The following is a 141,680-nucleotide window of genomic DNA, read 5'->3' as shown; positions in this document are numbered from 1 at the left end:
AAAACTGCACATAAAACTGCACAGATTGCAATTGCAGAAAGTCACATACTGCATTTATGCAGATTTTGCACAAATTCACCATTATTCACATCCAATCTAAATACAAAGTCCAACATCCAAGTTCATAGATTAACAATACATTCAAAATAATAATATTACATCTTCCAACATCTAAAAATCAAATCAACATACAAAATATCCGAAAATCCAAGACATCCAAATTCCAAGAATCAAATAATCCAAAACAACATAAACATGACATCCGCAATAAATTTCAAATTAACATCTAAAACCACATCCAAGTTCCAACGCCCAAGTTCCAACAACAATCTTCATTGAATCTGTAAGCAAAAATAGAATATAAACATGACATTTTTAACGTCCAACATCATATTATCTATCCTCATTCAAATTGAATTATTGAAATTTAAAGTTTATTCATTTGAGTTTAAAATATTACCGCAATTCCTTTTCCTTTATTCGTTCGAGTTGCTTCAATTTCAGGAACACTTGATGAGATGGTTGAACTTGTAGATATAGTATTTGCTCTTTTTCTTTTATATTCTACAACAAAGAACAAACGTTAATTGTAAACCAATTAATATAAAGTTATAAACCAAACTATAAAAAACAAGATAATTACCTTCTTCACACTCTTGATAAAATTCAAGCTCCGTAGGACTTGCTTCATACTCAATGTTGCCAATTGGTTCACTTCTTATCCAATTTTGAAGGCACATCAATGACTCCATTGTTTGAGGAAGGAGACATGATCTACAAGGGTCAATTACTCTCTTTCCTCCACTAAATGCACTCTCACTGGCAACTGTTGACACTTGAATTGGCAGGACATCTTTCGCTATCAAAGCAAGTGTGGGATATGTGCTCCTCCCTTTCAACTTCCACCATTTCAAAACGTCAAATTGTGAACCATGTGGTACTTTCTCTACAGTGTCAAGGAGATACCTATCCACCTCATGTGCAAGTGCAATATCCTCGGTATCTTCTAGTTCCTTTTCCCAATCATCCATGATTTGACTAAATATCATTGGATTTTCTGTTGGCACACTAGAAGATGATTGTTTTACCCTTGAAGAAGAAGTGTCAAGAACTAAATCTTCTCTACCCTTTTGTTGTGTTTATGAATCGAAAGCTTGACTAGCATATTCATCACACATTGTCTTCAACAATGTCTTCACTTGATTACTTTTTTGTTCAATCTCTTCTTCAAGAAGTTGTAATTGCTTTCTACACAAGTGCATGTAGTGCCTCAGTTTGAACCTTGGGTCTAAGACAAGGGCAATTACAAATATTTGATTAAGGGACTCAATTGAACCAAAATACTTTCGATATTTGGCTCTCATGTTGAATGACATATCACGTAGCACCACCTCTGCAGGTCTTCCAGTTTGCATATATTCAGGCAAAAAAAGTTTTTCAATCTCGTTTTCCACAGCAATGACATCATGAACAGCTGTATTAGATGTGGGATATTTACTTGCACTAACTTTCAAAGTTACAAGATAGAAGACCTTCAAAAATTTCACAACAATTTCACAAACACTTCGGCACTATCCCAATCTTCCTCCTTAGGTGGTCAAACCCTCCCTTTACCCGCCACTTCTTCTCCTTCATCATTAAACACCTTTTCACTGAAATAGGTGGTGTATATATTGGCTTCATCATCTTCGATCATCCTTTCAAATGCTTTTTTAAACTTCAAGCAAGATTCTAGCATCATGTATGTGCTATTCCACCTAGTAGGCACATCCATAACAACTAGACCCCTACTATCCAACTTCTCATTCTCCACACATTTCTTGAAATAAGTTAACCTTCGGGGACTTGATCTCACAAACTGCACGGCATTTCTAAGAGCATCCACACTTGTATCTAATCTTTTCAACCCATGTTTCACTACCAAGTTGATAATATGAGCTAAGCACCTCACATGCATAAACTTACCATTCATAATCACTTTACTATTAGGCCATTTCTGCATTTTACGAACAACATACTCAATTGCCACCTTATTAGCCGATGCATTGTCAACTGAAATGCACATTACCTTTTCAATCCCCCACTCAACCAAACATTGCTCAATCATCTTCCCTATTTTTTTGCCTTCATGACTTGAAATCAAACAAAAGTTTAGAATCCTTTTGTGCATATTCCAATCATCATCCACAAAATGTGCAGTTAGCACCATGTAGTTCAAATTTTGCACACTTGTCCATGTATCAGTAGTCAAGCTCACTCTATGATTGTGTATCTCTTTTTTTTAATTGATCTTTCATGCTATCATACATACTGAATAACTCCATCACGATAGTTCTCAGAGATGGAACATGCAATCTAGGCTGGACTTTGCACATCATCCGCCTAAACTTTTCACTCTCCACAATACTAAAAGGTACCTCCTCGATCACAATAAACTCAATAATACCTTCCACACTTTCTTCTTGGCTCCACCCTTTAGCAACAAGCATGTTTTTGACATCCCCAGAAGGTCCAGAACTGCCTAGAACCTTTTGCAACTCATCAATTGGTTTATATGACTTGCAATGTTTATTGATATGTTTAATGTAAGTACTAGTTCCACCCCCACTAGTATCACATGCAAAAAGGGCGTTACAATGGTTACACTTAGCCTTCAATACTTGTACCTCCACCTTCTCTTTCTTTCCATCCTTTTCTACTTCTTGTATTTCCGAGACGGTACACTTAGTGACATGATCCCAAACCCAAGATCTCTCAGAAGAAGATCTCTCTAGTGAAGCTATTATAGTTGGTTGTTTTGTCTTTGGAATAGGTGGTGCTTTTCTTTTTCTAGAGGATGAGGGGTTTGGGGGAAGCATTGATGGTTTTGACTGTGTGGATTGTGCTTGTGTTGGTTGTGGAAGACATGGTGATGTAGCCGTAGATGATGCTACATTAGTACTACTAGGGGTACTTTGACTTTGAGATTGAGACATTATGTAAAAATCTGTACAAATTAAATAATGGAACTATATTCATTAATCAAATAAAATAGCATAATCTCCATGTAAGCATAATCTACACATTATACATAAATTCTTATGAGATATTTTACATAAATGCAGGATTGCAGATACATACAACAATTAAATTAATAAAAGAGTCTACCAAATAAGCATTCGAAAATTAAATTGCAGATACAACAATTAAATTAATAAAAGAGTCTGCCAAATAAGCATTCGAAAATTAAATTGCAGATAATACAACAATTAAATTAATAAATGCAGAATTGCAGATACAACAATTAAATTGCAGATACAAAATTGCAGAATTGCAGAATTGCTCTTCAGTACAGTCTATGCTCTCAACAAGAGTCTGTTTCTATAACCATCTCAATTGAGAAAAAAAGTCAAAAAAAAAACCAATACTATTTTCTCATTATATGAATTGAATCATGAAATAGTAGGACAATTGTGATTAATTAGGGTTTAGAATATCTGCTCCCTCGTCAAAAGCATAGTCAAAAGAGACCTGCCCCTATTACCGCACAAGCCTACAACCTACAAGTTTATACTGTGAAGTTTTAAACTCAAATTTGTCTTTGTTAGAACATCTTCGAAAGACTCTTACAAACAACGTTAGATTATTTTCAAATAAAATGTCATATCTTAAGTGAAATGTTATGTAATTAAATTTAAAGGTAGAAATAAGCTTCAACAAATATGTCAATTCTATGTGAATTAACATATGAACTTTATATGTCAAATTTGACATATGAAAAAATGTGATGTCAAATAATTTTTATTTTTATTTTTATTTTGATAAAAGGCGACACATTTCAATGATAAGGCCAAACTAGGCAAAGAAGTACATAGAATGGAGAGGTCCTCCTGAATTAGATCACAGATAAACAAAGGAGGTTCATCGAACCAAATACAATTGCTTCTGGAATGGAGAGCAAACCTAGCAATTCTAGGAGAAATGGAGTTAGCTTGTCAGCGAATATGGGAGAAAGAAACTTCAATGATCATTTGCATAAGAAATTTGGCATCCTCTATAATAGGTACAACCATAGACAAATCCACAGAGGAAAGCTTTCAAAGCGGAGATGATCTAAAGCGAATCACTCTCAAAAACTATATTTTGTAAGCCCCTTTCTTTCACCAACTCAAGCCCTGCTCTAACTGCTTCAGCTTCAATCTGCATCGAAGAGAAAACCTCCTAGAAAACAAACGAAGTAGTGCCAATAAAGTTACCATTGCAATCTCTAAAAACAAAGCCTGCCCCACCAACAGACAAAGATCCATCCTAAGCATTATCCATATTAACTTTAAATTTGCCCGACGTGGCCTTAGAACATTAATGGTAGCCAGCCTGACGCTCCATGGTGGCAAGTTTATGAATGTATTGAATTTCAAGGTTTGTATATTGATCATGAACTTTCCAAGAGAGAGAACAAGCTCTTTTAAAGAGCTGGAGAAACAAACTACAAAATAGTGAACCTCAGCCACTACATGATTTCTGCCCTAGAAACCGGACAAACAAGGACTAACCAAATAACAATATACAAGTAAGGAAATCCCAGATTTTAGGGAACAATGTTGACAAAAAGAGAAGTATGGTTGAACAAGAAATGAGATGACAAGTTGAAAGGTTGTAGCCATCACTTTAACCCGTAACTTAGCTATAGTGATAATTACAACCCATACTTGTGATTGTGATCTATTCCAACACTCCCCCTCAAGCTTGGATCGAGGAGATTGATTGATCTAAGCTTGGACAAAATACCTTGAAGCACAGCAGTCGCCAATGGCTTGGTGAAGAGATCAGCAAACTGACTGAAACTCGGAGTGTAACGAGTTTGTATGATCTTTGATTGAACCTTTTCACGAATGTAATGGCAGTCAACCTCGATGTGCTTGGTCCTCTCATGGAAAACAAGATTATAAGCTATATGCATAGCTGCTTGGTTATCACACATGAGAGTCATTGGTTGAGAGCTAAGAAACCCTAAATCAGACAGAAGACGTTTGAGCCAGATTAATTCACAAGCAGTAGTTGTTATAGCCCTATACTCAGCCTCAGCACTAGATCGAGCAATCACACTTTGCTTCTTGCTTTTCCAACTTACCAAATTACCTCCAATAAAGATACAAAAACCAGTAGTTGACTTGCAATCCAAGGAGTTGTCTGCCCAGTCCGCGTCAATGTAACCAAGGATATGAGTGTGAGCATTGTTTTACATCAAAAGACCACGTCCCATAAACCCTTTCAAGTACTGCAGTATTCTCTTAACAACGTGTAAATGATCCATTGTTGGAGAATGCATAAATTGACTCACAAGATTGGCGGCAAAGGCAATGTCAGACCTTGTTATTGTGAGATAAATAAGTCTCCCAACTAACATTTGGTAGTAACTGATATCAGTGAGTGTTTCTCCATCCATGGTCATTTTGTGTTTGCAGTCAAAAGGTGTAGATACAAGTTTGCAATCAACAATATCGGCTTCTTGAAGCAAATCGAGAATATACTTTCGTTGATTCAAAAACAATCCCTTCTTAGAAGTTGCCATTTCAATGCCAAGGAAATATTTGAGTGTGCCAAGGTCTTTGATGACAAATTTTTGCTTGAGGGTGTTCTTAAGTAACATAATTTCACTGGCATTATCACCAGTGATAATGAGAACATCCACATAAATAAGAACCACTAGGGTTCCACTAGAACAACTTCGAACAAAAAAAGATGAATCAGCATTATTTCTCTTGAAGCCAACTTCTTCAAGAACTGAACTTAACTTTGAATACCAAGCACGAGGGGATTGTTTTAATCCATAAATGGATTTGTGCACCTTGCAGACTAACTCCGAGTTACTGGATTAAGGATGATTAGGAGGGTATTTCATATAAACTTCTTCTTCAAGTTCACCATTCAGAAATGCATTTTTTACATCCATTTGATATAAAGGCCATGTGTGGTTAACAGTAACAGATAACAACACTTGAATTGTGTTTATCTTAGTTACAATAGCAAATGTCTCCTTGTAATCTACCTCAAATGTTTAATAAACCTACAAATTACCAGGCTAGCCTTGTGTCTTTCCAAGGTGCCATCAGAGTGATACTTAGTTTTGTGCACCCATCTATTTCCCATGCCCTTTATCCTGATGGTAGTTTGATAACAGTCCAAGTTTTATTATCATCCAAGGCCTTCAACTCTTCCTCCATAGCTTTCTTTCACTCATCTTATTGCATTGCCTCCTGAAAACTTCTTGGTTCAGAAGCATTTGATATGAAATTGAAGAAGGTTGCATGCTTTGGTGCCATCCTTTGGTATGAAAGGTACTCAGCAACTGGATACCTTGCATTGTAAGTCACATAATCCAGCAGTCTTGAAGGAAGATGACGATCACGTAAAGGGTTTCTTCTTCCCTGAGGCAAAGCAAGTGGTGGTTCTGGATCCTCAGGAGGTGAGTGGGATGTAGGTGATTGAATTGATGAGTGTAGCAAGGTTTCCTCTATATGACTTAGAGGATTCCCGTATTCTCTATCAGTGGACATATATATTTTTCATCACTAGTTGTTGGACTTGGTAAAGGGAAGATTTTGAAGACATTCTCCCCTCTGACTTAAATCCTCCACCGATTGTTTAAACAAAGGTGTAGTTTCATCAAACTTTACATCCCTTGAGACAATGATTTTCCTTGAGGAAGGATTGTAGCACTTGTAACCTTGTTGTGTTGAAGAATATCCCAAGAAACCACATTTGCTAGCTCTTGGATTAAGCTTGTCACGATGCATTGAAGCAATATGAACATAACAAGTACAACCAAAAACTTTCAAATGAGACAAGTCAATCTTTCTTCCTTTCATGACTTCGTAAGGTGATTTTTGATCCAACACCCTACTAGGCAATCTATTGATCAAATAGGTAGCAGAAAGCACCCTTTTAGACCAAAGCTTCTTGGGAACATTCATATGCAATATTAAGGCTCTAGTCTTCTCAAGAAAATCCCTATTTTTTCTCTCAGCCACTCCATTTTATTGAGGAGTGCCAACACAACTTGCTTGATGAAATATCCCATTGGAACTTAAGTATTGTGACATGTTATTTAACATGTGCTCAGTGCCATTGTCAGACCTTAAGGTGTAAATATGACAACCAAAATGAGTTGTTACAAGTTTATGAAAATCATTAAACACATTCATGACTTCACTCTTGCACTTTAAAAGGTATAATCAAGTAATCGTTGAATAATCATCCACAAATGTTACAAAGTATTCATAACCATCAAAAGATTCAATTGTAGCTCCCCACATATCTCAATGAACAAGCTCAAACAACTTACTAGCTTTAGACATTGAGGAATTGAAAGGTAACCTAGTAGACTTTGAGAAGTGACGAGTATCACACTCCAAACTACTTTTACACATTATGGGAAACAAAATGGACAAAACATGGTTTGAAGGATGAGCAAGATGGTGATGCCAAAGTAGTTGTTCCTGAGAAGGGCTTGAGCTAACTTTAAGACTATTAGGTTTTGGGAGATCCTTTGAAAGATAGTACAACCTATTTAGGAAGAAACCCTTACCAATCTTCCTCTTGGTGACTATATACTGAAAGATGACCTAATCAGAAGAAAAAATAACATGACAATTTAGTTGTCTTGTGATTTTTCCTACTGACAAAAGGAGAAATGGAAAAGAATGAACATACAAGGCTGTTGACTCTATTTGATTAGAGATCTTAATTTTCCATTTTTTCAACAACTGAGACACCCTTACCATTTGCTACTGACACTTGTGAAGAGTTTTTCATTTTTTCAAAGTCATGTAAATGTGAAGATTTGTTTGTCATATGGTATGTGGCTCATGAATCTATTATCTAATAATCATGCACAATACTAGTATTTAAAGCAGTGGAGAAAGCTTTCAATATACCTGGAATCTGTTTACTTGAGCCTCCATAATCAGAATCAGCAACGTACCCAGCAAATTTGCTTAGCAAGGCAGTAGGGTTTTCAATTTCAATCCCAGTTGTGTTCTCTAGATCTCCACTTCTTTGTTTTCCTTGTAAATAAACAACAAACTCGTTCATCAAGTTTACTGGATTTGAAGAGAAGTCAAGCAAACTTTCACTCGAGGAAGGAGGAGTTGCTAAAGATGCATGATTAGCCTTGTATAAGGATGGTTGTGAGTTTCTCTGGAACCTCTTATTCTTCTGGGAGTTTGTCCTAATCTCAAGATGCAGAATCCAACATTTGTCAATGGTATGCCCACCATAGTTGCAATGTTTGCACTTCAAGTCAAACTTTCTACCCTTATCCCTTCTATCATCCAAGAACTTGTGGTTGGAAAAATATGCCCTAGATTCAGGCAAGTTGTTTTTGGTTTCAAGATTCATCACCTTCCTTCGAGTTTCTTCACGTTGAATAATGGCATATACACTTGAGAAGGAAGGCAACTCATTGTTCATCAGAATGTGACTACATAGATCTTCATAGTCTGAGCTAAGACTAACCAAAAGTAGAAAAATCTTATCTTCTTCAGCTCTCTTCAGAAGCACGAAAGCATATGTGATGTGAAGCCTGTACACATCAAGCTTATTCCACATACTCTTGATATCACCCAAGTGTTGAACAAAAGACTTACTTTCTTGTTGCAAACCTGCAAGGTCCCTTTTTAGTTGAAAAATTCGGGCAGCATTGTTTTGATTTCCATACATCTCATGGACATTCTCCCAGAGCTGGAAAGAGGAATCTGAGTAGCTAAAAATCTCAGCTAGCTTCCTCTCCATGGAGTTGAGAAGCCATGACATAACAAGTTGATCCTTGCATAGCCATGCCTCATATAGAGGATATGAGATTTCAGGTGCCTGAATGGTTTCATTCATGTAACCAAGCTTTGATCTTCCACAGAGAGCAAGTGAAACTACTTGAGACCATGGAAGATAGTTGAACTCATTCAGCAAAACTGAACTGAGTCTTTGATTTAGATTAACTTCTACTTCGGTAAAATTTGAAATGGGTGAAAACTAGAGATCCCACCATCAAGACCAAAAGGATTTTCCTCAGCCATTTGAAACGGCTATGTGAGAAAAAAAAGGTTGAAGAAGATATGCAGAGACATGCCACTATGGTCACTACTCTGATACCATATTGAATTTCAAGGTTTGTATATTGATCATAAACTTTCCAAGAGAGAGAACAAGCTTTTTTAAAGAGATGGAGAAACAAACTACAAAATAGTGGACCTTAGCCATTACATGATTTCTATCCTAAAAACCGAAAAAACAAGGACTAACCAAATAACAAATATACAAGTAAGGAAATCCCAGATTTTAGGGAACAATATTGACAAAAAAAAAAAAGTATGGTTAAACAAGAGATGAGATGACAAGTTAAAAGGTTGTAGCCACACTTTAACCCATAACTTAGCTATAGTGATAATTACAACCCATACTTGTGATTGTGATCTATTCTAACAGAATGACTCGCAGGAATTCTTGCCACCAATCCATTGCGTGACTAGCGACAAGGCTGGGGCAAGGATTCATATCATTTTCCCATAATTTAGCTTTCCTAGCAGTCTATACTGCCCAAAATACCATTAAGCAGCCACCAAACTCTGTTTGACTAAAAATCTGGAAGATGTGGAAGACCCACTTTAGCAGCGAACCTCTGAAATAAGAGGGTGGACTAACACCTAGTCATGAAGAAAGCCAAACACCCTTCGCAAAAGGGCAATAAAAATAGGTGGATGTTAGATTCCAAGGCATGCCACAGAGAATGCACGAAGGCTCTACCATAATATTCCGATATTGGAGATTAGCTCCTGAAGGTATTATGTCGGATATGATTTTCCAAACTGTTATTTTGACTTTAGGTGGGATGCAGGCCTTCCATAACATATCTCAAAGAACACCATATGGAGAGTGAGACGTAGATGATGATGCTACTTGGATCTTAGGACTAAGCCATTCACGTGCAACGTGGTAAGCGTTTTTTATCGTGAACCTGCCCTTTTTTTTTCGAAGTGCCAAACCAATCTGTCAATAGCAGAGAACTTGTGCAGGGGAATTAATCTGATTAAGCTTGCCTCATCAGCTGAGAACAGAGAATTAATGATGGGTACATCCCATTTTCCATCCCCTATAATAAGCTCATTCACAATAGAGATCCCAACTCGGTATGCACTCCAAGCTCCTAATGTGGCAACGGCGGAGGCTATTTCTATTTGAGGGGTTGCGAACTAGCTCTTGCTTTGGGTCACCGGTGGGTGATTGTTGAATCTGATTCTAAGCACTCCATTTCTTCATTATCAACTTCGTTGGAATCTGGTAGATAGGAAGCATTTCCTACCTTGGAAAAAGTTTTGAGGCTAGGGAACTCTTTCCAGGGCTGTCGCTAGTCTTGGGTCCCAAGATCGGACAATTTGGCAGCGGACAAGTTAGCATCGCGTAGTAATACGGAGATGTGTAATGTCACTTAGGTCAATCGACCTCCATCTTCGTTGGTTTTTGTTTTAAATAAGGATGGATTGCCTTGTCCCCCTTAATCTTTTATGGCAGGGGAGGGGGCGACGCTCGAACTCGGTTTTAGCATCTTTACTCTTTAACCCCCTTTGCTGCTTGGTTTTTTGTTGGTCTAATGTTGCTTGCCTCGGTGTAACCTTCCTTGTACTATTATGACATCTTTACCCAGGAAATGTTATTCCTATCCTGTTTTCAAAAAAAAAATAAAAAATAAAAAATAAAACCTTTCAGAATATGTGAAGAAAGGATTCTTTCTCGGCATCTCTTAGACAAAGCCCAATGGTCCAGACCAATGGAACAAAAGTGGGCTCAAGGATTCTTGGCCATTGAGCAAAGCCTGTGCTGAACCTCTTTGCAAAGGAGTAGGGATGGAATGTGCCATGCATTCTAAATATATAGATAGACTCATAATTAGAATGTAGTTATTCCTAAAACTTAATCTTTATTTATTTTCTTCAATTCTAAGACACTACTTCTTATGCTACTTAGTAGTACGGTTTGGGAGTATTCCTTTTTTCTTGTAAGTGAGAGATCTTAGGTTCGAATATCATAGATGACGAATTCGATACCAAATAAGGTTGCCCATCTCCAACCTTTGGAGTAAAATTCAAATTTTAGGTTCTAAACTTACCCCAACTTTCTCCAACCCTTGAGGCAAATATAATTTTTAACCCAAACTCATTTACGGAACAAATTTAGGCCAAGATTCCCCTCTAGTTTAGTGGGCTGGCCCACCATATATGGGTATTTTTTTTTTAGTTTTATATTTATAAATACATTGAATCTAACGGCTAAAATATAATATAATCAAATCCAATAGTAAAAAAAGAGACCTAATGGTCCAAATTTAAATCCAACAACTAAAGTAATTAAAAAAAATTCTTTAATGTGTTTCACATAGTGTTCCACAAGTTTCATAGTGTCGATTTAGTAATCATTCAATATTTATCGAAATCTCAATATTTTTTTGGTTAAAATATTCATAAAACTAAATTAAGATTGTCTACATAAATATTTAAGATGTGACAACCCGTTCCAAATTTTACATTTTTATCTTATTTTAAAAGCGTGAATTTACGAAAATGCCATAGAGACAAAGATTTTGACTTATGTTGACCATCGTCTAGAGAAACGTATGACTTATTCTTTTAACATATTCTCGTAGTACTTGTTGGTGTGAACGCATAGGCGAAAGCCGTTTGTGAGTCCGGATTATAACGGTATAGTTATGGACGTTTGAAATTGGTTATTTAAATATTTGAATTCCCACCTTGTGGGATTAGTGGACCAATTAAATTAAAGGGACAAGGAACCAATTAGAAGAGAGGAGGGAAGCCTACAGCCAATCAGAAAAAAGAAGAAAAGAAAAAAAAAAAATGGGAAAGCTTCCCGTGCACCCATACCCGACCTATGTGACCACCCATTTTCCAAGGCCGATTCCGGCCAACTCTGATGGAATTTTTCGATGCCACCACCACCATCTTGAAGCTCTCTTTCCCCTCTACAAAACCCACCCAAGAACCACCTTGATTAACCATGGTATGTGGCGGTTTGAGGCCATGAAAGTTGACGAAAATCAATAGTGCTCCGGCCACCCTTTTCGATTTTCCGGCAAATCGGCAAAGCGATGGCTGATGCCACCACTTGGGCTTTGTATCCCATCATTCCAGGAGCAAAACCCAACCAACCTTGACCCCGTTGGACCACCGTAGACGACGAATCGACATCGGGAAGTTTTAGGCACCCGCCGGCTTTGTGGGCAAAATTGACCATCTTCCATCCACTTTTGGACTTCATGGCAGGTATGAAAGTTGCTCCACTCACTGAGATATTCATTTCTGTGAAGTTTGAGAATTTTTGGAAATAGTTGGATTTTCCGGCGAGTCGGGGCGGCCGACCGCCATCCGCGGCGGCGCGTGGCCAATGGGCCGCCAATGCTTTTTTTAGGCTATGTCGAATGTCTTGAATTCAGTTTTGTTATTTGAATGACATAGGTTGATTGTTGGAACCTAAATTCGTTACGATACGTTGCTGGATGAAAATGTGAATCAACGATCCGACCGTTGGATCGTCACCAAACTTGGGTACATTATAATATGTAATATTTAAAGATCATAGGAATTTATGGATCGGGAATCCGATGTACAGATCTTCCCGAATTGAATTTGTAAGTTAGCAAAATAAATGTTCACGGCCACTTGTTTTAGGCAATTGGCGGAGATCTTCACGACATTTTAGATGATCATTTTGGCCATGTCCTTAGAATTAAAACGAAGATTTTCCTTGTGGAGGAAACGTATAAAAGTGAGGTAAGTTGATGGCCTAAGTAAATGTTTTGATAATCATGCATCGCCAGAGATATTACCAAATAATTCTATCATTGTCCTACCGCCGTTAGTATTGATCCTTTAGAGATTGGAAATCTTAGTTAGTCTTGATATCTTAGTAACATTTCGCGGAAGATCATCTGAGGGATAATTATTTGTTTGGTCCCTATTAGCACTAATATCTTCAAGCATACTTGTGTTCATGTTGGATCTTTAGGAGGAAGATCGACTGTCGATGAAGTCTTTTTGAAAGTAGATCTTAAGCAAGGTCTTTTTGTAGATCTTAAATGGGTGAGAATAGGCTTGCGAATGTAAGTTCTCATATCCTAGGAGTTGTAGAAATCCGAAAAGCAATCATCAAATGCGGTAGGACGGTAAACTCATGATTGTTGTTTTTACCCTATCACTTATCTAGGTAAACGAAAACCCTTTGACTAACCACCTCTCGATCACTTCCATAGGTAGACATTAGAATCGAAATGCGGATTGTTATGAGTGTCGAGGAAACTGTGAAGACCTTTTAGTTCGTGTCGTAGAGTTGGTTAGTAGTATTGTTCATTTCGAGGACGTATACTTTTGGCGTCATATCCCAAAAATCTTACCGCAGATACCACCACATTGTTAAGTTGGTATGGCAACATGACGGAGTATTGCTTTTACTTTTCACGATTAGAACCGTTTGAAACGAACCATCTTATTCATTGACCTAAAGTCAACAGTCATCACCTTATTTCGAAGGCTAGATGACACTTCTCTGTGGAGATTTTGATGATGCATGGTGATTGTCGATTGATGTGATAAGTCAATTCGGATTCAGACTTTCTTAGTATGTTAACGCTTATGTTTCTCGGTGGTAGAACCACTAAAGATGAACCATCATAATTATGACCTAGAATTAACAATTTCTAATTTCATTGGAATACTGATTGGGACTCTTATGTAGAAAAGTGTATCCAAATCTTCATTGATCTTAGAACTTTTTATTACATTTACTTTTTGGAACAAGCTAAGTTTTGTCAGAGGCAATAGTAGAATTAAATTAGCATCTATGAGTGCACTATTGTGTATCTACTCTCGCACACTTCCAGCCTGTCCTATTCTATTTAGTTGGGAAATATGAGTATCGATATAGAGTTACCTTTAATCTATCAAGAAATGGTTCAAATGATTTTAATCATTTTGTATGAATGGAGTTAGGAAGTATCTTTTTATATACTCAGTTCGAGATATGTTGTATATGTAAAGAATGTGAAATTCATTAATCGTGATGCTAAACCAATGATACGCTTATATGATGTTCCAATTGGTGGTTGTTTACTTAAGTAGAAAACAATATTCTTCTTGCTCTAAAAATTGAAGTATTGGCAATAGTTATTTCCTTAAAATGGGTGTTGAAATTTCAACAACAAGACACTTGTAAAGACCACTAAGATAGAAGTGGGATGTAGTCAACCTCTTCCGGTGATGTGATCTAGAAGTTCTCTTTGTGACGTGATCAAATGTGGAAGTAGGGAAGAGATAAAATCGAGGCTCCCTTTGATGTGTTTTAAATTAATCTTCACTCTAGATGCACCTCGCTTTTGATTAATGTTGTGGGGATATTGAGGATATAGAGTTCAAATTTTTTGGACAACTACAATTTTCTAATTGCGTTCAGAGGACGACGACTTTTTGAGAAAACTACTCCTAGACTTCTATACAAATTCAGCAAACAGAAACCCGACAAGATTATGATCTTGGTGTATTTATATTTCATCGTGTTACATGTTTCACTTCCAAGCCTTTGGAAGTCGTTATGAAGGTTTCGAGTATTAGAAGTTGTTCAGTATTGCATTTCTACCCCTAGGTTAACGATTAGTTTGAAATGAGTTACTCAGACCTTTGTGGACGAGTTGCAACTTGTTTGTCCCACCATTAGCGTGGTTGCAGTATATCCTTATCTCTATTCTAGTCACTTGTAACCAGGGTTACAATTTTGAGTTAACTATGGTATCATTGGAGTTGACGTATAGAGATTTTACGCACAGTGCATATTTAATAGACGCTTACTTTTGTTAGAATTATGGGTAACGACAGTTACATTCCTGTTTAGGAGTATGGTGTCATTTGAAATAACGATATGCAGCTCATGATTTACAAAAGAATATTGCGAACAAATATTTGATTGATTGAGATTGTGATGTAGAAAATTTATGTTATTGACAATGTTGCCTAAGAAGGTAGTGAATGAGTACGATCGAGACTTGTATGTGTATTTCCCATTGAGGGGCAAGATGGTAATATTGCACCCTCGAGAATTGTTACTTGCTTATCAAGACAATAGTAAATTGTCGGTATTGTGGGCGGCAAACCGTAAAATTAATAACTTATTCATTGGGTTGTTAAGCAAGTAAACAAGTAGATTATTCTACGTTAATATTTGTAATTACTTATTTAATTCGTTAATTGTTGTTTGGGCTTGACCTAAAAATATTACATGCTTAATTTCGAAGTGCGTTACGCTTTGAACACGTTTATGGAAAAAAAAAATTTATATTTTGGCATGGTACTGAAGGAGAAGGAAAGTAGGAATTTTAAGGCATGAAAGAAGAGTCACTACACTCCAATCATGACGGAATGTCATCCTCTATTATGTAGTCGCTATAACTTGATGGCTTCCTCGTGTATTTATTTACATACATATCTCCCTTTAATTTTGAGTATTCTACGTTTAACTAATGATTTTAAAGTTCGAGGACGAAATTTTCTGATGGTGGGTAGATTGTGACAACCCGTTCCAAATTTTACGTTTTTATCTTATTTTAAAAGCGTGAATTTACGAAAATTCCATAGAGACAAAGATTTTGACTTATGTTGACCATCGTCTAGAGAGACGTATGACTTATTCTTTTAACATATTCTCGTAGTACTTGTTGGTGTGAACGCATAGGCGAAAGCCGTTTGTGAGTCCGGATTATAACGGTATAGTTATGGATGTTTGAAATTGGTTATTTAAATATTTGAATTCCCACATTGTGGGATTAGTGGACCAATTAAATTAAAGGGACAAGGAACCAATTAGAAGAGAGGAGGGAAGCCTGCAGCCAATCAAAAAGAAAGAAGAAAAGAAAAAAAAAAAAAAAATGGGAAAGCTTCCCGTGCACCCATACCCGACCTATGTGACCACCCATTTTCCAAGGCCGATTCCGGCCAACTCCAATGGAATTTTTCGATGCCACCACCACCATCTTGAAGCTCTCTTTCCCCTCTAAAAAACCCACCCAAGAACCACCTTGATTAACCATGGTATGTGGCGGTTTGAGGCCATGAAAGTTGACGAAAATCAATAGTGCTCTGGCCACCCTTTTCGATTTTCCGGCAAATCGGCAAAGCGATGGCTGATGCCACCACTTGGGCTTTGTAGCCCATCATCCCAGGAGCAAAACCCAACCAACCTTAACCCCGTTGGACCACCGTAGACGACGAATCGACGTCGGGAAGTTTTAGGCACCCGCCGGCTTTATGGGCAAAATTGACCATCTTCCGTCCATTTTTGGACTTCGTGGCAGGTATAAAAGTTTCTCCACTCACTGAGATATTCATTTCTGTAAAGTTTGAGAATTTTTTAAAATAGTTGGATTTTCCGGCGAGTCGGGGCGGCCGACCGCCACCCGCGGCGGCGTGTGCGGCGGCGCGTGGCCAGTGGGCCGCCACTGCTATTTTTAGGCTATATCGAATGTCTTGAATTCAGTTTTGTTATTTGAATGACATAGGTTGATCGTTGGAACGTAAATTCGTTATGATACGTTGCTTGATGAAAATGTGAATCGACGATCCGACCGTTGGATCGTCACCAAACTTAGGTACATTATAATATGTAATATTTAAAGATCATCAGAATTTATGGATCGGGAATCCGATGTACAGATCTTCCCGAATTGAATTTGTAAGTTAGCAAAATAAATGTTCACGGCCACTTGTTTTAGGCAATTGGCGGAGATCTGACCGTTAGATCGTAATGAAATTTTAATATGTTATTTTAGAAACATATTGTGGATCGTTGGGAGTTGCGGATTGGAAATCTGATATGCGGATCGGAAATCTGATATGCGGATCTTCCGGGTCAAGTTATACAGGGTTGTAGACCCTACCGTCGATCTTTGATCGACGGTTGACTTTTGGTCAATGTGTCTCAAATTATTCTTGAAGGTCCTTGAGGATATGTTTTATGTAAATTATGTATTCTATCGGTAAAAACTTTGAGACGTGATTTGATAATTGGTCACAGGTGACGATAGATCGTGATGTCTCGATGTGCGTGCACTAGAGAATCATAGCGTGGACTCCAGGTAAGTGGATCTTTTCCTTTTTATCGTACATATTATTGAGAGTTCTATCGACACTTTTAAATTGATTAGGTATATTACCTTCATATAATTATTGTGAATGCTTGAAGTACCTAGATGAACTACGAATGGCTTGATCCCTGTTTAGGATAAGTAGGCAGTCTAACGAGACGTTAGATGCAGCCATAAAATATTTGAGACAAAAGCCTTGCTTGGGAAATTAAGTAATGCAGAGGAAATTGTTAAAGGCATGTTTTAGTTTTGTGAATTAGTTAGTTAAATTAGTGTTAATTGGGTTGTCATGGATAATTATCCCTGAAAATAAGTAGTTTGGGAGTAGGGCGTTATTGATTGTACACTTCACACCGCATTGTTTATAATTGAAAATGCTACGACATGGTTGAGTATTAGATTGCATCATGGTATATCCATATGTATATTACTTGCATATAATTATTGGGAATGCTTTCAAGTGCAAAGGTGAACACAGGACACCCAGGTAAGTTCAGGTGAGTTTATGGTATTAGTTGAATCGATTATGTTATAGCATGACTACAGTTATGTGTTAGGCAACTTCGATACTGTCGTACTGGTTGCCATGAGTTGCACATGTTATATTGAGATGCATTGAGAGCTCATAAACCTGCACCCCGGTGTTAGTGCTCCCGCCCGTGGCCAAGGCACAGTCCTTCACGTGATGTTCACCTCCCACACCTTACGCTCACCTTGGATCCAAGGTAGGTGCACAGTCTTGTCGTACAGACCACTTTAGGTGGTTCCGACTCGTAGGTGACCCGCGATTATCCGCACAGTCTTCACGTGATCGTAGTACTTGAGCATATTTATTTACACCCAGTCTTGTCGTACATACCACTTTAGATAGTTCCGACTCGTGTGCAGGTATACTTATTGAGCTATTGGCTAGCCATGATTGATGAGATATGGATAAGTCGTACAGGTCACTATAGGTGACTCTGACTTATATGCTAGCCATGATTGATGAGATATGGATAAGTTGTACATGTCATATTAGATGACTCCGACTGATATATCATTTTGTATTGATTAAGTTCATTTGGCCTACTTATTATTGCATGGTGGAGTTGATGGCAAATCGTGGTTTTGGTCATTTCTGAGTATGGTTTGGATATATGTATATATGTTGTACTGTCCTATAGAAAACGATAAGGGAATTACAGTGAGGGGTTATTACTGTTAGAAAGGTAATAGTTTTGGGAAGCTTGGTTTTACTGCTTACTCACACTTTCTGTTTTGTACTCCTTCAGGTTTTAACTGCTGAGTTCGTATCGACGAGGATATATAGCTAATCTTAGTATTGGTGGCTACTTTTAAGGGTATGATTCTTACCCACACTACTGTACCTTACTTATGCTCTGACATCGCGTGTGAAATGGGTTCACTCCCACTTGTAGCGCACTCTGGTATTTAGACACTTTTAGATTCAAATTTATTCACTTTTTATACACTATCACATTTTATGGCTTCGTCACCTTCCAGGTGTCGGCCAGCACAGCTCGATTCAGGATCCAAGTGGACTTTCTGAGTCGGGGTGTGTCATAAGAAAAAAATGATACTCTGATAAAAATGTTATCCTAAATTCATCCTTTAATAATCTCAAGCTAAAAATTTAACCCACAAAAATTGGAGCAAAAAAATTGTTTTTGAGTTAAAACCTAAATTTTTTGGGTTAAAAATTTTAGGTTTTAATCCAATGGTTAAAGATGGTCTAAGGAGAGGGCTATCCATTTTTTCAAAAAATGGGAATTAGTTGTGAAACCCACTTCACATCAAATTTCAACGATCCGAATCGTCTATTTTTGTAAGTCTTGATTCGTATATCATCCTTAAAAAAAATCAATTTAATCAGAAACCGTTTGTTTAATTATAACAATGAAATTTCAATGTTTCTTAGAGAACAAAGTGTTCGTTAATTTCTTTGAGCTCAATTAGATGCCTCAATATTTCCAATTTAGCTAATATTTTGTAAGGATGATCTATTATGTACAACTTGAAAAATAGATGGTTCAGATAGTTAAACTTCAAAGTAATGTTGGCCGCACAACTAATTTCTATTTTTATAAAAATAAAAATATCTCCCTTTAAAGGCTTCGCATGTGTGTATGTCAGTTAATTCAAGCAGAGTTCTAGCTTCTTATAATCGGTTGATCAAGACGATGAAGGACCCAGAGTAACTTAAAATGCCGTATCGAAAATACAGATGATGGCAAAATTTGAGAATATAACACAAGCCCCCAAATGAAAACTTTGTTCGGGGTTGCATGAACCGTGACTCAGAGAAGCCACAACACCCTTATAACTTGGATCAAATAACAAGACCAAGTGTGGTCGGTCGGTGGTCCACTTACTTCTCCACTAACAAAATGCATATATTAATATAACGGAGCACCATGACTGGATTCTATACAAAAAAAAAGCTGCAAATAGTGGCGAATTACCAGACTCCTAAGCGTGGTGTGGCTAATCCTCATATGGATAAGGAATTATTTTGTCTCCAACGTCTATACAAGTGTGTACAATTAGTTTTTTCTTTTTCTAATATATGGTCACCACCAGGTCACTTAGTACTACGATCTAGTGATATTACTCTTCACTTATAAATGAAAGATCTTAGGTTCAATCTCGTTAAAGGTGAATTTGAAACACAGTACTACTAGCCCATTGTGAGATTAAGTTTATCATGCATTCTTTTAGTGTAAATAATATCGTCTTTTAAAAATAAAAATTAAAAAAAAAACAGATATAGTCACCACCAAGAATAATCATCCACCAAAGGACGAAAGGAAAGGACCAATAACTGTTTGTACTTTCCTTGAATCAGGAGGTACATTAATTTAAAGGGATTCAGTGCTACTTCACGTTTCAATTTAATATTATATTGATACAAAATTGTTACAGTAACATTGTATTGGTAAATCAGGACATCACAATAGTGATGACTATGTTCACTACATGTTGCTCCTGACAATCTGAGAATCAGCGATACGTTTCGTAACATGTTTAGTTATGAGTACTCATATTATTTCAATTCCTGACTTAATACACGAGTATTTGAATTATTATGATTTCTTAATCTATAATCAAATACTTGAAATACTAATAATTCAATTGATTAGAGGATAGTTGATCTTGTAATCATCGATTTGCTCTCATATTCTATTTTGTGAGAAAAAAAAAAAATTTAAACTTAAGTGTAAAAATCGAGCATAATATCATGATCAACTAATCTAACTCGTATATCTATTATTTTATAGTACTATATTGTTCCCACCAAAAAATATCATCCACCAAAGCGAAAAATATGACCAAGAAGATTCCTTTTGAACCAGAAAGTACGCATTATATGAACAAAGATGGATAGCTTTTGGGGCGTGAAGAGAGAGAGTGTTTTTATTTCATTCTCAAGTCTCAAGTCTCAGGTCTCAACCACGTTATGCCAAACCCCCCACTCGGAATATAATGCTTTCGACTTTTTGCCTTTTTTTGGGTTTGAAGGCTCTCGTGAGTGAATAACAAATCTTGTGAGTGTAATTTATGTCAGGAGAAGAAGTTATATGTTACAAATAATTATTACAGTTTTGTCACTGTAGTTTTTCATGTGAAATAAATGGGTATGTGTGTAAATTCTTGTCGACTTGTCCTTATTTCATTGATATAGAACACCAATTACAGTCTACCCATGTTGTATGAGTTGTTTTCCTATCTTATGTTAACCGTTTTCTGTGGCAGAGCTCATACGAACTGCAATAATAGTGTTAGTTTCTATGTTGTTTTTATATTCCATCTTTTTCATAGCAAGAAGCCAAACTTCCATTCTATTTCATGGCCAGAACTTATCCTCCAACAGCCTTCACGGGTTGTCTGCAGGGTCCTTTTCACAGTTCTTATGTTTATTTTATTTTTTTATTTTTTTTGGACTTTATCATCCATCCAAAACACTTGAAGTAGGAAATAATTAGGAGGGGATTGGTTTATGTTGAGCGTATGAATTCAACATCAAGAAAAAAGAGATTTTGTATGTACTTATAAGTAATTGGGTTATTTCTATGTTGCTAATTAGTTTTATGGTAAAACCTTAACTTTCTTCATAGTATTAGAGCAGGTTGTCCATCGTGAAAAGTGCAACGGTCACACGTGCTCCACGTCACTCAGTTTGCATTGTTCACGTGTTAGACTTGAAAACTCGCTATATATGAGGGGGCGTGTTAAGAGTATGAATCTCATATCAGAAAAGAAGGGACCTTGTATACGCTTATAAGTAATTGACCTACTCTCCATTGACAATTATTTTTATGGTAAAACCTCAACTTTCTTCAGTTTACATTTAATACAACGTTACAATATTTTCAACCTTCTCAAGTGATGCATAGCAATGTGCAGCTGCAACTTATCCTGTTTTATACGTTTCAACTACATTGTGTGTAAAATCTTGTTGCGTGACATGAAAGTCTCAACATAAATTTTTTCCTCACATCGAAATTAAAATCATGAAATTACAGAAATGTAGACATTTGATGAACCTTAACAAATCAAAACATGTAACACAAATGTCCAAACCATGATTCATATAATATATACACACAGACGGTTTGTTCCATTGTTCAACTATACAAATGCAATAGACACCAACATACATGTTACCTTTTTTTAATTACAAATTCATTCATACGTTATAATATAATAGGGTAAATTAATGTGGGGGCCACGAGTTTGAGACCCGTGAATCCACGAAGTGCGTCGGCACTGGCAATCCAATCCATGTCTGTCTGGACACTAGGCTCAAGTATGAGGAGTGAAAGCGACGAGATCACGAGATTGGATGAATATATGCAAACTTCAAGAAGGTGCATCAAGAGTGGGATCCACTAACCACTTTCCTATGCAATAATAATTCAGAGGCTCAAAACCACAAATATCCTTAAAATGTCACAGGCTCATGAGTTACAAAATCTAGGAAGTTAAATTGTTAATTTGTGCCTAATAAACTACTAAACTAGGGGTGAAAATGATATTTACATATATGTGTGTGTATGATTATAAACAATATTTATTATTCTCAACCATATTACGAGAGGAGAAATTTAAACTCAAAATGCAATTGATCAAAAGAGAATTAGTGTCTTGTTCACCAAGACAATTAATTCATTAACATTGATTACTTCTGACGTCTAGATTAAATTTCCAAGTTTGGAGCACCTTGTTGAGTGAATCCCACATTAGATAAAAGAGAGATCTTGCATGTGATTGATTATAAGAGATTGGGTTACTCTCTGTATTGCTAATTAGTTTTATAGTATAACCTTAATTTTTTTCATGGTATCAGAGTCAAATTGTCTCATGTGTGAAACTCAATAGCCATATATGTTCCATGTCACGCGATTTGTATTGTTTAAGTGTTAGGCTTGAAAATTTAGCACACGTGAGAGGTAGGTAAATTATTACGTTTTATGGAAATGATATCTAAGTGAGAATTAAAAAATATAAGTTTCATTGATATTTTTCCAATAGAATATTGTATTAACTTTTTTTTTCTGGAAATGATATCTAGTGACAATTCAAGAATATTAGTAAATTAGTTTATATCTTGGTGTACCTACTTAAGTATTGTGTTTTAACAATTACATGTATAATAAGGAGTAGGTAAATTATTTTAGTTTACCTACTTATACATAAATAATGCAGTAAGTAAATTACTTTAGTAGGTAAATCAATTTATATGAAAAACGATTCCATTGAACAATGCTAGATTGTTGGAAAATTAAAAACAAATACTAAAAAAATCATTAGCATGATTAATTTGTTTCTAATGCCTTGATTGGAGTCAAAATTCAAGTGCGGGTGAGAAATAATTTAGAAGGAATGTGGCATAAGTTGTCAATCATTTGTAATAGTAAGTTACTTTTATTCTTACGTGGCAGTTTATTTGAATTTTGAGTTTTTGTTGGATGTTTATGGTGAGTTTTTTTCTAAAAAAAAATATGAGTTTTTGTTATTTTTTTTTAAATATGAGTTTTAAGGGCCTATTTGTAATGAACCCTTAATATAATCACTTGTTATAATTATAGAAGACTTAATAGATTTTGGAGAATAGACTTGCTCATGATCATGATCAGGTAATTTTTTAATAGATTTTGGAGAATAAATTATTCGTGCAAGAAACGAACTTAACAAGTGATGAAGTCATTTTTCTCCAAGTTTAAAAAGAGAGACTGTTATAACCGTTGTTCTTTATTGGTGGTAATGTAAAAGATAAAGATCATCAAAATAAATAATATTAAATACATAAAATGCAACTGAAATTTCATTTGGTGATTTGTTTTCTACGATAAGAAAAGAAAACGGTCCAATAGCAGAATAATCATGCCAACTTTTCACAACAGAACCTTAACCCTATAAATACCCCCCATTGATTTTATACTCCGCAACAACCAAAACAAATTCCAAGCTGCCTTTTATCTACAATGGAGCTGTTGGGGAGGAGTCCTATGAAAACCCAAGTAAAACGTCAAACCATCTCTCTCCCCCTCTCTTTCTATTTCATTTTCCTGCATTTTCTCACCAACCAAACATCAATTTATTATGCATTTTCTCTTCAAATTTAAGTAACTCGTCTTTTCTTTTTCATTTTTTTCACTATCCTCTTTGCATTCTAGCCGTTGGATTGAATAAATCAACGGAAAATTGAATGACAAAATTAAGGAAGGGAGTGTGTAAATCACTTTTGATAACAAAAATGCTAATGGGATTTTTTTTTTCCTTCTATTTTCCTAATTGTTTCTTAATTTCTCAGGTGATTATTAAACTAGTGCTAGTAGTACTTGTTGTGGTGGCCATGCTAAGAGGGGCTGAGAGCAGAAGGGCAAAAGGCAAAATATTTGAATCGTTTGAGTACACTGCAATGAACTGCAGAGCTCACAGTGCTTCGCTGACTGATTTTGGAGGAGTTGGAGATGGAAAGACATCAAACACAAAGGCTTTTCATGCCGCCGTCAGTCAGCTGAGCCAGTATGAAACACAGGGCGGTGCTCAGCTCTTTGTTCCGGCAGGGAAGTGGCTGACGGGGAGCTTCAACCTCACCAGCCACTTCACTCTCTATCTCCACAAGGATGCTGTTCTCCTCGCTTCTCAAGTCTCTCTCTCTCTCTCTCTCTCTTAATTTTTTTCTTTCTTCTCAAACATGCATATACACACATATTTCCCATTTGTGCATTTTAATCATGTTGAAACCATCTGTGATAAAGGGACTTAACAACAAAAAGATTAGATTTTCTTTTGTTACAACTTACATTAGAGGGATTTGGATGTTGGCTTAAATTATACAAGACTTCGACTAAAACAACACTATCTGGAGTTTAAGCGCAGACGCGTTGGTTAGAGCAAGTGTATTCTTTCTTGTGCATCCGAATTTAAATACTTTTTCACAATAATTCTGATTAGTTTCAAGTAGAATATTATTTGTATAAAAAAAATGTAGAATTTTAGTTTATCAAAAAAAGAAGGGTCCCGATTTTGAGCTCCTCTTTTGACTAATATATTACAATTTTTTTTCAGTCACGGAGTTAAAGTGTTAAAATTACCAACTTGCGAAAAAAAAAAGAAGTGTTATAGGTTTTAGATTTAGTATTAACTATCCTAAAATGACGTAGTTTTAGACGTAAGCACAGACTAATCTCCAAAAATTCCAAAATTATGTAATGAATTCGGTTGGTTTGGTTTACTAACTCAAATAATGAAATATGTCTTAGGACATTAATGAATGGCCTGTGCTCAAAGCCCTCCCATCTTACGGTCGAGGAAGAGACGCGCCAGCTGGAAGGTACACCAGTCTTATATGGGGAACAAATCTCACTGATGTCGTTGTTACAGGTAACCTAATTTATTTGATTCAATTCAATTCTAGATAGTTGCGGGATGTGAGTAGCTAGTCGACTAAATGCGTTATGCATATATCGATTAGCTAGGCATGACATCCCCAACCATCCTAATTATTTTATTTGAATAAATGACTAAATTTATTGAGGTCCTTTGATCGTTAGGTGACAATGGCACAATTGATGGGCAGGGTGAGTTCTGGTGGCAACAGTTCCACAAGAAGAAGCTAAAATACACCCGCCCTTACCTGATCGAAGTCATGTTCTCAACCGATGTCCAAATCTCAAACCTAACTCTCCTAAATTCTCCATCATGGAATGTCCATCCTGTTTATAGCAGGTAACCAAACATGCCTACCCACCAAAAGAAACTTTTTGTGATGCATTTTATTAATTGTCGCCCAAGTGCATGTAAGTGGCCTACCAGCTGTTGATGCATTGTGAAATCAACTTGCATCAATAGTTGACTGTCACTCATGAGCATGTACGAGTTCAGCCACATGGCACTCAATCATCGGCCTGATTAGTCTTTTCAAAGTTTTCAAGGTTATCTTATGATTAAGATTTTGAAATTATGCAGTAATATTCTCGTGAAAGGGATTACTATTATAGCTCCAATTTCATCTCCAAACACAGACGGTATCAACCCAGGTTAGTCAACTGTAACATCATCTGCAGACCTTGTCATGTTCAGTGGTTCCCCTCTCCACCGAAATTCAAATCTCGCTTTTCGTGGTTTAGATTAAATTATATTTACTTTAGCCACAACAGTACTAGACTTTTACTTTTTTCAACTGAATCATTAAGTGGCCAAATTATGCCTAATGGGGTCCAATTAAGTACATAATTATCATTAAAAATATACTAATTCATTAATTTTTTTGGCAATTTCAAATGCAGATTCTTGCACCAATACAAGAATTGAAGACTGCTACATAGTCTCTGGGGATGATTGTGTAGCTGTTAAGAGCGGTTGGGATGAGTACGGAATTGCATTTGGAATGCCTACAAAACAACTAGTAGTCCGACGTCTCACATGCATTTCGCCCTACAGCGCCACCATTGCCCTAGGCAGTGAAATGTCCGGCGGGATCCAAGACGTCCGAGCTGAAGACATAGTGGCCATCCATACCGAATCGGGTGTCCGGATCAAGACCGCCGTAGGGCGAGGAGGGTACGTGAAAGACATATACGCGAGGAGATTCACCATGCACACAATGAAATGGGCGTTTTGGATGACCGGCAATTACGGGTCACATGCTGATGACAAATATGATAAAAATGCACTGCCTGAGATCAAAAATATTAACTACAGGGACATGGTGGCCGATAATGTCACAATGGCTGCAAGGTTGGAAGGCATTGCGGACCACCCGTTTACCGGGATTTGCATCTCGAATGTGACGATTGGACTGGCGGTGAAGGCGAAGAAGCAGCCATGGACGTGCACCGACATTGAGGGGATCACAAGCGGCGTGACTCCTCGCCCTTGTGATCTGCTGCCGGATCAGGGTGCTGAGAAAGCCAAAGCTTGTGATTTTCCTGCAGATGATCTGCCGATTGACCGGGTAGAGCTCAAACAGTGTACATATAGGATGAGCTCTCTGTAAACAATCCTAAGATCGTGTACCATTACTATGTTTTTCAGTCTTCTGGAAAAAGCTAAACTATCAGACCGCCATAAAACTTTGCCATGTTTTCCCTCCAGCAATATTTCGGTTACATGATTTCGGAAGTGAAATGATTGCCGCATACCCTCTTTCTTCTTCGACGCACCCCTGTTTGGTTTTGTCCCCCCGATTCTCCTTTCTTTTGTTCAATGCAAATGCTAAAAATAAACATGGGTGCGGAGGAGAAAAAAGTGTGCGCAAACCACTCCCCTTTCGTAAAAGAAAAGGGCCTGTCAAACTTTCGGTAACTTATCTTGGTAACAAATATGAACACTATCTGAAATTTCAGATGCCATTGACAGTAGTTTCTAAGCAAGCATTTTATTAGATTTTCCCAAGACAGCAGAGCACGGAATTGTCTCGTAGGAGTCTTAACAACGGAAACAAACTTGAAGGCAAAACAAAATATACACAGAATCAAAGATTTTTCATTACAAACATCCACATTCAGACCTAGCATTCTAAACAGATATAACTGCAACACCGTCGGGCCTTACAACGGTGCTGGGTGATAGTCCTCATCGGATTATAAGCTGCTAACCAGCACAAACCTGCACCAATGAGCGATTGGAACTCTAGAGAATCACAGATTAGTAGATTACACCGACTAGGCAGCCTTGAGATTCAGCTAATGACCCCTTTCACACATTTGACAATTACAGAATCCAAAAACATGTCATTGCAATCAGTTTTGAGATTAGTTTCTAAGAGTATACAACAGATTATATCATGATCCTCATTGAATTGGATCTGGATTGAACCTTACGGACTCTCTCCAGATGAGCTCCTTGATGTTCTCTTCAGTAAACGAGGGTTGCTCAAAATCAAAATTGAAAGGCATTGGGCAGACAGGCTCCTCGTTGATATCATGAAGAGGCGCCAAGTATGGGTGGGAAAGAGCCTCATCAACTACAAAGTACCGGAGAGAAAAACAACCGTCAATGCTATTAATAAGTTCTGTGACAAAAGTTACTGCAGAACTCCGTATTTGAGAATTACAAAACATGCACTGCTGTTTCTTGAATTAAATATCACAACATGTTTCCGCCAAAAGACACAAGAATAGTAACTGGTAAGTTCCAGTTCATTGGAATCCTGCAGAACTCTGAGATCCTTAATATCATTTATGTCATAACTAAACTGGTTGAAGTGCAATACAATAGCTAAGTATACCTGTAATGCGCCTGTTTGGGTCAAAGATAAGCATCTTCTCCAGCAAATCTATAGAGCTAGGAGACATATTAGGAAACCCGAGCGAGAAGCTCCGCTTTGGGTACTGAGGTAGCTGTCGAACATATCTTCGAGCATTATCACTTCGTAAAAATCCAAGGCTGGAGTCATCAGGTGAGCCTAAGAGCTGTTGGACACAAAAGGAAAACATTGCACCAGTTGGCCAAGATCATTTGAATGATTATTATTATGAAACATGTTCATTGTCTATTTCTCACCCATAAATATAGAGACTAATCTTATTAGAAATTCATTATTAATATTAGTCAGAGAATCAGTACTGTTTATGCACTGTCTGACTTGAAACTCGAAACATAACCATATTTAAATCAGATGGAACCTCTTCCGCATGTTAAGTGGAAAAAAGGTTTTTGGAGATTTCTCGTTCAAAGTAGACATGTTAGTAATGTAGAAATCAGCGAGAAAGACCTAGAAACCATATACCTCTGTTATGAGTCTCAGCTGATGTACATAATCTTTGCCAGGGAATAGGGGTTTTCTGGTCATGATTTCACCTAGAATGCAACCTACAGACCATATATCAATTGCTGCAGTGTACTCCGAACAATTAAGCAGCAATTCTGGTGCACGGTACCAACGAGTAACAACATACTCAGTCATGAAATCAGTTTCGGATGTTGTCCTGGCAAGACCAAAATCTCCAATCTTAAGGTCACAATTTGCATTCATGAACAAATTGCTGGGCTTTAAATCACGATGCAAAACACCAGCTGAATGTACATATTTGAGCCCTCGTAACAATTGATACAGAAAGTACTGCAAAGGTGGAATTTAAACATATTAGTGAGACCTCAGGCGTGTAAAACAGAAATCATGATCATGAGAATGGTTGATAATCAAGGTTATGCGGAGAATTTTTCTTAACTAGCGCAAGTAACAATTTCTATATTATAGTCATTCCAAAGAACACTTGCAATGAAATGTAGATCCATCTTTCAAGTTCCCACAAAAGAATAAAAGAAACATGCCATCTCATTGATCAACGAGTTAACAAAGCAAAGGAACCTTGTTTTTAAGTTGAGAAGATCATTTCTCACAATTTATTATCAAGCTATAGAAAGACGGAGTGTGTGTACATATAAAACTGAGTGGTGAAAAGGAGTGTGTGTACCATATTCATTAGTTGCTTAATTCAACCTACATCAGTGACAAGCATGTATTGCCATCACCAGTAACCTAACAAATAGAATCTGGAATCCAACTGTGGGATCTTGGTCGTTTAAACAAACAAACAAAAAAGGAATTAATGTCAACAGCTTATAACCCTCCTGATGATGCTCATTTATATATACGACAAGAACGTTTATTTATATTCAAATGGCATTGCAAACAAAATATACATCAAGAGAAAAAGATTTTAAAAAAAGAAGACTTTCCATGGGATGCTCAACAATACTAACTACAAGAATCAAATGGCTCGCAAGTATAACATAAACAGATTGACCAAAAACAAGGAAAACAAAAATTAAGAAAAGAAGGCCAACCCGACAATGATCATCATTCAAAGGTTGGTTGGACCGTATAATCTGATGAAGATCAGTGTCCATTAATTCATAAACAATGTAGACATCATTGAAGTTCTCCTTCTGTGGAGGCCGTATGATGTCTTTGATGGCAATAACCTGCAGAAAGAACTAACTTGTGAGCTGTTGACTCCAGAAACACATGAAACATTCTCAAGTTTTTGATCAATATATGTGCAAACAGGGAGAATTGAGTCCGTGGGAGATTTCATTTAGGTGCTAAAGACAGGGCTTATTGCAGTAAAACATTTCCCAAACACGAAAAAACAATTATTTAGATGCTAAAGGAAGTGTTTTACTGCATACTATAGCTAAAATTCTTTACGCGTATGTTCAAGAAAAAACAATTAATTTAAGGGGCCAAACACAAAAGATCTGCAAGCCCTGTTACATAGGATGTACATAAATGACAAAAGAGCTCCTCATGGAACATGAACAGCAAAAGGTCACAAAAAAAATTACATTTTCATGATCCATGTGCCGAAGAAGTTTAATTTCTCGTAAAGTCCTTTTGGCATCTATTCTGTTGTCAAATGCATTACCAATCTTCTTAATGGCAACCTCCTCATGAGTCTCAGCGTTGACAGCAGCACTGGATGCAACAAGAAAAATCATCTACTTTCAAATTTGTTATAACAGCATACGATGTAAGTCAAATGAATAGAAAACAAAATTCTTATTGATAAACATCCTTCACCCGACCAAAAATAAAGATTGCCTGAGACACACTACTTCACTAAGCCACTATAAGATTGAGACATATATCAAGAATGAGTCAATTTCAGTAACCGAAAGAAGGGGCAAGGAGAGACAAAAAACGATATGGGTGGAATTTGCAAGGAAGGATTTCAATTAGAGATGGAATGAATATTGGAGCTATGAGTAGGCTCATAGGCAAAAACATTCACGTTGACAACCCAAAATAACATGGAATACAACTTCACGTGGTCAATCCTGATTTTCTAGGATAATGGCTTAGTTGAGCTCAGCAGAGCGTATATCTTGTGGACTGAAATTTCCACCCAAAGGATACATAGCACATCACTAAACCCAGCTTAGAGACACAAATCAACAACTTCAAAATCTCATTTAGATCACACAGAAATATGAATAAAACTCAATTACTGTACACAAGCAAACTGACTAAGCTTCCATACACCCTAAGTTCTTTCCTGATTACATACACAAAATCCCCCAACCAACAAAACCTCCCTACCACAAAATACCGAAAATCGCACTAACTCCACAAGAAAACAAAACCCGCAAAAACAATCTCTAACAAACGCAAATAAATATCCATAGTAAAATCTCCAAAATACCAAAATCCACATAATGCTTAGATTAAAATTTCGATCAGAGTCAGAAAGTGCTTTTCCCGCTTCTTGAACCAAACTAACTCAAATCAATTTTCGATCAAAAATCGATACTTCCAAAGCAAACCCAATAAACAATTCAAGCAAAAGCAATCAAACCATCAAAAGCAAATCCAAAGATAACAAATTTAAACTGAAAGCTCAAAACCCAGTAAAGATTCAATCTTACCAGACGATACCATAAGCACCTCTGCCGACGGGCCGAAGGGGCGGGACGTACTTCCTGGAAACTTCAAAGATGTTGCCATAGACATTGTACTGAACGTAGCGTCCATGGGTCAGCACCCCTCTGATGTTGTGGTCACCTGCTGAAGCAGAGCTCGAGTCCATGGTCAACCCGGGGGGTCCGAATCCGAAACGGGTGGAAACCCAGATAGGATTTCGAGTCTAGAAAGGTGAGCAAGAGAGAGAGAGAGAGAGAGTTGTGGAGGAGAGCTGCTGCTAATGTGAAGTTTGGAAAGGTTTTAACATTGTTTTGGGGTGGTTTTTGGGGAAATTCCAGAGAAATGGAGGGTGGAGAGAGAGAGCGAGGGAGGCGGTTATGACCTGGAGAAACTTGGGTGACCCGTGAAGAAACAAAATGGACCTTTTACTTTTCTTTTTTGTGAGGTTTTGGTGTGGCGTCTGTGATTTTCTGGGATGACCATCATTTTTCCTACTTTTTCTTTGTTTAGATCAAAAGTACGGGAAATTTTTCATTATTACGGAAACACAAGTGCTACGTGACGTAATTTTATATAAATTGTAAGAAATTTTATTTTTTAAATTATTAATTTTTTAACACACATATCTTATTATTTATATAATAACACGTGGTATTACGCTGAAAAAACTCTTCAAAAATATAATCAAAATTTAAATGGCGTGTTAGGTTTTGAACTTTTGAGAATCAATCTTGGGAATAGTCAGAACTCAGAAGTCTTCTCGTGTAGTGTAGAAGAATTTTCTTTTACATTTTGGGGTTTTTTCTTTCCACCACCAAAAGTTACCTTGACCCCAATGTTCTTGTTTTGAAAAATGTTAAAAAAAAATAATAATAATAATAATAATAAAACGTATGGCTCTTGAATCGCATTCTTATGTTGGGGCATATTATTGGTTGTGATAGGGATAGAGTTAATTGTGATTGAGCAGGGATATTAAATGTGATAGTAGTGATTAGGTTGTAATGCATGATGTAACTGGAAAAGCATGCATGATGTAACTGGAAAAGCATACCCTTTGAAAAAAGGGGCATTGAAAGGTGGTGGGTAGGGGTTGGAATATGCAATGTTGATAGCGATATTGTGTGCACTATGGAAAAGGAAAGTCTTGCTTTCACATTGCAACTTGGTCTTGGTGCTAGGTTGCTTGGTTGCTTAATGCTTGGCAGGCTATTAATTTAATTGAAAAGAAAGAGGTTTTTTTTTTTTTTTTTTTTAACAAACAATATTATTTTATTAAGAGGGTGGGAAAGTGGATTAAGTCTCATAATAGGCTAACAATAATGTGGTTCAAATTTATCTTTGGCGAGAATCAAACTTAAAGGCCAATTTGGAATTGCTGTACTTTTTTAATAAATTGTTTTTGATGCGTTTTAAGAAGAATCAACTACAAAATAAAGTTTAATAAATTGTAGTTGTAAAAATGTTGTGAGTATGAAAAGCAATGTAAAAATAATGTCTAAAATGATAAATAATGTCATTTTTTTAATTTAATGAGCTTATTACACAAATTAAAAATATTATAAAGGCTCAACTTTGCATTTTATTAAAGCAACTTACATACTGCTTTTAAAAGCTGCTGCCTGGAAGCCATTGCTTTTAAACTACGCAATATATTTTAGTTTTACCACACACTTTTTTTCCTGCTTAACTTTAAAGTGAAGTAGCTTTAAGTAAAAAAAAACAATAACAAACTAAGCCTAAAACCTCTCCACTTACCAGTGAAAAAGAATATCATTAGATTATAGTATTTAGTGGCAAAAGAAAGAGATTACTCTCTGCTCTGCTTAATTGAAACGCAAATGATTCAACCTAAACCTTCGAGTCTTTTGAGTCTTGTCTGGGGCAAGCAATATCATATATACAAACTATATTCAGTCATTGACTGTGGGGAGGAAAATTCTTCGACGAATCGTATATACAAACTATCTTCAGTCATTGACTGTGGGGAGGAAAATTCTTCGACGAATCGTATATACAAACTATCTTCAGTCGTTGACTGTGGGGTGGAAAATTCTTCGACGGAGGAAAATTCTTCGACGAATCGTATATACAAACTATCTTCAGTCATTGACTCTGGGGAGGAAAATTCTTCGACGAATCGTATATACAAACCATCTTCAGTCATTGAAGGGCACTCTGAACTTGCAATGCCCTCTGGAAATTCTGGAATATCATACAAAGGACACATTGTATTAACATCGTCCGATGGCAAAACGCACACCAAAGTCATGTCCATAAAAGTTCAACACATCAAATACCTGTTTGCCACACCGAGAGAGAAACTTCCTGCCTGTAATCATCCGCGGCGCAAGCTAGACATCAAAAGTTTGTTAGAGAAGTAACTTTGGTAGTTCTTACAACCAAGTAGGAAACATAGTTTCCCCTACTGAACAGAACAACGCGGTCGAATAGCAGGCAATCACGATTTCAAACCAAACCCTTTCATATATCATTAGCAATCCATAGTACACCATTACACTTATACAAGCCAGTACAATAAAAATAACTACATACTGATTACAACACACCATACAAGATGGTATACTTACAAAAAACAGAAAACATAAAGCCCCATACCTAAAACCATCTTTATAAATAAGCGATGTTAGCTTTGCTAAGATCATTTTCATCTCACAAACTGACCTTCCACATTTCCCATCAGCATCCGTTCTGAGACTGCTCCACCTGATCTTAGTTTGGAAAGCAATGTGTCACGCCCGGCTAACAGGATTTGGAAAAATCCATCAACTTCCTTTGTAAGAAGATCGAGCCCTTGGGAGAGTTTCTGTGCCTTCCTGTCTAAGTCTGAAATAGAATTCTTGAATGCATTCCCTTCAGCAAGGTCAACGCCATCTTGGATCTCGGGATACATTTCCTTGACAGTATCATCAACTGCTTCCAGCTCTTTCAGTACCATGACTCTTCCACTAGAAAATACATTTCTAATTTCCCCATTTACAATACCCTGTAAATCGTTAAACGCTTGAGCCCACAAATATGTATCAGCGACATTCAAATCTAACAACTTCTTTGCAGAACCAGAAAAGGCGGCAGCAAAGACACTGCAAACAGATATTGTCAACACCTTCACTCCATACATAGCACGCATCAAAAGTTTCCCTTTGGCTGAGTTCTTAACTTTTGGCAGATCAAGGGATTCCACAAGCTTATCTAAAATGGTGCTACAGTTCTCAACTCTAGGGTTTTTTGAACTAATATGATGCCTCCAGCCATCAAGTGAGGAACGGGCCCGAATAAATTTGTCTGAAGCAGTTGAATCCAAATTATGCAAGACGCACTGAAGATAAAGATGCCCCTGGTTTAAACGTGAGATCTCAGAGCTAAAAGCAATGCATACATCAAGCAACTTCACACTGATGTCCAAGTACACATCAATCCATTTCTCGTCCCAGTTACTAACAGGGAGATCAATTTCAGCTATGAGGGATTTTATGTCATTATGAGTTCCACAAAGAGACTCCATAGCTAATTTCATCCATGACAAGCTGAGGACATCATCCTTGTCTTTTGGGTTAAGCTTTCTTAGCCTCCCAGCCAATGTTTCCTCAAACGTGTTCAACAGTCCAACAAGCCTTGGAGACAGTTGGGAACCCTTTGATGCAATCATCTTAAAAGGATTTCCAAAATGGAAGAATGGTCGGTGTGGTTCCTGTGGACGACTCATTATTGTGTATTTACTGCAAGATGAAGAAAATGTAATCAGATATCGTATGGGAAATCAACCTCAAAAGGCATCCAAAACCAAAAGTGGGGAAGACATAAACATGATGAGACATCACATTGTAAATCAGCCTCATCAAGTCCTCCAGGGAACATGTTAGAGTAAAAGGCCACATAAACATTGCAAAATTAGGTCTCTTTGGAAGCCGATTGTCAACCTCCATCCATAGTGATGTCTTGCATATTGCAAGACTGCTCACTACATGTGCTCTAGTCATCCCGGAGATGACAGCAGGAGACACAATGATTTTAACAAACATATAACGCAGCCTTCCACCTGATTCCAGGCAGAAGAATAACAAAATTATGTTAACAACCAACTAGGCAGTAATCACCGAAAACATACCCCTAATTGAGTTGACAAGATCAGCTGCAAATAAATAAACCCAAATACACAAGTACTCTCTGTTCATTCTTCCATTTAACAGCATGCCATTTCAACAGTTTAAACAAAACTTGACATATGCCCGATCAGTAATTTAGCACTCGTCAAGCAACTTTCGTAATAAACTTAGCTGAGTTTCGCTTATATACAAAATAACAAGCTATGACCCCCTCCCCCAAACCACAAACAAATAAATCCTCTTGTATTATGCTTCTCTTTACAGAAAGACGAAAAACAGTTGAGCTCAACCTTGGGTGAAATTCTGTGTTCCACCGATAGAACCAAAATACAACAAAGCAATGCAAAATCTGTATGAAATGAAGATAAAAATTAGTAACATGCTTTCCTACCTATTTTCTCATTTTCTGCCATTTCATACGGTACTAAACGGGCGGTGAACAATTACCCAAATTGAAAATCCTACCCATACCTAATTAAAAACAAAACCCCCAAATTTCTACCATAAGTTTTTAATTTTCAAGTCACAAACTTCAATACCACAAATTATAAGCTTCTAAAACAAAATTGAACAAAAATTAAAGCTAACCCAATCAAATCACATGCATATACAAGATTTTACATATCAGATATACAAGCATATACAAACAACAAATACATACACAAAAATTAAAAATTTAACATTTCTAGGCATAGATCACTCACCTAACCGTTAGATCTTCAGAAATCTACACCGATCTTTGAGAAATTGGAAACCAAAAACCCTAAACCTAAAGTCAATCTAAGCGAAACAAGAATTGAAAAAATGGAAATTTGAAAGCCTTTTACCCTAATTATACTATAAACACATCACAAGAGAGAGGTAGAGAGAGGTAGAGAGAGGGGGTCCGTACCTGATTCAGAGGAGAAATCGAGAAATTTCGATGAAAGTTTCGAGCGTCGGCGACTCGGCTTTTGCTGTCTTCGTTGAAAATGTGAGGCTGCTGAGAAGCTGCGGTATACAAGTGGGTGAGTGACAGTGATAGGCTCACCCGAGGATGTACGGGGAGAGGGCCACGTGGTAGTGGGTGATATTTCCGTTGAGCTTCGAAGACCTTCGGTAGTTATGCTGGGGTTGCACGTAGTGTACTGTTGTCTCTCTGTTAATAGACGGTTTTGATTGGTGCACGAAACGCGGCCGGGTTATGTGGTTGTGATCACGAGAAGAACGGTCTTGATTGATAATTGGCTGAGGGTGGGATTTGTTTTGGGCCTTTGGGCTTCGGCCCGCCAGATCGTTTGTTCTTTTCTTTTTTTTGGTCAAACGATATATTTTGTTAGATTAGCCAACGATAGAGTTTAAACTCACGCCGTTATGTAATGACTCAACATCTTTCTGCTATATCGTTAAAGGAAAAAGAATGGGAAGTGACTTTTCCATTTCCATGCATATTTTCCCCTTGTACATGATTACTTTTTATTTTTTCATTAAATAAATTAGATTACAAAAATGAATAGATGTATACCAAAAGGGTAATGCTAAGTAGGTTAAATTTGAAAACTAAATGATGTATCACTAATTAAAAAAAATAAGTACGTTAATCAACAATCAAGTAATAATCTAGAGCTCATTTGGATGTGCTTTTAAAATGACTGAAAGCGTTTTTGGTGAAAATATTTTTGGAAACAATCCTGAGTAAAATTGTTAGTAAATCTTAGAAAAAAGAAAGTGCTTTTGGAACCTAAAAATATTTTTCCTAAAAGCGCTTTCAGTCATTTTAAAAGCACATCCAAACGAGCACCTAATCTTCAGTTTCTATGTCATTTAGTTTACAAAGCCTACACATTTAATCTCCCTCTCATTACCCATACAAAAATCATTTCTTAAAATGAAAAGCTTTTCTAATGTTTAAAACTAGGGTTTTTTTTTTTTTTTTTTTTTTTTTTTGGGATACGAGTGTTACTAACACTCGGAAGGGGAGAAAAGAACACATGACCTCAAATGTATGAGTAACCCTTTGAGTTACAAACCTCTTATAATCTGCATATGTCATTTAGCATAAGCTTTACATATTCCAAATTTTGATTTATGATACAGAGAAACTTGCAAGTTATTATCACTCGTGGGGTAATAATTGTACAATGGTGATGAAGCTCGCGATGGTGAAAAAAACTATGATGTGTGCAACTTATTATGAAAGATGAATCGTGGTACAAAAAGTATTAATTTGGCTCCTTAATGGATGAGGAGGAGTTCTTTCTTAATTCAATTCGTGGCCGATTCATAAAACTTTGGCTTATGATCGGAATTGTTAGATTGTGTAAATCACTCATTAAAAGTCACCTTTGCAAAAAAAAAAAAAAAAAAAAAAATCATTAAAATATGAGATCATTTAGTCATTAACCTATGTAAAAACAAATAGAGGGATTAAGTAAAAACATTATGAACCCTCCATTTATTTGCTACAGTTGATTGACTAAAAGATTTTAGTTTCAATTATTTTTTGTAGAAATAATCTTTACATACTGATTTATAATATAAACGGTTTCATTTATAAACATAAAATTATGTAAATTGAGGACGAACTGTTCCTCAATCTTAAGGATCCAAACTGCTCTCGATCAGTCCAAAATTGAGAAGAAATTGTAGTTCAAATGATCAAAAGCATTGATCTTTACAACCTTCATATCTCACTACCATTTGTATTAAGAAAATTGTGTCGTCCTAAATCCGAAGAAATATTTGTATAATGTAATAGTATCGTAAGGCTAATATAACCAAGGTTTTTGATAATATTTCTTAGAAACAAGCGATGTTAGGAATGAGAGAACTTAGACAAATCTCTCATCTAATCCTGAGAGGCATAGATAAACTTTCTTAAATAGTTGAGTCTCGAGTTCTAGTGTTTGTGGTGCCTACAACGTGCAAATCACTGTTAGATCAAAAAATGCGATTGGTGCTTCTAAATAAAGAACCATTGAGTCAACAATTGTATTTGTAAATAAACCTCATCGATAGTTAATCTAACAAAATGTATCGTTTAAAGAAAAAAAACCAATTGTATTAGAAAAGATTTGATAGGAATTTTACCACCTGCAAAAGTAGAAATAAAAATACTTAAAGGTACTTGCAAGAGAACAAGATAATTGTAGTATAAACGGCTTAATTGAATGAATAATTTGTGTAAAAATCAAATATTAATTAATTATTTGAAAACAAAGTTTAGAAAAGATTGATTTTGTGACTTAAAATAATAAAAACGAATTTAATTATAAAAAAAAAAACAAATTAAGAAATCAACTAGAAAATAATTTAAAGAAAATCAATTAGTAAAAGCACTAGGGTTCCACCATCACCTTAACAATCCTACGTAATTCTCCCAATCACTTATGAATTACCCATGAATATTTTGAAAGTTAGGTTTTCCTAATATATATCCTAGTTGGAACCTCCAATATAGAATGTATATCTCACATGCAACCCGTCCGGACGTTCAGATCAAATATAAACATGAAAGACTCATTAAGCTTTGTGAAAACCCTTTGAAAAACCATGCAACCCTTAGGACGTGATGTTCATCCTAAGTGAATTTACAATTATTAACCACAAGAAGCCAACGCCAATTTCAGGGAACCTTCCGATTCAAATTACTTTTCTAAATATTTTAATGGTCGAGAATCACTATGACAATTAGATAGTTTAAAACAATGATTAATAATTCAAAACATGCATGCATAATATCATAAGTAAATTGAAAATAAACTACATATTCTTACTAAGGCTCATGGTCGCACCCTAGCAAAAGAGACTAGTTACGATTAAGCATAAAACAAAATATTATTAAGAATGTGACATCCCACATCGCCCAGGGGAGTGATCCTTAAATGTATATTCTCATCCCTACCTAGCACGAGGCCTTTTGGGAGCTCACTGGCTTCGGGTTCCGTAGGAACTCCGAAGTTAAGCGAGAAGGGGGCTAGAGCAATCCCATGATGGGTGACCCACTGGGAAGTTGCTCGTGAGTTCCCAAAAACAAAACCGTGAGGGAATGGTAAGCCCAAAGCGGACAATATCGTGCTACGGTGGTGGAGCGGGCCCGGGAAGTGATCCGTTCCGGGCCGGGATATGACAATTTGGTATCAGAGCCTAACCCTGGTCGTGGTGTGCCGACGTGGACGTCGGGCCCCTAAGGGGGTGGATTGTGACATCCCACATCGCCCAGGGGAGTGATCCTTAAATGTATATTCACATCTCTACCTAGCACGAGGCCTTTTGGGAGCTCACTGGCTTCGGGTTCCGTAGGAACTCCGAAGTTAAGCGAGGAGGGGGCTAGAGCAATCCCATGATGGGTGACCCACTGGGAAGTTGCTCGTGAGTTCCCAAAAACAAAACCGTGAGGGAATGGTAAGCCCAAAGCGGACAATATCGTGCTACGGTGGTGGAGCGGGCCCGGAAAGTGATCCGGGTCGGGATGTGACAATTTGGTATCAGAGCCAATCCCTGGCCGGAAATGTGCCGACGAGGACGTCGGGCCCCTAAGGGGGGTGGATTGTGACATCCCACATCGCCCAGGGGAGTGATCCTTAAATGTATATTCTCATCCCTACCTAGCACGAGGCCTTTTGGGAGCTCACTGGCTTCGGGTTCCGTAGGAACTCCGAAGTTAAGCGAGAAGGGGGCTAGAGCAATCCCATGATGGGTGACCCACTGGGAAGTTGCTCGTGAGTTCCCAAAAACAAAACCGTGAAGGAATGGTAAGCCCAAAGCGGACAATATCGTGCTACGGTGGTGGAGCGGGCCTGGGAAGTGATCCGTTCCGGGCCGGGATATGACAAAGAACATGAAAAGAAAACACCTTGAAAATAAACTTGAATCGTCAAAGGCTCCTTAAATTAGTGCGTTCCTCCCCTCTAAAACCCTAATGGCTAAATAGCCTTATTTATACTAATACAAAATAAAACCCTACTTAGAAAAAGATCTTAGAATAAAACTAGAAAACAAAATAAATTAAGATAAACTAGGAAACAATCTCCTAGTCAAACATGGAGAAATTTTCCATCTAACAAATCTGCCACGTTTTAGACCTAAATCTCCTCAAAATCCGGAAGATTAAAACAACCTGAACACATCTCCATACGGGCCGAATCCAAAATAGGCCATCTTGGGCTCCAATACTCGCAATCAAGCCCAAAACGTAACTTTGATAGCATTGTGCACTGCTTTTTTATTTCTCCACAAGAAAATAACTGCTTGGTGAGAAAATGTGAAACTTTGACATGAATAAGCTGAGAGACTCACGAACGTCCTCCAAATGGAATTACTCCAAAATTCATCCATTTGATCACGTTTTGCCCCAAAGGAAGTCGAAAATCCTATATTGAAAATACAATTCAAAATATCAAAATTCTTCCAAGATAATAACCAAACTAAACTAAAATTAGGATAAAATATACAGTATAATATCGACTCATCAAGATTCATTCACATCAATGGAGGACCTATATTAGCAAAAGCAGATGCTTCACATGTGAAAATATTTAAAAGAAAAACACTGAGGACAAATAACCATGGTAGAGTAAAAGATAAGAAATTGAGCTGATCAATCAGCAAAATCTGCTAAGCAAGATACAATTAGCTGATTCACCCTTCAAAGTGCGCACTTGTAGAAATATGAAAGGGACAACAAATTTAGGAGATTTAGATTTTGCCAAGTTGGTTAAAACAGTACGCTTCACACTTTAACCTAAATTTGAATGTTAATATTTGTAGTTTTGATGAATCTAGTATGATAATCTTATTGTTCGTCCAAAAATGTAATTCCTGTGATGACCTGCCAAGTAAAATACTAGCAAAAACAACTGAGATTAATCACAGATAAAAATTTCGCCACAAGGTCAAAATAGTGTGATTGGCTTCTTCCCTCCAAGTTATAACCCTCTCCCCATGAATATTTTAGTTTAAAATATTGCCTAAAATTTTTAAAAAGTAATTGATGATTTAATAAGAAATTTATTTAATAATACATAACATTAAATAATATTAAAAAACTGAGATTAAAAATAAATAACCTTAATAGTTATGAAAATCAAATATAATAGTTAAAATACCAAAAATACGTCATATCGAAGCCGCATCATATTTAACAATTGCTTACTAATTAGCGTTAAGAGAAAATATCACAATGAGTCAACAATTGTAGGCTGGCCTTGGCCCTTTTTTTGACAAAATCTCATGCCACAAGTCAAAAATTTTCAGCTTCTACCCAACGCAAACAAATGCGTTGAAAAGGTCTTAAAATGCTATAAATAAATAATTACCAAAATATGAACACTAGCAAAAAGACAAAGGGGTCCCTCTAAACATTACCCATTGCCAGCTTTATAACACTACCGTTTATCAGGCCAAATGTCAATGTTGAGGGGCAAAAGGGGCAAAAGAATGTTCTGGCATTTGATGGTGAAAGCCGAAAGCATGACCCCAGTCCAGCCCAGACCAATACCTACATGAAGAAGAAGTTGCAGGCTTCTAGCAGCAGCTCTTTCAACTCAATTAGCTGGTTGCCGGGTCCATTCCCCACAAACCATCCAAGGCAGTCATGTGGCCTGTCTGTGATTATGAGACTAAAAACGTTTTCTGATAACTAGAAGCGTTTATGACTATATTTATCAGCAACACTCAAAAGTATACATCATATAAGTGCTTTATGGAGAATAGGAACTCGTTTAGATATATTTTTAAAATAGCTGAAAGCGTTTTTAGAGAAAATGTTTTTGAGTACTAAAAGCACTTTAAGTCTTTTATGCAAGAAGCACATAAGGAAACACTTTAAGTGATTTTTCTGGATTTACTTGTATTTTTATTTAGGATTGGTTCCAAAAACATTTTCACCAAAAGCGCTTCCAGTTATTTTAAAAGCACTTCCAAACGAGCTCTAGGTCTCGTTTAGAAGTGATTTCAAAATGGTTGATGCTTTTGAAATGGCTGAAAGCACTTTTGGTGAAAGCTTTGTTGAAACAAATCCTTGTAATGCAAGTGAATGTTGAAAAAACAGTTGAAGTACTTTCTACTAGAAGTACATAACTGGTGCTTCTTCAAGTGTCAAATTTTTTTTCTTCCCTAAAAGCGCTTTTCAATCATTTTAAAATCACTTTCAATCAAGCCATAACTTGCTAAATGCTTCTTAAGGAAGTAGTTCCAAGAGCTTTTCCATAAAGTAATTGAATTCAACATATTTTTAATAAAAGCACTTCTAGTAAAAGTGATTCCTACACAAGCAGTCTTAAACATCCTATATCTAGACAAGTATATACACAAACGGAAATGATTACAAATTTTTAATCAAAAATGAAATCCGAGAGACACATTGTATATGTAAGGTTTGTTAATTAAAACCTCACGTATACAACTTATTGTGGGTTTGGTGTCACTCATTGTATATGAAAGGTTCTGTTTGTGCGTATTAAGGGGCTTACAGCTCATCACCATCTAACACTGAGGCTGGCATTGATGGTGACAAGTTGGAAACCGACACGAACCTTACAAGTATCTTTATCATTGCCTAAACAGGCTTAAACTGAGAAAGAAAGAATATATATATTTTTGAAGTAACACTAATGATATATCTTGTTTTTACAAGCAAAGCAATAGTAATGAATTATGCTTCCTATAAGAAATTAAGAATGAAGAACAAATTATTTGAATTGTACAATTGCAACCAAATTCGGTGTACGTCCTAAAAAAATATGTAACTAAGCAGGAAAAGGATTTAAATTATTGAACATACAGCAAAAATGGTAGGAGAAATATGAGCTTCAGAAACCTGGAGATAACTTAAAGATGTTAGTCACGTAATCCTCCCGGGGCATTATCTCCACGTTGTAGGTTGATGATGGTTCCTACTGGTATCACCTTTGCTAGTATCAGAAGTACCTTCATTCAAGTGTTTGTCGTTTATCTTCACAACGATGTGATTGTCCTGTTGAGAATCAAGGTCTTTTCTGGACGTATCTCTACCAGGTCGGTGTTCCTGCAAGTCAATGACAAAATGGATAAGTAATTACATATCAAGAACAGACGGCGATCAAGAATCATGAGATTAGTTTTCAATTATACATACATCACGGAATAGCAAGTCATCAGCCTCGAGCATGTGGATCACATGTCCCATTTTTGGCCTTTTTGTGGCATCAGGATCAACGCATCGAAGAGCAACCAACAGAGCACGTTTAAGTGCTTTTGAAGCAGGCATCTCGGGCAGCTTGGGATCAACCACATCCTCTGCTTTTCGTTTCCCAACCATGGTTTTTAACCATTCAACTAGATTCACCTGATAATATTCATTAAGTTCAACTTATAGTTAGTAGCAGCGAAAGAAAACTTGATATATGAGGGGTTGGGGTTGAAAGTTCAAAACCTAACCTCTCCTTGTGGTCGACCATAATCAACAGGGCTTCTCCCAGATATAAGCTCCATAATAAGTATTCCAAAGCTATAAACATCACTCTTCTCGTTCAGCATTCCCGTGCAAGCATATTCCGGTGCAACATAACTAAAGTAACCACCAAATATAAGATTCATTTTCAAACCCCAAGCACATATGACTCTTTATGCATATGTTTAGGTAAATTTGTAAATAAATTTTAAAAGAAATCAAGAACTAACCCAAATGTTCCCATCACTCGAGTTGTCACGTAACTGTTCTCAGAGCACAAGAGCTTAGCAAGACCGAAATCAGATACTTTGGGGTTCCACTGGCGATCAATTAGTATGTTGCTAGATTTCACATCACGGTGAACCACCTTTGGTTCAAGACCCTCATGAAGATAGGCCAACCTGCACAATGAGGGAACACCAAAAGGCCCTTGCATACATCAATATGGATTTCTTTTCTTAATTTTAAGGAAAAAAACGAATAGTCAAGCAAAAACTAATTTAATCTGAGTACCCTTTTGCTGTTCCCAGTATAATATTCATACGGATATCCCATGTTAGAGGGCTGACTTCACCAACATCCCCATGAAGCCACTGATCCAGATTGCCATTGTCAACGTACTCATACACAAGCATCCTACGAAAAATCAGAAGTTATATGACATCTATACACAAACCACAAGAACTGCAAACTCAAACTCAAATTAGAAGATAAAAAAATGGGTACCTGTATGCACCCTCAACACAGTATCCAAGCAACCTTACAAGATTTTTGTGTCTCACACGCCCAATGGCTTCCACCTCCACTTTAAATTCCTTCTCAGCTTGACCCCTGATTATGGACCAGTATCATAAGCAAATGCATTAGTCACATGCATAAAAGATAAGAGATATCCAAAAGCCAAGGCACAATGTAACATCAGTTAATCATTGACAATGCAGCCATACACTAAATAGTACGAACATTGACACCAAAAAGAAATTCGAGATAAGTCCAATTTGGCATGTGGGAAGAGAGAGTAAAGTGAGAAACAGATTCTGATGCCAACTTCATCAATTCAAGCTTGACTATAAGCACAAGAAACTCAAAAAGAAGATGGGTTGGGTTCATTCTTTTCAGAAAGCATGCAACTTTACAGCACAATTCTAACAAACGCAAGACAAGAATAAAGGGAAAAAAGGGATCAACCCGAAAAAGATAACCAAATGGTAAACATGCCAATTCATTCAACCAACACAGAAGTACCCTGTTTGGTTGCTGAGAAAATGCAGGAACAGAAAAATTTAAATATCCAAAAAATATATATCCAGGAAGAAAACAACAGTTCGTTGAAGTCAATTTCAAACTGTTACTCAGACCAGAAAAACTTGACACCGTTATCTTACACATAACCCATCTTTCTATCTCCGTAAGAATTGTACCACAATTATCAGATATCCAAACGCCCCTTCTATTTTTAGATTTTGAGCTTTCCTATTTTAATAAAGTTCTTCAATTTATAAAATAAAAAATACATAATTCAACTAAAATTTTCACTTAATGTCGAATATTACAACAAAAAAATTCAAAATTGATCATCAAAATCTTGTCTGATCAGAAAAACCCCACAAACCCATATCCAAATCAATCCAGAAATCACAAAATTCACATTTGAAAAAAAAGTTTCAACCTTTGAAGAAAATTTATTGAAAAAAGTACCTGTTATTCAACAAGTTCTTGACAGCGACTTTAGTCCCGTCACTGAGAATCCCACTGTAAACAATCCCATACCCTCCTTCCCCAATCACATTCTCCTCACACAGCCCATTCGTCGCCGCCTCCAGCTCTCTCAGAGTGTACCATCTCCCCCAACCCAGATGCGACACCTCCGGCCCCACCACGTTCCCGCTCCCAAATGACGCCGTCTCGCACCCGCTATTCAATGTCCCCTTGCTCTCCCCGCTCGACGCCCGGTCCGAATACACCACGACCCGGTGCTCCAGCTTCCCGATCTCCACGTGGAGGTCGTTGACGACTTCCTGGATTTCCTTCGATTTGACTGGAGTAGTGGGAGAATCGGCGGCGGAAGGCTTGGGCTGGGCCTTGTGGGCCTTGTGAGCCCGGGAGCGGTGGCGGGAGGTGAGGCAGAGGGAAAGGAGGAAGAGGGTCAGGACTATCAGAGCACCGACGAGGATTCCAATGACCACCCAGAGACGGAGCCCGAAGATTGATGTCGTTTTCGCGAGCTGCGAGTTCACAAACGCCGCGTCGTACACCGACATTGCAAATACTGCGAGAATGACTCAGACAGTTCGCTGCTTGGATTGTGGGCTCCGTCGCATTGAGTCGCCGGAGTTTTATTTCCGGCGATCAGAGAATCGTGCAAGTTTTTAGAGAGAGTTTTTGAAGGCTCAAGACAAGATGTAGTGGGAGCTTTTGTATAAATATGAAAATTGATCTGTCTTACTCTTATCTGTCTATCTGTCTGTGTGTCATTAATTTAATGTTTTTTATTTATTTATATTTGTTTTTATTTTATTTTTATTATTTTTGTGTGAGGGTTTTTATCGATGTGAGCAAAAATACTTCCTACCGTGAATTCAAAATTTTTATTGAAATTGGATGACAAGATGGAAAACATTTTTCATGTATGAAAAACACAAGTTGTAATCATGTATCATAATAAGTAAACAAATAATATATTTTTCATCATTTATTTATTTATGTTTATGACACGCAGTGTATCTGTTTGTTACCCGTTTAACGTGTTTCTTTTTTTAAGTCTTTGATATAGAGGAAAGAACGGGTGTGTCCCTTGGCCGGACGCAGACAGATGACGGTGGGACTCTCAGTGTCTCACTGGGTTTCTTCCAAATGGTGGTTGTAGAGTGAATTTTCTTGGCAGATTAGCTTGAGCTTTCAAGCAAAAGCATTTACTAACATTAATTGTTGCAACTTTGAAATTTGAATCCATCTTGATGGATTATCTGTTTTTGGATTCAAGTAAATGACTTTTCTTCTAATCAATAAGAATTTGTTTAGAAGATTAAAAAATGTCATTTGAATTCTTCATTTGATTTTCTTATTGACATGAGTTTCACCTTAGATTGAAATCTTACATTGAAACTCATATATAAGTATCAATTTAACTCAAAGGTATATATATATATATATATATATATATATATATAGGTTCTAACCTTCCGTTCCTTGGCATCTCCACGTGCTCTAATATTCTAGTAAATAAGGTGCTGAGTTTTCACACATGCATATTCTGGTTCAAAAATTTTCTCTTCCTTAAATATTGTAATAATTTCGGACATTCATCATCCCTTAGTATTAATAAATTTAAAAAGAAAATGGAAGTAATATTAGAGAAATTGCAGAAAAGTCCTTGAATTCACTATTGTACCAAAACTCCATGAAAGCATATCACCTACTTAGTTTTGAGTAGGAAAACGGGATTACACAAATCTATGGGCAAAAAAGTGACCGTTATGTATTGAGAAAATTTAAAGTGTTTATGGCACTTATGTCAGCTCTATTTGTGAGAATTTAACTTAATTATAATTAATTGAAAAGAATATCTAAGTGTCAAATTTTTATTGGTGGAAACACCACCTGGCACAAGTGTCAGGTCCTCTTAAAAATTTCTCCTACATATTAGGGTTGGTAAAGAGTATTGGATAAGTTTTATAGGTAGCAAATGACTACTCTTAAAACTCCGTAACGTTGTAAAACAATATTGTAAATTAGATTACATGTAATAATTTGTGAATTACATGTAACAACACAAATACGTTGTAAGTGATTTGGATGCTTTGTTTGGGAAATTGAAGATATATGGCCGTTTGACATGCTCACAAGATACAAACAAAACTAACGGACCTAAAGATTAGACCCATCACCATTAAAAAAAAAAAAATCATAAAAACAATAAAACCAAAACAAAGTAAGCAAAGCTTAACAACCATCAAAAGAGCAAAGAGACTAATAAACTGAAGGGCTCATAGTAGTTATGTCCTATCAACTTCCATACTAATGAATTGAGGTCCATAACCATGAATTCCAATGTACGAGATCTTGTAGTACTTAGAGATGTTTTGCATATCATACTTTAAACGTCCAATTTTAAAGCAGGTCTCAATTGCAGGTATACCTCTTCAAATAGTTAGTAGTACAACCACAAATGGATGATTGTAGTGTTGTCTTATGTTCATCGTATTTGTAAGGGTAAAGTACAAAAAACTACTTCAACTATTGGTGTCACGACATTTTCATACATTATCTTTTAAAATTGACAATGTCATACCTCGTCTTTAGAATTTGATCCAATGTTATACCTTCTGTTACTTAGCCGTTTACTTTTCAGTTAAATACTGACGTGGCTTGATTCGAGACCCACTTTCTATTAAAAAAATCATTAAAATATTATTAAAAACTAAAAAAAAATATTTAATATTTTTTTAAATATTAAAATAATAATAAAAAGTAAAAAATAAAAAAAAATTAACCCTCAGTTCGTCCCTCCCCCCCCTCCTCTCTCTTCTCCCCATCTTCATCTTCTTCTCACCACCTGCAAATCCCCAAAAGAAAAATAAAATATATTTGAAAACCCATCAACCCCCACCCCTGCGGAAGAAGAAGAAGGAGAAGGAGAAGGAGAAGGAGGAGAAGAAGAGGGAAAAAAGAAGAAGGAGGAAGAAAAAGAAAAAAAAAATCCCCCCCCCCTTCGGCGTGGAAGAAGAAGAAGGAGAAGGAGGAGGAGGAGAAAAAAAAATAATTTGAAAACCCATCAACCCCCCTGCGAAAGAAGAAGAAGAAGAAGAAGAAGGAGAAGGAGGAAGAAGAAGAAGAAGAAGAGGAAAAAAAGGAGGAGGAAGGAAAAAAAAAAAAATTTTGAAAACCATCAACCCCCCTACAGAAGAAGAAGAAGAAGAAGGAGAAGGAGAAGGAGGAAGAAGAAGAGGAAAAAAAGGAGGAAGAAAAAAAAAAAAATTGAAAACCCATCAAACCCCAAATCCACCACTTTCATCGATTCTTCACATCCTCTTCTGCACCCATCCTCCACCTTCTCTGCGCACCCATCTTCCCACCGACGGGATCTGAGTTTTTTTTTTTTTTGGGTTGCAGGGGGAGAAGAGGGAGTGGGGAGGGGGGAAACTGAGTGTGCGTTGGGGGAAGACAAATTGGATTTTTTTTTTTTTTTTTTTTTTTTTGGGTTTGCAGGTGGGGGAAGAAGATGAAGATGGGGAGAAGAGAGAGGAGGGGGGAGGGGACGGGACGGGCGAAATGAGGGTTTTTTTTTTTTTTTTAATATTATTTTATTATTTTAAAAATATTAAATAAATTTTTTTTAGTTTTTAATAATTTTTTAATGATTTTTTAATAGAAAATGGGTCCCGAATCAAGCCATGTTAGTATTTAACTGAAAAGTAAAAGGTCAAGTGATGGAAGGTATAACATTGAACCAAATTCTCAAGATGAAGTATGACATTATCAATTTTAAAAGATGAGGTATGAAAGTATTGTGACATCAATAGTTGATGTAATTTTTTGTACTTTACCCTATTTGTAATGGAGAAGCCATGGAAACATACGATAATACTATTTGACCCCAAAAGAAAGCAAGTTGTAATACGAATCCGGATCCTCTCCTAATCCTTTTGGTGAGGATCCATTTTAAATATTTTTATTTAAAATTAAAAACAAACAGTACTTGACAAAAATTGATCGCATGATGTATAAGAATGGACACGATTCACTGATTATCTGAATCCTCACTAAAAGAATTCGGAAAAGATCATGTGGGCTATAATACTCCATTTTTATAATTTATTAGAATAAATTGTTATAAAATAATAGGTTTCTAATCAAAATGTTGTGAAAGGATAACTTAGAATTTGAATTAAAAAAAAAAAAAAAAAAAACTTTGAGTGACATATGACTTGTTTGGAATTGTTTTTAAAGTAATTAAAAACGATTTTGATGAAAAGTTTTTTTTAAACTAATTCTTAGTAAAAATTTAAGTGGATTCTAAAAAATATTTTAAATGCTTTTTGTAAGAAATACATATATAACACTTCTTTAAAAAAAATACTTAAAATGCTTTTAAAACTTAAAATTATTTTCAACTAAAGTACTTTTAGTTATTGTAAAAGCATTTTCAAATGAACTATCAATGCAAGTAGTACAAGAGAATCTCATATTATTATATTCTGATTGATATGACACAGGGTCACAAAAAGCTGTGAAATAAAAAACCAACAAAATAGTGGAAATCCCTATTGGAATTGTGTGGACAACAATAAAGGCAAATAATAATGGGATTTCAAAAAGAATTTTTTGTTTATTTATTATTTATTTATGCTTTTATTAATTTTCAATATTTTCTGTGTTATTTTGGTGGGTTGTGACAGTTGGGTTTCCTTCTGGTTTGGCAAATGGTTGAAGGTGAATTATTGGGCATGATGAATAATTGTCCCAAAGTCTCTTTTTTCTTCTTTCTTTATTGTTAAGTTTAGATGTGATCATCTTCTTTGTGACAAATAAAATCAATCAATGAGGAGTATGATTTGGGATTTGGTTTACTTACTAGTGTTGTCAAACATTAGTTTCATCATTAAACATCAAAATTACTTTGGTGATTGGAAAGTTCACACATATTTAAGATCCGATGTAAAAAGTAAGAGGAAAGAGACTTTCGTGAATACTTATGTATGGATTACTTGAGCAATTCGAAAGCAATTTAACTGTTTTAAAAGCATTTTCAACCGTGTCTTTACATATTCACTTTACAAGTGCTTTCTAAAGCACTTATCAAAATAGACCATGATTTTCATTAACCAAAATGAAATGACATATTTAGGTTACACTAAAATTGGGTACCCAACATTTGGATGCCAAATTTTGTGACAATTTCTTATTTGGTACAAACAAATAATTCCTACAACAAGCATATCATAACTTGTTTTTTAGTAGAACAATAACGTTAGTAGATTAAATAATTACTTGTTAAGAGAAAGGAAAATCAGTGAGGATTCAACACGCACCAGAGTGCGTATGTATAATACTTTTCTTAACTAACGGACATCCTATCTTTCAAGGATTATCCATGCCGAAACCAATAAGAAAACGAAATCATCTAGTGCAGTTTTCACATGTGAGCAATTTATACCAGCAATAAATAATACCACAACCAACCGGCAAATCAGATGCATAATAATTTGCATGCTTCTCTGCCTCCCTCGTGTAATCTGTAAAACTTTAACATATGAATCATTTCTCCAAACGATTTCAGCATTTTAAGGACAAAAGCATCAGAGAAAGGGATTCAATTCAGACTTCGAAACAGAATTAACAGATGCTATCGTAAAATTTCAAGGAAAACGAAATATCAAGATACAACAGGGCGGAGCGCAACTACTATAAGAGCTGTTCCAACTGTTAGGCCATGCGAACATTATACACGTAAACGAAAGTTGTTTTCTGTTCACTTGTATATTTCATTCTTCACCCGTACCCCACCTTGTCCCAGGCAGAGTACTTGAACTACAAATATGGGAATAACCATCGAGTTAAACGTGACAAAGTAACAAATATGCCATTGACGACCACGAACCTAATGCTCTTTGTCAACTGAGATTGATTAACCATATTCGTGGTGATCATCCATGGGTCGCATCAGTCAGCTTTCTTGTCTGGTTTATCAATCGCAGCCAGCCTTTCGACAAGCGGAGGATGAGAATAGTGATATGCAGAGTACCAAGGATCAGTGTTCATAGCCGACAAATTCTCTTCCTGTAAAACCATTAAACTCCACTCAGTAATGCAAACATTTCAGCAACAAGGTAAGAGCACAAACAGAAACAACTAATCCACAAGCAACATTGATGAGAGAGGACATGACAAAAGCTATATGATGGCTAGAGTAAAATATAAATATAGCGGAAACAACTAATCCACAAGCATCGTAGATGACAGAGGACATGACAGAAGCTATATGTGGGGCATTCATCTGTCTGCCCTATTGAACTTATATCACCAGAAGTCGGAATTTAATGGCAAGAACTAAACGAGGAAAAAAGAAACCAACAATGCGAAAAGGAATCTTTAGTTCCAGGATAAGTTTGAAATGCTCCATGATTTTAAGTTTGTAACCAACAAAGAACACATATTAGCGTCTAAATGAAGGGAAGCATTTAGATAAATCACCTGTAGTTTAACAAGACCAGCTCGAAGTGCAGACGAATAACCAAGCTTCTTAGCAAAAGCATCAGCCTACAGTAAATTGAAAATGATAAAAGTAAGATCCGGCCGTAAAGAGAAAAAGTAAAGAAATGAAGAGGCAACTGATCAAGTACCTGAAATTCAAATGATCGGCTCACAAGGTTAAGAGCAAAGCTTACTATGTGCTGGATGGGTATTATGGTGTGCTACAAACAACAAAGTGAGGTTTAAATAAATAACACAGATATATGGAGACAGCATAGTCTTTCCTCATACAGCAGTTTCTCCCAAGTCAACCGTTTCATCATAATGATCTACAGTTTGCAAATGTTCAAAAACAAGTGATATATGGACTACATGCGCATGTGGTCTATATGTCAATTTCTACAATATCAAGTACTCAGAAACCAAAAGGTCACTACAATTGAAGAATACAAGGGAATCGGGAGTAGCCAAAAGCTATCGACACCTGAAATATGATGAGTCCAATGATCACTGGCTGCGTATCAAACCCAAAACTTTGAAACAGGCTGCTTGAGTTTCTCACTAGAGTATATCCTCCAAACTGTAAAAATGTAAGGATCTGCGCCAAAGCAGAAAAAAATGAAGCAACCAGACAACATCATATAAAGGAACTTACTTAGAGTCAACCTGAAATATCACTAATTTCTAAACTATCTAATCAGATATTTGAATACTGCACATTTCACAAGTACGACAACAAAACATTCAAATTTTAAATAATCAATAGTCTAAGAGGACATATGTCCCTTGTCCTAGTAAGCTTTGGTGAGTAGTCATAAATTTAGCCAGTAGCCTTATGCTCTAAGTTGTTATTATTCACTTAGGGTATCTTATCACGATCGATACCTGAGATGGAATATGGTTATTAGAGTCGAGCATTCCAAATTATAACAGAACAGATAAAACAGTGATCCAGATTTACAAAAAAAATTACAGCATACCTGCACAGCAATAAATGAATACATTGTGTGGTTGAGCTTCCAATGGCCTAACTCATGAGCTATAACAGCTACAATCTCCTCATCATTTTTGCACTGCAAACCATCAATTATCTCATAAGACTTTTGTGCATTAAAACGGAACAACACAATCTGAAAATAATTATCCTTTTCAACCCATAAAAAGGATAAGAGAATAGTGGATGAAGGCATTCAAGATGATTTTAAAGTGACATATATACATCCCTTTCACCACAATCAAAAAATAATTATCCTTTTCTTCCCATTAAAATTAAAGAAACTTGAAGATAAAAGGAAAACAATACTTATTGGAGGACAAATAACACAATTCCAAAAGTGATGCCTCCTCACCTGTTGAATTAATGTATCATAGAGGACGATTCTCTTGTTCTTAAAAAATCCATACATATAGGCCTGTATTGTGAGTGGTAAGATGAGTAAGTCCAAAAATATGAACAAAATTCAGGACTAAATATGGTAAAGAAATAAGATACAAGGATAAACATAGAAGGGTTAAATCCTCACATTGCTGTGACTTGACCTTGTAGATCCATCAACGACAAACAACTTCTTCAATGGAAACTTGAGAGAAGAAGCAAGTTTCTCAATTTTCTGCCTGAGCTCACCCTCTGGAAGCTATTGTCGCACATAACAAAGAAAACAATATGACGAAACCGAATATAAAAGCAGAATAAATGGACTTCAGTTAATGACAAATATTTATAACACTCACAGGGGTGAACTTGTTAAAGAGAGGGGCTATTAGAACAGGGTAGAGTGTCATCATCACAAGAGAGAGAACAAACATGAATGCCCAAAGATAGATGGCCAGGTAATCACCTCCTTTCTGCAATTACACAAGTGAACATGAAATACCACCAAAATCCTTAGGATCTAAGAACTAATGACCCATTCAAGTTACTGCAAATCAACAAAAAACTGCAAAAAAAGGTGCTTGCTAAAATGCTAATATAATTATGGTCTTACCTGTACAATTACAATTATGGCAGACACAATTGGTGGGCCGAGAATAACAGTGAGGCAAATTCCTTTAATCATGTCTCTGAAGAATAACCATATTGTTTGCTGTAAAACAGATAACAACATTATAAATAAATAAGACAAAAGAAATGGACGAAGAACATAATAATAGAAAAAACTGAAAAGTTTAATAATAGTAATGGTGATGGTAGCAGCAGCAGTCGTAATAATAGTTTGCTTAATAGAGAATGAGTAAACTAGAAACTTATAAGAGATACAACATGATAAGAAAGTCTGAGTACAAATGCAAACCTTATTAAAACCATGACGAGCTTCAACCACAAATGTGGAGTATAGAGAGAAAGGTAAATCAGTGATCTGCTCAAAAGAAACAAACTATCATTAACTTTATCCCCCAAAGTTAATATAATCTACAAAATCAGTGCAGTGAAAATACTAATGGGATAACTCATATATCTCAGATTTTCCCAGACATGATGTTAAAGCCTATATGATTTGTTTCTTAGGAACAACGTTGCCAATGATGAAAATCACATCCATCATACGAAGATTAAAAACCTTCTATGTTAAGCAATCAACTGAAATAAGTTCAAAAGCTTGTACAAACCATCACACTCTTGAAATACACCATTAAGCGTGAGCCTCAGCAGTGAGCACAATAACCCCCCCCCCCCCCCCCAAAAAAAAAAAAATAAAGGATATGAAAACGCTAGATTTATTTACTCCAATGTAGTACTAGACGTCTCAAAACATTTGAAGATGTGGCTAACAACACTTCATTAAATTTTTCAGCATCTGCAATGCAGACAAAGAAAATAAACACAATACTATCTTACATGCTAAGAGAGGGATATCACATTCGCACCTGTGACCAAATCATAACACCACCCAAAAATGCAAGTGTATGCCAGATTTCATTTTCAGCATTGAGGCCAGCTAAAGCCACGAAATCTGCTGATCTCTGCAATTATTGAAAACATGAAGTTAATATAATAAATATGATTTGCAGCAAAGAGGGAGGGCTCCCAATTACTAACCTTCCAAAACCAAGGCAACACCCGAAAGAACAAAATTGCTGAGTCCATCAGTATTGTCACAAACTCATGAACAAAATGGAAGCGGCTGAAAGTCAAAGAAAGATACATTAGAGCAACACAACCGTGAATGTGCACACCTAACAAAATTAAATGAGAATGAAAATGAAAATTACGATATACCTTTTATCAAGACTATAGGCTCGTGACTTCTCAAACTTTTCTTGGCTGATTACTCCTTCCAAAGTTTTAGGAAGGGTTGGAAGTTTGTGAGCAGCATGTTGGCGCAAATCCAAATAAGTCTCGAAAAAGTACAATGATATCATAAAACCTGTAATATGTATTAGAAAAGAAGAGAAACAGTTATAGGCATTTTTCTAACCAGCTCTATCATTTGACAGATTTGAGCTGAACTATTCCAGATACCAGTAAAAACTGAGTCTTTAAAGCATAATTGCATCTCCAATCCAGAAACTATGCAATTTCAGTAGCAAAATAGTACTAAAACTCAGTTCTATTAAGCATAAGGGTTCATACTTTACGGAAAGAAAGGGGTAACCAATTCGGGTTGCCTGTCCAGAATTCGATAAAACCCAACAGTTATAACTTCAATCCGAACAAAAGTATCCACATTTTCCTAGAAACCAAACAAAATTTCTTCTATCTGAAAACATGAAAATCAATAAATCCAAACACCCACAAAGAAAGCCCGGTCCGAGCTCATCACAATAATCGCCATTAGAGAACAAAGATACAAACTTCAACTTCAAAAAAGCCCTAACATTTAATTAAAATCAAAACTGAAACAAAAAGATTAAACTTTCTGATTAAACACGATGCGCAAGACTAAACTCAATGAGTTCCCAGTCCCAGAAGAAACAAAAATTACATGAATTCTTTAAAACCTAAAATTAATTCAGCACAGTTATCAGAATAATAGGCAATGAAGACGAAGAAGATGGTGGCTCTCGATCGAAGCGAGCAGCTCAGAAAATTAATAAAGAAAAATTACAGGAGAAAAACAAACGAGAGAATTCGAAAAAGATGGAGGGAGAGAAGGAAATGGAGAAGTACCGATAACAGCTTCCAAGAACGGGAAAGCCATGGCTGACTAGCAAGGTGCAGAGAGAGAGAGGTTTTGACGAATTGAACCGTGTGTGGTGCGAATATATAGAATAGGAGACGGACTGGATCTTACCCGACTCAATTTTGAGACCCGAGATATTTTTGATAAATCTTGTAAGCAAAACCCTATTCAATCTTCTTTTTGGTGCCCTACCTGAACCCGGACGATGACGCTCGGGTTCAGGTCAAGACACCCGCTTTTAGGACTTCTTACTCAGCCCTAGGGATTGACCAAGAACTCGATGTATGAGATTGAATTTGAGACTTTTTTTTTTTTTTTTTTTTTTAACAATCGATATTATCTACACTAAATGACAGATTCTAAGAATCAAAGAGTTGGGACCAAACTTGGAATCCGCTTTAGAAGCCCATTGCCAAGGATCATACATGGGAACTTTGTATCTAAGCTCAGCCTCAATAACTTGATACCCATTACTAAAGTTGAAGACCCGACATTTTAGGTCGAACTACATGACGGAAAATTTGGAACAGTGACCTAATTTTCAAACCTAAAGTCACAAGTCAATAATTAAAAGTAGTTTTTTTAGGCGAATAGTTAAAATAGTTATCCTTCATATTTAATGTAAATATATCGTCGTATAAATTTTTTGGTATTATTCTCATATTTGAATCCCATTGAAAACGTTATTAGCCATATTGAGACGAGGAGACAAATTCCATAACTTTGCAATCCTCTTCCCCCAAATCCCATCACATTGTCAAAATATTTCATTCAAACACAACCTTAATTTTTATTTTGAGGTGACAAAATTGAAACCCACATGTAAGCTTAGGGATGCGAGCAAAGTACTGTTCCAAGAAAGGGAAATATGAGAAGCAAGTTTTCCATCAAGGACTTTTCCCTGTATATACAAAGAAAACATAACATATTGTAATCATGTTTACACTTCTTTTTGTAAAGTTCATGCATGCCCTAATGGGGTGGTATCAAATTCACCGACCTTTTTGGGACTTTAACTAATAAAACAAACACATATAATCATGATTCACGATCACTGTCATAAAACAACTTACGTAGAATGAATTCATCACCATATGGTGTTTCAATTCAATAATGTAATATCATGTCATTTAGAGTGAAACATATGATATTGTAGTATTAGCAAGGTTCTAAAAGACGATGGGCGCTAGTCGAAGGGTGAGTTGGGGTCCAGTGCTTAGGCGGACTTAAATAAATATATTATATATCGTATAAATAAGTGTTAGCTTATAGTTAAAAAATACATAATTGCAAAATAGAGTGACATATAGGGCCCGTTTGTTTGATAGGATTAAGGAGGACTGGACTGGACTGGACTATAGTCCCTTGTTTGGTCTGCTGCAGGATTAGGTTTAATGACGTTAGGTGGGACTCGCTCGGATTATACACCTCCTTACGAGGTCTTAACGAGGATCCCCAATTTCGGGCGGACTCGTAAGCCAAGAGAAAATCGCGAGAGAGTGACTTCTTGCTCGTCCTCATCTCTGCGTCTTCCCTCATCGTCGTCCTTGCCCTCCCTCATCGTCGTCTTCCTCACCCTCATCTCTGTGTCTTCCTCACCCTCATCTCTACGTCTTCCTTCATCTGCATCTGCTCGCCCTCATCTGCTTCGAGTTGTCTGGTAAACTTCGAATCTTCGATTTATTTCGTCATTTGTTTTGCAGATCGTGATATTACTGAGCTTTATTTGATTTTGTTGTTTTGGGTTTGAGAAATTTTGAATCATAGACCTCTGCACTTGAACAAATTAGGGTTTTGATTTTTAGGTCAAATTGAGATTAGAATTTGGGGTTTTCATATTTCAACTTTTCTTTCAAATCTGAACTTAGAAACCATGCATGGCCATAAAATCGACAAGTTTCTTTTGCATAAGGGACATATACTTCCATCTCTGTTATGTTAGCATAAATTTGTGTGGTTTTTCGTTTTTATGTTCTTGGTTCAAGAATCTTTACCAGTTTCTTTTTTTTATTTTATTAAATTGCATGTAGGGTTGGATGTTTGGGAATTGTTTGGATGAGAAATTATGTGAGCTGAAGAAATTTTTGTTATGCACTCTTTAATGGTTTGTGGTTATGTTCAAACTCGTATCCTCTGTTTGGTTTTGTTTCTGCATTTTTTTTATTTCCTTTTACCTTCTTCAGACCACCTTGTTTGAATGGCATTGGAGATAGGCAGGAAGCAATTCCATATGTCCTGTCAATGCCCAATGATATTACAATGTGAATGTTTTGTACCGTGTGAGGTTGATGCTGAACTGCAATATTCTATGGTTGTTGGTTGCAGAGAAGAGGAGCATAAACTGAAGTGGGCAGTGCTCAGAACCTAAGGGAAAACAAGTAACAAACGACTCAAAACCCTCGAGTCTAGAAGAAGGTATATTTCCTAAAACCTTAGATCAATTTTGGACATAATGTAGTCCTTGGATGTGTGAAAGTCTGCGTTGCATCTCTGTGAATATGACAGAATGTAGTCCTTGGATATATAATGTCCTTATTTCTATCACCCTTAATAACAGTAAATATTACATACATAGGGGTACTTGAGATTGATTAGAGCATCTGAACTTCACTAAAATTCACTGTCAATCTGCAACCTTGGTAGAAGTAGCATGCTTAGCTTGTTGTGTTCTTAATATACTCAAATTTTATTTTGGTTTGTCGAAGGAAGGTAATCGAATGTTGTATGGATTCATTTTGTTGTTTATAGAACTTATATACTGATAGGAATTCAATCTTTGGAAATGTTGATAAGTGATGTCGTTCTCGACAATTCTAGAAGTTAGCCTCACCATGGTATGTAGCTACTTTGATGCTGGATGTAAACACAATAATGACACTTTTCTGTCTTTCCAATGAAATATTATAGCTGAATGGCTCTCTATTTTAACAGATATTTTCGGGGCTTCTTGAATTGGCTTTATAAGTATACCTAGAAACTTTGTACTTGTTTCAGTTTGCTTTTGATATTTGCGGTAATGTTGTTTTATCAGCTGATATAGCATAGCTGGATTATATTATTTGGTTTGTTCTTTGTGCCAGATGGAAAGCGTGCAGTACCATAATGTCCTTAATTTTTTTTCCTTTTTTTTTTTTTTTTGTTTAGATAGATATGGATCGAAGGAAGCTTTTATTGATCTTATTGTTAGAGATGTCTCATTTAGAGACAATTTGCATTTGTACGATTCTTGTGTTGCTGATGCTAAGGGCAAAACAGAGACATGTTGAACGACGCACCTTGACTAACCGTTCACTTGTTAGACGAGAGATTAGTTTGTGTTATCTGAATGGTATAATAGGGAATACTGATGTTGAATGTGTCAACGAATTGAGAATGGATAGAAGGACTTTTGACATATTATGTGACTTACTTCGTCAAGATGGGAGGGTAAAAACGGATGGTTTGGTCTCTGTAGAGGAGCAGGTGTGTATGACTTTACAAATACTAGCACATCATACTAAGAATCGTAGTGTTGGTGGTAGATTTTATAGGTCGGGAGAGACTATAAGTAGGTATTTCAATAGTGTATTGCAAGGAATTTTGCGATTACAAGGTATCCTACTAAAAGTCCCTCAACCTGTGCCTATTGATTCTACAGATCCTAGGTGGCAATGTTTTAAGGTATGTTGATAATTATTTTCATTTTCCCGAAACTTTAACTCTTCATTCCCTTTGTATAAATTAACAAAAGCTTACTTTTTTGTTTAGAATTGCTTGGGAGCATTAGATGGAACACACATTGATGTGCATGTACCTGAAATTGACAAACCAAGATACCGAACTAGAAAGGGTCAAGTCGCAACTAATGTATTAGGTGTGTGTTCAGGAGATATGCAGTTCATATATGTGTTTCCGGGGTGGGAGGGTTCCGCATCAGACTCTAGAGTGCTACATGATGCAATTACTAGGCCTAATGGTTTTAAGGTACCAGCGGGTAAGACTATTAGTTAGTCTCAACTTTGTAAGTTAGGTCTAGTTTTGTTTGTGAACTACAAAATACTAATATAAGGTCTTTTTTTTTTATTAGGTTATTATTACCTTGTAGATGGTGGTTATACAAATGGTGAAGGATTCCTTGCACCCTATAGAGGAATACCTTATCATTTATCTGAATGGGAGGGACGAACACCTTCTAATAAGGAAGAATATTTTAACATGAAGCATTCTAAGGCAAAGAATGTAATTGAACGTTGTTTTGGCTTGCTAAAAGGAAGGTGGGGGATACTAAGGAGTCCATCTTTCTATCCGATAAGGACACAAGGTCGAATAATTACCGCTTGTTGCCTACTACACAATCTTATTAGGCAAGAGATGTCTGTAGATCCAATGGAGAATGTGCCAATAATAGAATATGGACAAAATACAGAAGAAGGTGAATATGTTGGTAGTGTTGAAACATCTGACCAGTGGACTGCAAAGAGGAATGCCATGGCTCAGGAAATGTATAATTAGTGGAGAGCAATTAGGAACCAGCAACCGAACTAGCTATATGTGTTAATGATAAGATTTTATTTTAGTTTTCCTTTTTATCATGCATATGTTGGATATTAGCAAAATGATTACATTGCTCATCAGTGAATGTCGTTTGATTTATTGATTGGATGGTATGCAAATTAATTGGATATTATGCAAATAGATTGGATATTATGCAAATTGATTGGATATTATGCGAATTGATTCTTTGTATTGTATTTTAGAACATTCAAATATTTTTTGTTTAGGTATGGATAACCACAATAATTTGAATGTTTCTCAAGAGCCAAAAGGAAGAAGGCGTAAATGGGAAGCATTTGAGGAAGAAGTATTACTATCCGTTCTTGAGGATTTTGTTGCTCGGAAGCAACGATGTGACACAGGTGCTTTCAAACAAGGTACTTTGATTGAAATAGCAAAAGCTGTCAATGTTTTATGTCCTAATTCAAATATAAAGGCAACTCCACATATTGAATCAAAGTTGAAGAAATGGAAAAAAACATATAGTTTGGTCCTTGACATGATAAACACAAGTGGATTTGCATGGAATGATGTCAAAAAGTGTGTTGAAGTTGACAGTGATGACGCATGGCAAACTTATGTGCAGGTTCATATCCTATTTTATTTATACATTAGTTATATTCTTGCTGCTATATTTGTTATGCATGCTAAATTTTAGTTTTGCTATGTTGATATAATCTTAGAAAAATAAAGAAGCCGATGGATGGAGAAGCAAACCTTTTCCACTGTACAATAGATTTGCATATATATTTGGAAAAGATCGGGCTACGGGTAATGTAGCCGAAACCCCTGTTGAAATGATGGAGGAACAAAGTCATGATCAGGTTGGTGCAAGTGATATTGGAGGTGAAAATGTTGTATCTTCAATGAACCAACAAAGCACCCCATCTGAAAATAGCCAAAGAAAGAGGAAAAGAGCTATGGGAAGTTCAAGTGATGGAACCAAGGCAATTATTAGTGGATTGAAAGAATTTTATGTTGAAAGTGGGAAGAAGATGCAAATGGTAACTAAAGCTTTAGTTCAAGGTACTGCAAATCATACTGACATAGCTAACGAACTTGAAGCAATGGGTCTTTCTCCTATGGATCAAATTGATGCATTGACTCTTATTTTGGAAAAACCACAAAATGTGGGAGTGTTCAGGGCAATCAATTCGGAACTCAAGAAAGTGTTCATCCAAAGGCTTTTAAGCGACAAAGCAAGCGGATGAGTATATTATGTGGTGCCCTTAGATATGGATGTATTTTATTAATCGTACAATCTTAGGTTATGGCTTCTAACTTAGCTTTGCACTATGAGGTATTTTGGCTAATGTTAACTAGGATTTTGTAAATTATGGAGATCTACTTTGGAATGCTATACTATAGTTAACTGGCATTTTGTAAAATATTCTGGATGAAAATTTAGTGAATGATGCATTTGTCGGACTAAGAAATCCTTGGATCAAGTTATGTTGATATAAGTATTTGATGGCTAATGACGTTTAATGTGTGATAAGAAGACAAATTAAATCAACTTAAGGGCAAGTTGTGGATTGATTACAATAACAATTCAGGAGATTAAACTCAGGGCAATGTGCCTAAATATTTGTAGTAATTTGTAAGATTGTTACTCCCATTTCAATTTCAATGCTGCTACACCTATGCCAACCCCAATTCCAATTCCAAACCCTCCAATTTTTAGGGCGTTGGACACATGTATTGGAGCTATTAAAATAGAACAATAATGTAATCCTAGTCTAAGCAAACACAAATATGGTGAATAATACTGTTTTCATTATCCTGCTTCTTAGTCCGACACTGCACCAAACGCTTCACTAAGTTAGTCCAGCTTAGTCTAGTCTAAGCCAATCCAACTTAGTCCCTGCAGCTAGTCCAGTCCGAAACAGTTCGGTGCAACAAACGGGCCCATAGAGTATAAAATATTAGAACATAATGAAAATATGGGAGAATAAGCATATAATGTGTGTTTATCTAAATATTCAACGTCTCTTACAATTTATTTAGAACAATGAGTATCAAATAAACGCCACATTAATAGTAATGAACTTATTCCATACAAGTCATTTATGCTATTGTTAGCGAATACAATCATAACTGTGTATAACTTCATTAAATGAGCGAATCATACAAAGTACACTCTTGTCATGCAATCTCCTCAAATAGATTTCGCTCCCACTCACATGCTTGTAGTTCGATGAAGGCCGTCGGATACAACTACGATTTTTTAATACGCCTGCACTTATCCTTAAAATTAAGTTACAAGCACATAAACCATCAAAGTGCTAATCATAATTTTGAGAAAATTGGCCATAGCTTGTCAGTCATGACCTCCCTTTCCATGTTTGGAGTATGATTCAATTTAATCCTAATTTTCCGCAATTAGCAATACTAACCACCATCAAATCTTCAACCACCTGATTTCTTAGGCCAAAACCTACGACTCGGCTTTAGAATTTGCTTCAGTAGAACCATTTTAGGAACATTCCAGTGCTCTACATGCCTGAAAATTTCCATAAACATTCACTAATTATATGTCACAATGTTGGAAAGATAGAAGAAGTTACATTGTTTTAACAAAGTTACCTGCACACTTTTCCTGAGACCGCATCAAAGTAATACTCTGTGTATCCACTTGCTGCAACGTTTCTCAATAGTCAGATACACTACTATTTTATGTGTTATAATACAAGCAACAAACAAATTTATAACGTGAGTGGATAGGTGTCACCAAATGACGATGCGGCTAATTGAACGTAACTTAATGAAAAAGGAGGAGAAACTAGTTAAACGAAAGGTTTTGTTATGTGGATAAGTTATGAGGATTTTAGAGCTCAATAGGATTGAAGCGAAACCTTACCAGATAGAATGGGCCTCCAAGGGAATGTTAAGATACAACTAAATCTCCAGTGACCAATTCCCTTATCCTGTGTGACCAAATAATTAATCAAAGTTTAATGACAGATTTATAGAAAGCATGGGAATGATATTATCTTATAAAAAAATACTTCTGCACATAAACGCTTTTGCTGAAAATGTTTGTTTTTTTTAACACAAGAAAAAAATTTATTACAAATTCATGTGTTTTTTTAAACAAAAGGACTTACTCAATATTCACATTTTCGCGATGTACTAAATATAGTTTTCAAAAAAACTTATAAGTTTTTCCAACAAACGAAGCATTAAAAGGGAAATGCAAAATTTGTATATGGTGATGTGAATTACCTCAAAATCTTCCCACTTCATAAGCTTCATATTTGACTTGACTAAAAGTGATCCAAAATTAGTGCAGTTCCTCTTGAAACGTTGCAGGCCTCTGAACGAACTTGCTGGATCAGCAAACTCACAATCCTCCTCATATGCATCAAGCCTAAGGTTCCCTGGCAACCAAACGTTGTTAAGTTGGCGGGTTATCGGATTCGGATCCTATTCGGATCAACGAACACAACATTAAGAAACACACAAGAGAAAGAAAGAGAGAGGCCAATGAAATCCAATTGGGTTCTGAGAATACCTGTGACGAAGTATGATCTCTCAAAGTCTTCTTTGATGGATTTAACTACCACCGCACGATCAACCGCTCCCGAACCGTCTCTTGCAAGCTCGAGGGCGGGATCAGGAGGAGGTTCGGATGTAGACGGTGGCCGGAAAAACGACGTGGCAATTCCAAGAAGCTCGGAGCTGTACCAGGCCACCTTAAGCAGTGCGTTTTGAGGTTGAGATTCTTTGTCGGTTGGGGAGTTAGTTGTTCGGTTTTCTGCTCTGCAACGAAATCTGTAGCCGTTGTGAGGAGGGCTTGGCGGGAAACTGAGGTGGTGTTGGTGTTGGGCGGTGAGGCCGGGAGGAATGGAAGCGTAGGAGAAAAAATGCGCCATTTTGGAGAGAGAGAGAGAGAGAGAGAGAGAGAGAGAGAGGAGAGAGAGAGAGAGAGAGAGAATTGGTGGTTTATATTTGAGTTCTGTGAAGTTTGTACAGAAGTCGCTTATTATCTAAAGACCTCAGTGAATGGCAACCATAAATAATTTAGAACAAAAAGAAATACGAACAAATAAAATTGATTATAAATTTTTTATTAAATCAGAATAAGAGAGAAAACGAAGTTAATGAACTCATAATAACTGGTTATACCTTTTTAAACGGCTTATTGTCTGCTTAATATCTTAATTCGATTTAATAATTAAAATTTCAAAACAGCACCACTTCCGCATATTTACTCCGTCATGCCCATCTTTCTTCTCCTGTGACACATCAGATGACGAGAGAGATAGGCACAAGGGGAGGCAGCACCTAAGATTCAGTCTCCATTGAGGCTTTGCTATTTTACAATTACCAAACAAGTCGATGCAATCAAAGCTGGAAAACATACAGGAAAACTAGCAAAGCTGGAAAACGGAAGATTATACGAGCGTGAAGCAAAAAAAAAAGTATCTAACGGACAACACACCAGCATACACTGGATCGGATTCAGCTGCTTCGGTTTGACTATGCTGGAGATTGTAAGAATAGTTAGAAGTTCGTGATCAGTTTACGAGCTGCGATTCTCTTACAGTTTGCGAGCTTCGGTTATGTTAGTCGCTTGTATGTATAAATAAAGCTGTACTCTCCGTCTGATTGATTATTTGATGAGAAAAAACCTTCCGGTTCATTTTCTTTCCAGCAGCCGAACTGATGCTTAGCTTGCTTCATCTGCACACTCTTTGATTTCTTCGATAAGGCGCCAGGTACAAGTTCCACGGTTGACTTCAGCATATCATTTCGATTGCAGAAGGTAATATACAAAACTTCCTAGGCAGGAATCCTAGATGTTCGCCGTCAGATTGAACATAAATGCTGCCACTGCCTGAAATGTCTTCCAACTCAATAGAATACACGCTGAAAAAAGAAAAAAAAAACATAAATGGGATCCAAAGACAAATTGCTACACGTAATAGCTGCAGATGGATTAACTCATGGGCAACCAATTCAAAGCATTTGATTCCTCACATTATGCATGCTGATGTGATGAAACAAGCAGTGAGAGAGAGAGAGAGAGAGACAGGAGTAAGTTATTGTGTAACGTAATGCAACTCGACCTAGTAAGGCCTACCTTCTTGAAGATACATTTTTCATTGTTAGATGCATCCCATTGTAGAGCTTATGTAGCTTCAGAATAAAGTCATACCACTTGAAGCCTTGAAGGATCACAACCTGCTAAGAAAGTTTATAACAAAGATCAAATGTACTCGCAAAGACACTGCAATGTATAAAGTTTCTTTTTAAAGCAAAAAAAATTATTGCAAATAGTTAGGAAGGTTAAGTGCAGAAAAACAAATCCACCTCAAAATTGCCGCTGCGAGGGTCAGCATTTGGTGTAATTTTCATACCACCACCAAAGTATTTTGCATTTCCAACACAAAGGGCAGTTACTTGAGAGTATACTTCCCACTCCCCTTCATTGACCTAAACAAAAAACATTCTATTAAGCAAAACAAAAGGTACAAGAGGGGAAATTGCATGCGTGTGACATACAGACTATTAGTGCTCAATATTACAAATATTGACCTTGATTTTAAGGTCCTGATTACGGTGCCCAACAAAAGCTTTTAATGAACCAATAACGTAGCACAAGTTTCCAAATCTCTTGTAACTAGAAGCATGGAATCCTGCTTTTGCACTCCTGCAACATATCCCCAAAAAAATGGCAATAAGACTTACTAAGATCGGCATCTGCCTTTGTTGACGTTAATTTGTCAACATTTCCAAGTTAACCTTACAAATGAATGTCAGCAACATTAGCAAAGTAATGAGGTTCTCCATCGTCTCCACTAATAACACCAACATCAATCTGTGATCTCTGCCCTGCAGAAGACAATATTATAAATGACCAACTAAGTGCAAAACTGAAAGCGAACAAAAATATACAATAAAAAGAACAAATTAACTACGCCTAACTACCTAAGCAATCAAGAGAGAGAGATAACCTTTGGCTATACGGTCAATGGCTTCATGGGGATCATTTTTCCTGATAAAACAACAAACAGTCAACAATCTAAAACAAGTGTATGCATAGAAAACTTATATAAAATGATAACTGGCTGGAAACACATGAGCTAACCAGCCAAATGTTCTGGCAAAATCAGATCCAGTCCCCAAAGGAATGAGCTGTAGAAAGCACAGAATAAATTATTTCCCTTCAGAAATCCAAAACATCCAAACCAGGCAGTTAAGGGATCAACTCAACTTGTCATACGCAATCACTGAAGTTAGCTTTACATAGAACAATAAACAATTGGAAACTGAGATTACTAGACTCTCATGGTAAACACTTACACCAAGTGCAGTTGAATGGGTGGCATCCCTATCATAATTAGTAACAGTTTTTCCTGCCCAAAAGAATCCATTAACAACCTGTTCATCACAAGCCAATGCAGACGAGTGAGACTATTATCAAATACTATTAAATTAGCAACACTGCTCAATATTGCAGGTTATTAATATCAGACAGTTTCATAGAAACTTTTTGAATACAAGGGTTAATTGTAATTTATTTAACTATCTCCGTACCAGACAAAATGCCTCATCATAAAGATGGTAAAAAATCTTGTCAGCAAAAGTCAATTGCAGAATATGAAGGACCCAGGGAAGGAGGTAAAATGTGATTGACTCTAAATGACACCATCTTTCCATGAAAATTATGATATTAGAGAAAATTTCACCTCATGCAGAGTTCCATCTCCTCCCACCGCGATTACAGCATCAGCTCCCTCACGTATGGCCTGCATACCATAAGAATTGTAGAAGCCATATTAAACCAATCTTCCATTAGAGAAACTGGATTCATGTCAGGCTCAAATAATAGAAGCACCAAATCCCACCTCCCTCGTTATGTCAATTGCATGAGACGGGCCTGATGTTAAAGATTCACATATCTGCCCATAACATAAACAAGTGAATTAGATAAGCTCAAATAAATGAGCGAAACACAAACACACACATACGATCACCAAATCCACTGAGTTAAGATGCATTTAGCAGTTCTACAAATTTACAAAATGCACACAAGTGTGGTGACTAGTATTGGTAAAGTGATTGGTTAAAACTTGTGGTGTACCAGCAAGACCCAAAGATTGAAGCAAAAAGCGAAGAAATTTCAAACCGCACAGCACTTGGGACAAACATTGAAAATGATTCCCAGGGCATGAGTTTCATGGATATACATATGATCTAAGATTTTGACCCAAAAAAACCTATGATCTAAGATAACATAGGATTTCCAGTTTTCTTGCCAAGCAAGATAAATTAATCCAAATTAATACAAGCAATGCATGTAAACCCAAAATTAACATAAAATTAATGGGTACGAATCATCAACCTCCATGGAATTAGTCAGAAGGAAAATTGGATAATTGGGTCCAGCTAAAAAAGAAACAAATGGTAATAAACCAAAGAAAGGAAAATTGGTAAGAAACTCACATTGCAATCAGCACCAAGGCGAGACCTTAGATATGGAAGCAGCTTCTTCCACTCCTTCCCAGTCCTCCCATTCGCACCTGCTCCAATTTCCCATTTCAATAATCCACAAAACTTATAAAAACAGAGAGATAGATAGAGAGAGAGAGAGAGAGAGAGAGAGACAGAGAGAGAGAGAGAGACTGCTAGGATTGACGACGAAAACGAGGTCATGACGGCGAGACGAGGAAGACCCACTTCGCAAAATGGAGCGGTCAACGCTCAGGTCAGGAGCTTTGGGGAGTTCTGCTCTCACAGCCCACGGTGTCGCCGTTGAAACTCTCACTCCTCCGCCTACTGCTACTCCTCCACCGCCTCCGAATGCTAACAGATTAGTGCCCATCTTTTCTTTTTGAAGCTTTGGTTTTGGTTTTGTGGTTTATCCTGATTTGCCTAACTTCGCAGAGAAAATCAGGGTTTTAATTTTGTATAATCAAGCTTATTAGAATTTAGAACAATGCGTTTCTCGAATCTCTTCATACCATCGAAAAATTCCTAGACGGAATTACACGCTTATTCTTAGCCTACCCTTCTGGAACTGGATTCTAATTCTCTTTGTTTTCTGCGACTCAAAATTTGTCATTTATTCTTTCGCTCATTTTTTATTTGTAAATTTATAGGACGCCGCCTAAAATATATATGGAACCTAACACCATTCAAAACTTAACCGAGCGTAATGAAGTTTTTTTTTCATGCACTTAATTATTCTAAAGTGTTGAGTTTTTATTAATGCGTCGTGATTAAAAACTTCGCTCTCTTCTGAATTAATGTTTAGAGTAATGCATTTCTCGAATCTCTTCATACCATTTAAAAATTTAGAATTATATGTTTAGAGTAGTGTTAGGGAGACCAAATTTTTTAAACTAAATGATGTGTCGCCAATAAAAAATAAACACCTTAATCAACACTTATGCAAAATAATTCAATCATTTACAACCATATAATTTAGTTTGCAAATTTAGTTTAAAAAATTTGATCTCTCAAGTATTACTCATATGTTTATTCTTAGATACGTTCTTGGAACTCAATTTTAATTCACTTTGCTTCCTGTAACTCAAAATTCATCATTTTATTTCCTGAAACTCAAAGTTCGCTTCCCTTTGACTTGTAGACTCTCTCTTCTCCCTGAACTTATAGGTTGCCTCCTGAAATATATGTGGAATCCAACACCATTCAAAACTTAACCGGAGCGTAATGAAGTTGTTTTTTCATGCGGTAAATTATTCTAAAGTGTTGAATTTTTATCAATGCGTCGTGATTAAAAACTTCCCCCTCTTCTGAATTAATGTAATAAATTCAAATCATCACTTTTTTTTGAGAATAATTTTAAAATGTTTTTCTTTTTTTTTTTTGTTCTCTCCGTAGTTTGATTTTTAAGCGATTATCGTATGATCGAAACGAGGATCCTATCCGAATCCTCTTTGTGAGGATTCCTATGATCCTGAAAACGTATCTCTTTATCGTATATTGCACGATTAGTTTTCGTCAGGTACTGTTCATGTTTAATTTTAAATAAAAATATTTAAAATTATTCTTGACCGCATGATATATGATAAACGGGAATTGACAATGATATTAAAATAAAGCTTTGTCGGGGGTTGGCAATAATATTAAACACGTAACAAAATTATTCTGAAGGGTTCACCAAAAAGAATAAAAAAAATATTCTGATGGGCATTAACGTCATTATCTAACTTGTTGGTAGATGACACCTGTTTATTTCTTGATGGATAAATTTGATTAGGATTTAGGAATATTTTAAACTTTTAATCTTTGATAATAATTATTTGGATTAAGCATCAAATTCTTCAACCTTTTAGTGTCATTTCAAATTAGTTTTAATCTTTTTAAATATTTCAAACAAGTACTTAACTTATTGAAAATGTCAAATCCGTTAAGCTGTAGTTATTTTTCAAACATAGATTATATTCAAACCCCACCAATTAGGTATATTATGGTCAACATAACTATTAGTTACGTCAAGTCTGATTTCAAAATAGATTATATGATATGGAACTCAATGATAAACGGGTATTGAATTGAATCGAAAATGGACTCAAATTGAAATTACAATAGAAGGCCAATCTCCTAACAAAAAAGAGAGATAAGTATTCATATAGGGTTTCAAGGAGCTTGTTTCTGCTCATGTGATTTCCTCATTTGTTGATTCTTGGCTCATAAAGCTTTCAGTTCTTCTTTATGGGCGGTGAAGATGGTGGTGACCACATCATGACAATCCATACTACTCAGCAACCTCCATGACCTTTTTCTTGATGTTGGTAGCTTGAGTTCTAAGGTGGAGTTGGTGATTTTGTGTTGGGCTTAAAGGTGATGGCATCATGAGGGGTAGTGGTGACTGTTAGTGTGGATGTTATCTATGATTTTCTATTGATTTTGGAGACAAAGTAAGCCCTTACTTAATCTAACAGATTTGATTAGTACCTAATAGATGTGACATTTTCAATAGGTTTGGTACTTATTTGAAATATTTAAAAAGATTGAAACCAATTTATAATGACACTAAAAAGTTGGGAAACTTTAGGTACTTAATTGATAGCGACATGAATTATACTTTTTCACCATTTAATTTTTTTTCTTTATTAAACATAAATTATCAAACAATTAATTTGTTTTAAGCCAATGAGCAACTAGTGATTTACAGCTGCATAATACAGAACAACTGTTGGCAAAATTACAAAACAGCAGTAAAATGTCATCCTCTCCGGACGGCGAACTTTCACCTTCGTCCTCTTCCACCCTTCGAACTGAAATGGTGAGACTTGAGCTTCTTCTTGCGCACCGCTGATGCAGGGCCGGTCTCTCTGAACGGCATCCCCATTAGAGCCAAAAGCATCTGAGCTTCTTTATCTGTTTTAGCAGTTGTTCTGATGCAAACATCCATTCCCCTGCCCTTACCAAGATCAAACCGAATCTCTGGGAACACACTCTGTTCCTTGATTCCAAGGGCATAATTCCCGTTTCCATCAAAACTATTTGGGTTTACACCTTGGAAATCCCTTGTCCTAGGAAGTCCCAGATTAATGAGACGATCAAGGAATGCATACATCACCTGTAAAATTGAATAGTAAGCTTAGTGCATGAGATTGGATGCATTTGGGTTTATAAGAGAAACATACGCATTTTCAAGAGTTTGACACAGGAAATACTGCTTAAATTCTTTAAGCACGTATAAGACCACTATAGTGCATGCGTCTTCAACCGCATACTAACAATGCCAATATAAAATGTTTGGATAGAAGGAAAAAGAAAAACGATTCACCCCCATTTTGCTTCTCGTCAAACTATTTCTTTTTATTGCAACAACTTCATTATTTCTCATCATCACCCTCACCAATGCAGAGTTGCTACAAATGCCAAATTGATTCAGCACACAAACCATGGATGCTCTTTCAGTCAACACCTTCACCCACCATTGCAACATCAATTTACCACGCAACTTACAAATGCAGTTTCTGTTCACAACTTGCCACCACGACTGCAGTCTCTAACAACTATATGCACCAACACATCCATCTTGATCATACTACCTCCTCACGATATTAATTCCACGCTGTAAATAATGGCACTCTTCACCTATGATCAGACCTCACCTTATAGACCATACTACCACATCTTTAACAATATGTTTTACAGGCTAAATTGTGATTGAGCATTTTAATATGATACTAAACAAAGAAGAATAAAAAAGGATATGTGCGTGGTGTCACCATCATAATCTAAAGAACTTCAAGAAGGACCACCAAGTGATTTAAAGCGTTATCTTGGGTCGTGATTAACGTAATTTCAAGCACTAACTTGGAAATGATAAGAAACATGAAGAGCAAACTTAATAGACATGCTCGCGAGCAATAAAAAGAAACAGTCTTGTAAGTATCTATGCGGAAGATAAGATTCACTTTTAGGGTTGAAAAGCAAACTCACATTTCCTCTGAGTGTGACAGCAATCCCAAGTGGCTGGCCTTCCCTGATCTTGAAGGTAGCAAGGGAAACCTTTGCTCGTGTCTTGACGGGTCTCTGCCCTGTAATGAGTGCCAAGTCATTCATTGCCGCTTCCAATCCCTTAGCATTCTGTTGAGCATCTCCAATTCCGCAGTTCACCACAATCTTCTCAATCTTCGGAACCTACCCAAGTTCCACATTGCATAACACTATTAAGTCGCTGAACCCCTTGGCGGAATAACAAAACTACCAAAAGCAATATGTATATCAAGGAAACAGCCTTTCCATTGCTTACAAGGATAATACATTCCGGAAACCTTAGTTCAAGGTAAAGAAGATTTTATTTTACACTCAACCCAATTCATCAATATAGATAATTCATCACCACAATAACACGGAAATTCTCACTCCCGGAAGGCATTAACACGAAAAACTGAGTCGTTATGATTGAGAAAATTGTATCATAACATCAAAACTGAACCACATTGTCACTACTCGTTCTTAAATGTACTTTCAGTAAATGGAAATTTAATGAAGCTAAATCAAAAATTCGATTGCTTAACCAGAACGAATCAACTTCTGCTAAAATTAGAGGTAACAAAGCAACACATTGAACAATTTTCCCCCAAAAAAAAAAAAAAAAAAAAAAAAAACAAAAAAAACAAAAACCCCCATTTAATTATCAAAATAACAATATCCAGAACAATAAAAATTAACAAAATTAATGAAAAAAAAATAAAAATTGTGGGTTTTATTCACCTCGTGGATGTTGGTGTAAGAGAACTCTTCTTTGAGCTTAGGGATGATTCTTTCGAGGTAAGTGGTTTTGAGCCGGCTGACCTTTTCTGCCTCCGACTTCTCCACCAGCACCACCTCCGCGGCCTTCACCGGCACCACCACATTCCTAGGGTTTCCGTACGAAAGTCGTAAAGGCGGAGGTGAAACGGCAACCGGGAATTGGCCGTGAAACGACGACGTGGCGGAGCGTAAGAGCGAAGGGCAGGCCATTGTTGTCTCTGTAAGTGTTTTTTCCAGTGTCCGAGTGTTTTTGGAGCTGGGAGCGATGGAGCATAGGAGGCGTGGTCGTGAAAGGGGCTCGCATTTGAACTTATTTACGAAAATGGCTGTAGGAGGAGGTCAAATGTGGTGGTTTTTTTTGTAAATTTGAGTAATATAGGGGCGGTTGTTGGACATGGCATTCTGTGAATGAAATAGGATAAGGTAAGGTTCTTTAGGAAGAAAACGATATAGGGATTATCTTTCTAGCCAAGGGTAAAATAACATTGTGTTATCCGAATTTAGGGGGTATATTTAATTGGAATTTTGAAGAAATTTTATTTTTTTAATAAATTTAAAGATATTCAACCAGGATTTTGAGTAATTTTTGAAATTCCAAATGTGTTTAATCAGGATTTTTAATATAGTTTATTAAAACGATAATTGTTATTAAAAGTATAATGTATGTATTGCATTCTAAAAAGACTTATTTAGTTTAATCAGACACTGACATGCTCTATGGTAATGTTTGGTACGAAGACGAGACGGAACGGGACAAAATGGAAAGGAGGTTCCGTGCTATGTTTGGTATGCACAGGATGGAATAGGACATTTGTTCTATTCCGCGTTTGGTACATGTAGGGCGGAATGGAACAAAGGATTAACGAATTTTTAACGCAAGCACCACATTGATGTGTGGTGAACAAACTCAGAGACTAATTATATTGATTTTAATTGTTCAGGACCAAACTGAGGAGTTATAACAATCTAAGTGATCAATTTAGCTAAAAACCCTTAGCTTAATTTTTTTTGGGTCAAAAGGTAATTTTAGTACCAACACCAAAACAATACACACAAAAGGCCCCAAAAGCACACTAATTACAAAGAAACATGGACCAAAAAACACACAAAACAAGTCCAAAGTCTACTTTGGAGCCCAGCACACACAAACCACAAAAAAAAAAAAAAAAAAAAAAAAAAAAAAAAAACCCCCTAAGCATCCACAACTACTGTAGTTGTTTTCCCCGCAACCGACGCTCCCCAGAACGAAGCACAAAAACCTTCGCCCACCACTGTCGCCAATCATTAGACCATCCAGATTCTCAAAGTTAAAGACGAACAGGCTGCACCATCCTTCACGAACCAGCAACACGAACGCCACCAAGAAACAAAGGAAGCCCACCGGAAGAGAGATCCAATGAGCGACATCACAACAAAGGCGCACACTAGAAAGAACCAATAAAGTTCAACAAGGGTGGTAATGTGAAGACCCAAGTCAAAGCTCTACAGTCTACACTCCCTCTCGTTTAAATGTGAAAAGTCGCAAGAAATGGTAGGCAAATTAGATTGAGAATTTGTGGAAAAATAATGAAACCAAATGGTGAAGATGTTAGAGAAAAAAGACGATCTGCCCATGGAATTCAAGATGGTGGAATCACCTGCAAGAAAATGGGTATATCGGAGAAACGAGGTTGGGCTTATTGAAAAAGAAAATATGGGAAAGGAGAAATAAAAAACAACAGAAATATAAGGGCCTGTTTGGTATCCTATTTGAAATTTTTTATCATTTCTCAAAACATTTCTTAAAAACATCTCTTGAAAACAATTTTCTTTAAGACTCAAAAACTTGATTGGTTTGCGATTTAAAATTTTTAAATCTTACGACTTAAACTAGACAAAAAGATTTAAAAAGAGGGGGTCGTAGGAGAGGGAGACAGATGAGAGAGGAGGGAAGAAAGTAAGAGATGATTGAAGGAAAGAGAAAAAAGAGAGAGGATCAGACGAGATAGAGAGGAAGAGGAGTGAGAGAAAGAACCCAGAGAATGAAAAAAGCGGATTGAAGGAGAGACGAAAAAGGTAAAAAAAAAAGGAGAGAGAAAGAAGAAGAGAGAGAGGGAAGGAAAAGAAATGTGTGAGTTTAAATTTAAAAACTCTAAAAACTTATTTTTTATGTTTTTAGATAATAGAGTATATTTTGTAGTTAGTCTTGAATTCAGTTTTTGAAAATAGTTCTACTAAATAAGTTTGTAAAGTATAAAACTTGAAAATTACTCTTGAGTTTAAAAAGTTAAATTCAAATAGAGTACCAAACAGTCCGACTGCAGCCGCTCTTGCCAATAGCAGGGCCGACAACAACGGAGGACATCTGAAATGAAAACTAGAGCTCACACTTAGCTTAATTAGACATCCACATGCTCTATAAGATTACAAAGTATAGCATTATATCTCACAATTGGTTGCTAAACTTCTTACACGTATCAAATTAGACTTAACACTAACGTCTGTTTCAAAAGTTAATAGGATTATTAATTTAGTGAAATACATTATTTAATTCAGTCGATTTTTGGTTTGAATGGACAATGGTGTCACTTAGGCTAAGGCATGTGTAAAATATTTAAATATTTTTTTAATCAAAGATTTTATTGGTGAAAACAACTAAGGTAGAATTGTCCATAGAAGGTAGACTGATCTAAATTAAACTAATTGCAGTATGACCTAAAACCAAACCAACATTTATCGATTTTAGTTGGTTAATTTAATCGATTCGGCCAGTTTTTTTGTGACATCCCACATCGTCTAGGGGAGTGATCCTTAAATATATATTCACATCTCTACCTAGCACAAGACTTTTTGGGAGCTCACTGGCTTCGGATTCCATAGGAACTCCGAAGTTAAGCGAGAAGGGGGCTAGAGCAATCCCATGATGAGTGACCCACTGGGAAGTTGCTCGTGAGTTCCCAAAAACAAAACCGTGAGGGAATGGTAAGCCTAAAACGAACAATATCGTGCTACGGTGGTGGAGCGTGCCCGGGGAGTGATCCGCCCCCGGCCGGGATGTGACAATTTGGTATCAGAGCCTAACCCTAGCTGCGTGTGTGCCGACGAGGACGTCGGGGCCCTAAGGGGGGTGGATTGTGACATCCCACATCGCTCAGGGGAGTGATCCTTATATGTATATTCTCATCCCTATCTAACACGAGGCCTTTTGGGAGCTCTCTGGCTTCGGGTTCCGTAGGAACTCCGAAGTTAAGCGAGAAGGGGGCTAGAGCAGAAGTTAAGCGAGAAGGGGGCTAGAGCAATCCCATGATGGGTGACCCATTAGGAAGTTGCTCGTGAGTTTCCAAAAAACAAAATCGTGCTACGGTGAGTTTCCAAAAAACAAAACCGTGAGGGAATGGTAAGCCCAAGCGGACAATATCGTGCTACGATGGTGGAGCGGGTCTAGGAAGTGATCCACCCCGGACCGGGATGTGACATTTTTGCCCAACTTTAATTTGAATGGCTCACTTTTGGCTGATATAGTTTGAATTTGACTTAATTTGAGCTCGTTCGGACCCTTTTATAAGTGAAAGGAGGTGAGCTTAAACAAAATGTTAGATTTTTTCCCTAAACGAGCCAATCTTGAGCTTTGAGTAAACTTGATGATCGTATATTTTTATTTAAAATATGTTATGACTTGTTATTAGATTTTAAATAGGTCACCTTTTTTTTACTACAAGTACTTTAGCTTTTTTGACAATTATAATGTATTATTTAAAAAAAAAAAAAAAAAAAAAAAGAGGAAGAGATTAGTTGAGCTGATAATTTTGTCACGAGTTTACGTCTTTAGGGATCGAAAAGATTCATAAAGATATTTTAATACCTCTATTTTATTTTTTACAATTATAATGCTTCGACTATGTTTATTTTTGGTTTGAAAAGTAAATTTCATTACTTTGAAAGAAGATAACATGCCAACACATAAGAAGATAAAATAATCCAAATACATTGGGAGAAACAAATACATAAAAATCAAGTCCAATTAAATAAGCAAAAGTTAAAACTTACATCCCTAATCTATGACCGCCGAAAACAGCATCTGATACCGCTAGTGCCACAAAAATCTTACCAGCAGCTACCTCGACTATATGTTATTTTGTTAAGCAACTTGTCTACGTATCAATCGGTTACAAATTGTTCACTCGCATCAAAGGAGAGACCGCGGCCACGAGCCAAAGAAGCGCGTGAGGCGTCGCTCATTATTTTTGAAAATTTATTATTTCTCCTTCAGCGATGTGAAGGTTGTCTTTGTCCCTCTCTCTAAACAACTCGCTCGCGCTCTGCAAATCCTCTCGCTAATTCTCTCTCTCTCTCTAAACATCCCGATTGAAAGAACACGGCAGAGAAGATCAAACCCCCAAATTCCAGTCAATCTCTCTCTCTCTCTCTCTCTCTCTCTTTTCATTTGGATCCCCGTAGGCTGTAGGTCCTCCGTTCGAGAATACCTTAGTTTTTGGAAGATCTAGATAAAAATATTTAAAAATAGAACCCTAGGCCTGTCGTCCCGTTCGATGCTTATTCCGGAGGCGTTTCACCCAACTTTTTAGGATGTTTTGATGAATTTTTCTTGAAATTTACACGATACTCGAGTTTTGATTTTCAGAAAAAGTTGATCATACTTGTATGCATGTGTGCTTTGGTGTTTGGATTAGACAAATTTTGATTAGGGAGAGTTTTGGGTGGGTTTTTGAAATATTTGGTGTATTGGGTATTTTGCTGTAGATTGAGCTGGATGGACCAGAGAATGGATTTTCTTTGTTTTTAGGGTTCTAGTGGTAGTACCGTAGTGGGCTAGACTTTTTTTGCTGATTTTGTATTGCTGGGGAGTTGCGAAATTCGATTTTTGGATATGGTAATATATGATGGGTGAGCTGGGGTTATTGATTTTCTTGCTCTGAATTGTATAACTTTCTGTATCGAATTGACTCTTCGGGTTAGAATTGGTGTACCAGTTCGGCGAATAATGGATTATTGAATTAAAGCTTTCTGTGGAGGTAGGAAGTTCTTGTGTTGATTTGGAATGCTGCTATGGTTTCTGGGCTTTGCCTTTTGAGCTTGGTGTAGTGACTATTGAATTGAAGAGTGGTTGTTTTCTTATGGTTGAGAGGTTACGTTGATTAGGTCGTAGTTCAGATACACTGTTTGCATCGGGCGTTTTCAAAATGAGCTTAGAGAACGAAGAACCACGCTCACCAGATCATCTTACCGAAACGAATCACGAAATGCAAAAGTAATGGATTTGTTTTTGGCATTTTTGCTTTTACTAGTAGATATAGTTTCTGTTGTGTGTACATATTCATGCATATTTCATTGCTTTGCTATTGGTGAACTGTAACAAATCTCTTCCTCCAATGACCCAGGAAGTCGAAAATATCATATACGAGAGAATTCCTACTGTCGTTTAGTGAATTAGATACTTGCAAGAAACTACCAAGCGGGTTCGACCAGTCAATATTAAGGTTAGATTCCTATTTTGAATGGTCTGATTGTTGTATTTATAGCTTCTGTCGCAGAAGGTAGTTCGATTTAGATGGTTGTTTTTACTCATCTACCATGTTAGGCCTTGTTCATTATGTTTGATATTTTCCTTTTTGTTTCCCTTTTCAAATCAGTGAATTCGAGGATGCTTTCAAAGATCGACAGAGAACTAGTGGTTTGTCAGCTCATAGTTTCAGGCGAAACGAGTATGGTCCATCTCCACCTACTAGAGGGGATGTAGCTGGTTATTCACGGCCAATCCATGGAAGGTGGGAAAGTCGTTCAACTGGACGGAGTGACAAGGATAGTGACTCGCAATCTGATAAGGATTCTGGTGAGGTTTTAGTTAATCATATTGATATGGTTTTCTCTGTACAAAGGCACATGTAGTTGAATATGCATGTTTCAGAAAAAAGCTTCATATGATTGTTAGTTCCTGTTGTAGAGGCTGGCAGCGATCTTTATAGGGATTCCAGTAGAGTCTTCCATAAGTAAGTATTAAGTAGGACTTTCGCCCTTCATCTTCTTTGCATCTATTGGATTTGTAGTTATTTGACAGAAGAAACTTATGAATTGTTTAGCCTTTACCCAGACCTCCAGCCACTCTCTCATCGTTGACCAAACAATGGAAATTACATTTCAATTTTCCAAAGGACTGGGCTAAGATTGGTTATGCTTAACAGTTAACATTAGCAGGAGGAAAAGATATATTGATTGGGTGATATGAAAGTAGTTAGGGATTGTGAGGGATGTCCAGATTATGCTTTTGCGGATGTCAGATTATGCTTTTAGGGATGTCCAAATTATGCTGTTTAGGAAAGCCCTTGAAGTTTAATCTGAGACTTACTTTGTGGACAAGCTGATATTTGTTGTGGGGATATTGAAGGATCGACCACTAAAAAGCATTGATTAGCATATAGAATTAGAATTGGTGACTGGTGCCCTTGTAGGTGATTGTTAAAATCCTACCATTGTTCATTTCCTGTCTTGAAACTATCAAGAAATTAATCTCTGATTGAAATACTTTTTGTCCTCATTCTATGTTAGGCTCATTTCTGTGACAATATTATCTTAATTCCAACCCTGCTGTACTCTCTGTAGATAAACTAATCTCTGACGTATTGTACATTCTGTCCTGTTCAATATCAGATTCAGGAAGGCATTTTGGGAACCAGTCTCGGCGGCCATGGCAGGTTCCTGAGCATGATGGACTACTCGGAAGTGGTTCCTTTCCTAGACCAGCTGGGTTTACTGCAGGGGTATCAGCACCAAAAGTTCGACCTAACGAACCATACCAGTTGAATAGAACCAATGAGCCATACCACCCTCCCCGTCCTTACAAGGTATACCTTGATCTTAGTTGTGGCATTGACATGTTTATGTAAACAATTTTCTGAAGCTTAATGCCTGCAGTAGTGGGTTTAAGTATCCACCACCTTTAAATGGAGCAGCATAATTTTATTCTCTTTTTCTTTTTGATAAGATATTTTCTGTATCTCGAAGAATAGTATAATGTGAATATAAAGCATCCTAATTATATCTTTCCTCTTATCTTATAACTTGTAGGCAGCACCTCACTCGCGGAGGGATACTGAATCATTTGATGATGAAACGTTTGGTTCTTCTGAGTTGACAAGTGAGGAAAGAGCAGAAGAGGAAAGAAAGAGAAGAGGTACTTGAGAAAGTGATTTTTACTTTTTCTTTCTATCGTTTATTTTTCTTTCATTTGTATCTAGTTTGGGTCAGTATAGTTCTGCTCAGTTAAATCCAAGTTTGAAATTTGTTGGATTTCCTGCCAGCATCATTTGAATTGATGAGGAAAGAACAGCACAAAGCACTTCAAGAGCAGAAACTGAAGCCAGAGAAGAATAAAGGTGATTTTGACTTTGCCACACTGGTGGATGATTCCAAAGATGGGAGGAGACATAGAAGCAGTGAAGTAGAGGAGCGTCTCATACCCCGAGCTTCAAGTACTGATTCTGAAAAATCTAGTTTACTCTTGCAAACTGCTGCACCCAGACCTCTTGTACCCCCAGGTTTTGCTACCACCGTTTTGGAGAGAAATCTTGGACCAAAATCCTTAAGCCATTCCCATGAAGTTGAGGTAACCATATTTCATTTCCATAATCGTTGATGAAGATGCTGAATTCAAGGATTATAATTATTGGAACTCCTAATTTATTGAATTAAAATGATAACAATCTTGCTTGAAGTGCTAAGACATTATGTTTGCAGAAGGCTGGTTTTTCATGTGAAGAAATTTGTATTCACTTGTTTGTGATGTTGGGTTAATAATTGAAACTTTGTCAATGTTTTGTGATTTGGTTTTTCTGATCTGTGCACCTTATAGTTTACGCTGCTACCAAAGTACCATGTAGTAGTGCCAACCCAAGCTTGAATCTTCCTCTATCATTTGCTTTCTGCTATTAATAGAATATATCTTTTGTGCTTTTTGATAGGTTGGGAATTTTGAACTTGAGGAAAATATCTTACATGCCAAAAGTAAACCTGTTTTAAGTGGGACTTTGGATAACCAAGTGGAGAAACAATCAACTGAACAAATGATCTTGAGCAAGCAACAACATGGAAGTGCAAGTACTCATGCCTCAGTTGATAGCATGAGTGAGAAGAATCGAAATCCGTCACCACCTCAAGGTGCCTTGAATAAGATAATTGGCATTGAGAGTCAACTCTATAACATAGCTAATACATCACAAGCTCTAGAAGCCTCCAGAAATAGTGAAGTAATTGGCCTCAATACTGAGAAGGTGATGGGGACTAAGATTGTTGGCGAATCCAATCAAGGTCCTTCTGCATCGATACTGGAAAAGTTCTTTACCAATGCTGTAGCATTAAATGTAGTTGGCTCCTCTAATATCACTGAGGTAACTGTGGCGTCCAATGTCTTTCTTTTCCTATATACAGGTTTTCGATAAGTTCTTGCAAAGGTTATTACTCAGGACAGTTCAAGTTCCCCAAGGTCTTGGTTCATTCTAAATTTTATAATGATACAATCATAAAGTGACCGAACTCCCCTGTCCCAGAATCTATCTTGGCTTCTTGCATCTGTGCAAGCATAGGGCTTGCTATTACTATATGCTATAAGACCTGCTGATAGGGTCCATTAAAATTACACTTTAGCAAAATAAATTTTACATTTTGGCGTTCTATGTTGTGGTCCAATATCAGTGTGAAAACAAATGTCTTTGCTTCAGCTTTAATCTGAAGCACCCATCTGCATATTTCCCCCTAAAATCAATTTTAACTGCAATTCATGGTTTATATGTTTCAAATGTGTGTTTTTCTTCTCATTTAAATGAAAAAAAGTCATTAGCTTGAATTATGAATCTCATTTATTTCTTTTGTGCTTCTACAGCATCAAGATATGAAAGATGATGAGACACAGAGCTCTGATACTGCCCATTCTTCCAAGTTTGCTCGTTGGTTTCATGAAGGTCTGCAGCTGTTGATATCTTGGAGTTAAAGTTTAAAGTGCTTTCCAACTTAAATTGTTTGTATTTGGAACTGGAAATGTACATTCAAGTTTTAAATGGTTCTATCTTACTGCAGAAAGGAAACCTAGTGATGATTTCTCATCTGGAAGGCAAAATGACTTACTTTCATTGATCGTTGGTGGTGAAAAAGGTGGATCCGGCATTTCTGATGGGAAGATACTTGATCACAGTTTTCCTAGTTTTTCTTCTCAAACCTCTGAACCTGCAGACAGGGTTATGAAATCAGATGTAGTATCTCCTACAGTTAGTAACTCTGAGGATTTTTCCAAAAGTATTAAACCAGAGGCAGTTTCGACAGTCCTTACATGTGAAGACCTTGAACAATCGATTCTGTCTGGTATTAGTGAAAATGTTCCGACCTTGCAGCCCCCTGTTCAAAAGTGGAGTCCTCCTGGGGCTGGTGGAAAGCCTGAGCAGCTGAAAGCTAATGTTGATAATAATGCATCCCATCACCTACTTTCACTCTTGCAGAAGGGAACAAGTGTGAGTGATATGGAACCATCCTATAATCAAGAAACAACGTATTCTGAAAAATTACATGACACTGAAGGAGCGACTATTGGCACCGCAGTTCACAGTTCAAAAAAGGAAATTGCTGAAAATGTTTCTATTGCAGGGAAGAACCTGACCCTTGAAATACTGTTTGGAACTACTTTTATGAAAGAGTTGCAAACAGTTGGAGCACCAGTTTCTGTTAAGAGGGGCCCAATGGGGTCTGCAAGAGTAGATCCTATGGAGCCTCATGGGGTGCCTTTTCCTGTGACAGATAACAGTCTAATTCCTCCTGCAATTCAAATTGGACCCAACTCAACTAGTCATAGTAGTAGTGACTCAACAGCAAATAGGAGGAAGCAAACAAAATCAGATACGATCGAAGAGCCGTGGCTAGGTCTCAATAATCCTCATATTGAAGTAGGTTCATCACAGGTTCGAACCGACTTGGGTTCTAAGATTGGGGTTTTTGAGGGGCATCCTGATTTTCGACTTCCTGAGGAGGATAGCTTGATTGCAGCCAGCGAACCGTTGAACATACAAAGTTCTATGTCTTCTCGAAGTCAAATGAAAAGCAAATTGTTCTCCTCCCCAAACACCTATGTGGACATTGTTGAAAAGTTGGCAGCTATGAATTCTGGCTTTAAAGATGAAAGAAGAATGGGAAGCCAAGAAGTTCCTCCTCCTTTTCTTCGTGGTCCTTATGATGTGACAGAGCCTGATATTCCATATCAGAACCTTAATGTGCAACCATCTTCTCAACAGCTCCATCATCCTCCATTGAATCATGTGGGTCCCCCATTCCACCCTTTAGACTCTCGTCCTGGCAACATCAACTCTCAGATTAATTTTATGGGGCGAGAAGGCATTATGCGAAGCGATCCTCCACCAAATCATCAATTTCAATCAAATATGCTTCGTCCACCTTTCTATCATCCCAACACTGGTCAATCTGGGTTTGATGGTCACACCCATCACCCTATGATGCAACAGATGCATATGCAAGGCAACTTTCCTCCGCCTCACCTGCTACAAGGATTATCCAGTTCTCCACCCCAGCCTCCTCATCCCAATCGTGGTGCACCTCCACCTGCTCATTCAAACAGTCAGGCTTTTATGCAAGAATTGAACCCAATGCAAGGTTTCCCTTTTGGTCCCCGGCAGCCCAACTTTGGTGGTCATGGAATGCCATCGCCCGGTAAGGCACTTCTCTGTGCATCTGTTGTTAATGACTTTGGTTGATTTCATTGTGTCTGCATGATATTCTGTTTTTAATGCGTTCATGTAGTGGCTTCTCGCACCTTTACTTTTTTTTTTTTTTTTTTTTTTCCTAGCAATAACTCGAGTGATTAAATCTCCCAAAGTTGTTGCCGGCAATATTTGGAGCTCTTTGATATTCAACTTTCTTGAACTTCCAAAAATTGCTTAATTTCTTTCTTTCTTTCTTTCTTTCTTGCTTTTGAGTCTCTGTAGTTTAACATCGAATTGACATCTTCTACCTTAAAAATTTGGCTGATCCTTATGTTGTAATGTTGGAAATTTCATGTGGTATACTGACTTCCTTTTAATTCAGCTGCTGACGTTGCCGGTGGAAGCAACCACCATCCAGAGGCACATCAAAGGCTCATTGAGATGGAACTAAGGTCAAACCCGAAACAGATTCACCAGTTTGCTGGTAGCGGACACACTCAAGGGACGTACGGACACAAACTGGACATGGGTTTCGGGTATAGGTAGGTCACTCGGATGTCTCGAAACTCGGTGTATTTTCAATGTATTCAGATTTCAGAGTCCTCTTGGATGATATGTGCAACTCAACGGACGGGCGATGTGTTTGATATTGCTTCTTTGAAATGGATGTGTTGAGGGTAGGTGGTGTAATTAATGGATTTTTCTTGACCCTTTGTTTCTCATGTTCTTATTTGATTTCTGAAAGCCACAAGGAAGAGCAAAAGGGTGACATATGCCACTAAAGAAAATAATTAAATTTCTGGGCAGGCTAAATTGTTGTAGATTGTAAAAGCACTTTACGGAAAAGCACCTTCAAGAAGCACTTAAAGAAAATTTATCTAACACGTTTATAATACTAGCAGAAGTGCTGCTTGCTTACACAAAACAACGTTCATCTCGTCAGAAAGCGAAATAATCTAAGTTCAGACTGCATCAATAGCACATACACAAAATATAAATGAATGAGGATCCTCTCCGGGATCTCACAAAGTGAGGATCTTGAAAATTCTCTAATCACATTCGTTTATCGTATATCATGTGATCAAAAATCATTGTAAATCTTTTTATTTAAAATTAAATATAAACAGTACATGACGATAACTGATCACAACATATATGATAAACGAATATGATTAGAGGATTTCCAAAATCCTCATAAAGAAGATCCAGAGAGGATCCTCGTTCAATAAGCATGGCCCTTTATTGAGCTGTAAACAGCCAGACTTAACCGTAAAGCTGTAAACAGCCAGACTTAACCGGAGAAGGCTGAACGTCGAACAGACTAGAGGTAAGAACTTTCTGCAGAATGTTCAGTGTTTAAGACGGAGACGGGGAGACCACATACAGTAGCAGGTTTCTCTTGTTTGTCACCGTTTTGAGGTCCTACTTTTATTCCAGTTACGTAAAAACCAAAAACAATTATTACAACGGCATACAGTCCAGAGTCAACGATAATCCCCCCGAAATTCTATACAAGACGGCCTTCGGAAGGACGTTGGAGTTGACTGTATCATCCCACATTCCTTCACGACGAAACTCAAAGGTATGGTATGCACACAAAACTGGGTTTGGTCCTCACAAGCTACATGTATTCAAAACCGCGTATTCTACATATGTACAAAGCCACTCTGCACAATAACTGTTGGTGAACTTGGTCGTGTTCAACGCTCCGCCCTGAAATCCACAGTTAAAGAGTCAGCAACGGCTAGATATTCGCTGTAAATATTTAGGAGTTGATAAGTTCCATTTTACCTTCGTCTCTCAAGCAGATAGGATGGCATTCTCTGATTTACCGATGCGAGAGAAGTTGCAATTGCTGTCCGATTTAGTTTTGTTGGAGCCCACAGCATATGATGTAATTAGCTTTCTCTGTGTATATAAAGAGAACTGTTAATATGCAAATAACATCATCATATAATTTAGTCAGAGCTGAGCTAGCACAAAGCTAGAAACGACACAAATACCGAAGAGTGAAAGGCACGACCTGTCCTAGAAGGCTCACAGACACAAGCAAGGCTTAGAGAGATTCATTCCAAGTTAAACACTAAAGAACTTTTCAGATAGAAAGAGCATGCATTCTTAAAACTTCTCGTGCAACAAAATGGACGTAACAGTCACCGCTGCCAATGATGAGAGGGGATACAACAGAACAGCTCAATTGCAAAGAAAGCATCAAGGTCCAGCATATTGTTAGATCGGCTATCAATAAATTTCAAATTTCTAACTACAGAACTTCTGTGCACAAGACATTCTTCGACAACTGCTTCGTCTCTCATCAGAGACATATCTGGTCCTCACACTCCGGAGCTCCATTAATAAGTAGTCAATTATTACCTTAATGAGAGAGACCGTTAGGTGTCTTAATTCAAAAATGAAATTTCAGTTTATCAACTGCCAAACACAAGGTGTGAACATTATGTTCCTAAGATATCGGCAAAGTTTTGAACCGTCAAGATAGAAATTTATAATATTGATTCTTTGTGCAAACAATTAGACTAAGGCACCCATACTGCAGTCAAGAAAGACATGCTGACGTTGAGAAGGTGAACACTTACATGATCCTGAAACTCGGGACTTGTCAAATTAATGGAGAGGTTCCGCATCAACAAAAGTGCCTGGGAAGAACCAAATAGAACCCTTCAGTAAACTTAGCAGTAAGAGCAAGACACTTCTGGTAAATTCACGGGGGTATAATTCTGAACCCTTTTGATGATATGAATGGCCAAATAAATAAATAAAAAAGAAGGTTACAAACAGTCAAAATTGACTTACTGTTTCGAAATTTATGGGGTCCAATTGTCTCAGTCTCTCCAAATGACCAACTGCACCGGGGTCAAATACACTTCCGATAAATTTATACACCTGAGCAAAATCTGGCAAAACTGCAACTACAAGAACTACAGTTAATACCAACAGAACTTAAAAAAATGTCATAAACGCATATAAACATTGCAATACCGAGGAGAATCTACATGCAATTATAAGTTGCATGCAAGCAACATCTTCAACTCCTAAGGAGGAGATCATAGACCAGTATACAGTACCGGGCACCTAAAAGCATCCCATGGACAACAGAGAGCTACTACAGTGATAAAACATAGATTATCCTCCATCCTTTCTGGTGATAGGGGGGGAAAAAAACCCAAAATTTGCCAAACTATATGAAGAAGGTCAAGGAGATAATGTAGAACTCAAAGGCTAGACTTCAATATCACCTCCTTAAGCAGCTCTTATGATTTTAACATGATAAGAAGATCATAACTCAAGCACATGAAGGGAGGCATTAAAAATCTGAGAGAGAAATTTACCTCTGTGTGGCTGGCCAGGATCTACTCGATCAACTGTCTCACTCACTTTCCAATTTGTCGGGTTGCTTTCATTGCTACTACTGTAGCAAGAGTTATGTGTAACAGTTGGCCCAGATAACCTTCCTTCGTCTAAGAAAAAGCATAATAAAAAATATAAAAAATTGTATCTTAACAAGATAGGGAGAACAACTTATTATTATGGTCAAATCGATCAAGATTAAATCACTAAGGCAGGCAGAAAAATATGAAACCTTTAATTGTTTGCGACACGTTGACTGGTGGCACAGAGTTATAACTCCAAGAAGATAAAGTTGCAGCGTCAACTGGAGTTCCAAGCACAAATGAGGAATCTGGCTGGTAAACATATCCATGTTCAAGCAAGTGAGATGAGGACTGAAACGGCCCAGCTACTTGAGATACAACTGCAGCTGCCAGAGATTACCTTATGAACAAGAATTCTATGATAACCATAAGAAGCATTGACAGGAAAACAATGGTTGACTATGCTGACCACTTTTTGGAGCCTTTTGTGGGTATGGATGAGTCGCTTTCCTCTTTGGCCGAGGTGGAGGTACATGTTCACTTGTCCCTTTCTTCTGAACCTTCAAAAAGTACTTCTGTGCATGACTTCGTATCTGAAAGGAATATCATTTGCCATGAGTACAATGACAACATGACACATACGCATTGAAATGGAGCAAAAAGAAATACGACAAGACGAAGTAGATACAGGGCTTACTAAGAAAAGATTTCTCAGATGGTACTTAAATTCTATAAGGAAAGAAGCATAAACCCTGCAGGGGCATGTATTTCTCTGTCACCTTGTCCAAGATATTCACTTCCTTCATTTTAATTATTTTTTCGATAACATGAAACTATGCTTGAAAAAGTGAGATCGGAATACAAACACATCACTAGAGGATGTTGTTTTATATGTAATCTGAAAATTTGTGAACATAAAAATTCTCCATATCAGTTCACTATCCACAAATTCAAAGGACAGTCAGTTTCTCTATCTTCAATCAACCAAAAACACAACAAAAAGAAATTTACAGAACCTACAAAAATGTTAGAGATCCTTCTAAGTACCCACAAGAAATTACTTACAAGTTACAATTCCTTCACCATATACTTAAAGACAACCAAAACCATCTAACATCACTCTCCAAGTAATTATATAAATATTAAAGCAAAAAAAAAAAAAATTTAAGCATATTATATTCATCCTACATTTTTGTTTTTTGCTATCTGCAAATACATGATAAATTTGACTATAATAAGTAGTCACCTGAATAACCGTTTTTGAGCCAATAAATGCTTCAATCTTCTTCCAGTCACGATCAAACCTGAGTTAACCCAAGCGAACAAACATAAGAATGCTTAAACGTGGAGGAACAACTCATGTGAATTAAAACCGCAAAGCTTACATCTACATTACACTAACACAAACATATATATTGAGTTAAAAATACCAGATACCTCACGTAGTCTCAAGAAACATTAATACATCTTCACCATGAAAAGAAGAGAAACTAAATAGATAAAACAACTTATCAAGACATTCCACTCAAAACTACTAAAGCATGGCCTTCTACTCAACAAATCACAAAGAAAAAAAGAAATAAAAATTACAAACGTCTGTCCTATATTAGTACAACCTGGTACCTCTCCTTTATCATATTTTTATTGGATACCAAACTATGTAATGAATACCTAAAAAAACCTATTAACAAAAATTTGATATCAAGAACAAAATCTAATAGTAAATCCCAAATTGGGATTTAGAAATCATCAAATTCAGAGATTATCAACTTGCACAACATAAATATTCCACCATTTGGATGAACTAATCCAAACAACTAGATCAACTTGGGCGAGATTTGCATTTTGAATACATCCTGGTGTCCAAAACAACACTCTTTGACAATACAAAGTCTCATTTGCTTACACTCGAACGCCAATCTCGCCCACTAACACAAGCCCGAAAAGGCTCATCCTTGGGACAAAATTTTAGCTCCAACTTAGTAAAATTAATCTAATTAGCACAAATTCACAAATAAAATCCATCAAATTATCTAAAATTACTGGTAGAAAAAATCCGAAAACCGAAGGACCTTCAATAAGCTCCAATTCTCTTCTTGGTTAATAGGAAATGCAATAATCCATTACAGAACAAAAATCACCATCTCAATTCCAAATCTTCGTTTATGCAAACTGAAAGAAAAGCTTTTCCATTTCATTCTTATTTTTAAAAAAATTAAAAAAGAAACTGCCTTTTCATCTATTTTCCACACCCTGTCCCCAATTTTCCCAGCAACCGAACAGAAACCAAAGAAACAATACTACTAACACAAAATTGAACTCCTTACAGCTGAAGAGCTTCGAGAAACTTGTCGTGCTCCTGCTCCGTCCAGCTCTCTCTCGACTTGGTAATCGTATACGGCTTCCGGATTTTCTTGCTCTGATCATCCGCCGACATCGACGCGGCGTTTGCGGGCGCGGACGAAGACGTGCAGGCAGCAGTCGTACTGGTCGCCGCCGTAGCTGAAGCACCACCAGTTGTCGGCGGCGGCATAGTATTGAGACCCGGAAGGCCCATATTGGTAATCATGGGATCGAATAAGTAGAAACCTTGAGCTGGGTTTGGATTCAGAGACAGCATAAGCTATAAGCTAAAAGCTGAAAGCTCAAATTATCAAATCCAAGTACTGAACGCTATCAAGTTTGTAAATAAACCACAGAAAACTGAAAATTTTCTTTGAATTTTCTGGTGATTTTTGTTGGTTTGGTTTGCCCTTTGATTTGGGTTTTTAGCTTTTGGCAGGAAATGAAGTGTGGCCTAGAAATGTAGCCGCCCTTGGGACATTTTGGTCCTATACTTATTTATACCGCTATTTATAATGTTACCAGCTTCTCAACATGCATTTTATGTACGAACTTAATATCTTTTGGAAAAATTTGAAATAGATCCAATTTTATAGGTCATTTTTTGAAATATGTCTAATTTTTAGTAATTTTTAATTTTTGAAATAGATCAAATTTTTAGTTACTTTGAACCCATATCAAAAAATCCCGTATTTTTTTTTTGTAAGATACGCTTCGCGATTTTTTATCTCAATAAGTTACTAAAAACTAAAAGATTAAGCAAATATGGGTTTAGCAAAGTTGAAGTGAACACCACCCTTTAAAACCTTCGGTCCTATTTTTTTTTATAAATAAAAGTATAATTATTCTATTGTTTGTAAATGTAAATATTAAAAAATAATTAGTATTTATCAATTAACGTTCTTGAGTTTGTTTTAAATATAAAGTAAAATAACTTTTTTTATTAATATACGTGTTTTAATAAAATTATTTTTTAAATGATATTAATTTTCTTATTATTTTTTGCGCACTTCTCATTCTTCTTGTAATTTTGAGTAATTAACATAAAAAAATGTAAAACCAAAGTACTAAAATCACTACCTTCAAATTAAAAAAAAAAAAAAAAAAAACCAACTCCATTGAAATAATGAGTTATGGTAGCAATTGATCATCTATCACAGTGATTGAGAAAAGTAGTCCTTTACACTACGGCGTGAATTAAAATTCTATCGAGTCTCTAATTTAATATTTAATTTAATAAATTTATTGTTTGATAAAAAATAATGGGAAAGAGATTCTCTCCTAATCTCTTCCATCAAAGTCACATAATCAAGTGATCCGGATCCTTGAAATTTGATCCAAAGACTAAAAATAGGAACTCCTTTTAAAGATTAATAACTTTAGTCGTTGAATCAAATTTAAGGATCCGAATTACTTAATTAGGTGGCTTTGGTGAGAAAGATTATAAGAGGATCTTTGTGCAAAATAATGAGTTATGATATATATGAATATTGTATTTGTTGATGTAGGTAGGGACACTAAAAATATTACCTGCTTGGCTACTTGGGTTTGACCGCACACGTGGCGACACACAGATATGGTATCATACTATGTGCTGGGCTTGCGGGGAGTGGCACTGGCACGTGGCAAGTGGCAAGTGCCAATGCTGTCGCTTTGAAAAATTCCCCAGGTTTTTGACAAAGAATTTTAAAAGAAAACTTACAAATAACGTTACATAATTACAGACCACTGTAGTCGTATACCCGTGAAGGCTGATTTCATTTAGGTCGCACAACACTATCTAACTTTGTCATTATTATTTATTAGCCTTCATGCACATGCATAATTATTTACTAGTCTTTATGTATGTGCTCAAGCACGTGCATAATACATTTTTTAAATCACGACGTGCTACGTAAATTGACAAAAGGAAAGTCAAATATTTGAAGTAAATGAATAATTTTAGATCATGTTAGAAGAAACCCCTCATAAACCAATTAAAGCAACTGAATTCACATAATAAAACCGATCCCTATAGAATTTACATTAAGAATAAAGAAAATAATATTTAATAAACAATTGATTGAATCACATTATTGCTAGCCCATTGTGAGGCTAAGCCCACCCCCTCCTCCTTAACTTAGATAATATCGTTTGTTAAAAAAAAAAAACAATCATTTGACAATTAATTTAATCACACTATTATCCGTGTGCGAAAGACTTTTTTTGTAATCAGCATTACACGTCTCTTAAGATATTTTAAACGTGTTTAAAATTAGAGAAAATAATATTTAATAAACAACTGATTGAATCACATTATTGCTAGTCCATTGTAAGGCTAAGACCACCCCCTCTCCCTTAGTGTAGATAATATCGTTTGTTAAAAAAAAATCATTTGACAACTTATTTAATCACATTATTATCTGCGTGCGAAATACCTTTGTTATAACCAGCATTATATGCCTCTTAAAATGTTTTGAACGTGTTTAAAAATAGAGAAATTGAATCACATTATTGCTAATCTATTGTGAGGTACTAATTATTTAAAATAAAAATACAGCACCAAAAAATTAATTATTAAAAAAACACTATTAAAATGACGAAAATTCCCCTGCATTATTTTGGGATGCCTTTGAAATTTTTTGTCTTGGGGGTATTTTTGTCCAAATCTTTTTGTTGAAACTTGATGACATCAAAATCACTATTCCTTTTTCCATTGGCTTTATATATAGATAATAATAATAATCAAGTATTTGGAAAAGTAAACCACTATGAGGTGGCCCAGTGATTGGGGACGAATTTTAGACTGGTATTCCACACAGGAAATTCAAGTTCGATTCCTGACGCTGGTGAGTCACACAATGGTGGCTAAGGGGAGGTTAAAATGTCTCTGCGAATCTTTCTGGCACTAAAAATGGTTTAGAGAATGGAGGGAGAAGGTACACGACATAGAGGGAGAGATGGAAAAAAGGGCCTGAGGAATTTTATGTGTTATTCTCCATACCTTGTGCCTTTATTTATAGTAATAAGGAGGAGAGAAACTTGCTCTTCAAGTAATACAAAGTTTAATAGGAAAGATCCTCTAAATCCCAAAGGTTTCCTAATTTATTTCTACTTAGGATTTACACAATCAAATGATGGTAAGAGAGAGGTTGAAATGTGTCTATAACTCTTTCCGACTATGAAATGATGGATTGTCGTGATGAAACCGTCAGCTCGTCTTTTTTTTTTTTTTTTTTTTTTTTAAATATTGGAAAAGTAGGATGTTTGTGTTTTTATTTTAATCCATTCTTTTGTTTAGGCTTTGGTTGTACAATGTCATTTAAAAAAGGATAAATCTCTCGTAACTTCATAGAAAGATCACCTTTTGCAACCCATAACCCCAAATGTAGAAACATAGTTTTTGTTTCCATACACAAATACTTATTTGTAACTTATCTACATCAACATGCAACGGAGATACCTCCAAGGCTCCAACCCTCCTTCGAGCTACTTTCTCAAACACCTTGCTCCAAATGAAAAGTTGGGCACCTTCATCGGTACTAAACATGACGAGTCGGGCAGTAGTCTTCACTCGCCTTGTCATATAATTTGGTAACGAAATAATAATAGAAATTCTTATTAGCATTTGAAAAAAAGTCGGCGGCATGTTAATAATCCACATCATTCGATAACAAAAAAAAAAAAAAAAAAAAAAAGAAACTGTTATTACTCATCTTATTTTGCTAGCGTTAAGAGTGTTTGGTAACGAAATAATAATAGAAATTCTTATTAGCATTTGAAAAAAAGTCGGCGGCATGTTAATAATCCACATCATTCGATAACAAAAAAAAAAAAAAAAAAAAGAAACTGTTATTACTCATCTTATTTTGCTAGTGTTAAGAGTGTTATTTTTGTTTTTTTCATTTAGTTTCAATAATAAATGAATTCGTTATAATAGATTTTTGAGATGTTAATAATATCTGCCGCGATAATATTCATAATAATAGTATTATTGCTACAGGTGTGATTGGACTTCCAAAATACGAAAATAAAATTACCAAACGGCCAGGGCTGAGATGATGTCTTGTGTGCCCCTCAAATATAATATATAATATTCCCCAAAAGAAAAAGATATGGAGGGAAAGCTCTAGAGTTTCCTTCTAGCACCGTCTTGACAGAAATGTTAATCAAGATGTTGCCCACTCCTTTTGGCAGACTAAAGTCCAAGAATCCGGACTAAAACAGCAAACCCGATTAGTTTAATGACTTAATTATCAAATCAAACGTTAACCACACTAGTGGTTAGCAATTGATTACCATATTTGCAAGCAAATCCATTTAAATTCTGTTGTTTGCATTTCTCCCCACCAATTCGCGTTGCCAAATTCAGTAACAACAACATTACGGATAACTTGTGTTTAATTCGAGTTTGGTAAGATCACCAAGAACTTGTAGAGCAATGAGTTCCTCTCTCTGTACTCAAAGTTTGATTGGTTTTCGTCGCAAATTAAACTGACTGAAAGGACAACAGAAATTTCTAATCTATGATCAAAATACCGAGTTTTGCTCGCGTCTCGAATGAATTCGAGCACGTATTCAAACAGAATAAAAATAACACTCCGGATGATAGAGAAACAATAAGATTCATCAATCGCAAAACAACACTCCGAATGAAACTTCCTTGATGGATGAGTTACAACCGCCATCACTTGGAACAAACCAAAGGATATCACTTGTACATTACACAATACACGCACCTAATATCTGGAGGCTGAATAACCCACAACACAAATCTTCTACCAGTTGATAACATTATGCGACGAAAAACCCGAAAAAGGGAAGTGTAGATGAACCAAAAATGATAAGAAAAAGAACGCTTTACAACTCTCAAGCTGTTTTAAAATGATACAAACCTCAGAAAGAGGAAAAAATCAGAATAAAAATGTTAGGATTCTTAGTATTCTTGCTCGTCGCAGTCTAATCAAGCCAACGTGTAACCCCGTCTTCCCCTATGGTGGCCAGAATCTCGATGCTTACATCCAAAACAGCCTACAGTTTTGTAACAACCGAACATTCGAACGGTGAGCAGGATTAAATTGGCAACAACAATTACAGTTCATGAAATTCACAATTTAGCACTTCAAGGATTTTTTGGGCTGAGAATTACATCTGGAAAAGGAGAGGCAACATTTTGTTATATCGTTTAAATTATAAAGAAAGCACATAATCGTTTAAATTAGTAGACTCGGGAGACCACAGATTTACACAGGAGAGGTTTTATCTTAAATTCTTCTTGGTAGTGGGGGTTATGTTCGTTCAAGACAACTTAATCACCTATGGTTATTGAACTACCAGTCCACGGTCCGCTAGCGTCAAAATTTCAGTTTAAAATACATGAAAGCAGATACAACTACATAAAGTAAAGGAACTTACCAAAGGATTTCTACAGTTAACCAGTTTACATTCCTCCAGAGTACCTTCCAACATCCAACTCTCCCAGACATCGAAACTGTGACTGGCAAATACAAACTCCATTTTTCTATTTATCTGCAATGTTAAGGTAGACGTTGATTTTAATCCCAAGAACTTAAATAGTCAGGTAGTCAGCTTTTGAGATCAATTTTTATACTCGTCCAAATTTAGACTTCCAAGAGTAATAATTGATAAAGTAATATTACCTGCAATAACTTTCCGCCAGCAGCAAAAGATCGCAAACCAATTGTGTCCTATAAGAAGGAACCGATAATTTCATATCAGCTAACAGATTACAATTAACACAGCAGCCAGGATGGATTGAATAATAGGCTGCAGTTTAGGTCCAAGGGAAGAGATAAGTTCTTGCATGCTAACCTTGCTTCTGATAACAATGAGAAACTGAGCTGCAGGATCTCTTTTTGTTACATTTGACATGGTATCTAGGAACCAACCGCCACCTTTAACTCTTTGCCTTGAGACATGGAGGGCAGGACGATCTCTTGCATACAAAGCGACAACATACCCATCCTTCAACAGCTCACCAGGCTTTCCACTGAGCCTCTTAATAGATTTTTGAAGATGGTGGGAAGGCAATTCTTGCATTGATTCTATTTGAGTTTTCCTACTTCTTGAGTCCTCTGGGGAGGCAAACCGAGAACTGGAACTTAACGCTTGATCAGTTCCACTCATAGCTGTATCTTCTTCCCGCTGCGAGGTACTTTCTTTTTCTCGTGAAGGATCATCTGATATATGCCGGGATTTTTGGTGTGCGTGCCTCTTTTTGGCTTTCTTACCTGATCTGCCTCGTCTTCCATCAGGTCGAGTGGCACTTTGAGATAAACCTGAACTTTGGTGCTGGCTAGGAGACTCCTTGGATTGAATAGCTTCTTTATTCTGAGAGCTTTCTGGACTTGAATGAATGACTTCAGTTGGTTGCTCAATAACGGATAGCTGCAAGTTATTTTCTCTGTCCAGCTTATCCGACTCTTCATTTTCATCACCTAACTCACTTTCATTCTCCTCTTCAGATACAGAATCTTTTGGAACAATCCCGTCAAAAAAGAATGTCTGCAATATGGAGATAGCTTTCTCCCTTATCTCCAACCATACTTCTTCACTATAATCTGCACTGTGCGGAAGTATCAACACGTTGGGCATCTCCTTCACCTGAAGTAAACCCATGATATGTATCTTAGCATCAACCTGGTATATCGAATTTAAATGCTCCAGATGTGCATCATTCATATGTGGGTAGAAATAAAGAAGAAAAATACTAAGAATATGCAATCATCCAGAAGCAGGTAAAATTTACATTCCCTTCCGCCTCTCATGCCTGTTAAGTTAGATTACCACATGTAAACAGCACCATAAATACCATGGGGTTTCATACAAAAGGTTATAGAGCCATGTGATAGTTCAAAGATAATTAATGTTAACAATGCAGGTGCATTTTTTTACTCCACAAAGCACAATCTACGTCCACTAATTCAGATATTAAGGATGTAAGACTGATAAGAAATGAAGAAAAAAAATTGAATTAGGCAAGGGGGGAATCAATGAGAAGACGGGTATAGTACAAGGCTAGAATGAAAACACATACTTTGCATATTAGTGCATACAGTTTGCAAAAAAAGAAAAAGAAAAAATATGATCTACACATCGTTTAAGGCTCCCAAGCTATTTATGAGCAAGTCCAAAGCTATTAATACAGCAAGAAAGCAGGAGACAAGTCCTGAAATGAAGCAAAAAGGGGACTAGACTAACTGGGTATATTGCAAAGCATGCTGCAACACTCAAGCACAAGTATTTGCCAGAAATTGACACAGTCGCACAGCCTATGTTAACAAGTCAATATCCCACAAAGAATTAGCATACCCATGCTTCCATCCATTGTGGCCCTTCAGCGCCATCTAAAGCACAGCCAGCTAAGGTTCCGTCAATCAAAAGCTGTTTCACAGAACAATCGTCCAATAGTTGACAGCTCCCTGTGTTGACCAGAAATGCTCCTGCACAACAACACTTATAAAATCATTCCACGCTAATATAACATACAAGGAATCCCAAAATTTCCTTAAACGGGCACCAAGATGAAGATTAATGTACCAGGCTTTACATGCTGTAAGCATTCAGCATTTAGAATCTGAACTGTTTCATTTGTCAGAGCACAGTGCAATGAAATGAGGTCACTCGCAGCCAGTAAATCATTAAGTGTATCCATTCTTCTCGCAGCAGAAGGAAAGCTTACAGGAGACCTGCTCACTTTTCCATTCACCTGAGATATTGTATCGGGCAAAACGTTCATACAGCACACAATAAATTGAACCAGAAGAATCAAATATGAGACGCAAAAGGCAGTTCCAAACTAGAAAATATGCAATGGCAATATTGAGTCAATTTCCATCAATAGAAGTGGCAAAAACAAGTTTATTTCCAAAAGAAGTTTCAAGTGCAAAGTATTTGAAGAAACTAAAAACAATAGTTTTCAGAATTCATATAAGCATTAGGATACTTGTAAGCAGTACTTCGCAACTAAAACATCATCGTGTACCCACCACCCCAATAGATAATTAGATAAGTAAAAAACTGAAGGTCCACAATTTCTTGATAAGTAATGCATTCTGCTTCAATAAAACATACCCATATCCAATCCCAAAAGAAAATATTAACGAACCACAACTTAACTTCAAACATCAAAATGAATTGAATCTACTCTCTTTTTTCCCGCTATCAGATTCATAATAAACTATACTACATTTTAGGCTCCGAACATAGATTAGGACCGAAAACACAAACTTTACCACATTTCCATCATAACAAGCTTCGGTAAACATAAAAAGAGGCGCATTGTCTCAGCAATATCAATATGAACAATAAAAAGCACATTTAAAGGTCAAATATTTCAGCTACTCAAATGTTAAAACTTAAAAGTGAATTCACTAACTTCAAAATGATGCACATTTCGAGCTACTAAACATCAGATCTTTTAGTATAATTTAGCTGAATATGAGTTCGGAGAACTAAATATGATCGAATCAGTACCTCTACGTCTTGAACATCGAAATAGAGAACGTTCATTTTGAAGGCCAAGCTCCTTGTAGCCAGAGACCTAGCCGACGCAGATCTGCCGACAATCCCCAAAACCAAGCCTCGACACCGTCTCATCCCACGGCACAGCGGCTGGATCGAGCCGAGCCATCCCGAAGCGGAGAGCGTGTGGCGGGAGAGCATGTGCGTCCGGCGGAGCAATCCGAGGAAGAGGGCCATAACCGTGTCGGCAATCTCCTCGGCACGCGACACGTCCACGTGGACAAGCCGGATCCCGAGGTCGGCGGCCAAGGCCGAATCGACTGCGCGGTCGGAGGAACCGAGGCAGAGGATGAGCTGGTAGGGGCGGAGGCGGCGCTGGGCGGCCCGTGGGAGGTACGCGAGGGACTGGAGGAGCACGGCGGAGGCCGACTCGATCTTGCCTTCGGCGAGGCGACTGAGCGGCACGTGCTCGACAGCGGCGACGCCGGACAAGGAGTCCTGCTCCATGCCGAAGTCATCGATGCAATTGAGAGTGACGACCAAGGGGAGCGACGAGGGTGAAGCCGCAGGGCTGTTACGGCGGGGCATTGTTGCAGGGGATCTGTGACCGGTGCTTGCTCTCATGCTTTGTGGCGGCGGTGGGTTAGGGTTTTACGCTTGTAATTTTGGGCATTTCTGGGGGTTAAGGCGAGCAAGGGCTCCCATTGATTCGCCGGAGAGTTGAGAGCTTCAAGTGTCCATGCTGATGAGATCCATTGCGCGCCTCAAGGCTCTAGCTAGCCAGTCCTCTTCGGCTCTGCCGCTCTGTCAACTCACCACGTGGCCCCTCTCATTTTACATAATTACCTTCATGTCCCCAGTTTTTGTTTTGTATTTTTTTGTTCCCTTTAATCGGGAAGAGGATCTAGCATCTTTGACGTACCACGGTCAGCATCACCATAAAAATATACCCGTATGGCTTTGACTAATTTGATTTTGTTGAAAATGCTGGTGGGTTGATTGCCCACAGTGATATTGAAAATTTTGATAGATTTTTTCAATACTCATGTAGATTAAATTTGTAAAATATTGGCAGATGGATGAAAATATTGGCAGTGTTGATATATGGACTTGAAATGAAGGAGATCATTTTTCAAAATGTGTGTTGTAAATTTTCAACATGTAATAATACGGAGTTACTTTATAAATAGAACACTCCGATTGTTATCAACAGATATAGAAAAGAGAAAGAAAGAAAAGATCAATAACATCATTATCTATTCCTACCTCCTTTATTTGTCATCCTCTTATGCTATAGTTACAATGTAATATTTACACCTGCTTTGCTCCTGTGACTAGTAAATGTTATCTCCCTAACTTTGACCTATTTAGAATACGTTATCAGCACGACTCTCTAAATATAACTATTCCTCATTTCTCTTTGCCGAAAGAAATCATTTATCTTCGCCAAAAGAAAAAAAAAATTCCTCTAAGGATTTTACTGTTCATCTTCTTCCTCTGCCTCAATTGCTAGATATACCCTCACGAAGAACTGTTTGCACCATGCCTGCTTTTAGTTCTCAACCTAATAGTTACATATATCTTTGATTTCTTGTTTGGTGTAGATCTTGATTACTAACCCAGTGTTTATTTGTGTTAATTTTACTGCAGCCCAAGATGGTGCGGTACAATCGTCCATCTTGAACTGCAAATTTAATCTTAATGCAATTCATGATGGTGCGGTATCATCGCCTAACTTGGATTGCAGATCTAATTTTACTGCAAATTTTAGGTAGAGCGGTATTATTGCCCATCATACCCTGTATATTTAAATTTTCTTGCTGTTTAATTTCATTGCAATTTTAGGTGGTACGGTATAATTGCCCATCATACTTTGTATATTTAAATTTTCCTGCTGCTTGAGTGGTGCAGAATAATCGCCGATCCTATGTTATGAGAATGGTGCAGCATAATCGCCCTCCTCATTCATTATGTAAATCTCGAGCTAGAAGTTTTGAGTGCTTATCATTTTAGCCTAAAGATCAAAATGAAGAACTTGTAAGAATTAGAAGTTCTAACACTACATCCCTCAGATTACATATTATTGCAAGTTCTTACACATCTCAATTTTCTTTCAAAAAAGAAAATGGCGAACTTGGCAAACCTTAATTTTGCTGCCTTGGATATTACTGTGAAAAAGTACATTACTTGTGTATTGGATACCAAAATTCATTTGGAAGCAGGGAATCTTGGAGATACAATTAGGAAAGAAAACAACTCATCCTCTCAAGATCGGGCGAATGCCATGATTTTTATTCGTCACTATCTTGACAAGGGACTAAAGAACGAGTACTTAACGGTTGAAGATGCGTTAGCTCTCTGGAAAGCCTTGAGAAACAAATACAATCACTAGACAACAGTGATTCTTCCAATGGCTCACTATGAATGGACTCACCTAAGGATCCAGGATTTCAAGTCAGTGGTTGAGTACAATTCTGCATTGTTCAGAATTACCTCTCAGATGAAGCTCTGTGGGGATACCATTACTAAGGAAGATATGTTGGAAAAGACTTTTAGAACATTTCATGCCTCTAACGTGCTCCTTCAGCAGCAGAATAGAGCGCGAGGCTTCACTGACTACAACCAGTTAATCTCTGTGCTCTTGGTTGCTGAACAAAACAATGAGCTCCTGTTGAAAAATCATCATTTCCGACCTACTGGATATGCACCATTCCCAGAGGTGAATGCTGCTTCCTTCGAAGTGAACGTAACATCCTGTGGTGGTAACAATCCTAAACGAGGACGTGGCCACAAGCGAAGACAGTGGAACGGGAAAGACAAGAATCATGGTGTCCAGTTTCACAATCAGTTTCCAAGGCATAATTCTGACCCAAACTTCAAAAATGTAAATTGCCACAAAAGCAGAGCTCATAGGAACAATGCTCCCAAAAACTTTGAAGGAGCCTACCATAAATGTGGTGGCTATGGGCACTGGGCACGTACTTGTCGTACCCCAAAATATCTGGTGGATCTATATCAAGCATTCCTAAAGGAGAAGGGTGTCGAGACTCATTTTCTCGACCAGACTAAACTAATGAATATACCTGATCCAGTGTGTGACTTATCAAGGTAATTGAATATAACCCACCTAGAGGTCTCGGACTACATGGTGGAAAGGGAAATGAAGTATACCGGTCCGATTGAATCATTAATGTTTGATGTACTTTTATTATGCTAAACTTGTAGTTTAAAAACTAGCATTTCAGATTCAATAAAAGTGACATTTAAATTTTCTGTTATAAATTGCTTTTAACTGTGATTCCCTTACTCAGAAAGCATGAATAAAAACTATGGTCATTCTCAAAACTTGAGAAATTGCGGAAATATTTGTCTTGCAGACAGCGCAACCACGCATACAATACTTCGATATCGAAAGTCTTTCTCAAGATTGATTGTGAAATCTCATTCCCGGATTTCACTGTTATAATCTACGTATTTATATTATTGAGAATTTATATTATTTTTAGATAAATTATATTAATTTATTTAGATTTAGATCTTAATTAAATTAGTTACAAAGTTTGAAGTTTGGAAAGTAATTATCTAAAATTCGTTGACCTTTCAAGGTTACAAGTAACGTATTTGAATAAATCTTGAAACTATGAGCGCACAATTGAAAGCCGTTTGCAAGTCTGAGTTATGACAATATAGTTACGGACATTTGAAGTTGTGTTACTAAACTATAGATTTTAAATTTATTTTAAACTCCCATCTTATGGGAAGGAGGTCAATCATATTTATGTGAGTCAAGGGAATTGACCAATAAGAAAGGGGAGAAAAAAGGAGGGGGAATAGCCCAATCAGGAAAAAAGGGGGAAAGGAGAGACCCAAAACAGGTCAATTTTCACTCGTGAACCACCATATTTGACCCAACCATATCTTCTTCATCCGATTTCCGTTTTGAGTGATCTTGGTGTCCATAGAAAGCTCTTGATGATTTCTACATCTTTGTAGTGTCAAATTTCCCAATTTCTTTCCCATTTTTCCAGTTCGAAGCCACAAATCCACGGGTGTTCTGGTGGCTTTATCCCTTTTTCCAGTGGCTTCGACAAATTTCACCGTCCATGACCACCACCAAAAGACTCCCCTCAACCCAAGGAACAAAGCCCAAGCAGTGTTGGAGACGTCGAAGTTCGATTGGAAGCCGAATTCGAAGCACACCCACCTTAGGTTTCCGGCGGTTCGTGGCCAGTTTGGGGTGTTTTCCGGTCAAATTGGCCTTGACCACATGTATAAAGTTTACTCTACTCATTGAGATTTTCATTCTAGTAAATTTTGGTAATTTTTGAAAATAGTTGGATTTTTCCGGCGAGTCAGGGTGGCCGACCGCCACCCGCGGCGGCGCGTGGCTTGTGGGCCAATGATGTCTTTTTAAGCACTTTTAGATGCCATGAGTTCATGTTTGATATCCGTACGATGTAAATTGATTGTCTGGACTTAGCTTCATTTCGATACGTGAATAGGTCAAAATATAAATCGATGATCCGACTGTTGGATCGTCACCAAACTTTAAGACATTAAGTAATATTTGAGGATGTTAGGAACTTATGGATTGGGAATTCGACATACGGATCTTCCTGAATTGGATTTCTAAGTTTGTAAAATAAATTATTGATTGCCACCTAACTTTAGTAATTGGCTGAGATCCGACTGTCGGATCGCAATTAGATTTTAGTATGTTGTTCTTTGAGAATAATGTGGATCTTAGGAAGTTATGGATCGGAATTCCGATGTACGGATCTTCTGGATCGAATTACATAGGGTTGTAGACTTTACTGTTGACCGAGAATTGACTTTTGGTCAACATGTCTCGAAATGTTCTAAATACTAAAATTAATACTACGGGGGACTAGTTGAAGTCTAGTGTGCTTACATTGGTTAGAGAGTGACTTGAGTATATGAGATATGGATATTAACTTATTTTCTTTTATTAATATCGTATGTGAATATGTCTTGGTCTTATAAATGGAATTTGTATTGAAATGTGATTTCATATATTAGCCATAGACTATGTTATTAAACATGAATTGGCTTGTGTATTGATGATGGTTGGGATATATCTGAGTTTAATTATCTTTTAGTACTGTGATTGATATGTATGATTATTTTTTTATGATAAGGTTATCCTAGAATCCCATTTGAAGTATGTTGTAGCACTTATATGCTTGTGTGACATATTAGTGATAGCCTTGAGAAGTTGATGATGTAGATGACTACGTTGAAACTCATAGAGGTTGAGATGTGGTTAAGTTGTGTGTTGAAGTTATTGCACCATGTAGCAAAGGTACATGGATGGTCCTGCTTGGTATATCCGTGATGGGGGACCCTACGTATTCAGGGGTGATCATGCTTGGTATATCCGCGTTGGGTGATCATCGCCTGCACGATTATGTTGAAACATAATGATGTATATGATGGATGAAATAGAAACCTTGATTATCATGTGGGTTATTATGTATCTTGAATTGAATAATTCATGCTTGTCAAGTCCAAATGTTTGATTGAGGAATGTTATGCCTTTATGGCTTAAACGAATCGTGTTATATGTTGAGTTGTAGAGAAGTTGAACTACGAATGGCTTGATCTCTAATGAGGGTACGTAGGCAGTCTAACGAAGAGGTTAGATGCAGCCATAAAGTATACGAAAAATTATTATGCATCTGGATCTTGAATGATACTTTGTATATATTCAGGAGGCGGGGTATGTTAGATATACGGGTATTTGGTGACGTCACGTGTCGATCCTGGACGTATGTCGGGATCGGGGCGTGACATTGATGCTTACAAAAGTAAGGGTAACAACAATATCAGCGCAATCAGATGTGATTGAAGGCTCAGGGAAAGCCCATATTATATTATCAAATGGAACAATATTGTCCATACAGAATGCGTTGTACGCTACTCGATTTACTCAAAATTTGTTGAGTTTTAAAGATATACGTTTAAATGGATACCACATTGAAACAAAAAGTGCAGAAAATGTATATTGAAAACGTATATTGAAAACGTTGCGTGGTTTGACGAGTGGATTGTATTATATATACATATAGACAATTGAATCACATACTGTCATGAACCAGAAGTTCATTGATTCAAAAGTTTACATGCTTTGGCATGACCATCTGGGTCACCCAGGATCTACCATGATGCGTAGAATCATTATCAACTCTAATGGACATCCATTATTGAGCAGACACATTGCTATCTCAAATGATAACCCTTGATAGGCTTGTTTTCAAGGGAAGTTGGTAATTAGACCATCACAATTAAAGGTTGATGTTGAATCCCCATCATTTCTGGAAAGAATTCAATGGGATATTTGTGGGCCTATTCAACCATCTTGTGGACCATTTCGATATTTTATGGTTTTGGTTGATGCATCTACCCAATGATCAAATGTTTGTCTCTTGTCTACTCAGAATGTAGCTTTTGCCAGACTTCTTACTCAAATAATTAAGTTGTAAGCACAGTTCCCAGATTACCCTCATTAAGTCAATTCGACTTGATAACGCTGGTGAATTTACGTCTCAAACCTTTGATGATTACTACATGACATTGGGCATCGATGTTGAACACCCCGTTCCTCATGTCCATACTCAAAATGGTTTAGCCAGAAACATTGATCAAGCGGCTTCAATTAATAGCCAGCACTCTGCTTATAAAAACAAAATTACTAGTTTCTACATGGGAACATGCCTTCTTACATGCTGCATCATTGGTTCGATTGAGACCTATACCCAACCACCAATGCTCATCAATACAACTCGTGTTTGGGCATCATCCAAATATTTCACATTTACGAGTTTTTGGTTGTGATGTTTATGTACCTATTACACCACCACAACGCACTAAAATAGGACCCCAGCGTCGACTGGGAGTTTACGTGGGTTTTGATTCACGATCTGTCATTAGATATTTGGAACCCTTGACAGGTGATATGTTTACAGCTCGCTTTGCTGATTGTCACTTGATGAGACAGTCTTCCCATCGTTAGGGGGAGAAAAGATCGTTTTAGAAGAACGGAAAGAGATGACATGGGTTGTTCCCACCTTATCTCATTTTGATCCACGTAGCATTCAATGTGAAAATGAAGTGAAAATGATCGTTCATCTTCAAAGTATTGCTAATCAAATGCCAGATGCATTTAATGATGCTATGAAAGTGACAAAATTACATATACCAGCTGCAAATGCACCTACAAGAATTGATGTCCCTGTTGGACAAAATAAAGTGGCAGCAAATGATTTATCTAGTGCACGCCTAAAACGTGGTAGATCTCCAGGTTCAAAAGATTCAACCCCTCGAAAGAGAAAGTCGAGAGAACAATTGAATCCAAATGAAATCATTCAAGAAGAAAAAATAAATAACACATCCACAATTCATGATTCTGTACTTTCAGAAAAAGAAAATGTCTTTGATGAGACATATGTACTTGAAAAAACATAGGTACATGAAAACAAAGAAAGCTCCATAAATTATGCTTGTACTAATGAATTGTGAGATCGAAATGAAATAATCATCGACGACATGTTCACATTCGCGGTAGCCACTGAAATCATATTAAGTGATGATCTTGAGCTCCGTTCTGTTGATGAATGCAAATAGAGACAAGATTGGTCTAAGTGGAAAGTTGCAATCCAAGCAGAATTAAATTCTTTGGAAAAGCGAAATATTTTTGGACCAATAGTCCAAACCCCGCCTGGTGTAAACCCCGTGGATTACAAATGGTATTCACAAGGAAACACAATGAGAAAAACGAGATTGCAAGATATAAAGCATAACTCGTTGCACAAGGCTTTTCCCAAAGACCTGAAATTAATTATGAGAAGACATACTCCCCTGTAATAGACGCAATTACGTTCCATTACTTAATAAGTTTAGTGGTTTCAAAAAAACTTGACATGCAACTTATGGATGTCATCACCACGTATCTATATGGAGAATTAGATACTGAAATATATATATGAAAGTCCCAGAAGGACTTAAGTTGCCTGAAACAACTAACAAATCACGAGGTATGCTCTCAATCAAATTAAGGCGATCATTGTATGGGCTGAAACAATCTGGACGAATGTGGTATAATCATCTCAGTGAGTACTTGATTAAAGAAGGATATATCAACAATGTCATTTGCCCTTATGTGTTCATTAAGAAATCCAACTCTGAATTTGCTATAGTAGCAGTATATGTCGATGATATGAACCTAGTTGGAACTCCTGAAGAACTCAATAAAATTGCTGAATATCTGAAAAGTGAATTTGAAATGAAAGACCTTGGAAAAACAAAATTTTGTCTTGGCCTGCAGATCGAGCATTATGCTAGTGGAATTTTGATCCACCAATCAGCTTACATTGGAAAAATCCTAAAGCAATTTGACATGGACAAGGCTTATCCACTCAGCACGCCAATGGTCATTCGTTCTTTGGACATTAAGAAAGATTCATTCCGTCCAAAAGAAGATGATGAATTTGTCATTGGTCTAGAAGTACCATATTTGAGTGCGATATGTGCTTTATTGTATTTAGCACAATGTACTAGACCAGATATATCTTTTTCAGTCAACTTGTTAGTAAGGTAAAGCTCTACTCCAATAATTTGTCATTGGAAGGGAGTCAAAGATGTATTGTGATACATTCGTGGGACAACAGACATGGGTCTCTTCTACTCAAAGAAATCCACAAATGACTAGATCCTTGTTAGATATGCAGATGCTGGTTTTCTCTCTAATCTGCATAAAGTCCGCTCACAAACTAGATATGTGTTCAAGAATAAAGATACAACAATCTCAAGTAAACATTAGTTGCTATATCTTCAAATCATTCAGAAATACTTGCTTTACATAAAGCAAGTCGTGAATGTTCTTGGTTAAGATCAATGATCTATCATATTCAGAATTCATGTGGTTTACCTTAAAAGACAGACACACCAACTGTCATTCATGAAGATAATGCAGCCTGTGTTGCCCAAATGAATGAATAATTCATCAAGGACAATAAGACTAAACACATATCTTCCCAGTTTTTCAGTGCACATGAGCTTCAGAAGGCTAAAGTTATTGAAGTCAGACAAATTCGTTCCAATGAAAATCTGGCAGATTTGTTCACCAAATCTCTACCAAAGTGCACGTTTCAGAAGATAGTGCAAAGTATCGAATTACCTCGACTTACCAAACAACTAAATTTGAAGTATGCGGAATCAGGGGTAGCATCCATGATACATGCAAGTTGTACTCTTTTTCCTTCGATTAGGATTTTTCCCACATGATTTTTCCTATCAAGGTTTTAACGAGCAACATAAGCATAACAATTCAAGTAAAGTTGTACTCTTTTTCATTCGCTATGGTTTTTTCCTACTGGGTTTTTCCAAGTAAGGTTTTAATGAGGCAACTGATGTTGATATGTAGGCATCCAAGGAGGAGTGTTGAAAATGCTAGTGGGTTAATAAATGCCCACAGTGATATTGAAAACCTTAGTAGAGTTTTTCAATACCCACACATATTGGATTTGCAACATTGGCAGATGAATGAAAACATTGACAGTGTCAATATGTGGACTTGGAAATGAAGGAGATTATTTTTCATAGTGTTGTAAATTTTTAACATGTAATAATACGGAGTTGCTCTATAAATAGAGGACTCCGACTGCTATCAATAGATATAGAAAAGAGAAAGTAAAGATCAATAACATCATTATCTATTCCTACCTCATTTATTTGCCTTCCTCTTGTGCTATAGTTACAATGTAATATTTTACACCTGCTTCGCTCCTGTCATTAGTAAATGTTATTTTTTTAACTTTGACCTATTTACAACAAATTTACTTTTTCCCACATCTATTTTGTTTATTATCAGCTATTTTACGAAAGAAAGTTGTTATTAACCCTCCATAACAATTATCCTGCACTCTGCATGCGTGCCGAAAATCTTGTTAATAAAATTATTCTAAAATGTTAAAAACAACTAATATCGAGTGTGGGCGTTCGGCGACTAACTGTAGCACAATTTCCCATTCGAATGAAATGCATTTGACATGTCTCAAAATCTTTATCTACAACATTTATGTACAACGGTTGTACACAACGTCTTATGAAAAAGGCGTTTCATACAACGGTTGGAAGTCTCACAAATAACATATAACTCATGTAAGATCAAAATCTCAGAACAACATGTGCGCATCGCTACCTACAGGGCAAGAAGAAACAACACAATTATTCATCAACCGCACGCGCACTGCTCGCTCGCATCGAATTTTATTAAACAGAGTGTGAGACTGAGAGAGAAGAAAAAAACATCAAATGTCGATGTGAGTGATGCAACAGTACAGTATCTACAAAAACAAACTTCCACGATATGAACTTTCCCAACAGACTCCAAGGACTGCAAAATTTTCTACAAGATATGAAAAAAAAAAAAGCCCAATACATACATTTTCCACGAAAGCAAAGTCGAACCTCATACAAGCTTGTGCTGGCCGCTGAACAAGTAGTTGCTATTACCTACAGCTCCTTCAGATCTTCAAAGCTTATTATATTTTCCTGCCTCGGAAGGCTGAGCCGGTTATCCACATTGGCACCTGTGTCTATGTTTCAATGAAACAACATTTCAATGGTGTCCAACCAACCTTTGGAGTGAAATGAACAACTTTGGCATCCTTTGTAAGAGCTTTTATCTGAACATAAAACTATTAAACAGAAAAACTGTACAAAACTTCCAACCCAACTTCAAAAACTCATGCTCAACAGATTTATGTTACCGATTTATGCCGTTTTCACTTCCTCACATTTTTTTATTATTTCGTTCCCCTTGACTTCCCCAAAAAAGTTTCCAATTATCCACTTCAGAAAAACCTCCTCCTGAAATTACTGGTAGTTGCTTGATAGGAACGCATGAGCAATCCAACACCAATCCCTATCCCAAGGCACATCCCAAGGCCAATTCCAACACCAACTCTAACACCAGCATTAAACCATGTAAGTTGGCCGTCTTCACCGGTGTACATTTCATCAGAGTAGAAATGATGTCCGATTTTCCCTTCTGCCTCATACTCATCAATTTCAGAGTCTGTGATCTGCATACGGCCGCCAATCAAGGACTCCAAGTCAGTTTAAGCTACAGATGACAAATATGCTTCTTTCCTCCAGTACAGAGGCTTGGAATAAGTAATGGGGGTAATCCAACCCAAAATGATATTACAAACGGGAAGACTTAAGTACCAAATAAAAGCTTAGAAATCAACATTTCAGCAGAAAAAAAAAAAACCCCCAACGAAAAAAAAACATATATATAAACCTCAAGCTCCAGTGAGCTATATGTTTCGCGTCTATATGTGCACCAAAAAGTAAAAGCAAAGGAACCAAAATTGTTCGCTAGTGTGTCATTGACCTTACAGAGCCCTTCATTTAGTTTGCTCAACTTAAAGCAACCCCTTCGGAAGAGTGAAAAAACTAAAGGGAAAAATAAACATTTCCATACTAACATAGCCCTCAACAACCAAATCCAGAGGGAAAAAACTTAAAGCAACCCCTTCTCCGTTCATTAGAAAACCACAAAATGGATTATTTTCTAAGTGCTATAAATTTTGTATGAGAAATGAACCCACAGGTTTGACGAATACTGGATCAAAACTTGGGTGCAATAAATTAAAAACATGATCACAGCAACTACCTACAAGGCTCGTGGAGCATTCTGAAGAGCCTCAAGATACTGTATTTCAATCAAAAGCGTAGTTTAAATGACTCGTACTGATGTTTCTACAATAGCCATTTATGCTAGAAGGCCACAAACTACCGTGCATCCATTGACATAAATTATTCTCACCTAAATAAATTCATCAGAAGTCCAAATTCCTACCACCGCCACCACCAAAATTCTCACAAATTCACAAGCTAGCTACCAACAATTACCAATACCATATTCAATACAAACCAAATAAAGAACAAAACTTTCAACAACAAAATCAATGGCAACATTTCAATACCTGAACTTTCCGGCGGATCATCCCATTACAGCCCTTGGTGTGTTCCTTCCCAACCTCCTCATCCTCTGGAATGGCATCGAGCGTTGCATGCCTCGGGCCCTTCCGCCTCGGACTAACCTGTATGGTTTTCGTCAATATCACGGGCACCCCGGAGCAACACCCGGCGATATATACCTCTATTGACGGTGCAGAGACGCCAAGTTTTGGCCGGAAAAAGGCGGAAGAACCCGAATTGATCGAGGCGGCCATGTAGCAATCCATACTCCACCCGGTTCTCGAATCGTTCTCCAATCCCCCCGCATTTCCATTGAGCCAAACACCCTCCATCCGCTCCAGAGACCCACACAGAACCATGTCATTGTTCTCGTACACCTCAAATTCAACCCCACCGGTGACCCTCACGCTATCGGTGCTGACGTACGTCACCTCCGACGACTCCTTGTCGACCCGATCGCGGCGGAGCGTGAGCGAGGCCGAGTCCGACGCCGGAACCCGGGTCCCGTTGATTTCAAGCGATACCCCAATCTCGCGTCGGAGGTGGCGGAGCGTGAGGTGGTCGGGAACGCTCCCAATCACGCAGGGCGCAACCCGGACGTAAAACAACCGGATTTCGAACCAGGCAGAGTGGGCCAACGAGGGCCCGTTTAGAATTTGGATCGAATTTTTGTCATGCTGCCCCATAAAACCCTAATTCACAATCGAAATCGAAAAACTGGAAGCGGAAAACTAGGGTTTTCGAAAAATAAAAATACCCAGAAGCGATTTCTCCCCTTTTTTTTTCAATTCAATATTTTTTTCCGGTGCTTTTTTATTTTCAGAGATTGGAAGACCTGAGCTCTCCGGTGATCCACGTTTCGGGAAGAGGCTGCGAAAACGAAGTGGGTCGTTGCGGAAAACAGGGTTTTCTGAACACGGAGGAAATTTACAAACAGAGCCAGGAGAGAGAAAGAAGAGAGAGAGTTTCTTTTTCTTTTTTTTTTGGTTGGGACTTTTGGGTCAGTGGGAAAAATGAAGGTAGGCATGGATTTGGAATTTTGTTGGTGTGAGGTGTTTGGTTGGAGATATTTTGTCTCCTCAGTTTAAAGATGGGCGCATGCAGACGGAGTCAACCGTGATCGACACGCGTCGTTCTGCGCTACAAGACAAATGAACAACCTTTGTCGTTTTTGAACTGTGAACCACCACGGGCAATTGGGTATCGTTGCGGTTTTAATTGTATCGGCAGACGATTGTCATCAATGGTTACAAATTGAAGCAAACCAAAACTACGCATAAGTCCAAGTGACGACGGTGGTGTTGGGTACTCTTCGGTTTGGCTTTTGGTGGTTCGGACTGAATCATACTTTGCATTTCGAACGGTTAGGCTAGGATTGGAGTAAATGGGTTGAAAATCTTATTCTTGTAAATTAGTACTCAGCCAGAATTCATTATTTCGTTTACGATGAACTTAATCATAATTTTTTTTAATTAAACAATTTTATGTACATTAAAGGGTGAGGTAACAATAAATTAGTGCTTGCTATGGGGCAACTTAGGGCTGGTTTGGTATTGCTGTGCTTTGAAAAAAATTTGTTTTTATTGTACTATGAGAATAAACTCATTTTTGTTGCTTCACGTTTTTAGTTTTTTTTTTTTTTTTCACCAAAAACTGTGAAAATAGGCCGTTTTTAAGTGTTTACCAAACACTTTTTGTGCTCAGTTTTTTTTTATACTCACTTTTTATAAAAGCACAGCAGTACCAAACTAATGCTTAAATCATACTTAAAAGTGGTGGTAATCCATGTTCAATTTAAATGGACATATCCAATCCGATCCAACCTACCAAACAGTCTTGAGGTACCCGATACCGTCTTTAGCCAGGCCCAAACATATAGCCAGGCCCATTGGACCATGTTTGTATGAATTGTTGTAGATCGAAGCCCACATGTGGCCCAACCATGCTACTAACGAGTTTTTCTTCCTTGCCAACCTATATGCCCACTCCGCATCCAATCATAAATCAAGGTAAGTGTGTGTTGCACACAGAATTTGAGAAATGGATAGCGATTCCCTTTTCACTTTGTGAACACCTCCTGCTAATCTTGATCGTTGATTTTATTTTAATTCTTCAATTTAATGGCTATGAAACAAGAGAAATGTGCATGAGGTGAGAAATGATGGGTTTAAAACGCTACCCTTAACAAATGAGGAATCAAAGAATTGAAGGAAGAGCCCATGAAAGCCGAACTAAAGAAGGAATAGCCCGACAAATAAAAACGGTGGGCAGGACTCCGAGAAGGAAGAGCCCATTTATTTGGAGTACATTTTTTCTCATCACCTTTTTAATTATCGTTAAATTATTATAAATTTTAAATTTTGTGCAGTAGATATATTAAATTAAACTCATTTAACGGTAATCAATAAGATAATAAGTATCACCATTACTTTTCATTTATTGTTTACTTATTTATTTCTCTTATTTATGGTACCATTTTGTATTTTTAGCTTTCAATTTTTTACTCGAGATACAAGAAAATTACATGGAAGACAACAAAGTTCACTCACAACAAAGTTATTCACAAGAATGGTTCATTTTCACATCAACTGACTGTTGAACTCACAATAAAATCAAACGTGAGATTTGCTTCAATCAAATACCACTCGATGAAAGTTAGTTTTTTTCCTTTATACAAGCGATAATGGAAAAAAAAATAAAAGAAATTAAATCAAGGGGGCTTAAATCAAACTCCAAACTTCTAATGCAACAGTAAATACTTTTAATCTTAGCTACTGTTAACTACATTGGAGAAGTAACAGAGATGAACAATTATAAAATCAAGAAATGAAGTTTTACAAAGAGAAGAGAAATGTGAGAAAGAAATGAATGAAGCTTTTGTATTAAACTCAATGACTAACTTTACTATCTGTTTACAATAGCTATATATAGCTGACTAGAGGACTAACTAACTCTTTCAACTATTACATCATCCAATCATTTACAATTGTTTTGATGAGCTGGCAGAGATGAGTTGGCAGTGATATGTTCAACATCCCCCTCAATCTCAACTGGGTTTCCTAGTTCGAGATTGAATGAGTGCTTTGGCAAATGCAGAACTATGAAGTTCTTCTTGTCTATGTACTCTTAGCCCTGCTCCCATCATCAATTAATCCTCTGTTCTTGGTGTTTAAAGGTGTCTTCATGCATCTGCATTATCTTTTTGATGGTACCCATGTTGTGCTTGTCAACCATTATGTTTTGATGAACTATAGCCTTTTGATACTTCCACTTCAGCCCAATTTTCTGAAAATAGTCCAGTCATCCACCCGATGCATAGTTAAGCTGCTGATACAAAAGATTTGCAGAGTGATTCTGCCACTGCACCAAAACTTATGTCTAGTTGTATTTCTTGTCTTCACCACGTGTCTATCCAAAACAACAGTTATCACTTCTTGGATAATACCCTCTGCTTGATCTTCATAGCTGCAATAATATGGAAAAGCTAGAACATGTCCAGCATGAAAAGCACAACAATCATATCATATCTTCTCCCTTCTCATTTTCGTGTCCTGATTCACCAACCCATAGCTTTCCTTTAAACAAAGAGCATAATGACCACTATATCTTCTCTGTAGTTTCTGGGAACACTAAACCTTACTACCTCTAATTGGAGCTTCACACAAGAATAGCCATCCATAAAGGAGTCGTAGCACACCCTCATGCCGATATAACAACTTCTTACGGGATTACCCTTCGTGGGATTTACCATTAACAATCTCATTCAACATTGGCTTTGGCCTTTAACATTTACAAAGACTAAAAATTAACAAACTATAGTGTGGCATCGGCCTTAACTATAGTAACACGGGATCGTCCTTTGTGGATTTTACCAAAAAAAAAACTACTCTTAACAGTGGTATCGACCTTCACAATTTCAACAACAGAAAATCAACATCTATGTAGGATTACACTTCGTGGGATTTACCTACTCACATCACGGAATTACCTTTCGTGGGTTTTACTGTTTATAACTTCTTCAAACGTCATCGTATAACCAGACTTACTGTAGATTCATGCTAACCATTGAGTTGGTTAGACTCGACATTATAGGCTGTGTTAAGGAATATACTGCACAACTCCTCAGTTAACACCTGAACACTTGCTCCAGTAACCTTTGCTGAATCTAATAAACAGGCATTGCTGCTTGCTTCTCTGCTTCGCCTCGGCACACTGTCCTGCCTAAAATGCATTGAAATGGGACTACCAGTTTCAGGAGAGTTTCCTTGCCCATTTCTTACAACATCACTCCACTCATAAAGACCGGAAACAATGGCAAGTTGCTGAGAATTGAAACTAGCACCTTGCAACCCATATATGTGGAGATAAGAATTTTCTGAACAAGAAATTACATTTCTCATTTTGGTACAAACCATAAACTTGGCTATGCCAGAATGCAAGAATGCACACCCACACATTCTCATGCATCGTCGTCTTCTTCCCAAAGTCTCAACCTTTCACAAGAATTAGTACCCCAACAAACCCCCCTGATTAGGCACATGACTTTGCGGGGTCAACTGTTGCAATGGAGACTTAGTCCTAACACATCAATCTACCCAAATCAAAAACTCATCAAAACATTCACAAGAAAGATGAACAAAAATCAAATATCCGTTCATCAGCAACTTGGCAACATTCATCAAAAGATTCACAAACACTCACCAAATCAATCTTCAAGACATCAATATTATGGGACTAAGATTCACAAACACTCATCAACATAACTCGGCAAATTAACCCGGCCAGAATCGATCTCCAAGAAATTGTGCATCGAATCAAATATCCCAAATATCACAAACAATGATCTTGAAGTAATGAGCAATCTTGAGTCCAAATATCCCAAATATCACACTAATATCCTAGGAAAGATTCACAAGAAAAATGAACAAAATAGTGAACATTTTCTTATTGAAACATTTAGTCAAACAGATTATGTGCATTGTGAAAACTAGAAATTAAGAACCTGTCAGTCTTGATCCAAATAACGCTGAGGAAGAAAACCAATCAATCTATCGACCAGCAACAACCATGGCTTCCCACCAAAGAATTCAGACAATGATTTGAGCAGACCACCAAGAAGAAAGAACCAAATCTCCAGATCTCCAATCTCCTCGCGACATTTAGTTTCATTCAGGCATTTTCACAAACACCAAGCAGAACCCCAAATTCGATATTGTAGAATGTAGTTGGCAAAAGAAAATTAACCCAACAATCGTCGAAAAATCAACCTAAGAACAATCACCGAAGCACCGAAAAAGTAATGGAAATTTCTGAAGACAATCTAAAGAGAAAATAAAACTAAAAAAACAATGAAATCTAATGAAAAACAGAACCACCAGAATCCATAGCACGAGCCTGGTGGCTCTGATACCATGTTAACTACATTGGAGAAGTAGCAGAGATGAACAATTATAAAATCAAGAAATGAAGTTTTACAGAGAGAAGAGAAATGTGAGAAAGAAATGAATGATGCTTTTGTATTAAACTCAATGAACTAACTTTACTATCTGTTTACAATAGCTATATATAGTTGACTAGAGGACTAACTAACTCTTTCAACTATTACATCATCCAATCCTTTACAACTGTTTTGATGAGCTGGCAGAGATGAATTGGCAGTGATATATTCAACAGCTACAAACCTTTTAGGGGGCGTTTGTTTGCCCTCACTAGGTTGGACTGGACTGGACTGGACTAGCTATTAGTCCAATACTGTGTTTGTTCCATGCTGGGACTAACATTAATGAGACTAAAGGGGACTAGCATGGACAAAACCCTTCACTAAGAGGTCTTAGCGAGACCCCCCAATAACCATGGGACTAGCTAAGACTATCATCTCTTTCTCATCCTCGTCATGCTCAACGACCACTCCCGACAAACTCCTCGTCATCTCCGGTCACCTAGATCAATCATTAATTTTTCGACTCTCTTTCAGATCCATTTTACAACCAACTTTCATATAAAATATACCAAATTGAAGCTGGGAGTGACAAGATTACGATTTTCCCTGAATCGAGGCCAAAATGTGGTTAAATGTGCCCGGAAAATGGCCTGGAAGTCTCAGCCTGTTTGGGCTTCTTCAAATCCATGACAGATTCGAGCATTCAAAGCTAAGATCTCGGTCTAGGGATGGTGATGAATTTTTTGGCGGTGCTAACTTCATCCAATTTAACAAGGGTTGGCCGGAAAACACATCGGGAAACCTGCAACTCGTTGGGAAAATTGGAGCCGTGAGGTTCCATTCGAACAACGCATAGCTAGAGAGGGAGGGAGGACAGAGAAATAGAGACTGGAATCAATAAGGAGTTTGACCAGGAATGAGAAAGAGACATGAATTGAGAGGTCTAAGAGGAAAAAAAGAGGGAGAGGGTGAGACGATGAGAGAAGAGGAAAAGAGTGGGACGGAAATGGTAGGAAAAGATGAAGAAAAAGATAAGATCATAATAAAATATTAATAATTTATATATTAAATAATATAATATTAGAATTTGTTATTATCCAGCTTCTTTGTCCAATACTGCACCAAACGCTTCACTAAGTTAGTCCAGTTTAGTCTAGTCTAAGCCAGTCCAGCTTAGTCCTTGAAGCTAATCCAGTCCGAGATAGTCCGGCGCAACAAACGCCCCTTAGGGATCAAAAGTAGATAAGTGGAGGAATTTAATTAAATCCCATCTCATATATTTGTGAAAATATTTGGAGCCTTACTAAGTTGTCCGATCGTGGACCTCATCTCACGTTCCACGTAAGTAGCCATGCAAAGTAGGGGGGCCGCTGCTCAACCTGGTCTACAATTTTCAAACTTACATGATGGATTAGAAAGCAAAAGATTCGTACATGATGGATTAGAAAGCAAAAGATTCGTACTATCAATGTCACCTAATCAAAACTCGCAGATGAAAATACCGAAATGATAGCCCACAAAGAATGAGTGAAGTAGCATCCATGGCTCTTAATGTTTGCAATAATTTTCCATTTAAATTTGTGACCACAAATGGCCTTCGAATTATATATGATTACGACTACCGAATCTAGCTACCTATTGTGCCCTCTTAAATAGGTTTGACAATTTCTTGTACTATTTGTTAATTCGACACGAAACAACACCAAAATAACAGGTTTCAGATCAACCTGTTAACGAGTTGGGTAATTATCGAGTTAAGAACTCGAAAAGATATCATTTGCCAAATTTACATATTAGGTATAATAATTTCTTGCTTGACCTGTTAAATTGACACGAAACGACACGACCCATTAACGAACCAGGTCGTTATTGAGTCACCCGATAAGATATTGTTTGCTAGATCTAGATATTAGGCATAGTAATTTCTTGCATGACCCATTAACCCGACACGAAACGATACGACTCGTTGACGAATCAGGTTGTTATCAGTCACATATTAAGAATCCGTTATGATAACGAATTTGACACAACATAACGCGTTAAAATAATAGGTAGAAATGAACACGACAAACACGACCTGCTAGGCCTCTCCTTAAGGAAATTCCTTGATGTAAGCAGTAGATTAGATTGAACCTAATACTTCCCTCTCATTGTAATAGATGCCTTTACCAACATGTATGCAAACATTAAGTTCATGACTTGAGCTCGTGATTCTGGTGAATAAGAATATTATTTTTTTTAATTGAGGTCACTCATGATTTATGCATTTAAGATCATGTGTTTAATTAATATTATTATTTTTAATTGAGGTCATCTGAGGTCATGATTTATGCATTTGAGGTCACTAATGTGTGTTTGATTATTATTTCTCCTCATATCATACGTGTATAATTAATTGACAAATGTTTCGGACAAGAGCGGTTAATAGAAATAACACCGTCACTACAAAATCCTTCCAATATACATGCAAGCAACATACAACCTCACACATTGATAAAAATAAATAAATAAATAAATAAATAAATAAATAAATAAAGACATACAGTCTCACACTGGGCTCTGATTTTGAGTCAATACAGCATAAGGAATATCGTACAACAAATTTGCTGATAATATATAATATTATTTGCACTCCTACAACTTGAGTGACAGAGTGTTATCCGTCCTCTTTTGTCTCTTTTGTAAAAAATATAAATAACATGCACAGAGAGAGGTAAGCAATTTTCACTCACATTTACTATGTATAGACTTAATTATTGTGTTTTTTTTTCCTTCCAATTGATCATCCTCTCTTTTATTTAATCTTAAAGTTAAAAGAATATTTTTTTATTTAAAAGGACTAGGTGGTGGTTTCGTCATTGCAATCATCATTTTGGTGACCGGAAAAATTGACAGAGTCATTTCAATATCCTCTTGGCCACCATCATGTGATTCACTAGCGCCAGAAAATTGAACCCAGTACATGCTGTATGGAATACAGGCTTGAAATTCGTTCTCAACGACTGATCACCCTGTAGTGATCGTTAAGCGTAAGGAATAGTTGGAAGGACTCGAGAAGAAAAAGAAATAACAGTCTAACAAATGTACATGTTTTGTCACATCACAGTTTCAACTCCGCCATAGCATGACATTATCCACTTTGGGCTTACCATTCCCTCACGGATTTGTTTCTAAGAACTCAGACGAGAACTTCCCAGTGGGTCACCCATCCTAGGAAAGCTCTCGTCTGAACTCACTTAACTTCGAAGTTCCGATGGAATCCGAAGCCAGTGAGTTCCCAAAAAGCTTCGTGCTATAGGGAGTGAAGCATGTACATATAAGGCACATCACCCTCTCCGTTAGTCGACGTGGGATCTTACATGTTTAAACAACCCCGCAAGTGGCCCTTTACCACAATGGTGGAAAAGCGTTGAGCTCTTGCATGACGGCGTGGGTACAAACCCCGTCAATGGCTAATCTGACATCTAATCTAACAAAATTTATTGAGTAATGCTATTCGTACCATGTTTTGGTATCACATTTTCATACCATCTTAGGTGGCATTTGATGTGGACAACCACATCATTTGAATTAATCGGATTTTTAAATTTAGTTCATTATTTAATGAACTAATAATTAAGAAAAACTAATTAATCAAATGATGATTGTGATATACGAGGAGTCTTCTTTCTTCCTTTCTTGGGTTTTGCAAATTTTTCAAATGATATGGCTGTCCACATCAGATGCCGCTTAAGGTGGTACGAAAATGTGAGACCAAAACATAATATGAATAGTATTACTCAATACCAAATCACGTAATTGATAGTTGAATTCTTTTTTAAAATCTTAAAAAAAAAAAGTTCAACCATCAATTACCAAATCACGTAATTTACAAAATATAGTAAAAAAAATGATCTCCTTTTAACATTTTTCTTCTTCTTTTCATCTTTTTGCCTGCCAATAAAAGTAGTCATTGAGTAATAATGAGATTACTTGGTCCAACGTCTAGCCACCCCAACCAACAATTTTTCTTCGGTGAATTTTTTTGGCTTTCATGCCAATGTTACTGTTGCTAATTAAAACAAATAAGAAAAAAGTGTGAAACCGGTCATCAAGTTAAAAATGCATGTGGATCATTACTTACCAATATTTTCATCCGAAAAATTCAACTCAATCATCAGTTAATCCTCAAAAATAGGATTATTTTCCACATTTAAATGAACAATACTCCAATCAAATCTCAATATGATGGAGCCATGTAACCGTAGACAACAAGTGGGTACATAGATGAATATATAGTTACACATCTGTTTCTTCTACTATTAATTCATACTATATTCTCTAAGTTAACTTTACTATTGATGAGCGTTAACACACCCCCATCAAAGGTTGATTTCCCAGTTTTGATCGTTAACATAACTGCTTGGCCCTTTTGGTCCAATACGGCGACGGATTTACTTCTCCTCTGCTTCATCAGCGAAGAGGATGACATATTCGAGCGATTCCATAAGGGTGTTTTCGTCTTTCTGACGAATCGCCCATTTTGATCTGCCTTTTTCAAAAAAGCCGACTTTCCAACCCTCTAGCGATTCTCCCAACCCAGAAAGATTTATAAATTTTCTGATATTATGCTCTATATGTAACCTGGTCAACCGATGAACCTGGGCAGCGGGATGTTATCGGACGATAAAAAAGAAATGGTATTTGTGCCGAAATGCACCCAAAAAATCACCCAAACCTAATCACAATCGAGTAAAAAAACTCAATGATGTGTGTTACTGTAACTTATACGGGATCCCTGGAAAATGCCAACATATGATAGCCTTCTATATATTCCAGAAATATTTATATTCTATGCTGACGATGTTCTCTATATTTATCTGAATATATGTTTTTTCCGATAACATTATTTATTTAAATATATGACAAAGGGTGAAGATTATTATTATTATTATTATTATTATTATTTTTCCCCTTGAATTATTTATCTTTGTTTTTTGAAGCGATAAAATTTTATATTGTATTCTGCCGTTGCTGCGTGCGCTCTTGAAAATTAGGGTGATGACACAGCTGTCATGCATGCTGCATGCAAGTGCACGTACGATCACCACTAAGGCCTTTGTTGTGGTCCGCTAACCATTTGGCCGTTTTAATTGCTGTATCCGGGTAAGCATCTTCTAGGGTTACGATTTTTTTTTTTTAAATTTTTTCTTGGGTTTGGTATTGAAGAAGATAGGATATAAATCATTTTTATTCTTCTGGGCAATAACGTTATCATGACATTTTTTTTTATTCAATAGAAAAAAAATGTTACTTTTATCTGTATTACATTTATACCATTTCTAATCCAAATGAGACCCACATATGTTGATTGCTCTACCTTTATTATAGAGGTGGTATGAATGTGGTAATAATAGCATTACTCAGAGAAAAAATGAATTACCTTCTTTTTTTTAATACTAAAAACTAGTGTTTTACGACTAGGGATGGTACAGGGTGCCCATAGATATTCCAACATCACAATCATCACCATTACCATCACAAACACCACCATTCACCATCATAATTAACACATATTTACACTTTAACGGGCTTCCATTTAGCTAAATGGGTACTCGTTCGTTGTCTCTTATTTACTACTAATCTTGCTTGCATGTGTAACGATAGGGAGACCATATCTTAAAACCACATCGGTGTACCATTTCATATGGTAGGTGATGCACACAACCAACCCCCATTCAAATGGATTCATTAATTGATATGTCGTATACATCACTTGTCACGTCAAATAGTACACCTATGTGGTACAAAAATGTAATCTCCTAACACTTTTTCTTTTTGCATATGATTTTAGACCTAATTAGCTAGCACACAATGTAAATGATTTAACGTTTGTGTATATGTAACACAGATTTATCATGATATTTAAATACCAGCATAATTTATTCCACAAAAGAATATAACATCTCTTACAAAAAGAAATCTCCATTAAAATTATATTACATAGTGTTCTTCTCCAAGTAAATATTAAAATGAGGCCTATTAATTATTTAATTTTTCTTCCCTCATGCTCATTAGACAATAGACACCTAACTAATGCGATGTTGAGTTTGACAAGGTGGCGTTTGAGATTTGAAGCATTGGCGGCATTCTAAATCGACGGCCAGGATGCGTCGCCGCCCATATTGTGAAATCCCGCACATGTACTTCGACATCGACTATTTGACTGGAGGTACAATAGAAGGGCCCACAAACCCTCTGAGAGTCTGAGGTCCTTAATTTTACCATCCACCTCCGACACGCGCTGCCGAACTGCGAGTGTTGAGATCCAAAAGTGAACTGACAATTAAAATGATTTGCCAGCGGAGAGGGGGACCCACATGCTGCGTCAGATCGTCATCTTTGTAGCAGCCTTTTACAGTAAGTAGTACGACTCGTGAATTTTTCAGTGCTGTCGTTTTGGGTATTTGTCGTCGTGGAGAGAGTACTTTTCACCCCACTCCTCTTTGTGAGAATCTCATGAATCACTCTATGATGTTCGTTCTTCTGTTATACTGTAATTATAAATTATTTTATTTAGAATTGAACATAAGCAGTATTTGACGAAAATTGATCATACAATGTACGATGAACGAGCACAATAAAATAATCCCGAAGTTCCTCATCAAGAGAATCTAATGAAAATCCTCATCCAATTGGTAATTAGAAATTGTAGCGTCAAATTAAGGGAGAGTGCAGAAGGTGGGTAATTTTTATTTTTATTTTTAAATATTTTTGTAAATTTAAGTAGCAACCATCCACGTAACTATTTTAACTTGATAAATAACTTCGCTAGTCTCTTTGGAGCACTATTTTTCGTTAATTTTTTTTTTTGGAGCATCTTCAATCATACTCTAATCCAACCATATTCTCTAATTTAAAATAGAGGTTTTATTCAAGTATCAGTACAAGAGTAGTTGCAAATGCTAGGAACTCCTTTTTAATTTCCCATGAGCTCCTAACGGTTTGGTATCCTAGAAGCAAGTTAGCGAGTGTAATTCTAGGGGGGGATAATGCTAGTGTCCTCCATGGAGAGCTTACTTATCTCACACTTACGATTAATGAACCTTTATCGTCTGAACATCATAATCGGAGCCGTTCATCCTCTTTATTATCATTTAAAGAATGTATCTACAAAAAATCATTCAATTTGGAGAGAATTTAGTCATCTATACGTGTCAAACTAATCAATGATTGCGGTAACAAGTAATATCTTCACGATGACACGTTCATTTGTTTTTATGCATATAAAAGGTTAAAAGATTTCCAAATTGAATAATTTTTTGCATATATGATGTTTAGATGATGATAAAAAAAAAAAATTGAACGGTTCTGATTATGATGTTTAAACAATAAAAATTCGTTAGTCGTAAGTGAAGGAACAACCGAACAAGTAAGTCCACCCGTAAAAGAACACAAGCATTATCCTTTAGGAAGTTCATTGAAGATCTCTAAGCAAACAGAGGTCAGCTAGGTCCCACAAAAGATAAAAATTTAAAAAGTGAGTTGGTGCCACGTACGTACCCATGAGTGCAAGCATTTTTAGAGTACAGAAAATCTAAAGTTTAGTTGGACCACACAAAAAAGGAAAATGGAGATCTAAACTGAAAACTCTAAGAACATGCGATCCTCTAATTAAGAAAAGGGCCATATACAAAATGATTTATCCAAAGAAAAATTGTAAACCAAATCCCATACCAAATTAATGACCATTTTGGTAAAACTATATATTGAGACATACATAATTAGGTGCTTATCGCCTCTGGTTAATTAGGTGTTTATTCTCTAAAAGAAATCATGGTTAAGTACTTATCATCATCGTTCTTTTTTATATTACCATAGAAATATTTCTTACCATGCTTACACTGGATTCAAGTTTGTGTCCATTTATTTTGATTAACATGCGTGTTTTTTTTTATGTAATATATTATTGGGTTTATGATGAACTTGTAAACATTTCAAGTATAGGCAACTGACCAATTTGAAGTTGTTGGAAACATTATGGGTCAATGCTTGCTTAATTATGGATAAATTAGTTTAATGAGGCTACTTGTATTAAAAAGAAGAAGAAGGTGGAAACAGATAAATAGTGAATTAAGGAGCTTTAGAATAAGAGAAGGGTGTGTAGCAAACCACAATTGCCGCTTAGATTAACAAGAATGAAAATCGAATCAGCTACACTCTATGGTTTATCATATTCCTAATTTTGATATTATTTAATTTTTGTAGTTGGAATAGGCCTCTCGGTTATGTTTTCAATCTTAAAATAATATAAAAAAGGTAATGTTAGGGAAACGATCTATTTAAACCATGTTTTGTCACTGTATGACGTGATTGTTAATAATTATATTATCACCTAAGTGTTAATTTAACGTACTTATTTTTTTAATGATGACACATCATATAATTTATAAATTTAATCTAAAATATTAATCTATCTTACATTATTCTTATAAAAATACCATTTTGTCTTATCAATACAGGAGACAAAGGAAGTTCACACTAATAAGACAGCTGAGAGGTTTTTTTTTTTTTTTTTTTCCTTTCCTTCAATTGAATTCTTTAAAAAAAATTTAATATAAAACATATAGTTGTCAGAGTGCTTTTACTAACTTAATTTATTAAATTAGTGCTAATTCAGCCATTGCCCAACTCTTAAACTAAGATATCCAAGGGCATGTGATTATGTCACTAGGTTCACAGGGATACAATATCAGAAATTACCATTTGCCTAACGAAATTTTATCTGACAAAATTGCAATTTGTATGGCAAATAAACATTATCCAACATATTACTTATGTTCACCAGGCAACATCAATCAACATTTTGGTTTCTTCAGAGGGTTTTGCCTGACGAATAGAATTCGACAGGCAAAGCTTTAGTTGGCAACCTTTACCTGACGAACCATCTAGGATTCATCGCACAAAGGTGTGCTTTAAGGTTTAGGGTTTATATTTCGTCGGGCAAAAGTGAGAGACATGGTTGGCATATTTCATTCATTCGATGATTTTCGCAGTCTGCAAAATTAATATCAACAATTCAACCGTCAAACTTGTTTGTATGTATCCCAAGATCGTATATGCCAAAAATGAAAAAAAGAAAAAGAAAAAAAAGGGGATTAGGTAACAAGATGAAATTCTCGATGGTTGGAAACGAAAAATCCTGATTATAGGGTTGTTTAAGCTCCGATTTTGATGATTTTTTACTACACTTCTTGACCCTTGAAGAATACAGTGAAACTCAATCATCAATTTAAAATATTTACGCTAGTGGATACCATAAAATCTTACGTTATACTTAATGGAAGTATAGAATAAACTCTTAAGTGTTTGTTGAATCTATTGTTTTGGTTGGATATGCATTCTATGAAATTAGTTTCAATGATCCAACTGTCAAACTTGTTTCTATATACTTCGAGATTGTAAATGCCAAAAATCACAAAAAACAAACGTTTGGAGATTAGGTAATGCGACAAAATCCTTCGATGGATACAAACATATCATGACGATTTAATGTGTATAAACCTTTGATTTTGATGATTTTTTGAAGGACGGTAATTGAGAATAAATATTTTTTTGATGTTTGCTCGACGATTTCATGTGGCAAACTAACATAGATTCATCGGGTACCATTGCTACGTTTGTGGGGCAAACCTGAAAAATTTGCAAAAAATAAAATTTGCCCCCTAGATTGCTCGATGAAATATTCCAAAATTTTGTCAGGCAAACTTTATTTTCCACCAATTTTTTCGTCAAATTAAATTATTTTAGATGCCTTTACTCGACAAAATTTTAGGATTTTAAACATGTGTCCCATTTTTTCAAACCTTTACTCGATGAACCTTTTCATCAGGCAAAGGTCTAATATGTTATAATCCGAGAGCCCTTCTTCTTCCTCCTCAAGTCGCTCAACGGTAGAAAATATCACTCTTTCTCTCTCCTTGCTCTCTCTCTCTCTCTCTATCCTCTCTCTTGGTGTTACTAGACTAAATGATTGTGTGCAAATGAACGAGAGAAGTGAGAGTTACACATCATGTTTCTTGTCCTACATACACCTCTTTATAATTGGTTATTCAGATCGAATAAATCAAACATAAACAACAGTTAAGATTAACCAAGAATGTATGAGAAAAGAAAAATAGTACCATAATTATCATTTTTCATTAAAAAAAAGTTAAAAGTAGCATTGAGTTTTAATGTGGCATGGAGAATCCAAAAGTCACATAGAAATAAAATCAATGTTTTAACAGCCTATCAAATTACGTGCATAATGACATTGAAGAACACCAACGTTTGAGAAAGAGAAACGCCAATGAAACTCTTTTAAAGTAAGACTTTTCATAAATTTTATGTAACTTTATGTTTTTGACATAATCTTTTATAATATTAGCACGTAAATTATCACTAAAACTATAAAATAACATAAAATCTATGAAAAATTTCATTTTGAGACAGTGTCCTTAGTATGGAAAACTGACGTGGTGTTTTGCGGAATTACAATTTCAATTTCACAACGAGGGTATTTTTTGAGGCTTCAAATTTGGGAGAAGTCATTTCAAGAAGGTGACTTTATAGGCCACACAGTAAATTGACGCGCCAACTGTTCGCGCGTGATATGCAGTTTCATGTTTCAAGAGGGCCATGGATTTTGACTGTAATAGCTTAGCTTAACTGCTTAAGCAGCTTGATAGCTTCACTGGTTGCACACAATTCTTGAACACGTTCGTGCACAAAAGCTTTCTCTCCATCTCATTTTCCACCCTCTAATTTTCTCTCTCCTATTCTGCATTGGTTGTTTTGATTCGGATTTTTTTGGTGCCTGGTGTGCCCAAACACCGACCTCCTATCTCTCTCATCTCATCTCATCTCATCTCTCTCTCTCTCTCTCCTTTTCAATAAAGCATTATTCGATTTCGTCTTGCCCTCTCTTTACAACACCCCATTTCTGCAAATTGCATTTATCTCTGTTTTCCCATTTTTCTTGCACAGCTTTTCCATCTGACAATCTCAACTTTCTGGTTTTTTTGCTCTGCATCTCTCTAAAAAAAGAAGGCAATTGCAAATGAAGGTCTGGAATCTGAAATCCTCCCCACTTTTAAATTTTCTGAATATTCATTCTTTTTGCTGTCAAGATTTCCCATTTGGTATTGATTCTTCAAACTGCCTTTTTGGGTTCTTTTTTCTTCTCAATTTTTTCCCCTTTGTTTTTTAAAGGAAGGCATGATTGTTGATGGGTTTTGGTTAAAATCTTATCAGTTTTAGTAGTATAAAGCAGTTTCGAGGATTAATTAATCAGATGGGTCCTAATTAATCACACAAGTCTCTATCTTGAAAGGGACACAAAATTCTGCTTTTGGTTATTGCAGTTTTGGAGTTTCCATGAAAGAATTGTTTAGATTTGGAAGAATTTTGTGTGATTCTGATCAGATCTCTTGGTGTTTGTGGTTTTGTTGCTGCAGAAGTTTGTACTGAAGTTGGATTTGCCTGATGGCAAAGCCAAGCAGAAGGCTCTCAAGACAGTCTCTACTCTTTCAGGTGCAAAATATCATTATTTTACTAGATTTAATCAAACTTCTTAATTTGGACCAAATTGATGATGTTAATTACTAATTGACAGAAATATACTTCAATCCTTACCTAAATTCTGTCATCTGTAATTGTTTGGAACTTTGGATGGAAAGTAGTGGTTGGAAGATTTCTCCACTATAGTTTCCTAAAGAAGCAAGAGATGGGATTGGAAAATTATATATAAAAAATCAAATCTTTTTTGTTATTGTTCATATCTGATTGTTCACATATGACAACTTAACTGGTTAAAAAAACAAACAGAAATATGAGGAAAGAAAGAGAAAGAGAGAAATTTCTTCACCTAGGCTCTTTATAGGAATAAATTTCGGCAACTAGCTAGCGGTAGAGTTTGCAGACGTCTGCACTCTAATTTGTGATTCAGTTTCAAGGGGTTGAAATGTACTAGAAATCTTACAAGTAATGTATGTAATGAATCGGGTTAATGTTTGTCTTTTGTTTTTTTCAATATGAAGGGTTTGAAATGTGTTCTAAAAGTCTACAAGTAATGAAAGTAGAGCACGTCAAGGATAAATTCAAGCATCGATGATGAAGAACTTGCCGTTTGTTGTCGGAGTTGGTTGTCCATGTTGCCTTCGGAGTTGTGTATAAGAGAAAAATGTTAGTAATGAATGGGTTAATGTTTTAAAACAATCTGTGCATGGTTTCTGCAGGGTTTAGAGTTGCTAGTTTGCTCTATCAGCAAGTTGATCATCTGTCTTGCATTAGTCAAAACTTTAAGTACCACAAAATGTAGGGGTCATATGGATCAATTGTTCTTGAGATAGTAGATATTTAAACAGAGTTGAATAATTGAAAATTCTCAATTAATTGTTTTGATCTTGCAATTTGTAGGCATTGATTCCATTGCCATGGACATGAAAGATAAGAAATTGACAGTGATCGGAAGCGTGGACCCGGTGACTGTGGTGAGCAAGTTGCGCAAGTATTGGCAAACAGATATAATCTCAGTAGGACCAGCAGTAGAGCCTAAGAAAGAGGAACCAAAGAAGGAAGAGCCCAAGAAAGACGAACCAAAGAAAGAAGAAGAGGCGAAGAAGGAGGAGCCCAAGAAAGAAGAAGAAGCCAAGAAGGAGGAGCCGAAGAAAGAAGAAGAAAAGAAGGAAGAAGAGAAGAAGAAAGAGCTAGACCCCGTCTTGGCGTACAAAGCGTACAACCCCCACATGACCACATACTACTATGTGCACAGCATGGAAGAGAATCCGAATTCATGCGTTATTTTCTAGGCAAGCAAGCTTCTTGAATCCTCGAACGAGGGACTCAAAATCTTCCCAATGCGAATATGAGGCCAAAACCCCAAGAAAGTAGGAGCTGCATTTGTATATATAAGATGCTCTTTGCCTCATTGAAATGTTGCAAAACATTACTATTGTGTGTAGAGCAAATAAATGTATTTAAGTTTTGTTGTCACCACATAATTGTACTCTCTAGTCTTATTATGGTCTGTAATGCCTCTCTTGGGAGCTTGAGCTCGCCAATTTGGTAATTTTTTTTGTTTTTTTGTTTTGTTTTTTTTTTTTTTTTTTACTGTGGGTAAAGAAAATGGAAAATTTCATTTTCTTTGGTTTTGTAGTTAATATTTGTAGGGCACAGCTGTATTAAATAAAGCAAAGGTGACTCTCATTTTCTTCAGTTTGCATGGTGGGTCATGTGAATGTACTCCTTTCAGGTGTTTCTTTGTATTTGTCTGTGAGGTTATATGTCTACATGCTTTATTAAATGAAACTGAAGGCTCATGGAGCCATGGTCCTCCTCCTCCTCCTCACCATTGTACCTGTCATTGATGTGTCTTTATATTATATATAAGCTGCTGCTTCTGCATTAATTTGCAAGGGTCATACATGGTCCCATGGATTAACTGGTCAAGTTAGTAATCATTTTTCCTTTTTCTTTTACTTGGTGATCTCTATTGGTGTGGGTGTATGGTGTAAGTTAATTAGTAAATGAAGTTTTCTCTGCTTGAAGAATCATGGTTGTTTTCTAGATCATTTTCAAGCTGTTCCAGCCTTTTAAAGTTGGTGTATCCAAAACTCAGTTTCGTGTCGGATTTATGAAATGCATGAGAAATTTTTAGAGTGACAGTCATGATGTTTGTTGGAAGACTATAAATAAATTCAAAAGGACATGTGTAATTTTTATGTGGAAGCTTCAATCTCAATACGCTCCTACAAACACGAACAACTGCTCTGACCCTCCGTGCACTTCTAGAACCTCGCAGGTCGTTGGGTTGGCTACTTATGTCGAGTTGCCCCTTGGTTTTCGCCTCCCAAGATCTAGAGCCGAAAGTGAAAGTTCTAAAGACCTAACTAGAATATTTGAAATGTGAAAAAGCTTGTGTTTCTTATTTTTCCTCTTCCCTGAAGCCTCCTTATATAGTGGTTGGGGAGAGTGTACAAAGACTGAAAAGCCCATGAAAATTCCAAGTATATTCTAATAGGAATATTTCTTGATTTTCATCTAATTATCACACAGATAATTAGGAGGTTAATATCCTCATGTGGGTGGAATATCCTTTGATATTTATCTATCCCGTAAGATAAATCATACATTTCCCACTCACCCACATAGGGTGTGGCATAGTCTTAATCAACACACTTAGTTCACATCTGTTCTAGTCTATCTCCTCATACAGGAAATGGGATGCGCGACCTCATGAGAAAGAATGTACATAACCAGGACCATTACCATTAAGCTATCACTAAACTAACAACAGTGCATCACTCGGAAGTTCATCGTTTTATGCCCCAGACTGTTCGTCACACACCAGACTTGGCATTCTTTATCCCTTGTTATGAAATAAAAAACAATGTCATGTCTCACAAGTATCATGCATCCATGTCTTATGTTTGATAACAAATATCAAAAGACTCCGCACAACTAATGAATCACATGACATGGTGTTTTCTTCAAATTGTCTTCCATAAGCTCTCATGTCAGTCTAATTTGATTTAATTGCTTGCTAGACACGCCTCTTAGGATAGTAGCTGACTTGACCGTCTTAGATAAACGTGCTAAAGTATCGATCATTAAACTTCATCTTTCTAACATAGACTTTAGTTCAAAGGGCATAATGGTACGATTCCTTGTGGTTCACAAAGTGATTGAAGCAGGGATCAATTCATCACTCCCACTATCAGTCGGTTATAGCACATACAATATGATTTGTATGCTATGGTGTATCCTCATTTCAATGAGTGTGTCACATGTCCATTGGACATACTATACGGATCTTAGTTTAGTCGCTACACAAGTGCCTAACCTGAGTCTTCTAGCCTAGTTGCCTTCTCGGCGACCACCTAGATACTCATATCTGGCTTTACAAGCTTCAGCATGAAACAAATCTCATGTTTGACTTCTGTTAAGTCTCATCTCAGACATTTCTAAGGCGACGTTTACCTTGTGCATATTGGTACGTTCAACATACACGTGTCTGGTCTCGTAGTCCATTACATTGAGGACACAAATGTCTCATCCTACTCGCTATCTGAGCGGTAGGGCGAATCGTTCGTGTGAAAAATTGATTCTAGCTTGGTGACACTCGTAAAGATGTGTAAACAATCATTTCAAAAATAAATATGAAATGAAAAACTTCAATGCCTTTTTATTCAATAATAATGTCAAATACAAAGAAAAACACATCAAACCCTACATAAACCTATGTTCTTTACGTAAGTTAGAAATAAGTTTCTAATTATGGGTTTAGTCATGGGATCAGCGAGCATATTGCTAGTCGAGATATGTTTCAACACTACTTCACCCTTGGTAACCTTGTTCTTAAAGAAATGATATCGTGCATCTATGTGCTTAGATTTGCCATGATATTTAGAATCTTTGGTGTATGCTAAGTCCGAAGTACTGTCCCAATAAACAAGTACAACTTTTTGAGCATAAGCTGTAATTCCTATTTGTTGTAGAAACCTCCTAAGCCAAACAACTTCTTAAACAACTGATCCAAGTGCAACGTATTCTAACTCCAATAGAGCAATACAAGTTTGCTTCTTGCTACACCAAGAAACGATTCCACCTCCAAGGATAAAAGCATAACCTGAGGTGGATTTGCGTTCATCTCTATTGCTTGCCCAGTCTGCATCACTAGATTACTTCAGATCCCCTCATTGGTAACATACGGCTAAATCTTTTGTTCCTTGCATGTATCTCATAATCCTCTTGATAATCCTCTTGACGGCTTGCTAGTGAGCTTGTCCATGATTACTTTGATAGCGGCTTACCATGCCCACGACATGGCAAATGTTCGGACGCGTGCAAAGCATCGCGTACATCAAACTTCCTACTGCAGAGGCATATGGGACGTTTGTTATTTGTTCTTTCTCTTTCTTAGTCTTTGGATACTAGTCTAAGGACAATATCTCGCCTCTTTCCATAGGAGTGTCTATGAGTTTGGAGTTCTCCATCTTAAATCGTTTAAGTACCTTCTTAATGTAAGTTTCTTGAAACAAACTTAAAAGTTTCCTTGAGCGATCTCTCATGATCTTAACTCTAAGCAGAAAATGTGCTTCACCCATATCTATCATCTCAAAATAGGATGACAACCACGCTTTCGTGGTTTCCATGGAGGTTTTGTCATTTCCCGCTATTAGGATGTTGTCAACATACAGAGAAAGTATAAGAATACTTTTCCTAGATTTCTTAAAATACACACAGTGGTCTTCCTCAATCATCTCAAAGCCAAATGAAGTGATTGAATTATGGAGTCTAATGTTCCATTGTCTAGATGCTTGCTTGAGGCCATATATGGAACGTTTTAGGCGGTAAACTTTGCGCTATTGTCCCTTGGCCACAAAGCCTAAAGGTTGATCCATGTATAACTCCTTGTCTAGTTCTCCATTGAGAAATGCTGTCTTAACATCCATTTGGTAAAGTTCCAAATCTAGTTGAGCAACAATAGCTAAAATGAGGCGAATAAAGGCAAATCTCACCACAGGGGAGAATGTCTCTTCATAGTCTACACCCAATTGCTGAGTGTATCCTTTCGCCATAAGGCGTGCCTTATATTTGTCAATTGAACCATCCGCCTTGCGTTTGATTTTTAAAACCCACTTGTTTCCAATGGTTTTATGACCAGGCGGAAGGTCAACTAACTCCTAAACAATATTTTTGTCCATGAAGCTCATCTCTTCCTCCATTGCAGTTATCCAATTTTCTTTGGCCGTTGAAGACAATGTTTCTTTGTAAGAAGAAGGTTCGTCTTCCTCTGAAGTTTTGCAAATGTAGGCCTCCCTATCAACCTCAAAATGACATTTGGGAATGTGGCCTCTCTTGCTTCTTCGAACTGTGTGACCTTGAATTTCAGAGGGTACGCTCCCATCATTGGGCATATTCTCTTGAGTGTTTATGGATACATTATTCCCACTAGGTTGTGTACTCTTACTCGGATCAAGTCCTCCTACATCATATTTAGCAACCATCAGATTGAAAATTAATTCCCCTTATTTGTTTGAAGATGTTACAAGTTCTTCATCTTTCTTCAACTCATGGAGATCAAGGTTTTTGACAGTATCACCAAGTTTTGGGAAGTCATTCTCTATGAATTCCACATCACGTGAATCAATCTCGGTTCTCCCTCTATCTGGATGTTCACCATACATCACATAACCCTTTGAGTTTTCACAATATCTTATAAAGATATGTTTATTTGCTCTAGTACCCAACTTTCCAAACTTATGTGATTGATTATGAATAAATCCGGCACAACCCCAAGGACGCAAATTACCCAGATTGGGTTTTACATTATTCCAAAGTTCGTATAGGGTTGAGGGAACCGTCTTTGAAGGCACACAGTTAAGTATATACGTCGCAGTCAATAATGCATCACCCCATAAAGATATGGGGAGATTTGTCTGTGCCATCATAGACCTGGCCATTTCTAATAAAGTTCTGTCTCTTTTTAGCAACACCATTTTGTTGTGGCATGTAAGGAATAGAAAGTTGTCTGCGTATTCCCTTACATTCACAAAAAACCTTGAATTGGTCAAACAAATACTTGTGTCCACGATCAGTGCGAAGAACTTTTACAGTCTTCTTTTTTTTATTTTCAACCTCAGCTATGAAGCATTTGAAACAATCTAAAGCTTCATAACGATGAGCGATCAAGTACACATAACCATATCGTGTGTAATTGTCAATCAAAGTCAGAAAATAAGAGGCGCCATGACGGGCTTTCACACTCATTGGCCCACAGATGTCAGAGTGGATTAACTTTAATAGTTGAGTAGCTCAAATAGCCTTTCAAAAGGCTTTTTAATTTCTTTGCTAGCTAAACAAGCCTCACATACAGGTAGATTGACATTAGTGAATGGCCTTAACAAGCCTTCTCTAACTAACATTGTCATTCTATCTTGCCCTATACGCCCTAGTCTAGTATGCCATGTTTCAGAATTAACATGTTTAATAACAGTTACTAAAAAAAAGTAGAAGAACAAGAATTAATCAAATCCAAGCAAACAAAATCGTTTGTTATTGAACCATATCCAATTTAGGGTTGGAGATTACCTTTCTATTCGGCTTAATGCAATTACAAGCGAAGTGTCCCTTCTTTTTACAGTTAAAGCACATTGACTTGGATTCGTCTTTCTTGCCACGTTTACCTTTGTGGGCCTTGATCTTATTAGAATTTGGAGCAAGCTTTGCATCATTCTTCTCACTAGTACAAAAATCTCAGACTTGGCCTTACCTTTTTCTTTGAACTGGCTACCCTTTTTGGACCTACCTTGAGTCAAAAAGGCAGTACTCTAGGTTGCCACTCGGTGCTCACCTTCCATCTCAACATGATGCGAGATGTCATGAAAGTTTTTAATCTGATCATTGTGTGTCATGATCCTTTTAAGGGCATCCCACGAGTTTGGGAGGGACCTAATGATAGCTTGGACTTGCTGTTCATAGGTGAGGATACTCCCAACAGCTTTCAAATCTGGTATCATGCTGGACATCTTCTTAAGATGTTCAGATACAGAGTGCTTAGGATCCATCCTATAAACCTTAAACTTCAACACTAGAATTCTCAGCCTAGTAGTTGAGGTTCCACCAAAAGAAAATTTTAGCTAGTCCCACATCTCCTTGGCCAGTCGAGTACCCTTCATACTCACCAATAAGATCATCAAACATGCTGCTTAACATAGTAAAGTGCGCACTTCGATCTTTCTTGAACAAAGATTCATAAGACCTTACTCTAGTCGTATGCTGAGCTGCAGTGGTTCCAAGAGCTCTTGTTTATAGCTCTTGTTCATTGAGAATATATTGGATCTTCTTATGCCAAATATCATAGTTGGTTCCAACCAGCTTTTCTCCTTTGGTTAAATCAGCAACAACATTTTTTGCAACCATTTCTTTCTACAAGGGTGAAATATTTTTGACATTATTAATTACACATCTTACATTTATTTATTTCAAAAACTCATTAGAAAATATTTCACTTTTTCTCCTAGGTTGAAATTGAAAAATCCGCTAAGTTGCTCGTAATTACCATTCAATTCTAAGAGTCAACATCATATTTTCTAATTATTTTTTTAAATAAATCTAATTTAACATTATTATGTTTTAATCTTATCCATTTTTCATGCAACATCCAATTGAGTGCACAACGATTAGGGTTTTTAGACAATGGGCTCGACATATGGGCCTCCGTAAGTGCGACCAGGTCAAATCCTGGAGGGGTGGCAACACAAAGCTTTTAAAAACTGAACCTCTTTGACACCCAAAGTGTGTCCTTAAAGATTTTTCCTAGACACCACATCAAATAAGAGGTGACCATTAGTGATCCCCAGTCTAATTTCATTATTATTTTTAATTAATTAGGTAATCGTTTTAAATATTCTCCTAAAGAATATTCCCTTCTAATTTAAAATGCTCAATCAACATGGGCAAATTTGATTGACATTATCTCTTTTTTATTTTTCTAAAATCTTGGCACGTATTGGATATTTTTTTCAAGGTTAATTAAGAACGTTTCCTTATTTTAGTCAATTAAAAGCGTCTCTAACACCAAACCTAAATATACACTTACGTAGGTCAATGAACCACAATGATTCACTCACCAGTTGTGTTCCAAAAACAAGGCCTACACGCCGCCACGCGCTGCCCAAAGCGGCGGTGCAAAATTAATTTAATATTGCGCGAACCCACTTACCATGGGTGGCGCGTGGCACACACGCGCCACCTTTGGACGGTCCGATGCCGTTCTTTTGACCTCCGTTGGATTGAACTCCCTGAGATGAATCCAATGTTGTAGCTAACATCCACGAAAGCTTAGCGATGTACTCGTACTTGCTTAGGCCGAAAGTGGGAGAGATGAGCCACTGTTCATCATCTTCTTCCAAAAAATATGGAATTTCCAGATTTTTCACTCTCACGAGGCTTGTTTACAGAGGCCATAACTTAGCGAATATGCATCTGTTTTATTTGTATTTTATGTCATTAGAAAGATCAGATTACCATCTACAACTAAGTCTTCTTGAAGAAATCCAAAAACAACTCTAACCTCATGAAAAAAAAGGTCGCAAAAACCTTGGAAACATTCATTTTTCATGCTATTACGAAAGTAGGGTTTCAATTATCCCTCTATTAAAATAAGCATGGCAAAAACGAAAATTTTAAAGACAAGCATTCATGGCATATTTATATATATATATATATATATATATGTATATGTATAAATATCTCATGCTTTCAAGGTTTTCATACAGGGCATATTCATATATATCTCATGCTTTCATGTGAGGAGTGTGTGAGTGGCTTTGACACAATTGTTGGAAGACTATAAAAAGGACGTGTGTACCTCTTATGTGGAAGCTTGAATCTCAACATGCTCCTACAAACACGAACAACTGCTCTGACCTTCCGTGCATGACTAGAACCCCGCATGTCATCGGGTTGGCTACGATATGTCGAGCTGCCACTTGATTTTCGCCTCCCAAGACCTAGAGCCGAAAGTGATTGCTCTAAAGACCTAACTAGAATATTTGAACTGTGGAAATTCTTGTGTTTCTTATTTTTTTCTCCCTTCCCCAAAGCCTCCTTATACAGTGGTTGGGAAGAGTGTACAAAGATTGAAAAGCCCATGAAAATCCCATATGAATATCTCTTGATTTTCATCTAATTATCACATAGATAATTAGGAGGCTAAGATCCTCAAGTGGGTGAAATATCCTTTGATATTTATTTATCCTATAAGATAAATCCTACAATGTTATTATAGAATCATATTTTATAATGTTAGTAGATGATATGGATGACCAATACTACATGCATTAGGGCATTAGGGGTTTAGGACTTTGAGTTAGGGTTTAGGGCTATAACACGATTGCATGGTAACACTTCGTAACAGTGAGACGATTTAATTTGCCTCAATTTTATACAAGGTAAATCAACAAAACTTCCAAGTGTAGTACTTAATAAGCATTTGAGAATGTTTAATTAATTTTATCATTGTTTATTGACAATTAAGAATAAAGAACAATCCTTTGTTTCTGAAATCCACATGAAGAGCCTAATTTTTAATTTTCAATTACTAATAATATACTAATTATTAGTTAATGAGAGGCATGCGATGCTAAGTATAATTTTATTCCTTGTGCCTGTTCTTACCCTGTAAAGTGGCAACAGAATATTTACAATGCATGAACGTACAAATATTCTTCTGACAAATTAATAATTCTTAAGTTTGAATGATGAAATTAAAAAAAATGCACAGGAGATTGATACTGAACATTCAACAACATGGTGTGTGTTGAAGGCAATCGTAGATTGAATTACCACATTTAAAAGCAAAAGTATTTGTTGCAGTGGATCTGGTCTGTTCAACTCTTCTGTCAACCATTTCCTGTGGGTGGTTTCAGAGCTGATGGCTTCAAACCAAATAAATAAATAAAGAGTAGGGTCTCCAGGTTCAATGAAATGACTCATTTTTTAATCAAAATTTTACCGGCTTTCTTTGGTCGAGAAGATTTTACCCCTTGAGTAAAATATTATATACTTGAAATCAAAGTAATTTCTAGATATATGCATGGCATATTGTCTATCCAAGTCATAGCTTGGCCTACTTAAAAACGACGTAAAATAATTAACAATACATGGTTAATACTTTCATGAGTGGTTAGATCTTACTAAATAAATTCAACGGTACTTAATCGTGATTATTATGTTGTTTTCTTTGAAAAGAAAACTTTTCGAGGAGACGTTCTTGTTACGTGACAGGAATTGAATGATAGGCAGTACCATTAAGTAAAAGTTTATTATCTGTTACAAATCTTGACTATAAATAAATAAAAGCCTATCACACATTACAACTAATATTCTTTGGTCCCTTGGTCGACCTAGTATTGGAAAAGCATATATGAATGTATGTATCATGACTTGATCTAGATATAGAATGGCCAGTAAAGAAAAGAAAACTTAATCTAGAATGGCGGTGACGGAGAAAACTATCCTAGCTAACATAGAAAGGCTAAAAGGAAATGAAAGCTAACAATGTTGGGTATTTACTGAATCAAGCATTAGAACAAAGAATAGATCGCATCAACCTCTATGTATATACGTATATATATGTATTGGAAGATCTGATAAAAAAAATGCTAAGTTTGGGTATTAGGAAGTATCTGGAAGGTTTTGGAGCTTAAAATATCTAGCGCATGGAGTAATTCAAACCTAAAACAGCTTCCCAAATATTATAGTTAGGTCGAAAACTAAATTTGTGCACTACATATGTTTTCTTCACAACCATGCATGTGTTTTTTAATGAAAAAAAAAAAATTTAATTGATGAGAGTAACTTATATGAAATGAGTTCACAACCATAGTGACGGACAGTCCATAAAAAAAATTTCTCCTAACCTAATGGTGACACATTCGTTCAAGCAAACTTTACGTTATCTAATAAAAAGATATCGATATATTATGCCAACCGTTGTCAAATTGTCAACCATCATACCCATGTCGTACAATAATTATTGCTTCAAAACTTTGATACATATCTCATCTTTGTAATGGACTGTCGTTATAGAATTTACGTACAAACAATAACCACATATAGGTACGTTCTATATTGGCTGAAAAGGACCAGAGACTAGCCTTATTAGTGACTTGTGTATTCTACATAAAATTTGTTTACAACTATCAAGCAATGAAATATATACAAGAATAATGTTGGTGGAAACAAAATGTTGATCGTCATGATTCTATACTGCATGGCAGCTGGTTACGCTCGACAATTTGTACACCATTAGCTAGAATATGACATGCCTTTTTCCCCACTAACATCTCTTAAAATTTAAGAGACGTGTGATGACACTTCAAAGCTTCTGTAATGCTATTGCCTTCGATTTCCACCCTAAATTTACATCAAAACTGACTGTATAGCCATTTCAACATTCTATCCTTGATCTTGTAAGATTATGTGTTTGACCTCTTATTGTAACTCCCTGTTTGTTAACATTTTTTTCCCTCTTTACCAGAGTGTTAAGGTTAATGTAAATACACTAGAAAACAGTCATGATACACATTTATCATTTGAAGGGTCATGAGATTTTGGGACTATATTTTCTATTTTCTAAGTGATCTTTTAAGTTAACCAGTTAGGAGAAATAATATACAGGTTTCCTTTGGTTTTATGGATTTAGGTTTGCTTTACTTCACGTTTTGAGTTCCCCCTCTAAGCTTGTTTTCTTATAAATACTTTCTTATAGAGAAGAATAAAAAATGCGACTGTATGTGTGATTATGACAAAATTTCATTTTGTTTGGTTATATGTACATATATAAATTACAAGATCAATTAAAGTGAATAAAGATCGGCAGTAAGAGGTAACTAATATATAACTTTGTACTTAATATAACTCCAATATATATAAGGGTTTAAGATTTAGAGTTTAAATATGATTGTTTACATGAGAATTTTCGATTATAAGATAGCTAAAATTATTTAAAAGGCCAGCAATGCTAAAATAAACTGAAAATCCATTTCGCTAGTATAAATTTCATCTTCACCGTCACAAAGAAAACAACATCACCTAATTTGGGCGGCAAGAAAAAGTTAATACACATTATTTTAGATTGTGGATTTGTGGTTCTGAGCATGCCAGAATAGACGTGACTGCAATGCATCATGATTATCCAAGGAATCGTAGCCTTATTAGTATTTCAAAGGGTGAGAAAAAACCATAAAGGAAGACAAAGGAAGACACTTTCGGCATAGGAACCAAAATCGAACAGAAACATGCAACAAGCATGTCCGGCCGTGGGTCACACTGTGTCTCATCAGACCTTCACCTCAGCTACATGAAAATGACTTCTCAGATTTACGTCCAACTCTGGTTCATATTAATCAACGCCCACTAAATAAAAAGTTTGAGTAAAAGTTAAAACAGAATACGATCCTCTCCGGTGAGAATTCGGATGAGCAATCAATTGTATTTGTTCATTATATATCATGCGATTAAAAATTATTTATTTAAAATTGAATATAAATAGTGCTTAACGAAAATTGATTGCACAATGTACGATAAATGGACACAATTAATCGATCTTCGGATTCCTACAAAGAGGATCCGGAGAGAATCACATACACACCCCACACATATATACATTGTCGTTCACCTTCCACAATCGTATCCGTTCATTGTATATCGTGTAATTAACAATTATTTTAAAATTTTTATTTAAAATTGAATATAAATAATACTTAATGAAAACTGACTGCATAATGTACGATGAACGGACACAATTAATCGATTTTTGAATCCTTACAAAGAGGATCTAGAGAGAATCACACACACACCCCACACATATATACATTGTCATTCACCTTCCACCTTCAACCTGGACAAGGATTGTTTGCCCTCCCATTTTTCGTGCCCTCATGTTTTGTGTGGTCACGGTTAAGCCACGTCAACATTTTATATTGTTTTTTTTTATAGAGATAATAAGATAAAAATGAATAATAATATAAAATGTTGACGTGGCTTAACCGTGACTACACAAATAGGAGAGCACTAGAGGGCACGGAAAGTGAGAGGGCATACAATCCTTGTCCCTTCAACCTTCCACCTTCCATCGTCCAACAGTTAGGTGAAAAATTTCGACTTCGGAACACTGACACAGTGCACGTGTCAACTATATGCAATAGTAAATGTTTCATTTCTCTTAATTGAAACTTTGTTTCTTCTTTTCTTCTTTTTTATTTATTTTTATTTTTTATTTTTATCAAAGTTCTCTAGTTTCTATCTAATTCATAAATTTAGCAATTTAACATGTCAATATATTTAATTTTATAATAAAAAGTTATTTAATCATTTCTAAATGTTACATTCAGTACGTTTATATTCATGATTAAATAATGTATCATATATTTCTATTTGTTTTGGTCTATTTTATCTGATAAAGAGAGAGAGGGCCAGTAGCAAGGAGAAAAGAGAGAGATGTGTTTGTAGAATTGTAGGGGAATATGTATGTTGTTATCCCTCTTACATTGTGCCTTTATTTATAGTAATAGAAGGAGAGAAGATATTTCTTCTTCCCCAAGGAATACAAGATACAATAGGAAAGGATAACTAGAATCAAATCCAATCTAGGATTTACACAATCATACTTAAACTAGAAATGTTTACAACACTCCCCCTTGAGTGTGTAAATACTTAAGGTAGATGTAGCATCATGCAGAAGTTGAGGAAGTCGACTCATCAGCACTGATTCTAAGGAACAACGCTTATTCTCAATAAGGTAGGAAGTTGCATAAGTAGTATGTCTCACTAAAAAACCCTAAGGCTATGGCAAAAACCTGAGTAAGGACAAAATCCATAGTCTCAGGAAAAATGCGTGAGAGATGCAAAGTCAAAAGAAACGTCTAAATGACGTCATCAAGGATATGACCAGCCCAATGTGGGTGCCTCGTTAAATCCTAGTTAGGTAGCAAAAACCCAGTGGGAAAAATGCTTATAATCGTAGGAAAAAGAGTATATTAAGATCAAGCAAGTGTCTACAGGATAGCAGATCATATAAGTATCCTGCGTCGACATAATCGACAAGGCGAGAATCGACTCGAGGAGCATAGGGCTAAAACAAACCCAAATCTGTAGTACCTTTAAGTAACGAAAGATGTCTTTCACGCCAGTCCAGTATCTGCGTGTTGGTGTATTACTGTATCTTGTCAAAAGATTAACAGTGAAGGAGATGTCGGGTCTAGTGCATTGAGCTAAGTACAATAAAGCGCCTATAGCAATTAGATAAGGAACTTCAGGCTCCAAAATCTCTTCATCATCCTCATTCGGATGGAAGGGATCTCGTTTTGCATCTAGCGAACGAACGACCATATGAGTACTCGAAAGCTTCGCTTTATCCTCATTAAAGCGATGCAACACTTACTAGGATTCCATCTGAACAATGCTCTATCTCGAGACCGAGACAATATCGAGTCTTACCTAGATCTTTCATTTCAAATTTCGACTTCAGGTGTGGGGCAGTTCTCGTGAGCTCTTCAAGAGTTCCGATAAGATTCATATCATCGACATATACTACAACAATCGTAAATCTGGAATGTGACTTCTTAATGAACACACAAGGGCATAGTTCGTTGTTCACATATCCTTGACTAGTCAAAGACTCACTCAGATGGTTATACCACATTCTTTTGGATTGTTTCAAATCGTAGAGTGAATGCCTTAGCTCAATTGAGAGCGTGTTCCGGGATTTGGAAATATTTGAACCAGTCAATGTAAGTCCTTCGGGAACTTTCATGTAAATTTTCATATCAAAATCCCCATAGAGAGACGTGGTTATTACATCCATCAGCTGCATATCTAGTTTTTCGAAAACTACCAAACTGACAAGGTAGCGAAAAGTAATCATATCCATAACGGGTGAATAAGTTTCATAATAGTCAATCCCGGGGCGTTGTGAGAAACCTTGTGCAACAAGATGAGCTTTGTAATGCACAATATTGTTCTTCTCATTACGTTTCTAAACGAAAACCCACTTCTAGCCAATGGGCTTCACATGTGAAGGAGTAGGAGTTATAGGTCCAAACACCTTACGTTTCGAAGCGAATCGAGTT

The 141,680-nt window shown here is 36.7% G+C and overlaps 14 protein-coding genes, 1 long non-coding RNA gene and 1 pseudogene across 27 annotated transcripts; 5 read left to right on the top strand and 11 right to left on the bottom strand.

Annotated features, from left to right (window-relative positions):
• Window positions 1–23,327: 23,327 nt before the first annotated feature.
• LOC137721246 (putative polygalacturonase) lies at window positions 23,328–26,823 on the top strand. Its single transcript, XM_068460348.2, has 6 exons — window positions 23,328–23,697; window positions 23,991–24,329; window positions 24,946–25,066; window positions 25,237–25,411; window positions 25,652–25,722; window positions 25,972–26,823. The coding sequence occupies exons 1-6, from the start codon at window positions 23,662–23,664 to the stop codon at window positions 26,679–26,681; spliced, it is 1,452 nt and encodes a 483-aa protein (XP_068316449.2). The 5' UTR covers window positions 23,328–23,661; the 3' UTR covers window positions 26,682–26,823.
• A 326-nt stretch (window positions 26,824–27,149) lies between these two features.
• Window positions 27,150–31,465, bottom strand: LOC137721247 (mitogen-activated protein kinase homolog MMK2-like; annotated as a pseudogene). The gene is made up of 6 exons (XR_015964347.1): window positions 31,058–31,465; window positions 29,978–30,107; window positions 29,477–29,614; window positions 28,416–28,748; window positions 27,915–28,098; window positions 27,150–27,650 (listed from the first exon to the last, which is right to left on the bottom strand). The product of XR_015964347.1 is annotated as a mitogen-activated protein kinase homolog MMK2-like (transcript).
• A 1,376-nt stretch (window positions 31,466–32,841) lies between these two features.
• Window positions 32,842–33,487, bottom strand: LOC148699148 (uncharacterized). The gene is made up of 2 exons (XR_015964345.1): window positions 33,353–33,487; window positions 32,842–33,257 (listed from the first exon to the last, which is right to left on the bottom strand). It is a non-coding gene; the product is annotated as an uncharacterized LOC148699148 (long non-coding RNA).
• Window positions 33,488–33,519: 32 nt separating this feature from the next.
• LOC137720304 (protein BPS1, chloroplastic) lies at window positions 33,520–36,308 on the bottom strand. 4 transcript variants are annotated; one of them, XM_088697182.1, is made up of 3 exons: window positions 36,072–36,154; window positions 34,994–35,112; window positions 33,520–34,792 (listed from the first exon to the last, which is right to left on the bottom strand). In XM_088697182.1, the coding sequence occupies exon 3, from the start codon at window positions 34,777–34,779 to the stop codon at window positions 33,721–33,723; it is 1,059 nt and encodes a 352-aa protein (XP_088553308.1). In that variant the 5' UTR covers window positions 34,780–34,792; window positions 34,994–35,112; window positions 36,072–36,154; the 3' UTR covers window positions 33,520–33,720. The 4 variants fall into 4 exon arrangements, with proteins under 4 accessions (XP_088553308.1, XP_088553310.1, XP_068315455.2 ...); XM_088697184.1 differs by lacking the exon at window positions 36,072–36,154 and adding an exon at window positions 35,884–36,004; XM_068459354.2 differs by lacking the exon at window positions 34,994–35,112 and having other exon boundaries at window positions 36,072–36,308.
• A 6,424-nt stretch (window positions 36,309–42,732) lies between these two features.
• Window positions 42,733–46,059, bottom strand: LOC137720249 (putative serine/threonine-protein kinase At1g01540). Its single transcript, XM_068459290.2, has 7 exons — window positions 45,288–46,059; window positions 44,316–44,420; window positions 44,103–44,225; window positions 43,820–43,990; window positions 43,577–43,706; window positions 43,275–43,484; window positions 42,733–43,184 (listed from the first exon to the last, which is right to left on the bottom strand). Exons 1-7 carry the CDS (start codon window positions 45,848–45,850, stop codon window positions 43,023–43,025), a joined length of 1,464 nt encoding a protein of 487 aa, XP_068315391.2. The 5' UTR covers window positions 45,851–46,059; the 3' UTR covers window positions 42,733–43,022.
• Window positions 46,060–50,887: 4,828 nt separating this feature from the next.
• Window positions 50,888–56,351, bottom strand: ATSTE24 (Peptidase family M48 family protein). 2 transcript variants are annotated; one of them, XM_068459693.2, is made up of 14 exons: window positions 55,891–56,351; window positions 55,000–55,147; window positions 54,820–54,904; window positions 54,648–54,743; window positions 54,074–54,139; window positions 53,768–53,866; window positions 53,514–53,627; window positions 53,306–53,416; window positions 53,132–53,194; window positions 52,763–52,855; window positions 52,267–52,380; window positions 51,932–52,003; window positions 51,783–51,848; window positions 50,888–51,368 (listed from the first exon to the last, which is right to left on the bottom strand). In XM_068459693.2, exons 1-14 carry the CDS (start codon window positions 55,919–55,921, stop codon window positions 51,252–51,254), a joined length of 1,275 nt encoding a protein of 424 aa, XP_068315794.1. In that variant the 5' UTR covers window positions 55,922–56,351; the 3' UTR covers window positions 50,888–51,251. The 2 variants fall into 2 exon arrangements, with proteins under 2 accessions (XP_068315794.1, XP_088553302.1); XM_088697176.1 differs by lacking the exon at window positions 51,932–52,003 and having other exon boundaries at window positions 55,891–56,044.
• A 2,702-nt stretch (window positions 56,352–59,053) lies between these two features.
• On the top strand, window positions 59,054–61,647 carry LOC137708768 (uncharacterized). The gene is made up of 4 exons (XM_088681363.1): window positions 59,054–59,563; window positions 59,651–59,876; window positions 60,664–61,022; window positions 61,120–61,647. Exons 1-4 carry the CDS (start codon window positions 59,054–59,056, stop codon window positions 61,645–61,647), a joined length of 1,623 nt encoding a protein of 540 aa, XP_088537489.1.
• Window positions 61,648–62,380: 733 nt separating this feature from the next.
• On the bottom strand, window positions 62,381–64,564 carry LOC137720297 (Nuclear transport factor 2 (NTF2) family protein). The gene is made up of 5 exons (XM_068459347.2): window positions 63,951–64,564; window positions 63,662–63,816; window positions 63,297–63,363; window positions 63,023–63,074; window positions 62,381–62,939 (listed from the first exon to the last, which is right to left on the bottom strand). Exons 1-5 carry the CDS (start codon window positions 64,309–64,311, stop codon window positions 62,846–62,848), a joined length of 729 nt encoding a protein of 242 aa, XP_068315448.2. The 5' UTR covers window positions 64,312–64,564; the 3' UTR covers window positions 62,381–62,845.
• A 246-nt stretch (window positions 64,565–64,810) lies between these two features.
• LOC137720298 (sphingoid long-chain bases kinase 2, mitochondrial) lies at window positions 64,811–68,571 on the bottom strand. Of its 5 annotated transcripts, none has more exons than XM_088697156.1 (13): window positions 68,407–68,534; window positions 68,069–68,321; window positions 67,889–67,965; window positions 67,291–67,344; window positions 67,132–67,191; window positions 66,722–66,823; window positions 66,531–66,577; window positions 66,397–66,437; window positions 66,190–66,274; window positions 65,978–66,092; window positions 65,753–65,875; window positions 65,523–65,626; window positions 64,811–65,308 (listed from the first exon to the last, which is right to left on the bottom strand). In XM_088697156.1, exons 2-13 carry the CDS (start codon window positions 68,265–68,267, stop codon window positions 65,179–65,181), a joined length of 1,137 nt encoding a protein of 378 aa, XP_088553282.1. In that variant the 5' UTR covers window positions 68,268–68,321; window positions 68,407–68,534; the 3' UTR covers window positions 64,811–65,178. The 5 variants fall into 5 exon arrangements, with proteins under 5 accessions (XP_088553282.1, XP_088553297.1, XP_068315449.2 ...); XM_088697171.1 differs by having other exon boundaries at window positions 65,523–65,623; window positions 66,746–66,823; XM_068459348.2 differs by having other exon boundaries at window positions 65,523–65,623; window positions 66,746–66,823; window positions 68,069–68,571.
• Window positions 68,572–70,490: 1,919 nt separating this feature from the next.
• Window positions 70,491–73,545, bottom strand: LOC137720497 (Ribosomal L5P family protein). The gene is made up of 3 exons (XM_068459572.2): window positions 72,644–73,545; window positions 71,867–72,067; window positions 70,491–70,994 (listed from the first exon to the last, which is right to left on the bottom strand). The coding sequence occupies exons 1-3, from the start codon at window positions 72,890–72,892 to the stop codon at window positions 70,662–70,664; spliced, it is 783 nt and encodes a 260-aa protein (XP_068315673.1). The 5' UTR covers window positions 72,893–73,545; the 3' UTR covers window positions 70,491–70,661.
• A 3,295-nt stretch (window positions 73,546–76,840) lies between these two features.
• On the top strand, window positions 76,841–84,089 carry LOC137721460 (chorismate synthase). The gene is made up of 10 exons (XM_068460556.2): window positions 76,841–77,930; window positions 78,061–78,159; window positions 78,313–78,512; window positions 79,328–79,521; window positions 79,745–79,850; window positions 79,978–80,282; window positions 80,638–81,063; window positions 81,555–81,633; window positions 81,749–83,383; window positions 83,759–84,089. The coding sequence occupies exons 1-10, from the start codon at window positions 77,863–77,865 to the stop codon at window positions 83,920–83,922; spliced, it is 3,276 nt and encodes a 1,091-aa protein (XP_068316657.2). The 5' UTR covers window positions 76,841–77,862; the 3' UTR covers window positions 83,923–84,089.
• Window positions 84,090–84,711: 622 nt separating this feature from the next.
• LOC137721461 (protein REVEILLE 3) lies at window positions 84,712–89,597 on the bottom strand. Of its 4 annotated transcripts, none has more exons than XM_068460558.2 (9): window positions 89,093–89,597; window positions 88,012–88,069; window positions 87,235–87,358; window positions 86,975–87,151; window positions 86,724–86,852; window positions 86,188–86,297; window positions 85,971–86,030; window positions 85,168–85,284; window positions 84,712–85,089 (listed from the first exon to the last, which is right to left on the bottom strand). In XM_068460558.2, the coding sequence occupies exons 1-8, from the start codon at window positions 89,383–89,385 to the stop codon at window positions 85,177–85,179; spliced, it is 1,059 nt and encodes a 352-aa protein (XP_068316659.2). In that variant the 5' UTR covers window positions 89,386–89,597; the 3' UTR covers window positions 84,712–85,089; window positions 85,168–85,176. The 4 variants fall into 4 exon arrangements, with proteins under 4 accessions (XP_068316659.2, XP_068316658.2, XP_088553270.1 ...); XM_068460557.2 differs by having other exon boundaries at window positions 86,188–86,303; window positions 89,093–89,592; XM_088697144.1 differs by having other exon boundaries at window positions 86,975–87,145; window positions 89,093–89,591.
• Window positions 89,598–93,693: 4,096 nt separating this feature from the next.
• On the bottom strand, window positions 93,694–98,648 carry LOC137720365 (C-terminal binding protein AN). The gene is made up of 7 exons (XM_068459425.2): window positions 97,584–98,648; window positions 96,648–96,816; window positions 96,420–96,550; window positions 94,920–95,711; window positions 94,748–94,795; window positions 94,503–94,616; window positions 93,694–94,118 (listed from the first exon to the last, which is right to left on the bottom strand). Exons 1-7 carry the CDS (start codon window positions 98,193–98,195, stop codon window positions 94,047–94,049), a joined length of 1,938 nt encoding a protein of 645 aa, XP_068315526.2. The 5' UTR covers window positions 98,196–98,648; the 3' UTR covers window positions 93,694–94,046.
• A 1,333-nt stretch (window positions 98,649–99,981) lies between these two features.
• Window positions 99,982–100,683, top strand: LOC148699147 (uncharacterized). The gene has a single exon (XM_088690267.1). It carries the CDS (start codon window positions 99,982–99,984, stop codon window positions 100,681–100,683), a length of 702 nt encoding a protein of 233 aa, XP_088546393.1.
• A 6,909-nt stretch (window positions 100,684–107,592) lies between these two features.
• On the bottom strand, window positions 107,593–110,638 carry LOC137720366 (Erythronate-4-phosphate dehydrogenase family protein). Its single transcript, XM_068459426.2, has 2 exons — window positions 109,586–110,638; window positions 107,593–108,676 (listed from the first exon to the last, which is right to left on the bottom strand). Exons 1-2 carry the CDS (start codon window positions 110,264–110,266, stop codon window positions 108,446–108,448), a joined length of 912 nt encoding a protein of 303 aa, XP_068315527.2. The 5' UTR covers window positions 110,267–110,638; the 3' UTR covers window positions 107,593–108,445.
• Window positions 110,639–125,702: 15,064 nt separating this feature from the next.
• LOC137720426 (heavy metal-associated isoprenylated plant protein 39) lies at window positions 125,703–128,256 on the top strand. Its single transcript, XM_068459494.2, has 3 exons — window positions 125,703–126,106; window positions 126,498–126,573; window positions 127,459–128,256. Exons 1-3 carry the CDS (start codon window positions 126,101–126,103, stop codon window positions 127,848–127,850), a joined length of 474 nt encoding a protein of 157 aa, XP_068315595.2. The 5' UTR covers window positions 125,703–126,100; the 3' UTR covers window positions 127,851–128,256.
• Window positions 128,257–141,680: the final 13,424 nt, after the last annotated feature.

The sequence above is a fragment of the Pyrus communis genome, chromosome 1 (assembly GCF_041283825.1).
Source record: "Pyrus communis isolate YQ-2024b chromosome 1, ASM4128382v1, whole genome shotgun sequence".
Lineage (NCBI taxonomy): Eukaryota > Viridiplantae > Streptophyta > Magnoliopsida > Rosales > Rosaceae > Pyrus > Pyrus communis.
Note: the sequence above shows the minus strand (reverse complement) of the source record. Positions and strands in the feature narration are given on the sequence as shown.

Excerpts from the sequence above, each read along its gene's own strand:
- LOC148699147 (XM_088690267.1), top strand. The coding sequence starts at position 99,982 with ATGGCTCACTATGAATGGACTCACCTAAGGATCCAGGATTTCAAGTCA.
- LOC137720365 (XM_068459425.2), bottom strand. The coding sequence starts at position 98,195 with ATGAGAGCAAGCACCGGTCACAGATCCCCTGCAACAATGCCCCGCCGT. Across the intron at positions 96,817-97,583 it reads TCGATGTTCAAGACGTAGAG|GTGAATGGAAAAGTGAGCAG; the intron begins GTACTGATTCGA and ends ACAATATCTCAG. Across the intron at positions 94,617-94,747 it reads CTGGCGGAAAGTTATTGCAG|ATAAATAGAAAAATGGAGTT; the intron begins GTAATATTACTT and ends TTAACATTGCAG.
- LOC137720304 (XM_068459354.2), bottom strand. The coding sequence starts at position 34,779 with ATGAGTCGTCCACAGGAACCACACCGACCATTCTTCCATTTTGGAAAT.
- LOC137720366 (XM_068459426.2), bottom strand. The coding sequence starts at position 110,266 with ATGGGGCAGCATGACAAAAATTCGATCCAAATTCTAAACGGGCCCTCG. Across the intron at positions 108,677-109,585 it reads TGATCCGCCGGAAAGTTCAG|ATCACAGACTCTGAAATTGA; the intron begins GTATTGAAATGT and ends GGCCGTATGCAG.
- LOC137708768 (XM_088681363.1), top strand. The coding sequence starts at position 59,054 with ATGGATCGAAGGAAGCTTTTATTGATCTTATTGTTAGAGATGTCTCAT. Across the intron at positions 59,877-60,663 it reads TGGTTTTAAGGTACCAGCGG|GTATGGATAACCACAATAAT; the intron begins GTAAGACTATTA and ends TTTTTTGTTTAG. Across the intron at positions 61,023-61,119 it reads CATGGCAAACTTATGTGCAG|AAAAATAAAGAAGCCGATGG; the intron begins GTTCATATCCTA and ends ATATAATCTTAG.
- ATSTE24 (XM_068459693.2), bottom strand. The coding sequence starts at position 55,921 with ATGGCTTTCCCGTTCTTGGAAGCTGTTATCG. Across the intron at positions 54,744-54,819 it reads TGTTGCCTTGGTTTTGGAAG|AGATCAGCAGATTTCGTGGC; the intron begins GTTAGTAATTGG and ends CAATAATTGCAG. Across the intron at positions 54,140-54,647 it reads GTGTTATGATTTGGTCACAG|ATCACTGATTTACCTTTCTC; the intron begins GTGCGAATGTGA and ends TCTTTTGAGCAG.
- LOC137720426 (XM_068459494.2), top strand. Across the intron at positions 126,574-127,458 it reads GACAGTCTCTACTCTTTCAG|GCATTGATTCCATTGCCATG; the intron begins GTGCAAAATATC and ends TGCAATTTGTAG.
- LOC137721246 (XM_068460348.2), top strand. The coding sequence starts at position 23,662 with ATGGAGCTGTTGGGGAGGAGTCCTATGAAAACCCAA. Across the intron at positions 23,698-23,990 it reads GGAGTCCTATGAAAACCCAA|GTGATTATTAAACTAGTGCT; the intron begins GTAAAACGTCAA and ends TTAATTTCTCAG. Across the intron at positions 25,067-25,236 it reads CACTGATGTCGTTGTTACAG|GTGACAATGGCACAATTGAT; the intron begins GTAACCTAATTT and ends TTTGATCGTTAG.
- LOC137720249 (XM_068459290.2), bottom strand. The coding sequence starts at position 45,850 with ATGTCGGTGTACGACGCGGCGTTTGTGAACTCGCAGCTCGCGAAAACG. Across the intron at positions 44,226-44,315 it reads TGTGTTGAGGGTGCATACAG|GATGCTTGTGTATGAGTACG; the intron begins GTACCCATTTTT and ends GATTTTTCGTAG. Across the intron at positions 43,485-43,576 it reads ATGGTCGACCACAAGGAGAG|GTGAATCTAGTTGAATGGTT; the intron begins GTTAGGTTTTGA and ends GAATATTATCAG.
- LOC137721461 (XM_068460557.2), bottom strand. The coding sequence starts at position 89,385 with ATGCTGTCTCTGAATCCAAACCCAGCTCAAGGTTTCTACTTATTCGAT. Across the intron at positions 87,359-88,011 it reads GCTCAAAAACGGTTATTCAG|ATACGAAGTCATGCACAGAA; the intron begins GTGACTACTTAT and ends TATTCCTTTCAG. Across the intron at positions 87,152-87,234 it reads ACAAAAGGCTCCAAAAAGTG|CTGCAGTTGTATCTCAAGTA; the intron begins GTCAGCATAGTC and ends AATCTCTGGCAG.
- LOC137720298 (XM_088697156.1), bottom strand. The coding sequence starts at position 68,267 with ATGGGCACTAATCTGTTAGCATTCGGAGGCGGTGGAGGAGTAGCAGTA. Across the intron at positions 66,275-66,396 it reads CATTGACCGTATAGCCAAAG|GGCAGAGATCACAGATTGAT; the intron begins GTTATCTCTCTC and ends TGTCTTCTGCAG. Across the intron at positions 65,876-65,977 it reads ATCAGGACCTTAAAATCAAG|GTCAATGAAGGGGAGTGGGA; the intron begins GTCAATATTTGT and ends TTTTTTGTTTAG.
- LOC137720297 (XM_068459347.2), bottom strand. The coding sequence starts at position 64,311 with ATGGCGCATTTTTTCTCCTACGCTTCCATTCCTCCCGGCCTCACCGCC. Across the intron at positions 63,075-63,296 it reads TTGGAGGCCCATTCTATCTG|CAAGTGGATACACAGAGTAT; the intron begins GTAAGGTTTCGC and ends GAAACGTTGCAG. Across the intron at positions 62,940-63,022 it reads GTCTCAGGAAAAGTGTGCAG|GCATGTAGAGCACTGGAATG; the intron begins GTAACTTTGTTA and ends GGAAATTTTCAG.
- LOC137720497 (XM_068459572.2), bottom strand. The coding sequence starts at position 72,892 with ATGGCCTGCCCTTCGCTCTTACGCTCCGCCACGTCGTCGTTTCACGGC. Across the intron at positions 72,068-72,643 it reads CTTACACCAACATCCACGAG|GTTCCGAAGATTGAGAAGAT; the intron begins GTGAATAAAACC and ends GAACTTGGGTAG. Across the intron at positions 70,995-71,866 it reads CTGTCACACTCAGAGGAAAT|GTGATGTATGCATTCCTTGA; the intron begins GTGAGTTTGCTT and ends TCAATTTTACAG.
- LOC137721460 (XM_068460556.2), top strand. The coding sequence starts at position 77,863 with ATGAGCTTAGAGAACGAAGAACCACGCTCACCAGATCATCTTACCGAA. Across the intron at positions 77,931-78,060 it reads ACGAATCACGAAATGCAAAA|GAAGTCGAAAATATCATATA; the intron begins GTAATGGATTTG and ends CCAATGACCCAG. Across the intron at positions 79,851-79,977 it reads AGAGGAAAGAAAGAGAAGAG|CATCATTTGAATTGATGAGG; the intron begins GTACTTGAGAAA and ends ATTTCCTGCCAG.